We start from the raw sequence: 144,179 nt of genomic DNA on the forward strand, positions 1-144,179 counted from the left end.
TAAGAAGTCATCAAACTTTGCGCGTTTAAAAATCATGTCATTTAATAATTGACCATATTTTCTTGACAAGGAAATGTCAAGGAAAACAAGGAAATGTTAAAAATCTAAGGGGGTCTTCTGCCAATCGGACCAAGAATAAAGGAAGAGTGAAGGAGGACTCTCATACCAGCTTTTTGCTAGTACAGTAAGTCTGCATAAAGCGTAAAGTATTGTTTGTCTTTCAGACCAATCGAAACTAGATGCGCTCTCATTTACTTTATTTAACCACAAAGACATTGTTCGGTTTTTCAAATGATGGATCAAATTCAGGTATTTTATTGACAGTATTTTCAAATCTATCTGTATTATTTATTATATTAACTGATGAGCGTGAATTTATACACATAATATATATACTAAATAAGATTTATTGCTCTTACTACTATCACACAAAATATTATTTGTAAAGTCTGTACCCTAAGCGTTAATGTGATCCCTGGATGGTAACCGCAACCGTGATCAAGGAACTGCGGTGCTCGGCTGTGGCCATAGCTTATAATTTGAAACACCAATTTACACAATTTATTTTAAACACTGAACTCACATATTTTAATCACTTTATTAAAATGCAATAATAACATGATTTTCCTTTCAAAATTATAACTCTCTAATTATATCTCGATTGCACATGACAATTGTCACAGCTAAGTTTACCTCGGTTAGCGTAACGACAAACTGATATTAAATTACGTAATACAATTTTTTACACTTTATTTTGTTCATAAAAATGTGGGTGCATCGTAATTACTTACGAATGTTTTAAAATATTCTAAAGTTAAAGTTAATTAATACTTAAGATTAATTGTTACATTACTTTCACCTTGATTTTTTTTCTACATAAACTGTCTTTTTAATTGAATATCTGTTTTAAAATTAGTAGAAGGAAAACAAAATAGACATACAAGATAGTAAATGGGCAAAGTCCTCAGTGTAAGTATTTTTATGTATATTTTTATATCGCTTATATATCTTTATAGTAGATAATAAAAAAAATTCCATTCACGCTTATCGGTTAAAAATATCTACTATCTAGCAATGGCCATGGAATATTTATTTGTAAATATAAATCCAAATTAGTTCGATTTTCAATAAATCTAATATAAATTATTGTCTCAAGACTGAACACGCATTTATTTAAAATCGTAAGAAATATATATATTATTTTTTAGAATTAATAGGCCAGCGTTTGACCGTTGACTTGCCTGATGTTAAGCATCGACACGGTCTAAGATGTAGCACGCTTGCCTATAAGAAACTGGATTTGAAGACACCAACATTGTACCTATCAGGAAATACGGACTCAGGCAAAGCAGTTTCGCAGTACGAATAATGAATGTAGACTCAAAGCGCTTCGTACGTAGGCGGGGAATTTCCACTGTGTACCTATGGCGTTTTGGTCGCGTTTGCCTGGCCGTTCGATAGTAAAAAGGGGCTGCAGGAATCAGTTCGTGTAATTCCTGAGCACATTCTCCGAAATGTATCCGATAGAAGACTGAGAGTGATGCTACCACACGTCGATGTTCCAGACTTTGGAGCCTAGACTCGACCAATGCGTCGTCTCCTATCAACCGTCTGGTACGCCTCTCAATCAACTCTAGAGCCTTTAATATTAGATTTATAATAGGTATAACCGTGTAGATATTTTTCTGTAAGTTCATTATTCCACCACCCACCTAGATTCCATGTTAAAACCTTTTGATAGGTATGTCTGAAAAGAATGGCTAATTAGCCATAAGTTCGCTCCCTGTACTACAAAACAATAACATTTTTCTGTACTGTTCTCATGTGATATACAGTTATAAAGTATAAATATATACTACTATATTAAAATGTCGCATCTTACTTTTTCTAGGGTAAAATACTCTGAGACTGGAATTAATACAAAATCCAACCCTTATTAACGTACATTACAACTTCGAGTATAAAAATATTACTGAATAACCTTTATAAAGTCTTAATGCCGAAATTAATTTGTATTTCAATTAAATATATTTGGTTTAATAAGAAGAAATTTAATTATATTACGTTATAGATAAGAAATAATTAAATACGCTATTGGTTAAATAAAATAAAATATGAAATGTAAGAAACATTTTCTTTTATATAATTAATATGAAACCATAGAAATATATTGATTAAAATGTATACATTGATTGCTATTTGAATGGAAAGTAATAAACGATAAAAGCACTTTGTAGATTAAATTTGTGCGTATTTTCTATTGAAATTACTGTAGAAGATAATAACGTTTGCCATTAATTCAAATATCGCATGGGACGTAGACTAATCTATAGCTAACATTATAATAGGCTGTCATTTGTGAGTACTTCTTTAAAATTAAAGAAATATATCTATCTATACCTATAAATGAGGAGTTCTTTTTGTAATACTTACTTTAAAACTTACAAAACCAATATATATAAAACTAATACCAGAAGACGCTGCCCGTTTCGAGAACTGCGCTTCGTAGTTTCACCCGCTTTAGATTTAGACTATTGACGTGACAAGCGTAAATTTCATGTTCTTTTCATATATTAAAAGGACGTAGCACGAATTCGTAATAATTGTTTATATTAATAATTTAGTTGCATTGCAAATAAGATCATACAATCGTTTTATGCTTTTCCAATTTCGAAAAAGTTTTATATAAAAATAAATAAAATGGCTACGTTTTAATCTACACGTAATATTTAGTGAAAACTAATACCTCCTTTGTATTTAGACTAGTTTAACAAAAGCATGTAAACCATAGATTTCAATCCTCAATTTCAATTCGAACTAAAACGAAAAAAAGATGTATATCCTCAGTAGGTACAGGTGCACTTTTCAAATGGAATGTGGGAACAAAATTGATTGTGTAGGGTCGTTTTCCATTTAGATATGGAAATTCTGATCGTGTATATGACACCACATTTTCTGTGTTAGATACTAAAAATATTCAAGGGCTATTTTTGCTTGGGCACTTGGTCAAGATTTATCTCTTACATCACCTTTAAGATACTATTTTATTTCAAACTTATTATTATTTTTTACTTTTTAACTGTTTTCTATTACATTTGTTTTTAATTTATTATGTGCGGTGAAGAAAAGCTTCGTGAGGAAACCTGCATGAGTCGGATCAGCCACTTGTGTATCCACCTCCAAACTCCAAATCGACTCTTCAATAGGAGAGGAGGCTTTAGCTCAGCTGTAACATTTACAGGCTATAACTGTCACCATTGTAATTACTAAACAATGTTCACGGTCTTCTGTTTCATGCTGATGTTTTATTGTAATTATTTTGTCATATTAATACGTTTTAAATATAATTTTTAATGTACAGTTTTATAAAATGGACCAAAAATATTCACAATTCACCTTTAATGGTGGATATAATATATTATTACTTCAACAAACAAAAGTAACTTAATATTTTACTGTTTTTAAACACAAATAATAACGTAATAACAATTTTCAACATATGGCAACTATAAACGTTTATGTATCTATAAACTGTCTCGTTGGTCTAGTGGCTAGATGTAAGGCCACAGATCCGGAGGTCCTGGGTTCAAATCCCAGGTCGGGCCAATGTTAAGTTTTTCTGTCGAAAATTCTCAATAGTAGCCTGGAGTCGGGAAGTTGGATATGTGTATACTCCCGTGCTTCGGAAATCAAGTAAAGTCGTGTCGAATTACCGTCCCATCGATTATGAGAGTTAAGGAATAGAGAGTACACCTGTGTTTGCGCACACACTCGTGTGTGGCCGAAATCGGTCTGGAGGACTATTCTTACTATTTACCTATAAACGTTTTTTACGCAGTTTTAGATAAGCGATGCTGTATTTCTTCTACCGAAAGTCAAATTAACGATTACAGAAATAGTGAAATCAGTGTTTAACTAAACACCCGTAAGGCTGTAACTTATTATATACTATCGCAGAGTATACTAGATCGCCTTGTTGGTATAAATATTGACTGGTTTGTATGGCTGCGTTGAATAATTGTTTTTTATCTATTAATGCATTTTCAATCGTAGGGAGTTGGCAATGTTACAGTCTGCTGCCTCGAAAAGCTCGTAAAGTTTGAATTCCTGTGCCTGATCTCAATGCCGTCTCATTCAACTTAATGGTAATAAAGAGGCTAAATGCAATATAATGTATTCTGTTATAAATCATCTATTATTTTTAACAAAATTTAATCAGGTCAAGTCTGTGGATTTTTTTATATATGATAATTTCACGTCTTTATTTTATTTATTTATATTATAAAACTAGAAAATTTGTATGGTTAATTGTGCTAATCACAACAATCTATCAGTTTCATTTAAATCATTCACGCTACGACCCTTATGAGATCAACAGTAACAATTAACGTCAATCAATAAACTGTTTGTCAAGTCAAATTGTAACTTTCTTAAGAAGACTTTCAACAATCACTTTCAAATAAACATTTTATAAGACAATCATCAACTTTCTACAATAAAAGCTCGACATATATACGCACAGTACATCATTGGTGCGTTGACATTTATTGTTTTTTATTTACAAAATTGTAATTGTTATGAGAAGTTTTAAGAACTTAAATTCGATATTAGTATTGTATTAACTTAACATTTCACTTTGCTTTTAAATTTGTTTTTAACATCGACAATTTTGTTTTTTATCATTTCTTTGCCTCTTAAAAATTAAAAAATAGGTACTCGATCATCAATCACTAAACATTTTTCAAAATCAGACCCATAGCAACTTAAAAATGGGGGAGATAAAATAAATCTTGCTATTATAATAACTACAAAGCGTTTGCGTGTTTTCATGTTTCTTACTCAACTACGAATAACTAACAAATAAATTAATTTAAATCAATTTGACATGCGAGTCGATTATGCCATGGAATAAAAGGTGAGAAACTTTAACATTTTGTATAGGAAAATTATTAATTGTGAATTATCAGTCCATAAATCTCTTCTTAATTAGATAATTTCGAGCATAATATTTAACTATGGAACTGCAGTGTCAGAATTTCAAACTGATACGTGAAGAATTGTGATGTTTCCGATTGAGATGTTTTTCGTTACTGGCGCAAGTACGACATGAATAAACACAATTATATTAATTAATTTAGCATGTGAAAGCTTGGTGATGCATGATAGATTTGAACTCGTGATACTCGGTTAAGATTACTTGATAAGATTGGTCAAATCACTGGAAAATATCGGCTTCAAAAAAAAAATCACTAAAATATTATTTACGCTGAGCGAAGCGAGTGAGCATTGGAGCAGTGTGGTGGAATAAGTTCTAAACCTTCTCCTCAAAAAGAGGTGCGGAGGCCTTTAGCCCAGCAGTGGGACATTCACAAGCTGTTACGGTACGGTTACGGAAGCGAGTGAACAACAGCTCGTATAATAAAAATCTTTAGTGCAGGTGATAAAGAAAAATTGCATTCTAATTTTATATATATATATATATATATATATATATATATATATATATATTATATATAATATATATAATATTTTAGTGATTATATTTTATATATATAAGACGATTATTGAAGTTTATTAAAAGCATTAATTAATACTATATATAAAAACAGCTTGACTCGAACAATAGGATAGAAATTCTTCATCCGTAATATTTCCAACCCTCGTTGTACTCAAGTCTGTTTCCATCAGCGCTTTAATTAGTTCATCTGATAATTTAGTTTGCGCAGCGCTCGTTACGTCAACGAAGTGGACACACTAATGCAGCCTGAGCCTATAATCTAATTATTTGACGAGACAAATACAAATCAGCTACATCAACTATAGAGTTCATAGGAACTCTCCGGTATTCAAATGGAAATTCTTACTGATACTATTCGTTTTGTTTAGTTAAAACATTATAATATATTTCACCTCACATTAATTGACAACTATAATTTAAGTATATGAAGCATTAAGCATCAAAAATAAATTTATAATTCAATAATTTCTTGAGATTAATTAAGTATTAATATAGGGAGATAAATAAAATGAAACAGAAAAATGTATTTTTAGAAATGACTTTAATATCCCTTTTACCTGGAAATTACTTACAGACTTTAAAAATTCTTATTCTATAATTTATTTACAATCATTTACGAGTTACATTTACACACATTTCAAGAAACTATATGATACACGAGGAAATGATTCAACCGTTTCAAGTTATACAGTTCTCGTCGACTTAACTACATTTTTACAACCTATATCACATTTCATTTTATAACTAGTTATTAAAGAATGTTTATAATCAATGCGAATGTTATAAATATTATTATGATGAGCTCGCATTTATAAAAGAATAGTACCGTGTCGAAGTATCAGTGTATTCAAAATGTAAAACGCTAAACCTCCACTAATAGTATTATGTTTATTATGATTTAACTTGTCTTAAAAATGTATTGTCAAGCATTTTATTTACATTCAGATATGTTATTTGATGAGAAGAATACTAATTTATAATGGTATGTCGTAGAATATAAGCATAAATCAAAAATTTAAATAATTTTAATATTCAATTAATTTATATAATTATGTACAAAGTAATCATAGACGAGGAACGGCTTTCGATAATTTCATTAAAACCCTCAAATCAATATATTAATTGGAATTATAGTTAAAAATGTATATAACACGCGATGTTCTGTGAGTTAAAATAGATCAAACTGTAAGGTAGGCACTTACGCCAATTCAGTCTTCATTATAATTTTATAAGTTAAACAAATTCAAGTTTAGAAATTAGTGTCTGAATGTTAAACATTTGTCTCTAAAAGATCTGGGGGTCAACAGAAGCCATCTTTGAGGTCGGGGTAACTTAGATCTGGCATCGGTCTTCTGGAGCCGTTGCCTCTATTATTTTCAGTTCTAATGCTACGACCAGCTCGACCTAAACTAGCATATCTCGTGTCTGCTAGTTTGTCTCTTTGTGCAACTTCATCATAATATCTCGCATCATTTAAGCCGGCACTATATTTTTGGCTTAAACTGTATTTATCTATTGTAGCATATTTTTGTACGGTTGCATACTGTCTCGCCGCTTCTGGTACACCGTTAGTTTTGGCGCGATCGTAAGGTCTTTCTTCTGGTGGTAATGCACCATCTAACCTCGCTTTGAATTCTTTGTCTTTCCTTCGTCTTCTTTTACAAGCACATAGGGCTATAGCTATAGCGCATATTAGAAGACCAACACCAGCAGCCGCTGCTACATATGGTGGTGGTAATGATAATTTAAAGGAACAATTTGAATCATCTTCATCGTAACCTGAAGGACAATGCGCACTGCCATCACACCATAGCGTTAAAGGGATACAGGCGTTTAATTCCGGGCAACTGAAAAGAAAAAATCTTTAAATCAACGTTAAAATCATTTACCATAATTCGAAACAATAAATATTTAAGTATGTTTTTGAAAAACATTGTTCTCTGCAAGAGTTTAGTAATAATAATTCAAGATAATATTTCCATCTAAATTGTCCTTATTTAACTATGGTACTCTGTTTATTAAATTTCTATCTTCATTAATCCTGAAGAAAAAGTCACTTACCTTTTACCTACTTGCTTATACTAACACACTATACAAAATGCTAATGTTTATTTTTTGTTTGCCAATAGAACATCTAATAATTTAAAGTAATCTAAGACCTTAAGTCTTGCACTTAGTTCCATCAGCAATCACATTAAATGATACTTACTTGTACCGACAATCAAGAGTAGCAGAGGCAGGTAAAACATTTGTATCGGGATCGTGCTCGATCGAAGGTTTCTTCATAATTTCTATCCACTTGATTAAATAGTCAGCTTGTTCGTGCTGCAAGAAATCTATAACGTAACTTCGAGCGTGAGGTTTAAGCGACGATTCTATTGTTGTTTGTGCAGATTTCCATCCAGGAGAATAAATTTCTAGCGAACTGTCAATGTCAGGGCAAATTTCTCTGTATAGATTAGTGTCTTGTGCTTCGTATATATAAAGACGGTTAGGGGTAGGACAAAACGGAGAGTTAGGAGTTATTTCATGTCCAGGAACTTTTACGTATAGATATCTTCCTTGCATTGGGGTGACATCATCGCCTCCAGGTTCTATAAGCCATGGTCTGTGAACGCAAGGGACTTCTGCTCTCACACTTTCTGATATAACATTTCGGTCCCCGACTATTTCTGGTGCAATCGAAGCTTCCCTTCTATCATATAATCTGATCTCGCCACTGCTACCTCTTAAACGCCTCTCACCCCAACCAGTCGAACAAATAGATTCATCACCAGGTCCCGTTGGAATAAATTTATATTCACCCTCAAATGCGAAATCGTCGTAATCTTCTGTTATATTCATCATAGTAACAGTAAAATTTACTTCAACAACAGGAGCTGTTAATGTATGAACATTTAAGGGTTCAGACCGGTTTGTACATAAGCAGTCTCTTTCAATTGGAATGCCTTCCCAAGGATACTCAGTGATAATAATTTGAGCTAGACCCTCGCCGCCAATTATTCTTTTCGCCGGTCTATCGCACTTCCAACGACTAGTTCGAGAATCCTTATGAGTACTACAGATCTTATTACCGAAATAGGTATTTGTAAAAGTTAGTTGAATTCTTTCACCGTGTTTGGCTTCAAATCTGTAAAAAGTTGGTATCGTTAATAATATTACATAATAAAATTTTGTAACATTTTTATCACAAAAATATGTATCAGTATTTTTCACCTCAAAATACAAGTAAGATTCTGAGCTCCACCTCTTCCATAATAGAATATGGCACGTGGGGCTTGAAATCTTCCTGAATATGTGAGCGCTGACTTGAAAACCCTATCGCATGCTGATTGAGAGTCCACTAGAGGTTGTCCTTGCTCGCTCACATCCACAAACTCGTACCGTAGTAGAAACGAGACAGGATACAACGCTGAACCCTGACGCAATTCCTGCGGGAAAATATTACTTACTTAGCTTTTGTTAAATTAGCTGACATCTGCCCAAAGCTTAATAAAGGGTTCCTATCAAACAAATTAACTGTTTACTTTGAATTTGTACTTAAATCAACAATTTGCTCAAACGAAAACCGCGTATTGTTTAATTTTGTTTATTTGTAAATGTTTATGTCTGCGTAAGATGAACAATTTTCATGAGCATAGCATATTATGATATTTATTTGATATATTCTAAATATAAGTGAAATTGTAAAAGAACCAATTTTTAAGGTGGCCAGAGTCAATAACGATATGAAGTAAGGCTGTAGTTGCAAACTTCAAATATTTAGTTAAGAAACTTGCTTCAGTCCTTCTACGTTGAATTTAATATTGAATAATAAAGCAGTTCTCAACTTATGACTTTAACAACTTGCTTAAGACCAGGTTTCCTATATTAAATACGACGCAATACTTTGCTGACTTCCTAAGAATACCAATGTTAACGACGTTGTTTCTTATTATATCAGCTATGAATTTAACTTTTAATTTTTAAGGGGCATCTCGAATAAAACGCTTGTCTCTTTAACTGTTGTTTCAAATTAAGTTTATTATCATACTTAAATCGAATAATACCATTTTTAAATAACATCTTTTTTTTCTAATACACGAACAGCAAATAGCAAATCAATTCTTCATACAATTATTATGTTCAGAAAACGTAAATATTCATCTAACTTATTTTGTAATTAAAGCATTGAAAGTGATTTTAACAGCGTTTTATTTCTTATTACGAACAAATATATATGTGTTTTTGCTTAATTATGAAAACAATTATGCTTTTTATGGCAAGATATGCTATTTTCTATGTATAGAACGTTCATTTAATAATTACATTATCAATTATGTTAAGTAGTTTTCGTAATTTAGTATCTCGCGATGCAAAGATATCCTTGAATAAAAATATTTTATTTTTATATAATATATTCTAATTACCAGATACACTTGTACACATCGTTTTCGAAATAAAAGCGATCCCAATAAAATTGTTTGCCATTGGTCTCATTTATAAGTGCAGTTAAACTACCAGAATTAGTAATATTGCTTCACATCCAAAGAATTCAATTCATATAATTTTAAAAACGCTTACAAGAATGTAAGTACATTGCAAAAAAATTCAGTACGTGTTTCATTTAGCTGTCCAAGTAGTAATAACGCGACAGCTATAAGGCATTCCATCACAGAGAGAGCTTAGAGCGGAGAGTTCACGTGCACGTTGCATTATTCACTGTGGCGAATGCAAGTCTGCGCGTGACTTATCTTTCCTTTGCCGTTGAACGTCACTCACTGGAAAAATCCCGCTCATACAACGACAACTTGAAATATGCGTCCCCTATATTATAATACTTTATGGGTGAACACTTCAAAAGTTCGTATCAACGAATAAAACAATTAATCTCGAAAATTCTAGTGAACTTTTTACAGCATAGTTTATCGTATAGGATAAACTATGTTATTGGTTGTTTTTAATCCAATAAAAGTTTCGATAAGCCAAAAAAAACTATAAAGGCTTATATACAACGATGCCTTGTCGCGTTTTAAAAAACAAAACAAAGATTTTTTAATAGAAAATGTTATACGATTGCGTAATATAACAGTTTAACGCTATTGAATACTCTATAATATTCCGCTCACGTAATCGACAAAGCCGGGAATATGTCAGCGTCGAGAACGATTTGTGGCTTGTCTCGTGCGTGGATCTGGTAAGACTTGTATTATGGATAAGCAAAATTTTGATATTTAACTAAGAGAATATTTCACGTTATATGTTGTAACAAGGCTTATAACATAATTTAGGAATATCTAATTTTCTACAAATTATATCTTACATCAGTCTGCTATTAAATTCATTCTTACTATCATTTAGAAATATCAAATTTAGTAAAATTTTACTTAATAATTACAATTGCAATCATTTTTGTCTATACTGTAAGCTAGTTTTAATCTCCATTGAACTAATTGTTATTTAAATGATTTTGCTTCAATATTCAATTCATTTATAAAATTTCAAAAGTAGATTAACAAAATATATTTAAAATTGAATTTTATATATTGTACGCTCTTTCAATCCAGTTTTAGTACATGTGCGAACATTTATCACAACTCCAGCGTGATCATAAAACACAGCACACGCTCCCATACAAACAGCAACTCCGCAACTTCTTTGAAACTAATGACATCCACAAGTCGTGTTTGTGCGTTATATTTTTCATGAAAGTGCAAGCTACATCAAGCCGCTCTATGCATAGCTGAGCGAACCAAAATGGAAGCACAATGTTTGCGATGTAATGAAAAGATCCCGAAAGACCTTCAAAGAAGGATTTTTATAGAACCCCGTTTGTGGAACAAGTACAAGCTTATTTTGGATTCGCTTTGTTTTTTTTACTACCGTCGTGAAAGGAAAAGAAAATTTTAAGATGCTTCGAAAATATACAATTATCTATATGTATTTTAGGAATAATTTTTTAGATTTACGTTTTAATACTTATAGACAAATTTAATTTAATTGCATTACGTAAACAAAATTTTGAATTAATTATAGACGAGTGAACAAAATCCGTTATTAGAGTAACATTAGCGTCGCATTCATCACTCCTGATAGTTAAATCTAAATTTCCCACGTCACTTAAATACACGGCTGTGATACATTGAAGGCACATTAATTGTGGTGAGCACAGTTTGCAGTTCGACGTGTACGTGATTGATACAAAGTGCTTAACAGCATCTTGTTTAGTTTATAACTCGTGGGTATATTTTAAGTATTGGCTTTATTTGATAATAAAGTAATTGATAATATGGATGCAGTATTTACTAACATTATATTGATCATTTATTGTATTGAACATATTCGTTACATAGAAAGTATTTCATTTTTAACTCCTACTTGATTTATATTTGACTAGATTTCAAGCGCGGCTTGCCTGTTTGTTAGTGTTGTGTTAGGGGCAAGTGTTGGATATAAGAAGTACCCATGTCCTCTCTTAAAGTTCAAGCTTGTTGTATAAAAAATTTTAATTAAATTTTGTAATTATGGATTGGTTATATTTACCTGTAATAATGTGAGGGCCGGTCCAGTAGTTATGTAGCTCTCGGATGGTGCGCAAGGTCTCGTAGCTCGCGTGGCGTTGGACAGCAGGGCGTGATCACACAGTCGCGGAGATTCTTCTCGGCAAAAGGAACCCAGAAGCGACTTTTTGTCACCCATATCCAACTTTGGACAAAAACAAATATTGATCAAGAAAATCTTATACCGTGCATAGTATGAAGAACTAAATTGGGATTAGTTTCCAACAACACCAAAAGAAAGTTAAGAATTTTACGTCCACGATAAAAACGATAAAGCAGATTCTTGTTTGTAACATTCCGCCATATTTAAACACGGTTGCAATAATGTTTTCTTTAGCGTGGAATAAAGCGTGACCTACTTCCGAAGTACACAATCTACGGGCAGGAAGTGATTTGCTCCAGCCAGGTGCACTATTTACTCAGACTATCTGCTGGCGAGGAAACTTTTCTGATTAAAGTGCCAACAAAAAATAACTTGAGCGTAGCATCCATTCTTAATGCAAACCGTGGAATGTCGAATGAATAGAACGAAACACCGCAGTGCAGTCGGGAGAGAAGTCGCTAGTCGGTAAGAGTGCTCAGACACATTAAAGAAAATTAATGTTTGGCTCCCGACGTCAAGTAGCTAGCAGTAGTTGGCAAAGTGAAATGGCACGAATAAAGGCGGTGAGAACGCCACCCAATTTTATATCGCTCTTCGTATTTGTATCATCGCATTAGTCTTCCGCACTACCAAAGTTTTGGTACGCGATAAGTTATTCCACATTTCATTACTCTGAACTAGTTTCGGTTTTGCTGTGGAAATTTTAAAGTTTCTGCAGTTCGCGATCCTAATTAATATAACGGATCAGTAAATTTACTTTTAAATGAATTATGACAGATGATTAAAATAATATGTATGGATAAATTTTTGTCAATATATTAAATAGATCTAGCGTTATCAAATAAGTAGAGCCCAAAAAAACTCAAACTTTATCTACTACTGTTACAAACTTAGATATAACCATTCCAAATTAATCTCAATTTGATTCTATTTTTATCAAATTATTTTTTGTCTTCTTTGAAATGTCTTATTTACGTAGACTTAGATAAATAAATATATCAACCTAAGTGTTATTATAAAATGTGAACCGTATATACGACGATTAATAAATAGACGTCAATTAGTAATAATTTAAATAAGTAACTATAGTAGTAGTATAGTGTAGTTTATGTACATTACCTTTCTATCAAGGTCGGCGTCTGGTGCCGCCCCGTCCCATATTGTGAGTTGCGAAGAACAGTCCTTCTGCTGATCAAACCCTGCGGGCTCTGTGCCCGCTGCGTGATATTTCACAAACGACACCCATACTATTTCATTTGGACGACCCTGTAAACATTTTATCTTGAAAGCATTTTCGTTACCAGATATCTTAATCACTTTTAAATATTATACTGTCAACAACGGATATTAATAATTCAAACTTTATTATAATTTTTTATAGTTAAAATAACAAATTTTATTTCATTTTTAGTTGGAGAGCAGGAACATTTATCTAAGTTATTTACATTAATTATCATATTGATCAGTATTATTATAAAATATATAGCATTATTGACTCATAATTATCGCAAGTTAAACACAAAGGAATGAACCTGAATTAGAACTTTGTATTAAATTGTAGCTGTGATAAATACTAAGAGAATGAAATAAAATAATTGCAATTGAATGTTATAATAAGATTTGTACTTAAAAGAAAATTTACAATCCGAAATATAAAATTTTATACTTATAAATTATTATTACCTTCCATGGAATACACTTTGGATTGGATTTGTATATATGAAGTTTAGCTAGTAACGATCATTCAAATGTAACGAGTAGTTTTATTATTAATATTAACAAAACTTCTAAAAGAATAAAATTAATGTTAGCCAGAATGTATTCTACAATTTAATCCGAATACAAGTAAAAAGCCAAATGTTTCGTGTGTGTTACGTTAGTTTTTATTTGTCTACAAAACGATAAAGGCTCGTCGGGTGACCCACAGTTTTTACTTTCATCAAACAAAGTCAAGTTAATAAACAAATATTAACAAGTTCGTTTTATTGGTTACACGAAGTTAATTTTAGGACTTTTTTTCCAGATAATTAATTTCAGACAAACATTGACATCTTTACTGAAACTACGACATTATTAATCTCACATAAAGGCAAACAAAAGATTCGGTCGTTATATCTTCTTAATGCTACCATTACCGTTTCCTAGTATTTGCAAGTTTCAGCTTATTATTCTAATGAAAAATTTACATGTTATTACGTATATTGTTTCTGAGTAGAGCTACCATCTGAGTTTTGCAATATTTTAGGAGTGAATTAGTAACATATTGGAAAATCTGCTTTTTGAAGTTGAATTATTTTATCAGGATCGTATGTTATAAAGTCGGAAGTGAAATATATTTATATACGAACTAGCTGACCGTCCCGACTTCGTATGCATGAAATAAATTTTGAAATTTGTTGAAAAAAGTTGTGAAACCCGATCGCAGCAATAATACCTTATGATCCAATAGAAGCCATTTGTGGTCCCCCAAAAAAAAACCTAAAAATACGTCCAGCCGTTAAGGAGTTGAGTAACATACACACGTATAGAAGAATCATATATATAAAGATATTACATGTTCCTTGTTTCGATGTATGTACATAGATTGTATGACATATTTCATAACATTTTTATTTATTGAAATATAAATAAAAACATACAACAAAATAAACATTGATATAAAATACTCGTATATTTTTTATAACCAAAAAGAAATAAAATGATAGACTCACTTGAAAATAATAAACACAAGAGGTGTTCGGAGGTAAGGAGTGTCGCGGATTCCTCAACACGCCACTCGTCTTGTCGGAGGAGCGTAAAACGAATCGACAGCGACCGTCCGGACTCACGTACGAGTGCGAGTCTTTGTCCACGTACAACACCTGCCAAGAATTATATTGGTAAGACAAACACTTCGTGAGTTTGATTTGTTAAAGGAACAAATTTTCTTTTTAGTTTTTGCACGAGTAAGTTTTATCTTTGATTGGAATAACAATTTTATGTGATATTTTCTATTTGAAAGCAAATAATTTCATATTCTTAGTTATATTATAATTTGTTCAAATATGAAGGAAACATAAAAACGAGATCTCACGTCTCACTTGTTTGATATAACTTTTTTATATAATATATAAATTCTTATTTCAAAGATTTACTTAAGCTTGTATGTTTGCTTGCAAATAAGCGTAAAGCTGTGCTTAGAGTAGGGACTAAAATAGTCCAAGAGTTCAGGATCGAATCTGCAACGGTAGACGACCGGTATTGCCTTAAGCTATTAAGGTAACTAATGTAATTGCTTATTACATTTAAAATAAACTTTAAGAAGTCTACTGTTCTAATACATTGAAATAGTTTATATTCAGAGTATATTTTGTTATAAATTACCTGAACTTCAAGCTCGAAGCCGGGCAAATAGCTCAAAGGAACTGGATGAAATGGATTATCGTATGGTGAAGTATGGAATTCGAGTAACATATTTGGTCCTCTGCTAACTATATCCGGTACAGCGTCCCCACCGCAAAGACGAACGAGGACAGGAGAATCCCGGGTAGGACCATCCCATACTGTGAGATAATCTTGAACAACGTTGCATTGATCCCATATCCTAAAAGAGTGTGTGTTTTAGAAAATGATTTTCACAAGTTGTAGTTTACTTTGTTTTTTTATACGCTTCCGTTTTTGAATATTTTTCGTTATATGATATTCAAGTTTTTAATAAATTCGTTGCAAATTCAGAATTCGATTTGATTTATCGTAAAATAGTTTTACTATCGTATTTTAATAAAACACCAATAAAACTATAGAATTATATAAAATTCCTGGTATAAAAAAACTATGATTGAACAATAAAGAAACACAATTACCGAACCGGGTCAACATTATTTTCAGACAACGATTCAATGCATTTCTATGTACATTGGATATGGAATATTTTATCGTTTGATGACATGGCCACGTAGACAATTACCTGGTTTTTCCTTTTGTAATATGAACTTTATTGCTGAAGTATGAAGAACAAACTCTTATAACTTTTATTTCTTATTTTTAATACTTACTTGAGAACTCGCTGGCTTCTATCATATTTAACTATCTGATCTTTGATATGTATTTTGTGGCTGTTCGTTTGTCTCACCGCCAGCAAAACGTGTTTATCCGCGGGTATCTGAAAAAACATTTTCATATAATATTGTTGCAGGATAAATAAATGCTTTATTTTTATCGTGATAAAGTCAATTTTGTTCGGGCTTTGTGAACAGAGAGCGATGTCATTCATAAGTAATGTTCATTGTATGTATATAGGAGTGTTGCGGAGTCTGGTGTGAATTTTAAATTAAATATTAATACAAACAGCCGCATGAACCACACGGACCTACGCGATGTGTGAAATGCTCGTTTTAATGTAAATTCGCGACACCCTTAACCCAGATGTGTAAGGGTTACGTAAATTTATACATCTATTTAAGGGTTTTAATTTTTAACGTGTTTTCGGAAATGTCTAAAATATAACAATTACAGAGTGTGTATAACAAAAAGGTAAAAATATTATGTAAAAAATAATTTCGTGTAGGTAAGAGTAGTATTTTTATTTTTTTGAGATTACTTTGAATTGAATTTGTTCTATAAATTATTTCTCCTCTAATCGCTACAGTTAACAATAAAATTTATTAGGACAGAAAGATACTGAATATATGTAGGTCGCAATGACCTAGAAGCTACTGGTAGCCGCATGGCCGCATTTCATTCTAACGCGGCACAAACGCACCGCAAGCAAACCTAGCTCCTTCTAGACAACTTTGTACACCTTTACATCTCAAAATAATGAATATATAATACAGCAAGATTTATGACTCAATAATAGAAAAGTAAAGCACATTTATAGTGCTCGAAACATGCCGGCTACCATAACGGTCTTCTTTATCGCTCAAAGCGGAAGTACCTACCGTTGTATCTCACTTCGAAAATTCGTCTAAAAAATACTTCTTTTGTTAAAAAATCATATCTAAATAGATGTGTTGTTGTGCTTTTATTGTATGTATTTTATGTGTAACATTTTATTTGTTTTAGTATACATTAATCTTCTAGTGATCATTTTTATTTTTATATTGAGGACTTATTTTTCATTCATTCAGAATATTCTGTGCCACTTGTATTCCTGAATAAATCTATCTGCCTGAAGAAAATTTAAAGATTGTTTTCTTTTAAAATAATTACCTTAGTGTGTTCGATGCGATAAGTACACGTTGCATTACGTGGATATACGCCTGGAAAGTTTGGCGACTGAATGCGACAAGCGCGTAGATCGCAGTCGCTGAGTATGCGGTCGCAGTAGGTGCCTTGAACGCGTTCACCCCTCCACGCCCCCAGTGTCACGTTACCGTACCGCAAGCGCGCCTCACTCCGTCTTAGAAACTTGTACGCCAACTTGAAGTCGAAATTGTACCCCACACCCTAAAACCGAAGGCATCGCTGTTAATTGCTAGAACGTCTGTCATTTATACTTGTGTTTGTGTGAATCTTAATTACAATTGCATTGCATGTGCTATTTTAATTTACAATTTTGTAAGTTGGATGAATATTATTGTATGCATGCTTGAAAATGTGCTAACGATGATATTTTTTATAACATAATATTATATTTATCAACGATAATTATTAGAAGAGAACGTGTTATTTAATGTGTCCTGTTTTGCGTGTCTATAATTTGTTTCTAGGGCGTTATGGAAAAACTAAAGTATTTTGACAACGTATCTCGCTTTCATTTTAATTAACGTATGTTTGTTATATCAATCCTGAATGTGTTAAATAACTTTTCACATTATGAAACGTAATGTGTTTAATTTTATCAGTGAGTAACTTATTTATTTTAAAATGTATTACAAACATATTTAGTCAAGAGCTACGGAGGTCGAGAGGCATATTTGCAAAGACAGGCAATTGACCCGATCGCCTCGAGCCTCATCATCGTACTTTATACTTTTGTTAATGCATTATAACACTTGATTTGTCAAATATAATTACTTATGTAAAAGAATATCCACATAAATCGGGAGATTTTTACTAGACTTTTATTTGATGACAATATAAAACAAATTAGTTATATTTATTATTTACAGTATACTGTTATCAAAAATGTGTGGAAAATTTTAATTTAAATCTTAGTCAAAAATTGAGTAGAATACTTAAAGTTAAGTAAAAATTTAAAGCTGTTTGCGTTAAATTTTTACTTAACTTAATTACACGAATTAATAAAATTTAATATAAATGAATAATTAATATTTAAAGACAATGGGCTCTTTTTTAATTTAAAAACGTCAGCTATTGTAATTGAAAGTTACCCGGAAAATCCAATTGAACGAAAATATTTTAAGTGATTGACGTGAATAAAATTGCCATTATTAAATTATTGAATTAGGCTGTAATAATATTCATTATCGTAATTGGACGTATCCAGCGGTCCGGAGGGTGTTCGTAATCATCGCTTAATTAATTGATCGAAAGTTCAACCCTTAGTTCAGATAATATGCCTGCTAAACCGAGATAAAGGAAGGCCACCGAACCGTTAAAAGCGGGTGATGTGAAATATTAGTCAAGTCACAACTGAAAACATGTAGTTACGTCACGTCAGTGAAACATAAAGGGATGCTTAGTAAGATACTCCTAATGAAGATAAATACTGTTGTTCATTTATATGGATTAACTTCGCGTTGTGCCGAAACTGTTAATTAGTAGGAACGCCATCTCAAAGGTTGTCCCGTTGTCGATTCTGATGGCAATTATTTATTCATATTGTACTTGTGTAATATATAGAATTATGACGTAAGTCTCGTGAATAATAAGGACGGATAAAGTTTGACTTATGAATATATATTATTTCTGGTTCATTTGATGAAACATAAATTAGTATAGATTTCATTAAAATTAATAGTTCTAGCATTTTTCATGTCAACTTAGATTCTTTGTTTAAAAAAAGTCGTCTTATAAAATATAAGTGACGTAGTAAAAAAATGTTAAAACAAAATATTAATTCAACTAAAAACTAACTTATTTCGCATTTTTAAATAACAAAAATGAAATATTCGTAATCAATATCATTATTTATAATATGAACTAATTTGCATATCGTCACGTACTAATTACATATTACTAGTTTTAGCCCGCAGCATCGCTCGCGTGTAATGAGGCGGCAGGTGTTATTGTGGTATCCTAGTCATTTTCTGTACCTTTGACAACGTGGATGCATAATTTCATGATTTTCGATTGAGTAATTAAGACATGAAAGCGTAATAAACTATCTCACTTTCACATTTATAACATGATTAAGGATTAACACGAAAACAGTACCCTTGTAAATAAATAAACTTTACGGCGCCATTTTAATTCGTATTATCTGTTTTCTCGTTTTACATATAAGTAAAAAATTGGTAATATACTTCTATTGTTCAAAGGCTTCCTCTCTTCCTCACGTGAAATCGTAACAAACACACACTTTTGCATTTATAATATTAGTTCGGTTAAATGTCGCTATCCTTGTCACTCAAGAAAATTGTAGAATTCGTTATCAAAACATTACAGACACAATATTAACAAAATAGCCTTAGCGACTTACCCTCCATGAAGTTCGGAAACATAACCACAGTTTTATCGATCCCTGCTTAATTATACCTACGTACAACTTTATAATTACTAATGTTGACGTACCCGAATAAATAATGGCCACTACAAAATTATCTATACATTGTTTTATCGTTGTTTCGATTCGTGGATATATCATATTTACATTGACGCATAGAAGAGCTTTTGATGTTAAAATACTGTAATTGTAATGACAATATCAGAGTAATTTTCTATCATTAAGTGCAAAGGTATAATAAAAATTATAATTCGATAGATTTTGTAACAACGTAACAACGAAATGATGAAAGGGTGAAAAAATAGCCACGAAGCTAATGTATGGTTTTATTATTTAAATGTTAACGTATAATAATATATTAGTAATCTCAAAAATTAGTCAATGTCAAAAGGGGATCTCAATATAATGTACATAATATATGTATATGTTTCTTGCATTCGCTTATTGATTGTCAAGAGTTGTTGATAAAATAATGCGTTCATGCATTACTGGTGGTAGAGCTTTGTGCAAGCTCCTCTGGATAGGTACCACCCACTCATCAGATTCTACCGCAAAACAGCAGTACTTGGTATTGTTGTGTTCTGATTTGAAGGGTGAGTGAGCCAGTGTAATTACAGGCACAACGGACATAACACCTTAATTCCCAAGGTCAGTGGGGCATTGGTGACGTAAGCGATGGCTAACCTTTCTTACAATGCCAATGTCTATGGGCGTTGGTGACCACTTACCATCAGGTGGTCCATATGCTCATCCACCTTCCTACTACCAAAAAGAAAAAAAACAGGTTCAAACAATAATTGGTTTTATTTAGGTGATCACCCACTCATCAGATATTCTACCACCAAACTGCAATACTTGGTATTGTTGTGTTTCGGCTTAAAGGTTGAGTGATCCAGTGTAACTACAGGCACCTAGAACATAACATCTTAGTTCCCAAGGTTGATGGCGCATTGGCGATATAAGAAAGGGTTAATAAAGCACCAATATAATACCTACATATTTTCCAGAAAAATATATACTACGAAATAGTTTCAATAGTTATGTAAGCATATTATGCACATATGGCAACAGCTCTCTCCAAATGAGTTGGATCTGAGACGTCATGGGCGTTATTTCTTAACTAATGAATTAAATGTTATTAAACTTATTGTTTTAATATTATTGAAAATAATATTTTTAATTATGTTAAAGAATGTTTATAAGAACAATATAAAATGATCATAATGATTTGCTTAGCGCGATATACAATACATATTGTAAACAGTTTTAATAAATTCAGTGAAACGCAGTTAAAATATTTTTTTTATATTTTTAGTTTAAAGCAGATCATTTTTTGTATTCGATTTTTATTTAATTTAAATATAAATTAAATTTGATAATTAATAAAATTATATACATCAAGTGTCTTCAAATCATTGAAATTTGTTAGCATTAAGGTATTAAAAATAAAAACAAAACTTCCTTCACAAGAATAGTAGTTTTTTATATTAAAAAGTGACGATCATTTTTAGAAAAATCTTTGTAAGCCTAGTGCCAGAGGCAAGTTTAAAAACTTAGTTCCAAGAACTTGTTTTATAAATAAATTATTTACTTACATAATCATATTTAATGATTGAATATAATGTTAAGGCTTCAAGAGCCTAAATATTATATCAATGCAATCATAAAACACAATGCTTACCTGTTGACTAAGTCTGTCCAATCTTAGTGTCATGTTAATAGAGTCCGATTCGCTGAAGTAAACCGTGTAGCCCCACGCCGAGCCGCACCACTGGCCAGTGGGTGGCGAGGGACTTCTCTCCACTATGGTCATGTGTCCGTCTGGACACCCATCTGAGGTGAACGACACGAACTTACCCACTGTGAACGTGTCGAATGTTAGCTGAAACAAGATTACGTGGTTAGTTACGTAAGTGTCTGGATCTCGCTTTGGCTTGTCAGTTCTGTAGATGTGGTTGGTTGAAATACATTTGAATTAAACATATTTATCGATGGTAATAAATTTGGGGACATTTTATAATACCTAACTGAAAAAAACCTATAAGAAAATATGCAGTGTTTTTCTGTAAAGGTTTTTGATATATAATAATATTATATTTGTAAGTAGCTGTCCTTCGCGTTGTCACTTTCTTTACATTTAGACTATTGACGTGTCAAGCGTGAATTTTATGTTCTTGTAATTTATTTATTCATATGATAAAATATTCATACAATATGCTTCATGTTTTTCTAGCTATGTGTATTATATTATAAGACATAAGGATAATGATAATCTGATTGCCGTGTGTTCTGAATCGGAATAAATTACTAATTAATTTCTTATCAAAATTTATACTACTTATTTTTTTATATAAGAAAACATATTCCTTAGAGACAAGATTTATTTAGTTTTTATTTATGTTTTAGAAATGAGTTTGAGTACTTTCTTCATTCAATTAGAGGAAAATGAAAATAAACGTTCCTATTGGTTAGACGCGCGACTACAGCGCCACATGCGTTGAACTATTATTCAATTCATTGGTATCCGAACTGACTGGTCGATATTTTACGCGTTCTCATTAAAAACTGTAATGTGTATTATCTGTGAATTCTATCAAATATATAATCCGAATCAATCTGATCTATAAAAAATATTGTTATCCGAACTGACCGATCGATATTTAACGCGTTCTCATAAAAGACAGTCTGTGAATTCAATCAAAATAAAATATATACATGTGTGCGACACTTCCTGGTTCCTGCAACTGATAACCTATGGAAGACACTTACTGGGCCTTGTCTTCGAAGCTGATTGGTGCTGTTGAAGGTACTTAGGCTTAATTCCCTATTGTACGTTACAGCGTGCTTATATTATATTTATACATCAATACTGTTTTCGCAATTTCTTTAAGGTATTGCCGTAAATTTAAAAATACCTACGTATAATAAAGTGTCAAATAAGAGATGTGAATTATTTCTTACAAAAATATAAGAAAAGCCAAATATATTCTAAGACAAAATATATGTAAATAAAAGAGAAAAATGAGACCGTATTTCTCATAAACTGTGTATAAACTATGTTGATATTTTATTATTAGATGTAAGCTAAATGATTATATAATAAAATAAAATATGAATAAAAGATAAAATTAACGCACGGGCAAGTTATCCTTTTAATAATTATATATTCTTACCTGTATAATATCACCATAGTTGCCACCATTAGCAGTGAAGTTTAGGTGACAAACGAACGGTAGGTGGTCTTCTCTCGGCCTGCGCACCTCCAACTCATATGTTCGACCGACATCTCCCATATAAGTTTTGTTGCACGCTACAAAAAAAATCAAAATTACATAAATATTTTAAAAATAATAAATAATATAAATTCATTTCGCGTTTTCTTTTTACATGTATCAATCTTATAATTGTTTCGCGTCTAACACTGTCCTTATCCGCCATATTTGTTTCTTTTTTTTAAATTGACATTGCCAAAGGTTAACATTGAAAAAAGCTATACATCCAAAGCAAGTATACATTTAATCATTCCGTTTTTACATTGTGTTGTTTTTTTAACCTTACTTGAGAAGTGGTTTCTTTTAAAAATATTGAAAAACTTTTAAAACTTTCATGACGATCACTATTTTTAAAGAAAATCGCTTTTCCGTACAATATTAAGACATATGAGTACTAGACGATTAATAATGGTCGAAGTAAACACATTACGTAATGATATATTTTTGCTTCAAGCTTGTGTAAATGTTAAAAATGTTTCAGTTGTGGTCACATTGATTTTACGATACTTAAAATATTTAAACTTAAGCAAACAACTTATTATTATATAAGCTACTATACTCGAAAATGTGAATAAGGTATATTTTATATTAAGTGTTATTTTAATAATGTATTTACAGTAATACTATAAGTTAAAATTTAAAAAACGTCAATATTAACATTTCCTAATTTTATAGAATTATATTAATTGATTGCTAAAAAAAATCGGAATATAGACTTTACAAAAAAGAATCGGCAACAAACACAGTAGTTGCTTTTCAGCGGTAATTTAAATTAAACATTTATGACAATCATTCATTCATCAATCAAAATAAATTTTATATAAATATCATACTGATAGTCAACAAGTACTAACCCTACGCTTCTTAGTGATCTAAATAATCTAAAGGCATGACAGCTTCATTTATTGATGTTTTTTGACATTGGTAAAGTTTGTTTGTTAATATTTGTTGGGTTTATTAAAATTCATGTAAAACAGTACGTAGTTTATTTGTTTTCATTGCAGATAAAACATTAAAAATATTTCACTTAAAATTAAATCTGTGATTGTGTTGAATTAACTATTTGCCTTCTTGTTTAAATGTTGGTTCTGTTGTAACTAAAAATGAGAACGAATATTGAAATAATCACCTCCAATGCGTTCGCATTATTCGCGATAAATATCATAATTTTAATTCATAAATGCGGTTGTGTATTTTAACTTTTGCCAACCTGCCTGTTGAAATATACCAAAAGTCAAAACTTTCTTTTGTCCTTTATAACTGTAGAATAAAATGGTTAAACAGAAATTGACATTTCCAACATTTTTTGTTTTTAAAATTATTAAGTTGTAGTCGGAAAAATGAATCGAAAATTTTCCAAGAACAATACCATTTTCGGTACCTGTACTATTGTTAATCCTTTCAACACAAAAATAGGGAAATGAAAAGGAAAAATAATTTGAATAAAGCGAACCGCACAATGGGGAGTCAGCCATATTTTTACAATCTTTTAAAAAGCCTTTTGTCTGTCCTGACAGCGCATTAAGTACACAGCATAAGACAAGTGTTCACTTCGCCACGGAACATTATTGTTCGCTTTTATTTTATTTTTTTAAACCTTAATTTTTATTATGGTCTTGTCATTTACGGGTTTTTGTTATTTACCGTTGCGAAAAACTACGACCTGCTGACATTAATATAGTAGTAAGTACAGTTGTGTTGAAAAATCTATTGTGAAATATAGAAAAACTTTTAAAACCTTTGCAATCGGCCTATATACATTTAAGTATTAGCTAATGTAAGTAAATATACGTTTATTAATATTTATATCTTAATTACAGTAATATATAACATTTTCAACAAATTCGTGCACGTGATATTTGAATATTACAATTCCATCTGCTGGTAAGTGGTAATCACTGCACCTATTGTGTATTATGTTGTTTAGTGTGTACCACCTATTTACCTGGTGGTAGGGCTTTGTGCAAGCCCGTCTGGGTATGTACCACCCACTCATCAGATATTCTACCGCAAAACCAACCTTGGGAACTAAGATAGTCCCTTGTGTCTGTAATTACACTAGCTCACTCACTGAATATCTGATAAGTGTCCTACCACTGGTAAGAACTTATGTTGAACTTGATGTTTATTACTTAACATAGGATTTGGTTATGTAACAGATTAGAACATAAGGCGTTATTTTTTATTTATTTTCAAATTCAGAAAAAAAATATCTTTGTTATATTTAAATTAGGTCTGGGTAAAACGATGTAAGCTACATTGCAATTTTATGTTTATTTTTCGTGTATTGCTTGGCGGTGAAGAAAAACATCGCAAGGAAATTCTCGTACATATGTATGTACTACCACATTGGAACAGTATGATGACATTACTCTCAAATCTTCACCTCAAGAGTAGAGAGAGGCCTGTGCCCACGAGTCAAATGTTTACATAATGTGTATTTTTTTATTTTATGAGCCATAGAATCAGTTTCAAAATAAAATTTACACAACCATTTGTATTTGCTATCTTAAAATTCATTTATAATTTGACTTAAACAAATGTGCAAAAAAAAATTTGAGCAAAAAAAGATACGGGCATTTCTCGTTCCGGACGGAGGGATGAATTTTTTTTAACCCGTTGGAAGCCGACGCGAAACAAATGGACCATTTTACTAGAGTAATAGCATACTTAGATATACTTGTGTACATAGTTATATGCAGATTGTAACAATTCGCATTTCTTCGTAATAATTTATTAAAGATACCGTTGACTTAACAATTAATGATACATAGAACTCGTTAATGCTACCTGATAGTAAGTTGTCAACTTCTCACATAGACCACGCCACGGATTACACCTTTAGTACTCTCTCAATTACGGTATCTAAGATGTTGTTCCCCTTGTGCATGTAATTACACTGGCACACTCAACCCTCAAATCGAGGGAGCCAGTGTAATTAAGTGAGTGAGCCACACGGGACAAAAGATCTTAATTCCCAAGGTTGGTGGCGCATTGGCGATGTAAGCGATGGTTAACATTTCTTTCAATGCCAATGTCTATGGGCATTGGTGACCACTTACCATCAGGTGGCCCATTTGCTCATCCGCCTACCTATTATATAAAAAAAGTTTAGGCTTCAGTAAGAGACAATATCGATATTACACGTAATTATTAGTGAAATTGAATTTAAAAATACATGTAAAGTCAATTCTTCGTGCGCTTTAACTCGCTAGTGAATACGATACGAAAACAACGCCTATTGCTAGTCGATGTGAAACTGGAATACGAATAACAAAACAAAACCAACGCTCGTGTATTTTGCATTGAATATTACTTTGGTGCGTATTCAATGCTCGTTTTCATAAAGGATCAAAGGATCGTATACCATATACAATGATGCCAACTAATAATGTATGTGTATGTATGTTTTTTTTTTAATTTTACGTTGCCACAGATAAATAGTCTAGACATGTTAAAATGAAGGCCAAATAAGTGACAGTTTAATATTTCTGTTTTTCAGTTAAATGAAGAGATAAACAACAATACAAATTCTGATAAATAAATAGTTGTTTTTCATTGTTCACTGTATTTTTGTTGTAGTTCTTACAACCCCAGTGGAAGTCATTTGTGTTTATATTGGCCCTTAATGAATTTATTTGCTTTTGTGCCTTTCATTATTATTTTTTTATTTTAATATAGCTGTCTTATCTATTTTTTTTCATTATAATCTTTATTAGTTTTTTTCATTTACTATGTATTCATATAGCTACTTTTTTAATCAGTAAAAAACTTACTCCTTTAAGGAGAAATGTTTCAAATGTTTATTCGAAAAGCACCAGCTCATCATTTCCATCGGGACATACTTCATAATATTATGTATGAGTACGTTAGTATGCTATTTGAAAATTACATTTTTTAATATTTAATGTTCTTGCTTATTATTTAACGCTCAAAATATAGCATTTCAATAACACAGGGTAATCGTTGGGCTTTATCCTTAAAGAACATAATTGAGACATCGTGAAAGATCCATTATTTGTATTAGTTTTCTCTGAAAAGCAATCGATATTGTCTTAACAAATTCGCTCTTGAGACGTGACTACCAAAAAAGGCTTAGAACCCCAATTTGAAAAATATAACAAACGTTCTATATTTCAATTTACGTAAAAGCCTTTATTTATAAAGTATTTCAAATAATAATTCACAAGCTTACACAAGTTCGTAATCGTTTCTTTTAGGCCCTCGCGAAGTCTGAGATAAAATGGTGTGACATATTTTTTTAAAAAACTTGTTCATTTTATAACCTTGAGGTAGACGAGTGATTTGATATATTTCTTGCACATTTTTATATGTACCAGGAAGGCAGAGGATTTTGCCTGATGATAAGTCACCTCTGTTTACATTGAATCTATTTCTTATACCGTCAACATTACCTATTTAGGAACTAAGATATTTAAGAGTACAAGAGGTAATCCTCTTGTACTCGTAATAGGACTGTCTCAGATTATTATCGCTTCAACACCAAATATAAAAATATAAATCTTTAGTGTATTGTAAAAATATTACTCGTAATATATAACATGATTATACTTTATTTTTCTGTTTTAACATCGAACGCCAACATCGTAGAGCTTGTAACTGTCTACGCTAATATTAATTTATTTAAACTGAAATGAATAGCAAAAATTTTACTTTAGTAGAAAATTATACATTTTTAGTATGGCAACACCAAAAGTTTTGAAATTATGTTTTTAAATTTAATGTGTTATGTTATGTTTTTATCTAAATAACTTTAGAAATAAAAATGTGTTATGTATCGTTATATGAATTATAATGTATTATTATTATAATTGCATATCCATGGCAACATACACGTTGAAAGATACACTAAAAATTTAATTGCGTTTTCAATAAATAATTATATTATTATTAAAGAGTTTCAGAACACATTTCGATTCTTGATTTCATCACTAATTTATACAATATAAATATCTAATTGTAGTAAAATATCAAAGAATTATCATTATTTGATTTGCATCTACGCAAATTCTATTTTCATTTCAAATGTTAACGTACGAATTTAATTCGTAATGACAAGCAGCTGAAACAAATTAACGACTATGTAAAAACAGTCAGGTTGCACGTATTACCAAACAAAGACTAACGGCGTTAATTATGTGTAAACTGTAGAGTTGTGCTTACATACGCAACATGGGATAGGCTGACGTGTGTGTGATTAAGGTATTATAAGTACTTTATAAGCTTCTTAACTTATAAGTTATTTTTAAAAATAATGTGGCCACCGCAGGACGCGTAATTGATGGGTAAATATTCAGTAATTAATATATTTCTTGGTTGCTCGCACACCCAAGGGAGTTGTTGAGATGAGGAGGCATGACGGCATATTTTATTGGTGGTAGGGCTTTATGCAAGTCCGTCTGGGTAGGTCAGCACCTACTCATCAGATATTCTACTGCTTAGCAGCAATACTTGGTATTGTTGCATTCCGGTTTAAAGGATAAGGGAGCCAGTTTAACTACAGGCACAAGGAATATAACATACTGTCTCAAAAATAATCCTGAATATTGATATTAAATATACGTAAAAGTTTATGAAAATACACGAATCTTTGCTATTTTCCTCTCAACGGTTTTGTATGAAATTTTGAATAGAGCTAGCTTATACACCTGCACTCTTCCCTCCTACGCGGGCGTAGGTGCGTTCATAAACTAGTTAGATATCATTTTATTAGTGCCAAAATGACATAGTAGAGAAATCACTAGAAAAGCTGTAAACTTAAGCAAAGACCGTGGGTTCGAATCCGGCAATTACGTCACTGAGTTTTTACAAAAAAAAATTATAAATTGGTGGGTGGGTTGGTGGTATGGAATACCCGATGGAAAGTGGTCACGACCGCTCAGACACTGGCTATGTATTATTGGTATTATTGGGTACTTTAAAATTTTGAAGAATATATTCGTTAAACATATTTGTCAAATTTTCAACTTCATAATTCGAATTCGTAAATCCAATTAATAAAAATAAAAGAATAGAATATTTATAAAAATATAATTCTTATTTTCATAAACCAGTTAAAATTATTGCAAAGTACTCAAATATTAATTATAAAAATATTTTTATCAAAAAAATATTCCAATTTATTGTTTTTCTTTTTAAATGTCAAAATCAACATTCAAAACAATGTAATTTAATGTGAAAAAATATTTTTTATTATATTTTACCTGTTATGAATAAAATAAAAATATTATCTATGCTTATATAAACTTCTTCAAGCCTTACAAAGACAAAGGCACCCACTTATGTCGAGAGTTATTATGAGTTAGAGACAAAAGCTTAACTAAAGTAGACAGTATTTTCTTTTTTTCCGTCTTCAAGTAACTTTTTTTTAAATAACAAAGCGCAGAAATCATCTTGTGACATGATTAATACAGATTTATATTTAGTTCTCTCTAAATTTCAAGTACGCATATAATTGTGTTATAACAATTACCATAAAAAGGCTCTAGAATATTCTATAGCAAATTTTCAACGTATACTATTATTATTGTTAAAACACCTTAGATGGCTAAGATGCTAAGGTAATAATAATTAAAGCTACAGTTTTATATATTGGTGATGTGCCTTAACACTAGTGTCGCGGTCATGACTCGTGTACCTATAGGACTAGTGATTTAAGCCCAAGATTTGACTTTGACTCTTTAATTTAGCCCAATGATTAAAGCATGTGAGTCTGAATTGATAGATTGCAGGGACAAGCCCAACCTCTAGTTTTTACGTAATAAGCAAGTTTGTATTTATAAGCCATCGCATGGTTAGCGGTGCGACATGTGTATTCACCTGCGTTCAATTAGAAATAAGCTACAAACATTCTGCCCGACAGCTTAAAAACGAGGCCTTAACCCAGCAGTGTTACATTTCACAGGCTGTTACTTTATTATTTTTTATGTATGATTTCAATTTATCAATAAATTACTTTATTTCAAGTCAGCCTTGACAAGAGATACTTTTCAATGGTCATTAAATAAGACTTAATTAAATAAAAAGTTACTTCTTATTTAGAATTAATTCTTTACCATGAAAAAACTCAGTAATTACGCTTTTTAACTATTTACATAGTATTGTTATATTAATAATACACAAATAAATTTACACATTCCGCAAGAAAATCAACAAATCTAACTCAACAAATATTACAGTCATTAATTTAAGCAATATGAACTAATTAAGCAACACAAAAAATATTAAAGTAACTCAACGTCAAAATTTTTATTTAACACAGAAGCATTACACTTAATTGATTAAAATGTAGCCTAAACATAAATATAACGACAATACATATTTTTAATTGAATATCTGAACCAAAAAGCTAACTCGTTGGCATTGTCATAACACTCAATTGCTTATTTGAAAGCAGCTACTACACATACGAGCCCACGTTTAGAAACAATAAAGAACGTTAAAGGATGCCGTGTCAGATTACATTGGTTCGAAAACGACACGGTAAACTTAACACCTTATTAAACGGTACGCGGGTTTTTTGTTAATTGTAGCCACATTTCTGGCTAATGACTACGTACGTGGGAACGATAAAAGCGAAAGCTCGTTTTCACCTACCACTGTAATTAAAGGTGGTTTATTGTTCACATGAGTTTTTGAGTGTTTAGAATGGACGATGGATTTCGTTCTGAATCGTTTGTTTTCTGGTTTATGGATTTTTCATGTAAGGGTATTTCTGTTTTTATTATATATTCTGCTTATTCAAGCAATTTCCAATAGGCAATATTTTCGTTAAGTATATTATTTACTTAGACAATAATATTTCTTAGAATTGAAACGATAACCTTATTTTAATTATATTTGTTGTACAAAATAATTATTGTTGGAGAAAAAAAATCACTTCGATATATTTCTTTTCAGACAGGTACCACTGGCAGTGTTGGATTTTTGATAATCAAACTATAAATATTAAATAAAAAGGCGTCTGTGATTTTTAAATAACAGCCTCTTTATTAGTTAATATGGCAATTTGAAAGTTAACTTAAATCAAAACAACTATTCGTTTTATTTTTGTCTGCCTGTGTGTTTGTTCAGGCTAATTTTCAAAATAAATATACATTTAAAATTGATATAAAAATTTATTGAACTCTCAAATTATGATAAATGTATACTTTATTTAAGAAATATATATTTGTACATATACTTTCAGTCGTATTTATCTGAAGAGTTTTGCTAGTAAATTATAAAGCTGGAGAATTTGTAACGAATAAATCTCAGGAGCTTTCAGTCTGATTCAAAACAAGTTTGATAAAGATATAGGGAAATATGAAAGTATATTACTACAGCTACGACTTAAAGAGCGGCGGTAAGCATACATTTCAATCGACTTGGAAAACTAATTAATTTATATGGACTTATTTATACGTATATGAAAATTTATTTCATAGTTTGATTTAGATTCCTTCTCGATATGAAACTCTTTTAATAATTCTCAAAGGAAATAAACTTCAGACTTATCAATATGGACAGTGAAATGCAAAAGAAAAGTTTATATTACTTGGACGCAGGGTCTTACAGTTTTCGACAGTTATTAGATGATAAAATAATGGTGTAAACTTTTCGAACGTGACAAAGAAAACGGTGAGATACGTTTATCTAAGGTTTAAGTGGTAACTTTTGTTCACTTTCTCAGATTATGTTATACGTAAAAAAAGTATTCATTTTATGAAATGTTATTATAAAATATTTTTTCCAAGTTTGTTTTAAGGTTATTTTGTATTAGTATTTAAACCAGCTACTAAAGAATGTATAGTGATGGTAGTATTTATGTTAAATGTACTCGCAAGTACCTTATTTTATTACAAATTTGAAGATCTATCGCGTCGTCGTGTCGCGATTGAATGAGCAATATCCTTCTGACTAAAGCAATACTTCCATCATTGTGATTGACCTTAATATTGAATGGAATGGAAAGTTAAATCAATTTAATATGACTCTATAACATTTATTTTAAAGTATAAGACAGTTCATGTTTCCTTTTTTTTATAGTATATGTAGGCGGACGAGCAAATGGCCCACCTGATGGTAGATGGCCCATTTGCCAACCACCGCCCATAGTAACACATTAACATTGTAAGAAGTGTTCACCACCGCTTACATCGCCAATGTGCCACCAATCTTGGGAACTAAGATATTGTGCCCCTTGTGCCTGTAATTACACTGGCTCTCTTTTTTTCTTTTCAAACTGGAACACAACAATACCAAGTACTGCTGTTTTGCGATTTAGAATATCTGATGAGTGGGTGGTACCTACCCAGACGAGGTTACACTAAGTCAGTAACCAGTAAAAAAACCTAATTTATATTATAATTTTCTATAAAGAAAAAATAAAGTTTAACATTTACAACAATATATATTTTTTATTCATATTTTGAATCTAACATTATTGAAATAGATTTAAGAAATATAGAAGTAATGACAGAACAAAGAATGCAATTATACAGCTTTAACAGATGTCCATTGACGGCACAAAGAGAAAAAAAACACCAAAAAAAAATCATATTTATATATATATATAGAATTTGAAGTAATATCAAAAGTCAAAAGATAATGAAGTAAAGCCATCACATCTGCCATCTTTCGAAACGACGCTGTCCCCTCAAGAGAATCGTGGAAACCGAGAATAATCTAGTTCTTTCAATCTCCTTTGTAAGGACATCTGCGCGGTCTTTTGTGTAAGACAATTATCATTCCGGACGTTTCTGGCATAAAAACGCATTTAAAGACTGCAAAGAAACGACGCTAGCTGTGCCCCGTTCTTAATTAGGTGTTTTAGAGCTGTTATTTTAGTTATACGATTGGGGAAATAGACTAGTTGGACAATTTTTCTCCTTTTTTTAGATATATTAATATTAAGATAGTGCTGTGTTCGCTTAAATTACTGAACAAGTTGTATAATATATAGTATAAAGTTTCAATTCAATAGAATGAATGAATGAATGAAGTGTGACCGCATAGAATGCGAATTAAATCAAGCCTTTATATTTAAGCTAAGGAAATCTTTAATTATGCCATATTTTACCACATGTGTTTCCACCAACCCACTTTAGAACAGCGTGGTGGAAAAAACTCTAAACTATCTCCTTAATTAAATACGAGAGGACAACTTAGCCCAGTTGTGAGACATTTACAGGCTCTTACGTTACTTTATTATTTTTAAAATATATACTAATAAAAAATGTATATAATTAAATATCCTTTAAAAAAAAAAATCCCTTGCTACATGAAGGACGACTTGACTCAGATGGAAGGATGGCTCAGAAGCGTTATATTATAAGTTTATTTTTAACACTTCCCAAATTCAGACGCCGAGATGGTCTAGTGGTTAGAACGCGTGAATCTTAACCGATGATCGTGGGTTCAAACCCGAGTAAGCACCACTGAATTTTCATGTGCTAAATTGTGATTATAATTCTTCTCGTGCTTGACGGTGAAGGAAAATATCGTGAGGAAACTTACATGTGTCTAATTTCATTGAAATTCTGCCACATGTGTATTCTACCAACTCGCATTGAAGCAGCGTAGTGGAATAAGCTCCAAACCTTCTCCTCAAAAGGGAGAGGAGTCCCTAGCCCAGCACATTAACAGGCTGTTACTGTAATGTACTGTAATTTTAGAACTAGGGTATAAATCAGAAAATAATAATATGGACAGTATCCAAGATCATATATGTTTCGTATAACATCGATTATTCAACAAAGATTTCATTGAATGCCAAAAAATAATTATAACTTCTTTATACCGGTCCGCAAAACTTTAATCTAATGTATTTTGGCAAAGTTTTCGTAAACATTTATGAATATTACATTCAAGTCGTGGCGAAGCAGCCAAGTATATTCAACTGTCATAACTATTAAAGTAAACTCCTGATGTTTATTTTTGATAGTTTTATCAAAATATGTATTTTTATTGGAACAAAACAGTGGAGAGGACGTATTAACGGATTGAATTGTGTGGTGAAATATTGATTTTTATAGTCAGTAAGTCTAGCGATTATTTAATTATAAATATTATTATTTCTGGTAAAAAAAAAAAAAAAATTTTATGCTTCGAAGGTTACGCTTTAAGCCGTGTCTTCTTATATACGTCATAATCTTAAATTTTTTAATACACATTTGATTATATTGTTTTACATTTGATTAATATTATATAAAAAAAGTTGCAAATATTATACAATACTAGCAGTTTTATCATAAAATTTTAATACCTTATAGTGAAATCACAAACTAATTTCGCGTGCGCATTCAAATTTGAAATCGTTTAATAAGCAAGTCCAGTGAACTTAATTAAAATAATCTTATTTGATGTTTCTGTTTTGTATTTGTCAGAATATTTTAGGCAAATTTATTTTGTAATTATTTGGAAAAGTACCCATTTTGTACCTACTATATGATTCATTCGAATGGGACTTATATTTTCATAGATCTATGACGTAATGCATTAAATTAAAAAATACAAATTAATATAAAAATAATGTTTGTCATAACAATATTGTATTATCATTAGCCCTTAAATTATCTTCTAAATTTCAAATTAATCGATTGAGTTGGCTGGTGATAAGTGCGGTGGAATTGAAGATGTATTTCAACATCTTCAAGGTTTGAAATTAAATGACAACTTGTAAATGTTCTTATCTTTTCCTAATTCTATTATAATAGTTTAGTTGTAACATCCATATTTTATTTTATTTTAATAAGATTTTAACAGAGAACTGTAGCTGCTGGTAAAAAGATTAAAATTGTAAATAAGATTTATTCGTTTATCCAAGTTAATTTATTCGTTTTAAATTCATTGACATTGGAATCTAATGTAAATTTAAAATAATGAGGTAGGCGGTCAAATGATAAGTGGTTCTCACCATCCGATAGGCTGTGGTGATTAGCCAAATTGACATTGGCACTGTAACGAATATTACAACTCCTCACTCTTATCGTACCAATCAAGTGTTAAATAATTATAAAATGTGCTCTTATGCTCTTTATGTCACGACGTTACAAATATTTTTCGTCATTTAATAAAATACACATTTACTTATAAACAAATAATAAATGTTTTAATCACTTCAGCAAAATTAAACAATTTCCAACCAATTATACTAACAGAGTAATACAATCAAATCCCAGAGAATTAGGTCTCTTAGTCTCACGTGAATTAAAAGCCTTCTCTTCTAATGAGGAGGTTTTTGGACGTAAGCCCACAGTCGTGCTGTGAAAAGCAAAACATTTTACAACAATAAGTACTCGTATATTATAGTCAGCCATATATTTTACTTTTATTATTTAAATTACAGTTTTATATTGTTTTTTGTTATTTTTATTTATTTATTTTTAAATTATAGTTTTTACTTTGTCTATCTATAAGTACGTGAATATTCAATGTCAATATTGAAAGTAGGCATTTGAATACGATTTTTTTCTTAATTTAAAACATTTACAAACATTTAGCGTGGATATTTTATTGATTATTTTATCTAACCGCTACTAAGAGTTTGATTTACTATATGATAACTATGCTATACTATATACTATTAGTATAATTAATTCGGTACAAGGACCATAACATTGCGCTGGATCAATATAATAGCTTACACGACTTATAATGTATTATCAATTAAAAATACTATTACTTACGTGAACATGCTTTCGGCTCGTCGCTCTTGTCACCACAGTCGTCCTCCCCATTACAGAACTTATCAAGCGATATACACTGGCCCGTATCACAGAGCAGTTCACTCAACCTACACGGACTAGCGGCGTTCCTTGTCAGTTTCGCTTTTTTAACAACAACCATACTTATATCTGAATCTAAATTATCTTCATTGAAATCCTCATTTAAATCCTGAGGACTACAGAGCTTTAACGATAATAACACAATCATGAACAATATAGTTCTGTTATTTGATATTTCGTAGAAACTTTTTATTAAATTCATTTTTAATATATAACAACACATTCCTCACAACATCATCTAAGACGTTCCCATTTTCACTTGATACCTGAAACAATAATAATTAATTAATTAGCAATTTTAAAACGGTAGCTTTAATCATTAATTACTATATCTTTACATAAAAATAATGTGTATATATGAAAACAACTTAACTTTTAAGTTGTTATTTTTTTTTAAATTATATGAATCTTGTGAGTATTAAATTTAACTACTTAATACTTTATACATGCCGTTTCTTGGAACTGGTCCGTTTTTAATAAATACAAATCTGTTTTTTACGATAAGATGTAATTTAAAAAGTTCTCATTTAAGTTGGGTTATAATTTTATTTAGAATATTTCGTTTTGCAACATTTAATTTTTTGTGGTAATAAGTAAGGCACTTTAATAAATCCGGAGTTCCAGTTTCCAAGAAAATAAGAAAAGTAAGATACTAAAGCAATTTCTAAAATCTCGATATTGTATTCAAAATATGAATTATAAGTATATTTTATGTAATACAGGAGGTACATAGCAATAGGTTTCTTATTCTTGTAGTTACACTCACTCAACCTTCAAACCGGAACACAACAACATTAAGTTTGGTTATGACATTAATTTGGCTGTTTGACGGTAAAATATGCTAGTACCTACCCAGACAGGCTTGCACAAAGCCGTACCACAAAATGATCAGACACGTTTCACTAAAACATTGCATTTATAACGATGCGCTCAAATAATTTTAATAATTGTGTAATTTAACGTTGTTTGTATGTAGCTAAACTGTGACAGTTAGGTGATCGGACATGACAAATTATAGGGGACGTCAGTGACCCGGCTCCCGAAAACAATTAACCATAGTTAATCCCCATTAATCGCAGGACCAACTGATGCGTAGTAAAGCTGGCTCGTTTAAAATTAACTTTTCCATTAAGCCTGTTGCGCTACCAATGGACTGTATCGTGGCTCGGCTTATGGAGGCTTTAAATATTTAATAAAGTACGGCACTAATGTTTATGACATGCTCGTAAGTACAGATCTGATATAAGAATTACCGAAAGGAAATACATTTCGATAATATTATATAAACGATCTTATTAGCTTCATATTTATTGTTACTTTTTATTATTCTCATTGCTATAAAGCAACTGTCGGTGTTAATGCTTTACATAATAATATGTTGTCTTCTTCTTTCAAACGTCAGCTTACTGATGGCAGAAAGAGAGAAATAATTAACTATTTACTAAACATTTATTATTAAACCAGATACAATATTTTCAAACGAAGTGATTGTGTCTTTCAACTTTAAAAAAAAAATCTATCATTGTTAATCTGATGAACTATTCAATCTTAAATGAAATGTGGACAAAGGCATTAAAATTTTCTAGAATAGACGATAATAAAACCGGTTCATTGGTTTGAATAAAATTTGAGACGTAAATGATTACACCCTTGAACTAATATAACGACAAAGGCCTAAATAAAATGTAAGACTTCAAATATAGAACACAAAAAAGAAAATTGTCACGTTTAAAAAAATATATTGAGGTTTTTGTCAATTCCAACGCACATAATGAATATAATATTAAATACGTAACGATGTACGATTTCTCCAATAAAATTGTAAAGCATCCATTTCAAAAAAAGTTCATATTATAAACTTGGATATCCTCGGCGTCAATCTTAAGTCTAATCATATAAACATTTTTTTATATATTAGGCAGTATTGCACCGGATGTAATGACAGCTAAAGAAAAAGTGATATTGATGACATTTTTAAAGAATTTGATTACCTACGTACAAATTCCATCAGTTGTTATTCTATACAAATATGTAATAACTTTAAAACACAATACAATACTCGAATATTTTCAAAAAAAGATTGCTCAATAAAAATACATTCAATTCATTTACTTCGAAATACAAACCCTCAAATATTCATAACACATTTATCGTAAATTACAATCGCGAATAAAACAATAATGTTTATAATAAAGCGTTATATTTCTATTGTATAAAATATTACTTAGTCGCGATAAAAATATTCGCTCACTTTCTCACGACATAAATCAACCAAACGTATGTGTATATTAAATTTCTTTATCTACACACAATCAACTAGTTACAGGTGTGCAATATTATTTATGGTCTCCACATGTCGGCAAGGGCTGAACGGATTGCCCCACTTACTGAGGGTCGATTGTGCCCATGATGCCTGCCTAGCTGTTTTGACCGTGTGATATTTGTACAAGCATTACATGATTATATTCGTTTTTGTTACACGAAGGTTATTACCGAGTTTTACCCCACTGGCACTTTAGTGTTTGGTAACTAGTTAACAGTTATCGATCGGTAAAAATTACTGCCGATAATTTTAACATTTAATATATTAATCTTATTTAATGTTTAAGGTTTTCTTTTTGAATTTTAATTGGAAATTAAATTATTATATCCGGAATCAAATTAAAATATAGTTATATTAAATGTGGATACAACAATTCTTGGAAGAATATTTTAATGCTTAGTTTTTCTCGGGTGTGAAGAAATTATTACCAAGTTGGTTGCTAATTTCAGAAAAAAGATATTGGCATTATAAGAAATGTTAACTTCGCTTATTCGCCAATGTGCCATTAACCTTGAGAATTAAGATGCTATATCCCTTGTGCTTGTAAGTACACTGGCTCACTCACCCTTCAAAGGAACACAACAATACCAAGTACTGCTGTTTTGCGTTGGAACATCCGATGAGTGTGTGGTACTTACCCAGACGAGATTGCACAAAGCCCTACCACCAGTAAAATATAACCAGTAAAAGTATTATATTTTTGCCTTTGGTTACAAAGAATCGCATTTATTTCAAGTAAAAAAAAAAAGTTGAGTTTTACACACAAAAATAGAAATATGATATGTTTCGAACAAAAAAAATTATTTATAATAAATCATTACATTTCTCTGAACATACAAGCACATTTTAAAGAGAAATTATGCAGTTTTCATTTTATTTATTAACTTTATTGCGAATAAGAACTCTATTTCATATGGCATCTTATAATTTAACATTAAAATTTCACATCTCACATGTCTATATTTCTTACCTTTTACATAACATAGCGTATAATTAAAAGTATACGATTTGTATGTAAAATATTTACATCTTTATAGTAGTAAAAAGTATTAAATATTTTTAATACAATTCACAATTAAAATGTATTATGACAAATTTTACAAATAAATAATAATTTAGTAATGTATATTTTAATTAATTTTGTAACATTAAATCCCTATAATTTTCTTTATATGTCAATGCGTCTATGTTCCATTCCTGAAATGTGTGTAATGTAGTAATTAAGACAATATTTAGACTATGACATTTGAAACTATTTATATTTATTTTTTTGCTTTCGTTAGAGAATGTCTTGTTGGTATTAATATTAAATAAATAAATAAATGATTAATAATTGAAGACCCGACAACAGATCATCTTAAAAGGTTTCTTATAATTCTTCGTTTCGATTAATTGCAATGGATTGAAATATAATAAAACATTAATAATAAATATTAATACTTATTGTTCACATTAAAAGCATTATAGTGGAAGTTTCAAAAGTTATTATAGTGGAATCTTCAACCGAAAATTGCGGGTTCAAATCAGTGCAAGAAAAACATAGGTTTCATATGCTTAGTTTGTTTTTAAAATCAATAATAATCCCAACATTGAAGGGGAACGTCCTCATAAAACCTCCATGTATCTGGTGAAATTCTGCTACATTATATTCACCAACCCACACTAAGCGCAGCGTGCTGAAATAAGCTCTCTTCTCTTTAAGAGCAAAGGTCTTTGCCCAAGAGACGGTCAATTACAGGCTTTTACTTTTCTTTTGCTTTGCCTTACATTCGTGTAAATTATGGATCAAAAACCAACATAAAAATTAAGCAATCATTTCAGTGCGTCGTAACGTCAACGCTACCGAACAAGTAAAAAAAAAAGTTCGCACTAAGCACTCAATAGACGTTAACGATGAATTAGTTTCAATACCTAATTTATATGATTGTAAATAAAAAAAGACGCGATTCATCCCACTTTTTGTAACACGCTTCCATTATTTTCGCACTTACCCTCATTAGCGTGAACAAATACTCAACTCATATTAGGTAAATTTTGAAATATACTTTTACAAATACTTTTGAATCGCCGAGATTACCACTGGTTTGTAATAAGGTTTCCAGCAAGAAAAAACTCAATAGTACTGTTTTGTAAAATAAAAAAAATACAAATTTGCATAAACTACACAGAACTGGTTAATTTTTACACGAGATTCAGCAATCATTCAGTCTATGCATTTTTTGTAGGACATATATTCCGATACAGAGTAATAAAGAAATAAAAGCTTTAAATATACAAGATTTAAATATTATGTATTTGTATCCTTAAGATTTTAATATGTAAAATTTCGCCCATATAACTATAGATGAAATTAACGAACTTGACAAAGTTTACAAAGCAGACGTTTTAGAGTGATGGTGTTTGCATATAATATTAATAAAGAGCACAATGTGTACAATTTTGGTGCAGCATTTCGGAAGTCGCCGCAACTGTGACACAGCATGCAAATTACCGTAAAAGCGAATTTGTGTTTCCAAATGCAAAGTGCTTACAAAGGGTTTAAATTTGCAATTCCATCATAATAGCGACGCGGATAATACGTTGAAATGTTAAACTGTTGCAATAGTTTGGCGTTCGTTGCATTCGGAATCGTTAGTTCGATTGGTTTCGCACACCGTTTAAGTCGATTAAAAGACTTGTCAAACTTTAGCTACACTAGTCTTATTATGCTGTTGAGAAATTAATGCATTATTTGACAATCCATTTCATTGATAAATTGATTGATGGATGGATGAATCTACTATTTTTGTTTACATTAATTGGACGATCAAACATACACAATCGACTTTACTAATAAACACTGTTCTGCGGGTGAGTAGTTACATAATCATTTATCTCTCTGTCGTCAAGCTTAAAATTTGAAAGAAAAGGATGAAATAATGTGTGGAAACTATTTTTACTATTCTATACAACTACTCTCATAGTATATAACTGTTTTCTTATCAGTTAGATAATTTATTCCATTTTTGTGAAAACAGCAGCCCGTGTTGTCCCACTGCTGAGCAGAGGCCTCCTTCTCCTCATTGTGTTGAAGGTTTTGAAGGTCTTTCCACCATATTGCTCCAATATGGGTTGGCGTATACAATTGAGGCATTTTATCTGACACATGCTTTTTTTCTTAGGAAGTTTCCCTTCACAAATTACGAGATAATATATAAACACATGTTTACAATATGAAAACTGAGTAGCGCTTGCCCAAGTTCGAACCCATTCTTCGGTTAACATTCATGGGGTTTAGACCCTTGACCATTGCGGAATTTCTTCTACTTATATTTAATTAATTTTATTTACAATTTAGCGCTCATTTTGATTATATAAATGTTTAATTTTAATCAGCAAATCTCATTTCGCAGCTTATATTTCTATTTGTCATTCTAATTCAGCCCTCGTAATGAGTTTATACATTTATTGATTAAAAATATAAATTCTATGAATTATTATGAGCTTATTTTAATTAGGTCACAAATAAAACTAATATTCTATTTAACACCATCTCATACATTTATAAATATATTATGTGATAAAATTTAGGCATTTTAGTAATGTTGCCAAATAAGTAAAAAATCTCGTAATGCTTGAATAAAACTAACGCCCCACTTCTGGAAGACCCACTGTTAATTAAAATTATCAAGCGAACACCATAGCATACCCCAGTAAGTTGTATACTTCGTACATTACGAGTCAACACGTGTAATACGATTATTAAAAGTAGCATGTGCACACGATGCTTAAACATTGATGAGACGCGTGCGGTCCATGCGTCCCCACGTATATGAAACTTTGCGCTACCAAATAAGGGTTAAAACTTAAAGAACTAGAAACCGCAATTGAAATTTAAAATCCAAATTTTCTCTTTTCTTAAATCCACTATGCTCATTTTTCAACATATAATTTATATGTAAATAAAATAGCATGAATGCCTTACCTAATCCTTATCACTTTAATATCCGTAATATAAATCCGAAAAACAGAGCATTACCATACCATTAATGAGTATTTTATTCCAATGCATATAAAAAGCATACAATATATCTGCTGATTTATCTCCTGTCAAATTGGACGCTGGTTCTTTAAACAGATAATTTGTCGGACAGTGATAAATTAATGATAAAATAAGCGTTGATAATGATCTGAGGGAGGAACTGTCCGCAAGAGAACCTCTGACAATGAAACGCAATGTAATAAATGAACGTGATCTCAAAATAAAAAATAAAAGAGACGTTCGAATTCTATTTTTCTTGTCGAGAAGAAGACAAATTGACTTTCTATTAAAAATTCGACCCCATTAGCGTGAAATATCATTGGTTTTCTTGCTCGTGTAAGATTTTGCATTATTGATGAAATTCATTTCCATGATGGCTTCAGTTGACATTAACAAGATAACTACGGCTTTTATTTCTTATTCATGTTTTATATATAGTTTCGGTTTGAAAGAATTCCAATTCCTCATTATATAAAAGTTTACAAAACTTGGCTTACTACGTTTTTATAATACTTTTAGCTTACACATTTTATCGTTTCATCCTTGTTGTATCGATTCTTGCGTTAAAAATAAGGCATGTTTTTGTTTAAAATAAAAATGAATAGAAAATATAGGGCATTGTGGAATATTACTCCTAGCTTTTGCTGTTACAGAACAAAGGAAACGAACAACATACTAGTTTAAAATTATGAAAAACAATACACTTCTAGGCGCAGCGGCCGTCGTAATATCCTTTGTAGCATTCCATGTGCAGTGGAATTGTAGGCGTTGTTCCATATTATAATAATACTGCACAATATAAAATAAAAATCTTATATAATGCTTGTAAAAGGCAGTACGACATGTACACCGGAATAACATATTTCATATCTCTCGTCCAGTTTTAATTTAAAACGTTAATTATACGCAAGGAAAAAATAATAATGATGTTTTTAAAGGTTCATTATTTTTCGTTTTCATGTATATTTAAAATAAATAAAAACATTAAGAAAGTTTTTATTTAAAAAAAAACAGTTTGAAATTGTTTTCGTTGCAAATTATACATTCTTGGTTTAAAATTAAATAGTTTTTCGAAATAATTATGACAGACCTGTGTCACTGCTTAGTTTGCGGCCGACTGTCAGGATCTAAGTCCTAAGTGATAGTATCTGTCGCTTTAGATGTTCCTATCTGGGTGACATAATTAATTATATCCTCTTACAGTCTTACTGCAGTGAAAGCGACCCTGTTTATTAATGTGGAGCATTATTCAAAAGCAGCCGCAGATGAAACTTGGTGCCCGAACATAAAACACTCTTGAATTATATTCATTCCGCTCGTTAAAAGATAGTTGAGTGGAAAACTTGACTTCCATGATAGTTGCGTTTCTCTTAAGGCTCGCCTTGAATTTCATAATGGATAACGAAAGTGTCAAACTTTATTCGACTTTTTGTGCCAACGCAAATAAAACACCAAATCTAGGTGAATGACTTTTATTATATCATATTATTTAAAAATACTTTATTCCTAGCTGACAGTAATTTATTCCGTTCGATATAAATCTCAAGAAATATTTCACTAGGAAAAATTAAAAACAATAATTAAAATATACTTAGTGTAAAATATACTTTAGCCCAGCTGACAGCACGTTGATTGTGATTTATTCATCTAGCAGTTCTAATGCAGTGCCTAATGGTCAACTATCATATCGACCGTACAGATCTTATGGTAACCATTGGTTACCATCAGATACAAGTCAGCTCGTTTTGTTTGTCTGCATTCACTACATGAATTAAAAAAAAACGATTCAACCAGTTTTTCAAAACTTTAACACGTAAAATAATGTGTATTATTTTATTTGATGTCAAGGTTTCAAATTACATTTAAATCTACACTTTTAGCAACTTTTTAAAAAAAGGATACAATAACAGTTATTTTAAATATAACACACAAGTTTTGTTAATATTTTAATTAAAATAATTATACTATTCTGACTTATCGCTCTCACGGCAGTTTCCACTTCAATGTGTACACCATTCAATCCTTTGGGGAAAACTCCAAAAACTCGTGAGTAATATTTTAACAAGCGAATGAAGTCAGCCCCTAAACTTTCTTAGCTGATTTTCTCCCAATAGTATTGACATGCAAATTTCCTAAATACTCTAGAGTCCATTCTGGCAAGAGTGGATAATAACGGGTATACTGCGTACTACGAATTCTTTAACTTGAATCCCTTATATAAAGCAATTCCAACAATAAACTTGTTAGGTACAAACTTACTTAGTTTATTGCTCTGTTGCTGTAGAACCACATATTTAAATATTATATATTTAATCATAAGGTGATTAAATATAAACCGTTATATTACATTATATTAATCTTCATAAAAATGTAACAAACATAAAAAATTCAATGTAAATAAATACGTCATAATTGTACCTTTATAATATTTTTTTTAAAGTTGCGTACTTTAAACATCAAGGACCTCTTCATGGCATGTGTATAATAGCCTCACTAAATAGGTATAATTACTTTCAACGTGCCATTCTTCAGCAGCCTAATTATACGCAGCACAATTAAGCTCCTTTGATTCAGAATCCAGGCCAAATCATATCTAACTTTAAAATTAATTCTCTTCAAGCTTAATTTACCTTGAATACAAATAAAAATTATTCCGAATTCCACAGAAGTATTCTGGGTTGAGCAAAATTTATTAATAATTATATCTATATATATTTTGAATTTAGCATGTTTGGTCTTTAGAAAGTTTTTAACTCATTTGGTTAGTTATTTATCACTAAAAATCTATTGTTGTAATGAAACCATTTAACATCAGTAGAGTCAATATACCTCTTCAATTCAAGCAAATAAACAATTTCTTATTTTGTTTTCTTGTTATAAAAACTTTCCGAGTCTTATGCAATGAAAATTTAAACTCTTTTTAATTAATACGCATAAAAACTACTACTACTGATATTAATAACAATATTTTATGTATATTATATGCCTAAGATATAATAAGTATTTAGTTTTTGTAAATTTAAAACCAAAGCAAATACCCTATTCAAATTAAAAAAACCAAATATATCTCAAGGCACGAATACCAATCTGTGGAGAAATTGTAAAAAATACTATGACACATAAGATGACATTATTTTCGAAGTTGTAAAATCGGTACAATACTTTAATAAGCATCCAAATTGACACATACATATACATGTTCAAACATACACTGACATTCTATAAAACACAAAATTGGAATCATTAGAAGAACTTCCAAATACGTTTCTAAATGGTATGATTTTCGATTTTCTTATAAAAAAGTTAAGACTACAATCTTTTTATTTGAAATATATTGTAATCTTCCAAATTTTGTTCTAGAATCCTTATTACGTAATCGTGTGCTCAGCCATATGATCCAAATTATATGAGCGAGGAAGAAAAATAGATCGTCATTATTCTCCGCAAACTTTCGTCGCTCACTGAGAGAGTCATGTCTTTTATATTACCAATTTTTCTTACCTGTCAAAAGATGTATACCTACGTACTTTTCATATTATAATACCTATCAAGTTGTGATAAATTGTGAAAGGTTTTATTGTTTCTTTTACAAAATTATCATAAAAGTTTTATCTTAGTTTTCAATTGCCGTTCACGATAAAATTATTATTCACTTCGCACTACGCATACCTACAAACGATATTGTTTTGAAATATATTATCAACGCTTGATCGATGACAATATCATTTTATATTACTTTTTATTGATTCTTATTAAGCGATCGAAATTGGATATTTGTTCAAATCTAAAATTGTACAAAATATTACGACTTAGTTCAGATTTAATTTTTTCATACTATTTTATTGAATGTAATATACGTATATAGTTTTGAAGTTTTTCTATAACTTTAACCGTTAGTTCGAATTGGTTCCCCACAAATGAATTAGTGTCAAATAAAATCAAATAGCTGTACAATCAAAATTTACCATTAAGAAAAAGTTACAAAACCATGACGAAATGTTGCAATCACATTTTCATTGAAAACCGATTTGTTACAATACTTTTCAATCCGAACTTATAAAATAAACAATACTAAGGGGAATGAACTAAACGAGGGAATAAACTTAGCAACCGCAATTTTCTCAACAAATAGAATATGTTGGACATGCCTCACTTGTTCTGAGCAGTATTGTATTATACTAGCGGCCATCATTGTGTTTTCGAGCATTCGCTTCCTTACGAAACGGCAGTTAGGAATATTTATTGGGTAAACTTGTGGCGTGACTCCGCTTTTTTGCCAATTTTAGCCATTTTTGTATCGTCGTCTTATGTTTTCCACTGATACATTGAACATTACGAAGGCTTCAATACTCGTTTCAATTGACTTCCTTCGCGACTACTTTATTCGGCCTCATTGTTTTTGTAACAGCTATAAAATATTTTCTTTCCATTTTAAGAACTGTATCAAAATAAATGTAGTAATATTTTATTTTTACAAGTACATACTCAATGGGAACTGTATTAATAAGTTATGTCTTCTCTTATTATGGGGCTGTATCTCTAGAAGTGTACTTTTATATAATTCTTTACATAATATACGGATTGGTCGCTGCTACAAATAATAAAACCAATAAAAAGTGGTAATTCCACAAGATTGGTACGAAACGATACATGTGTATTCTGACACGCACTTTGCCATTTTAACTTAAGGTATCCATTGTAACAATAAATTAAGTTTAGTTTGTTTAATGGCTTTATTGTTAACATAAAAGAACATGCAATATAAAAAACTCGTTTTTTTATATTATTGTGTAGTTAATATATTTTAAACTAAAATCTACTATCGTTCTCATAAATAGTATTTATATAAAACGAAGTGAATATGATTTCACGGTACAAATGACTTATGCTAATTAGTTGATTCTTATAGAAACTAGATACATAAAACGTTTTCTAATTAATACCTCAATTGATGTTTTAAATACTGAATAATCTAAATGAATGGACATTCAGTTCTTATTAAAGTGAACAACCCGTCTTGTAACGGACGGGACTTATGCAAATGAGCGAAGGGTTAAGTGCTCCGGATTAAAGGACGAGAGTGCCGGTCTGTTTTTACAATGCCACATGGTGCTAAGGCTAAACAATACAAGCAAATGAAAGAACAATAACTTGAACAACGCAACACATTACTACACTCTTATTGCATTCAAAATAAAGGTTATTATAAAAAATTCGAAGTAAAGCGTCCTGTCTGGCTGAAGCGTGAATTATGCAAGATTTTTTCCCGTCTGCCTGTCATTACAATGGACCTTGTGTGTGAGAATTTCAGACTCTAAAAGAAATGCTTTTGTTCACAATGACTCTCACTTGTCTGCAATCACACACGTATTCATATTTGGAATTATATATTCTGAAGTAATGAAGTTTTATCGTCGGTTGTTATAATAGGATATTGTATTTTTTTAGATAAAAAGCTTCAACAAATATAATTCAGAATGTATTGCCAGTACTAAAATTTTTACGTAACATTGCAAATGTTTATATGATGTAATGATGTAACAGCCTGTGAATGTCCCACTGCTGGGCTAAAGGCCTCCTCTCCTCTTTTTGAGGAGAAGGTTTGGAGCTTATTCCACCACGCTGCTCCAATGCGGGTTGGTGGAAATGTTTATATACATAAATGTAAAACAGCAATACTTGGTATTGTTGTGTTCCGGTTTGAAGGGTGAGTGAGTCAGTGTAATTACAAGCACAAGGGACATAACATCTTAGTTCCCAAGGTTGGTGGCGCATTGGTGATGTAAGCGATGGTTAACATTTCTTACAAGGCCAATGTCTAAGGGCGTTTGGACCACTTACCATCAGGTGGCCCATATGCTCGTCCTGTATCCTGTCGTCCTGTCCTCGTTATGTATTTTGATAAACTCTACAGAATTAAGGGACGTTATTTACAATTGTTAAAGAAAATATTACAAACTAAAGATAATTTTAAGATTTATTATGAAATAAATAATATAAAAATATTATATAAAAAGAAATCAATATATTTTTAATTCAATTAGGCATAACAACTTATATTCTATATAAAACTTTCACAGGTAAAAAAGCCTATACACATAAAAAAAATTCAATAAAGATAAGAGCAGAATATTTTCTTCTATATTTATCTTCGACGTACCGCTAAGATATTTCTAGCGAGGCCGTCTGATAAGTACGTATATATCGCCTCTAATCTCCTCTCATGTCTTTGTTTTAGAAAACCTCCCTAGAGCCCGGCGAACGTGTCTCACAGGATTAAGAGTACATTATCTATGTCAATACTAAGGAAGGATCATTTTGAGAAAACATTTTCTTATATCACATAAACCCTTAAAATAAAGAGCCGTTTGGGAACTATTAGGACAGATTCCCACACCGCAGAAAAATTTAGGTTAGGTAGAAATGTTATTTACGTACGGCTACGGATCTTTTATTTACCTTTGTCTTCTCGCAGTAAATTCCGAGGACAGTTTGATATATACTCGTCTTTTATTATGTAAAAACCATAGTGATATTTTTATAATTTATTTTAAACTTAGTAAAGAGGATATTTATAAATATTCTTTTATTATCAATTCAATTTAAAAAATGAAAAACAATAGGTATATTTTGATTATTCACATTTAAATGAAAAATCGAACTAAACCATTTATTTTTATACAAAATTTTATATTTTTAAGAATTTTAGTTTATTTTCGAAGTGTCTATGATGCGGATGATATGAATAATTTTTAAATGGTAAGCTTAACTGGTTCCCAGAGATACAGCGCCCGTATGGCATCCCACTGAGACAAATGACGATCATCCCACTAACTATCGACCTCGCGACGCGATTCCGTAACATATTGCGATAAATTGTAGTCAGAAAACTGCTCATTTATCACAATTCATCAATGGAGTCCTTTTCTTTTTATTCAGCCATGTAAATGTAGACATTAACATTGTCAGCCGTCCGTACATGACCGACCATTAGCAATCATTTACTGAGACTAATAGCGGAGATTCAATCACACTTTCGCTATAATTTGCAACCGATTTTTATCAAACAATATGGAAAGTAATGTCATTAATAAAACTTTCGCAGGTATAACGTACGAGCTTATATAGCCCGGTGGATAGAAGATTTAACGCTCAATGGAAATTCTCGAAATTAAATCCAAACTGCCACTGAGTTGGCCATGTTAAGTTATCTTATGTTTATAATTAATCCCGTGCTCGTTTTATTCGTAAATAATCTGACACTTGCACCTTTTCACTAACAAGAAACGGAAATCTCCGCCCAGCAAATTACTTTACATTATACGCATTTAAATGTTAGTACTTTTTTGCAAACCGCAAATAGCATGTTTAACCACACTTAACAAAATATATTAAAAAGTCTTATATATTAAAATTTTATACCTTCAGTCAAAATTAAAATGAAATAAACAGTACTTAGCAATTGTTACACAAAGTCGACAATAACTTACAAGTCAACGTAAACGAACATAAATAATAACAAAGGTAAAACTATTTAAACAGAATTCGGTATACAGACGGCTACTTACGCCAACGTAATCTTGTTTAAGCCGGTACAAAGTAAGAGCTCTAATAAGGACACTATTTCACGTAGATAATTGGTTGGCTGGCGAGCAGTGTCCAGATTACGGACGCGAAAACGCCGCGTGAACATTCCCTTTAATACTACGTTCTTATTGGGGAATGCATACAGTTGCTTGTTTCATTTACACAAAAAAATGCAAACCACATTTGTTATTTTGTGGTTTGTACTCAAAAAATATAATACCGCCGAATATTAATGGTCATTGTGTTGTACTGGTAAGATTATGTGGAGCAATTTTTTTTTTTTATAGAATAGGAAGGTGGACGAGTATATGGGCCACCTGATGGTAAGTGGTCACCAAACGCCTTAAACATTGGCATTGTAAGAAATGTCAACCATCGCTTATAGCCAATGCGCCACCAACCTTGGGAACTAAGATTTTATGTCCCTTGTGCCTGTAATTACACTGGCTTACTCACCCTTCAAACCGGAATACAACAATATCAAGTATTGCTGTTTTGCGGTAGAATATCTGATGAGTGGGTGGTACCTACCCAGACGAGCTTGCACAAAGCCCTACCACCAAAATTACACACACTATGACCGTAAGTACATACAATCCATAGTGTGGAATATACATGTGCATGTGTAGCTTATTCCAATCAAAGAAGGATATATGACACTACCATTATATTACTTATATCCACTTTAATTTTTCTTACAGAGTTACATCATGAATATCATAGATCATTCAAGATCTCGACCAGTCATATCTCGTCAATTGAATCTTAATGTTCATTTATCTTTACTCCTCTTGTGGCGGAATAGGCTGGAGATGTTCTTACTGTAGTTTATTGTAAACATTTGCGTAGTCTTTGACTAAAAAACTCTTTGTGAACACGACTTTATTAGACGTACTCACGCAAGCGCAACAAATTTTAACTTCGCGAACAGGTACTTACCTAGAAAGCTGAGTACTGACACATAGAGCTCTCAGGATAAGCTAAGGAAAATAGCCAGAACTATATAGGAAAGGTACGTCAGCGATAATCGATACTATTCTTATTATCTTTATATAAAGCCTTGTGTAAATAGCTAGACTTACCGAATTTACCTTAGGTTTAATATTATGAAATTATTTAAATTATGAAAAACAAAGAAGTATCAATAAATACTATAAAGATATTAATAACGCGCCAAGCGATCCCTTCGTCTGTATCCGGCCAAATTATCCATTCCATACTTCTTACTGCTAGCTTGACGCCTTTTTCCTTATGCGTTATTTCAAACAAAAACCTTTCATATCTCTAAAATTTTTTTTTTTAAATATTGCATCATTTATTTTGATAGTTATGTTTCTTTTTTTAATATTCACAGTGATTATAACACGGCAATCTTAACCTATAGTTGCTGGTTCAAACCTGGGCAAGCACCACTGATTTTTTTATGCCCTTAATTTGAGTTTATAATTAATCTAGTACTCGGCGGTAAAGGTAAACATCATGAGGATATTTGTATGTATCAGATATAAATTGGCTAGGTGTGTATCCGACCGGCATTGGAGCAGCATGGTGGAATGAACTCCAACCCTTCTTCTCAAAAGGATCGGATGCGTTAGTTCAGCAGTGGGACATTAACAGGCTGTTACGGAAAGCAAATAGCTTACCTGACGGAAAATGGTCACAACTGCATACAGACATTTGCACTGTAAGAAATAATAACCATTCCTTAAAACGTCAATGCGCCACCACCCTTGGGTACGTCTTGGGTAAGATGTTATGTCCCTTGTTCCTGTAGATATTTTGTATCTTAGCTTTTGTATGTAGCTTGCACGAAGCCACTACATTGAGTCAAATATATAAAAATACGATACATTTCCAATAATGCACAATACCTGATAATGTATCATTCACCATAATACTAAAAATGGAAATGGAATAACTTATTTAATTCGAATGTGACTTCAAATTTATAAAACACAATGCGGAATATGCGCTCAATGAGAATCATAGACTAAAAGATATTTCACTGCGATCCCGTTTCAACAGATGGTAAAACAAGGGCGGAAAATTATTAACTAACCAAACTATACGGCAATACGTAATACCCTTTTTAAAATGTAGACTAAAATCGCTGTAGGACTTGTACTATAAATTTGCATTCTATTTAAAATTCTAATAAAGTTATATCTCGCATCCCCCAATTCATATCGTTTGATTACTGTTTTGATTACAAAGGGGCCGGTCTATTCATGCTCCGAGGGGCTGAAGTTCCGAACGGTCAGTTAATCGATAATATCTCCCTCTGATGGCTCTCTTTCCTCAGTTTTTGTATATTTATGATCAAAGCCGAACGAGTAGACTAATGTGAATTTATTATGTGTGCCTTAATGTGATTAGGAGATTACGTTTTTTAATGGTCTTTATTTAATAAAATAGCATGGAATTTATTCCGTACTTATTTTCAACAGATTTATTGTGACAGTTAAGCCGTTTGCTTGGACGGTGTAAATTTATATAATTATACGTAATGTGTGCTTAATTTATGTTTATAATTTATCTCGTTCTTGGCGTTGAAGGAAAACATCGCGTGGAAACTGTATGTGTCCTTTCTTCAAAAGGCTGTTACTTTGTTTTTTCATCCAATACGTCTTTGTATGGGTAAAATAAGAAATGTTATCTAGTGCTTTTTTACTTTTTTAATGAATAAGATATAGAAACGTTCGCCGACCGATTTCCTCGCCCGTAAAGTACTAATCTCAAAAACCATTACTTAAGAACGGGATTGTCAAAATAGACCTTCAAAATTACTAGAATAATACTAAAAATAATAAGCGATATAGCTCCAAAGCAATACTATTAACAAGATGTACTCTACTAAAATATCCTATGTCTGTAGTTTTATTATAATATTAATACTTTTATAATAACACCAGCCGTGACTGATGCAAATGAAAATTCAACGCTACTTTTGAATACATTGTTTCTCGCATCTAATTTAATTAAATATGCTATTATTTCAGTAAAACTTTGGAAAGAATTTGCAACTTCTAATTATCAATTTGTATGAGTACTATTCGCATTCACTTCAATCTAGATTTGCATTTTCGTTTTAGAATTCGTTTTAGAATAAGTCGAGATGGCCCAGTGGTAAGAACGCGTGAATCTTAACCGATGAACGTGGGTTCAAACCCGGGCAAGCACCTCTGAATTTTCATGTGCTTAATTTCTGTTATAATTCATCTCGTGCTTTTCGGTGAAGGAAAACATCGTGAGGAAACCTGCATGTGTCTAATTTCATCGAAATTCTGCCACATGTGTGTTCCACCAACCCGCATTGGAGCAGCGTGGTGGAATAAGCTCCAAAACTTTTCCTCAAAAAGGGAGAGGAGGCCCTAGCCCAGCAGTGGGACATTTACAGGCTGTTACTGTACTGTGTACTGTTTTAGAATTTCCATAAACACTATTAATTATATACAATATAGCACTGAATGTCATCATAATTGATTTTTTTTTATTCTTGATAATATATCTTTAAAGGTTTAACATAAATGCACACTGTTTTGAGAGCCTTGAAGAATCTTGGTAACAATATTTAAAAATATTGTTTCATGATTACGCTGCTTCATACTATATAGTCCATATAATTTATTTCTTATAGATATGCCAACAAAACGAACCATTAAACTTGTTTAATCAGATTTTGTACTTAAGATATACTTAACGAAAGAAATACTTTCAAGCATGCATGTATATACACATATACACATAGGTATGCATATATTATCCAGTGTATACTATATCAAGTGAAAACGCTGATATTAACTAAAGATCGAAGAAGCCTCATAAGCTAAACTGTACACAGTCCGCCTTGAGATGTTAAACTCGCTGGCTTGATCCTGACCTCTTGGGCTATTGTAGTACTCACTCCCAATAGAAGCGTATAGCTTAACTGAACACCAACATCATTCTGATGATAATAATTAATTATATAATAATTTTAATTAAAAAAAGGGTATTATTAATATATAAAGTAAACTGCTAATCTTTTATATGATTTTGGATGGCTAAATCCAATTCCAAGTATATATATATATATATATATATATTTTCAAGGATTTTGTCAGATCAGAAACATAAAAAACAGGATTTTCTATATAGAAAAACATACACAGTACATAATGAATTATATCTAATAATAATCGGGAGCTGCCTTCCCGGATTTTTTAAAATTAAAATGTTTTATTTTTATAACAATAGAAAGCTTTTGGTGCTTACTACATTTTCTTTTCGACAAAATATAATACAAAATCTCCCATTGCATGTCACCCATACTTCAAATATAATTATTTGAAACAGTTGCTGTTGAGACGAGAGAACTGCATAAAAAATTTTGATAGCGCTTTGTATTAATTATCTTGTTTTAGTTAAGAGAACTATATTATATATATACCATATTCTTTAGAATAAACTGTAAAATATTTGCAACACGACAAATAAAATAATGTGTGTGAGGGATGCACAGACAAACCTGAACTTTTTCTAGCTTAAGGCGCGCTCTTAAAACTGTTTAAAGAACATGGACTAAAAAGATAATTTTCTTATAATTTAAAATAAGAAGGTAAAAAGGTTACCTTATGGTACGTAATTACCACCGCTCACGACATTTGCGAGAAATATAGACCATCTCTTACATTGTCGATGCGCCACCAACCATGGGAACTAAGATGTTTTGTCTGTAGATACACTGTACTCAATCTCCCTTCAAAATGGAACACAACTATACTAAGTAGGTATAGCTTGTCGGCGTAAACACGTGCCCAGACGAGCTTGCACAGAGTAAATTGATTTAAACTAAAATCTCTAATAAAAAATTCCATGCGTTTATCATACTTGTTTGTTTTATTTCATTGTTAAACTTAACTTATTTGAATAAAAGTACAATTGTGGTTTATGAGTTTGATACAAAAATAGTTAACATTTATAGCACATGTCATGCTCAAACCATAAAGCCATGCCGACTGTAATGACGTATCTGTATGCAAATCTCAGAGGAGGAGAACGTTTCATACGCTTTAATTGCGTAACTGATGGGCATTCGGCGATGACCGTTGGGGGAAATAAAATTATACCCGTATTAATAACCGGCATTTCCTGGTGATTACCTTTATAGATTAGTTGAAAATATTATTCTGTTTCAAATTGTTTAAAATGTTGAGCCTTTTTAATGGATATTTGAGGCTGTGCCTGTTTTATTATAATTTCTTTGTATATAAGTTATTATAATGTTATAAAAGTATAAAGAAGTAATGATCCACAAGCTATCCACACATCTGGTTAATAAAGGTTTTTTCTAAATATTTTGTTACCATCAAGTGAATACATATATAATTACAAATATTTTAAAATATATCTGACTACGCAAGTTTTTCTAAATCGAACAATCGTATTATTATAAGAACAAATTAATAAAATGAGTACCTTAGCGATTAACCAAGTTAACCCACAGCCGAAGATGGAATTATTATCTTCGTGTGATATCTACAGAACCGTCTCGGTTCATGTTTACAACAATTTAATACACCTTAAAAAGTGTTTTAATGATGTTCTACTTAAAGATAAAATACTGTTCGACTTATTTTCTGTAAATCTTCGTTTTTCGCAATCAAAATTAAATATTGATCCAGATTGATTGATTGATTTAACTAAAGTTAAAATCGAATCTGATACATACTCAATTATTAAATATATATTTATTGATATATATATATATATATATATATATATATATATATCAATAAAAGGTTATTGGGTTTTTCTGTCAGAAAATTCTCAGTAGCTTCAATTTTCGGATTATGAGAGTAAGGGAATAGAGAGTGCACCTGTGTTTGCGCACACATTTGTGCACTATAATATCTCCTGCGTAGTTGGCTAATCTCTCTTGAGATTGGCCGCCGTGGCCGAAATCGGTCTGGAGGATATTATTATTATTAATAAATATATAATTCATTTTATATTATTATTATTGACATGGTATCTTTATTTATACACTTGCAATCGAAAAGTAATTATTTATTAATAAATAGATAAAAATATCCATATGAAAATAAAAATCTTATCGTACTGAATCAGTCACGCCCAAAAAATTACCTCATAACTTTTGAGGAAGTCAAACAAAATATTACAGTCCCCAAATTGTTTTACATTTCCAAGTATATTCGACCACCGACTATATTTGAACAAGTCTCTAAACGTTTCCGGGCCATATTAAGAAAATCATAAGGTTTATCTTTCGAAGTATGTATATCAAAAATGTATTTTTCCTTGAAATATATCAATGACGTGACATAAAAGTAAAAATACTTATATATTTATAATAAAGAAAGGAGTTGTCAAATTTCTTTGTTCGCGATGGAATTGATGTCACAGTTAGGCGGTGACATCAAGAACCAGCTCGCGTGGACTTAAGAAGCAAGGGGAAGTAGGAATTAGAGAGAATAATTACTCAGAGCACTCGCCGTGATACAGTCGATAGATTAGTGTCATAAAATATATTTGAAGGGTCGAAATTCATATTTTGGTTCTAAGTTCAATCGGGCCCACTTTGACCATTGGCATCTCCACTCCTTATACAAACTTTAAGCTTAGCTAGAGAGGAAAATAGGAATATTAGTAATTCCTTGCAAACAGGCATATATTATATTAGTAAAATTTTAAAATGGTATAAATAAATATAAATCCTTAACGACTCTAATATTGGATAAGAGTTTGTACGGAACTTTACTTATAATTACAAATATAGCGGACATGAAATGTAAAAAAATAATTATTCGGTATTTCTTCAAGGGTTTAAAATGAAGCTAGATTTTTACATTTAAATTAAAAGTTTGTATGTTATATTTTTTGATAGAAACATGAAACGCGAATATATGCTTTTTAGTATACAAGTTTTGTTGGTAAGAAGTTACAAAAAGTGGGCTTTAAATATATTTTCGAAAGTAATAGGCACTGCCCCTTTTAATGGCATTACTACTATGATACTATGATACAAAGGGTAATGGAAGGACAAAACGCGTAGTCATTGGTCATCATCATGCACCTGATCTCTTTATCTTTGCGTTCGTTTGTCGGTCTATTAAAGTACGTGAATTAGGGAATAGAGTCTACCTGAAGATACGCATTTATGCACTCTTGCGCAGATAGTCAACATTCAAGACAGACTATTGAGTCATGAATGAATTTTTTAAAACAAATATAAGAATATTTCGAACCTCGTAGTAGGATTATAATGTGACAGAATACAGAATTCATATAGAATCGGATGTTACTGTTCGATGAAATAATATATGTGTGTGTTATAGGTAGGCGAATAGGCAAATGGGCTGCCTGATGTTAAGTGGTCACCACCGCTCATAGCCATCGTTCAAGTGTGAAATATTAAAAACTCCTTAGATCGCCAATCTACCACTAACCAATAAAAATAATAATATAGCACTGAATAAAAATAAAATAAGCAGAAATGATGTGAACGATGAATGTTAATGTTATATAAATAGCATACATATTTATTTACATAACAATTATTCACATCTTGGACTTAAGTGAGTATAAAAACGTTTAAAAAAAAACTAAAATAAAATCACGTATACTTTCAAAACCAATCGCATTGGAAACTATCCAAAGAATGTTAATTTTTTACATTATAACTTTTTTATTTTTAAAACTCGCTCACATCGTAAAACCTATAGCAGTTATATAAAAAAAATGCTTCGCAAACATGGCGTTTCAGTTACAGCAAATTTGTTCAAAGTTGAAACGCGCATCCATTCAAAATGACTGAAAAAAACAAGCGCATATATTGTCGTCGTTTTTTTTTTGTCTGCAATACATTTTAAAATGGCTCTAATATCAAAAGCATATTATAATGTATGCATGTAACATATCGCATAAGACTACAAAATCTTAAAAAAATTCTATACAACGCAGGCAGTCTACAATTTGTTTTTAACCTTTTATAAAAAGTTTAATCCTTTTTAACATTATTGTTTCTAGACTGAGATAAATATACTTATATTTTACCGCTTATTGTTTGCCCAATAATAAATTAAGTACAAACCCGTGTCGTAATACAAATATCAACATTCAATTATAATTACCGAAAAGGTATGTACAGTATAATGCTGTTTTGCTAAGGTATGTATTTTTTAATAATAGATTTAAAAATATATATATACAGAAATGTACCATTTAATCGAAAGCTCTAAGTCACCGCTTGAACCAGTCTCGTAGAAACGACTTTATTTTTCGTGTGTACGAGAAATATGGACTATGCCTTTCAAAATTCTAACGCCATTTATAAGCTGCAATTTAAAATGCAAACGTGTCTTTTCTTCTTAAAAAAAACGTGTATTGATATTCTGTTCAATGAAAGGCTATATCACACTAGCTAACGAGATAGTATCATACAATATTCGCAGCCATAACGAATAGGTGTGCAAATGTATTCGATGTAGGTAGGCGCTATGACATTTCTCTCAACAATGGAGTTACGCTCCGCTCCAAACAATGACTCCAGTCAATCGAGGTATCGCTTGTTCTGTAAACAACGACATTCGTATAACCATGCTTTTCAGGTGGGTATTATATGTACAGTTCCACGAATATACTGTATGAATATGAAACATAAAAACTCGCAAATGTAATAAAAATTAAACATTTCAAAAATTGACTCCCCCTAACGCTACGTAAATAAATCAGTGGACGGTAAATACAATGTTAAAGATTCGGTAACATATTTAAATGTTTAATAGTAATTTTGAACCACTGAGTTTCTTACTGGTTTTTCTCGATAGAATCAAATTTCTACAACTTTCGTTGATTCAAACTTTATTTTAATGAGATATATTTTGTGATTTGTTTTAGAATACTTAAGTACTAGTTTGAAATATCACTATAGTGTGTGCAAAATTTAAGCTCAATTAGCTGTGTGAAAATGATATAATTTTTTTCACATTATGAGTCACACTGTTACCAACAGATAAAATAAAAAATATATCCGTCTTGACCTGAATAATTTAAGTTTTTCTCACCACCAAGCAAAATATTAAATTACTATAAATACTCGAATATAAACTAGTAACTTTATAGTATATAAGTATTGTGTCTACTGGCCTATATTTACTTCGTATAAAGTATTTTTACAAATTATTTTGCAAGCACACAAGAATATCTTAAGTAAGAAGAGTAAGATTCGAAATGACGTTTGAATATCGATATTCGTTATTGAATTTTGTATTATATTCAGAGAAATGTAGAGTTCGACCGAACATCGAGCATTGACGTGCGATATAGTGTTAAATAATACAAAGCTTAATGCAAATAGTTTCTTCAAGTTTCTATGTAAATCGGAGTGACGGTTGAGGAATTGTTAAGTTGATTAGATACATTCCAAACACTACCGTTGTCTTTGGACCGTTAAAAAAGTAAAATCTTAAGTATGATCAATTTCTTGAGGTCTTTCAATACAATACTTTAATTCTTAAAGAGGTCCTTACGGTCTTGCTACAATTCTTTAAAACTCTCTATTATATTAAGCAGCTTTTAAAAAGATAGAGGTTATCAATTCAACTGTTTTTTTGTCGTTTTTACTCGACATAATCACCAATTGTATACCGTGATTTTGTTGGATTTCGATTATTTTAATTGAATACTAAGCTTGACCCTAGGTAAAATTAAATTCGAAAAAAGAATAGCAATCATCATTTTTTAATGCGAACCGTGCCGCTCAATTGACCAGTATGGTAAGATGGGTGTCTATATTTAAATAAAATTATAGAAATTGTTTACAAACTTCAATAGAACTTATTTTATTTGAAGTTTGATAATTTTCGCGTTAAATATCTCTTTGATTTATTTTATATAAAGAGTCATTTCATAGAAACAGTAATTTCAAAAGAACTTTAAGTAAAAAATATTATTTTTAGAATTCCAATTAGCATTTATTTAAGTAAGGTTTCAACGTAAATGGTTTCAGAGAAATGTCACTGCTAATTAAATGGTCAAATTTTAAAATTATTTGTAAGGTGTAAAGATTTTAAATCCTAATTTAAAAACAACGTATTTATACTATATAGTGAGGTTCTGTGATATTTTATTTTTTATGCAATAAGTATGTGAATGAGCATATGGTCGACCTGATATGTTAAGTAGTCACCATTGCCCATAAACATTGGTGCTGTAAAAATGTTAACCATTCCTTACATCGCCTATACGCCACCTACCACCTACCAGCCTTGGAAAGCCATAACTGCTAATATACATAATAAAAATATAATGAAGATAGGCATAAATTGTGCATTCAGACTTAAAAATGCTTTCACCTGATGCGTAATGAGCACCTAATTAACCATAGAATCAAATTTAATTTTGTTTTCTTTTTCTTTTTTTCAGCATTTTTTATAGAAACAACTACAAAATGAGTCTTTGAGTATTATTAAAGCGGTGACAAGCGGCGGAATATCCCATTAAATTTTATTTATTTATTTATTTATTTTTTATTTATTTGGGAAACATACAGCATAATATAATACATAAAATTTAGTAACAAAATAAATTTCACTTAAGCCAACAAAGTTTCCACTTATACAAACAATCATGGAGTGAACCTAACGATAACAAGTTATTTAACAATTTATTAAGATATATGAATAAAGTATTAAAAATAATTTAAAACAGAAAAAAAAAAAAAAAACGATAAGTATATTACTGACAAATACAGTTTTTTAGAGCTTCTTTGAACTTAAATAAATTTTCGTTAAATATATCTATACTAGTGTAGCGTTTATTATGATTGTCACATGCTCTTACTAAAAAGCGATTTTTAGCATAGTTCGTTCTACACATTGGGACATAAAAGGTATGTTTTGAACGGGCAATGGAATGTGAGCACTTGATATAAATGTTGTTGACTAAGTACATTGAATCGACAAAATTATTTACAATTTTGTAAAGAAAAACCTGATCTTTGCATTCCCTGCGTTTCTCAAGCGACAAAATATTAAGCTTATTAATAGCATTGGACCCAAATTTACGCGTTAATCTTCTAATAAATTTATTCTGAACATTTTCGATAGCCATAACATACTTAGAGTATTGTGGATTCCAAACCGTTGAAGCGAATTCCAAATTAGATCTTACATACGAGTTATACAACACATTATATGTATTGATATGCTTAAAGTCTCTTCCCTGGCGAAATATGAAACCCATCACACTGTAAGCTTTTGCGATAATTTTATTCACATGCCTGTCAAATAATAAATTAGAATCTAGAAGCACTCCTAGGTCCCTAACCTCGGTTACCCTCTTAATTAAATGATTGGAAATTGTGTAATCAAATAAAATTGGATTTTTTTTTCTAGAAAATGTTATTACATTGCATTTTTCAAAGTTAAGATGTAGGCCATTAGATGAACAATATTGCACTAAAATATCCAAATCATATTGCAAGTTTGAGCAGTCATCACTTCTTTTTATGATTTTAAATAGTTTTGTATCATCGGCATATAGAAGTATGTCAGGATTTTGAAAATTTTTTAGTATATCATTAATGAAAATGTTAAACAATAGGGGACCGAGGTGAGAGCCCTGAGGAACCCCAGATGTTATGGGGACAAAACTAGAAATGTGTCCCTTGACAGCGACTGCTTGAGTTCTGTCACGGAGATACGACGTTATCCATCTCAGCAAATCGCCGTGTATACCAGTATATGCAAGTTTTTTAATTAATAGCGTATGTGGAATTTTATCAAATGCTTTTGAGTAATCGGTATACACAGTGTCAACCTGATGTCCTCTCTCCATGGCTGAAAGAACAACATCGAGAAACTCAACAAGATTAGACTCAACTGATCTTTTATTTACGAATCCATGTTGTTGGGTAATGAGCAGAGGTTTTATTAAAGGAAACAAAGTATCGTAAATAATCTTCTCAAATAATTTAGGTATGATAGATAACATTGATATTCCACGATAATTTTTGACAATATGCTTATCTCCATTTTTAAAAATGGGAACAACAAGCGATTTTTTCCAAACAGGTGGTAGTATGCCTGAATATATGGATTTGTTAAAGAGTAAATGTAAAGGGATTGATAAAGATTTACTGCATCGTTTTAAAAACATAGGATGTAATCCATCTGGGCCACTGCCTTTAGACGAGTCAAGTTTTGAGAGATATCTTTCAATGGTACGGCATGATACATTAATAGTACTAATTAAGGACTGACTACTATGCTTGTTTAAATAATCAACCTCGGGTTGATTCACTTCTACTTCAAAAACTGATTTAAAGTAGTTACTAAATAGATTAGAGATCGATGGGCCGTCGGAGCCAACCGTATTGTCATGAAACATGGTGTCAGGTATATTATTACTACCTTTCTTTGATTTTATAAATGACCAGAATTTCCGAGAACTGTGATGAATATTATCTTCAGCCCTAGCAATAAAGACATTATAACACTCTCTTTCCATCAATTTAGTTCTGTGTCGAAGGTCAGCAAATTTGTCATAGTCACTATTATGACCATAAATTTTCCATCGTTTATGCACTTGTAATTTCTTTTTAATCAATTTAATTAAAAACTTGCTAAACCATACAGGATATTTATTGCTATCGTATACTGTTTTAGCTGGTACAAAGCGATCCACAATATTATTAACTATTAAATAAAACTTATCTACTGCGTTAATTATATCACATGTTTCGAATTGTTCCACCCAATCAATTTTATTTAGCTCATTGTTAATTGCGTTGTAGTCAGCAACATGAAAGCGACGAACAATTCGAGGAGCATAACGTAAATTTGAATCATTCAACATAATATCCGTCAACACAGAGAGAGACGGATGATGAACGTCTTCAGGCAAAGATAATGGTGTTGTTCTATCGACCGAACAACTACAGTTAGACAGAACGAGATCCAATAGTCTATTATTACCATTAAAAATCCCATTATACTGACACCAGCCAGAGAAGCACATAAAAGCAAATAGTTGCATAATTAAATTATTTTCGGATGGGTTTTGGATAGCTAGCGTATTTTCAGAGTTATGTGACCACACAATATCTCCCATGTTGAAATCTCCTACAACAATATATTTATCAAAAGGGTTATTCAAATTTAAATCTGATAAGAACTCAAAAAATGTGGCTTCAGAATCGCTCTGGTGTTGATTTTGAGGGAAATAGCAACAGAAAAGTCGTAGTTTTTGTTTACTTAAACCCTGTCCGACCACTATATTAACAAAAGTTATATCAGCACCTGGAAGAGACATTGGTGTCCTAGAGTGTTGCATGTCGACATAGATGCCACGACGTACTGCTATAAGTGTACCACCACCCTTACTTACCCCTAGAAGTGCATAGTCACGATCATTCCGGTATACGTTATAGCGTGAATCGAAGAGTTCTTCATCAAAGATATTAGGAAGTAACCAGGTCTCGCTTAGACAAATTACGTCATAATTGGAATTTAACAAATTAAAATAGAACTGTAAAGTTTTAGTGCGCAATCCTCTAACATTTTGATAATAAATATTTAAGTACATAGTAATATATATTTTAAATTATAATTATTGTGAGTAATAATATTAAAGAGAAATAGCTTTTCAATGCACCTAGATGCCAGATAAGAATTAAAACATACCTTCAAGTCCATAAAACAATACAATATCAGCCTAATTTTCTTAATAAATATAATTAAAATATTAACGAAAACAAGTAAAAATATAAAACTACAAAAAATATTCTTAAAAAACTGAACAAAGTAACGTACTTTAATATTATAAACCAACAAATTAATAACGCTTATAAAATTTTGTTTAAACACTCTTTGGAAGTAATGTGAATAACTGGTGAATTGTTAGTCTTACGAACCATAACAGTGCAATTTCGAACCCAGCAGAATAAGTAACTTTTCTCTTTGCATTTTCGTCGAGCTTCATTCAAAAGAGCCTTGTTGTAAGTGGACAGGTGGTCATTTATGTAAATAGGATTATTTCTGCCTGAAAAACCAATGTCGCATGCTTTCAGATTTTTTAACTTCCTTAACGATGAAAGAAAATCATCCTTTTTGTAACGTGCTTGCATTTTTAAAATAATGGGACGCGATTTATTTTCAGACGAATCATTCCTTACCGCTACCCTTGTTACAAAATCAACATCGGTATTAAAATTTATGGGGTAACCACTTTTTTCAGCAAGGGTCTTAATAATATGGACTAAGTTTTCGCCCTTATTTTGTGGAATACCATTTATTTGAATATTAGAGCGACGCACCCACTGTTCATTTCTGTTAGTGTTTTCCGATAATTCTCTAAGCTTAAGTTTCAACTCCACGAGTTCTGTTTCATAATTTTCTATTTTAGTAACTTCCTTATCTAGATCATTCATTCGATCAACAACAGAATTAATGGAAGACTCGATCGTATTAATTTTTGTAGACCAAAAAGTAACAGATTCTGAGAGCTTTTTAAATTCATCAGTAATAAAAGATTTGAATGACTCCATTGTGTAATGCAAACTATTGAAGCGCTCATCAAAATGTGCAATCAACGATTTAATATCTATGATTTGGGCTTGATTTGTATTTATTTTATCAGAGATCATATTTAATTTTGGACTTATATTATTTTTCTTAGATATTTTGCAAACTGGACATTTCCATTTAGCTTTATTCATAGGCAGAATCTTTTTAAAGTCGCTTTCATTTATACCAACACATGAGTAATGATACATACTTTGACAAGCCGTACATCTAATCATTTCTTCTGGTCTTACGATCTCTGAACAATGTTTACAATCCATTTTGCATATATATTATTATCACAAAAAATGTAGGTAGAAAAAAAGCTAAGAGTAACTCTGCTTAACAGACCGATTGTTGAATTGCAGTCAAACCAGCGACCAAAAGGTCATAAGCGCCGGGAAATAAGCGTCGCTTACGCGTTCACTTCAAACACTGCACACTACAATTGCAATTTAACAAATAAAATTTGAAATTTGTAGTTTTAATTTATATAATTCACATTTAGATATAATTTAACACATAAAATTATTGTCATTAACACAAACTTTAACTATTTTTCAAAAGTTCACTCCCGATTACCGACTTATATACTGTTTTATAATAATTATTTGCGTAGCGATTACATACAGCCGTTTGCAATTGTCGAATGTGTACTAATTAATTAGTACTTTTTGTACTAATTAATTAAAACGCATGATTACGACAGTATCTTAAATCATATAATTATAAGCATATTAGAGGCGAGCCCCAAATACATATCAATCAGTGGTCAGGTATGTGATATGACATCAAATCAAAAAAATATGTATATAAGCTTATATAAATAAGTAAGCTCATAAAGGCACTTTGGGATCGTCATGTGACGTCATACATGTGTCTCGTAATGTAGATTCTACCGAGAAAAACTAACAAGAAAACTTATTAGTTACTCTTTTTTACAATTTTATTTCGAAGTCAATTAAATACAATTAAATATGTATCGCATGGATATCAACAAATACTATCTCCACGCATTCCACGCAAAATGGCTAGGAGCGAATGGGGATTGAGAGCTGAAGATCGAGCTCAATGGAGTGCCATTGGAGAGACCTGGTGGTAGAGCTTTGTTCAAGCTCGTCTGGGTAGGTACCACCCACTCATCAGATATTCTACCGCAAAGCAACTGTACTTAGTAATGTTGTGTTCCGGTTTAAAGGGTGAGTGAGCCTGTGTAATTACAGGCACAAGGGACATAACATCTTAGTTCCCAAGGTTGGTGGCGCATTGATGATGTAAGTGATGGTTAACGTTTCTTACAATGCCAAAGTCTATGGGCGTTGGTGATCACTTACCATCAGGTGGCCCATATGCTCATCCGTCTTCCTATTCTGTAAAAAAAGACCTATGTCCAGCAGGAGACGACAAAGGGTTAAGGATGACTAACTACACGTATTTTATCATTTATATAATCTTGAGTTGAGTAATATGCATTAATTATTTATGTATGTTTTTTTGGCAGATTTAAATTTATTAATATAATTAAAAATAAAATAATTTCTTAACAAGATTTACCACATATGCATGATATATTAAAGAACATAAAGTGTATGTGTAAATACAGAAACGCGATGTGTAGTGTATATGTAAATACAGAAATACGATTCCCTCACTATTTGTGTCTTTCAAAATCGCGACAGGAGAAATATAAGGCGCAATACTAAAGGATTTTCTTACTTTCCGAGAACATTGATTATTTCTTACCAATGGTTTTAGAAGTTAATATACAGTGACATTTGTATGTTATAATGTATGTACTGCAAAAAATGTTAAGAAGCATTATAATTTCTCATCAATTGTCAAAAAACTAAAACTAGTTTGGAAAGAAGAAACTCAAGCCTAAGAAGGAGACAAAAAATTACAGGTTTTTATCTAATTACAAAAAACCGCAACACAGTTTTAGACATGCCCTTATAAGACTTAGTAATTTCAACCCATAAGAATTTGTTGCTATTGACCCAAATATATGTAATCCACTTAAGCTGAATTTATGTTATATTACGCTTACATTTTATTGCTATTTCTCTATATAATTTATGACTTTGTTTAATTTACTGAAACTCGGCTAAGCACGCTCAGCATTAAGTGGAATTCGTGCTGAACCAATACAAAGAGTATCCTTAAAGTTTACGATCAATAAAACGTGAAACCTGAAACAAAAGATCTGTTATTTCGTTGAGCAAATTTTTAAGAACTAATTTAATAAATTAGCTTTTATTTTTCTATTTATTGTTTTGTTTTTAAACGTACTAAATTAATAAAAAATACAAATAAATTTAAGGTCCTTGAGAATTGATTTTTATTATAACAAAAATACTGCTTATTAAAATTTATTTTTTAACATGTAGTTAGAAAACCTTTTTATATCCTATTTGCTGTGTCCGCGGATGAGAAATATATGCAGAAAATCATTACAAGTTGTTATGAACTCCTCTAACCTCTCCTCGAAAAAACACCTAGATTGTATTCCAGCACCGCGCTTTATTTGAAAATAAATATTTATTTATTCAATTTAAACATTTAACCCTCAAAAATCTGATTATTTATCCTCAAAAAGAGTAGGAAAATAAGTTTCTTACTTAGCATGCAAAATGTATCCATTTACTCTTAAGAAGATCTCTCATGGGCTGAAGATTTTAACTCGGTAACCGTCCAAGGATACGTCCTTGCATAGTTATGATAGATTCTCGTCCTTGAATAGTTATGATAGATTCATAAGCATAATTTTAGCTTAGAGACAAAGGTATTATAAAAATACAGCCACTGTATGCTACATGATTTATATTTGGATTGAACATAGATTAAATATTCTGATTGAGCATAAAAGTATCCTTTAAGCTCGCAGATATTAATTTTTTTCGCGGCCTATATTGAAATCAATTACAACAATGTCGATAAAATGCAATCATTTCTTTATTAATAGGTATCCATATCAGTTCTCACTATGAAGTATTATTAATATTTATTTACACTTTTTAATATTTATTTCTGTATGACAGACTTGCGAGGCGAAAGTTAATGGTAAGTGCTCAATTTCAACAGCAACTGGTATTGCAAAGTGTATGTAGATGTTAAAATAAATAAGAATGATATATTTTAAAATATATGACATTATTTTATTTTAAAAAAATCGGTAGGCAACCTGGCAAGGGCCATTCGATGATAAGTGGTCACCATCGCCCCTAGACATTGGCGTTGAAAAAAATATTAATAACGCCAATACGCCACCGACCTTGAAAACTAAGAAGTTATATCCCTTGTGCCTGTAGATTAACTGGCTGAGTAACCCTTCATACCAGAACACAATAAAACTAAGTTTTGATTTTTAGTGGTAAATTACGTGATGTGTCCATGACGGGCTTGCACATAACCCAATCACCAAGTAAAAATATGTAGTGACTTTATTACTGATCATGAATTTTTTTTGAAGGAATATCGTGTACTTAAGACGCATCTATAATGGTGGAAAAGTATAGAGTTTTGTTATAAAAATAACAGATACTTTAGAATACGGGTACGTCAGTTAAAATAACAATTGACACGCTTTGTAAGTGAGATATATCTAAACTTCTACAAGAGTCCAAATAACATCTAAATCGATGTTAATATTATCTGTCACGGTGCCCCTTAACATAATACCACAGGCAAACTGTATACAAGATCTTTGTATTAAATAGTAAAAACAAAAACTTAAACTTGACAACACTTAGATCGCAGACAATATGTGTATTTTATAAAAATTGACAAAATTTGAATTTGGAATTTCAAATATACTACTTTAAGAAGCCTTCATATGATTTTTAAACAACTTAAATGTAAATTAATATAGCTTAACATTTATTTAACAACATATTCTATGGCTACGGCTTTAAAACAAATGTATCATCCATTGTTAAGCCAGTGGTAGAAATTTGACCACTCACAATAAGATATCCTTCTGACCGATTTCGGGCACGGTGGCCAAGCTAAAGAGAGATTAACCAACTGTCAAGGTCATATTATAGCGCTCAATTGTGTGCGCAAGCACAGGTACACTCTCTATTCCTTCACTTCACTGACACAACTGCAAAGACTTTGACATGGGGCTTGAATCTGGCCACTAAACTAACGAGTCAACTCACAATATATAATACCACCAAAGCTACGATGCTTTGGGGTACACTTGATATCTGTACAGGAAAATACTATAATTGTTGTATCATTTGCGACGTAATCCGTGGCTTTTATATTTTACAGATTCAGTATATATTTATTTATGTATTGATATTAACGAAGGCTATTCTTTACAATCAATTGAAAAGTAACATCGTTCGTCTTCCTAATTAATAAAACGTGGCTGTTGCCCGTGCTATTGCACGGGACGCTGGGCAAATGTAATACAACGAAATGGATGAAAATTCGAAGAATTTATAATTGAAGAGGGATAAATAAATATGAAGTAAATTAAATAAAGACATCTGTTTCCATTACATTACTTAAATAATTATATTTTTCTTATTACAACGAAGTATGATTATAGCATACGCGCCTCGAACACGAAGCATTAGAGAGCGATAGCCTGACTTACTCTTACGGCAAACGGCATGACGTGTCGCTCTACCCCAATGGACTACAATAGTTTTTTTTTTATAGAATAGGAAGGCGGACGAGCATATGAGCCAACTGATGGTAAGTGGTCACCAACGCCCATAGACATTGTTATTGTAAGAAATGTTAACCATCGCTTACATCACCAATGCGCTACCAACCTTGGGAACTAAGATGCTATGTCCCTTGTGCCTGTAATTACACTGGCTCACTCACTCTTCAAACCGGAACACAACAATACGAAGTACTGCTGTTTTGCGGTAGAATATCTGATGAGTAGGTGGTACCTACCCAGACGAGCTTGCACAAAGCTCTACTACCAGTAGAGTTTCATATCAAACAAAATTTTGATAATAATAAATAAAATTATAAAACAATTATGGAAAATGAAAATATTAGTCTTAATTAAGGGCCTTAACTCTCCGATCGATCTTGAGACATAATCTTCAATCAGTTTTAGAATATGTTTGTATTATATTTTTAATTATACATACAAATATTACACACACGCATAATCGTACACACTGTAAGCATATTTACATACACATATTAAACTTACTTACATATTTAAGCTTAAATACATGAATTGTTTCAGATAAGTAATAAATTGATTTTAATTCCATTCAGTTAAGTTAATATCGATATAAATAAAAATATTTTAATAATTTCATATCAAAATTAATTTAAATAATTATACAAGCCACGGGCAGTTGAATTTTAACGATTCGATTGTGCTTTTTCGGTAATTAAAGTAGAATGAGTGATTAATTACTCCATTTTTAGAATTGCTGCCAACTTTTTTAACTTATTATGGTCAGGCTTTAAGCCAAAATTTTCCTTGAATGTGAAAAACTTTTATTTTTTGCCAAGACGATCACAATGCAATAATTATATATCCAATTTTACAGATCAAACTTATTACCAGTATAAATGCCAGGTTAAGTGAGATATTAATAAATAATAATAACCTATTAAGCATACCTTACTTTAATGTAACGTTTTGTGAAAGGATTTTATAAATATTATGATAATTAATTTATAAAATTATTATAATTTTCAATTTTTTACTTTTAATTAGTTTCGTTTGTGATTTTTTTAAATATATTATAGTAAAAACATATCCATAAAACCTGTCTAGAATTTTATATAGCCTTCACAAAATGTAACACAAATTTTTATTTTTAAACATAAATAGATTTTCAATTAAGTTTTGCTGTAAAATTTAATCAATCATTAAGATATAAGCCATCATATTTTCCTACGAGCAAGTTGTTGCTTTTATCAGTTATATTTATATATATTTATATATATTCATTAATAGTAATACCTTCCTTGATGATAAAGGTACTGCAGACTCATCAATTATTTTACGCTTAAACAACGATAAATTGAATTGTTGTGTTCCGGTTTGGAGGGTGAGTAAGCCCATGTAACTACAAATACGTCTTAGTTGGAGGCAAATTGGCGATGTGTTGAATGAGGTATATTTCTTATCCTGTCAATTAGGAGACCCATTTGCTCTTTTATATTCGAAATACGAAATACGAATATCGTACGAAATTTAATTTAAGAAATATTATTAACGTTTAATAATAGTCTTTTAACCTTCAAACCGTCAACCATACACGAGAAGAATTATAAAAACAAATTAACACATGAAAATTAATTGACGATCCTCGGAATTTAGCCCTGAATCATCGGTTACGTGCTCTAGCTGGTTGTCTCGGATCTTTTATGCAATTATTGTGAATTATTACAACAGTCGTAACATCTTAATTTAAACAAATTAAAGGTTTCATTATATTAGAGATTTTTTGTAAGTATTTAATATTAAGAGTTAAATTTTGTGTCATATTTATTCGGATTTTCGTGAAACCCTCATAATCATAATCAATTCATGTAGTTTTTGTTAAATGATATCTAATAATAACAATATAATATAATTTAAAAAGACAGTCGTAATCTTCAAGTTACACACAAGAATACTCGCAACAGGAAGTCTACTTCGACTTATCTCATTTACTGCTCTTTGTAAAAAATAATGATAAAACAGGAAAAAACACCTCCACTTCATTATATTTGTTTGTATAGGCAAATGTTGTATAATTTAGCATAGGTATTATACTAAGCCTAATAACATGCTTTTGTATGACTAGATATTGTAATGACCAATTTTGCAGCATTATCATTATTATATATTATAATTAAAACTAATACTAGCCAACATAGCTAGCATTTATGCCGCATCTAATTTATATATTTACGTCAACATTGTGGTAATGTCTGTTATTATGTAAGCATAGAATTAAATACTTAACAAAGTTAACGCTTTATATTGGTTCTAAAATCAATTCATTCCATTACTATGTTTTAAAGTTTACATATATTATGTTGTCTATGTAATATTTCGGGATAAAATTATTATATAAGAATTTCAAAACGGAAAATTTGAACTAATTAATTTGTACATAAATTAATTAGTACAATTACGATTTAAGTTCTTGTAATAGCTTAACTAAATGAAGTTTATATAAACATATGATTTTTATTTTTTTGCAATTTGAAATATTTATAGCTAATATTTTCATTTTAAATTGTAACTTGAACTTGAAATTGTATTTTTATATATATATATATATATATATATATATATATATATATATATATATATATATATATATATATATATATATATATATATATATATATTTAAATATATAATATTTGAAAGAAAAGTTAAAGAATAGTAGTCACGTGCAGGTAGGAGTCACAACACTATCAAGGTAGCTAGATAAGCGTTCAAACAAACGCCTAGCTAGCATTCTGCACATGCATACGATACGTTAAAAACGTATATGGCTGCACTTTCACTGACGGCAAACTTGTCGAAGTAGTGGTTTTTCTTTTTTTATAGAATAGGTTGACGGGCGAGCAAATGGGCCACCTGATTGGTCACCAACGCCCATAGACATTGGCATTATAAGAAATGTTAACCATCGCTTATATCGCCAATGCGCCACCAACCTTGGGAACCAATATTTTATGTCCCTTGTGCCTGTAATTACACTGGCTCACTCACGCTTCAAACCAGAACATAACAATATCAAGTATTGCTGGTTTGCGGTTAAATATTAGATGAGTGGGTGGTACCTATCCAGACGAACTTGCACAAAGCCCCACCACTAGTGAATAATCGTTTAAAGAACTAAAAAGTATTTTTTGTCTTTGTACGCGTCTCGTCAAAATAATAAAAAATGCCATCAAACTCGAGATAAATATAAACACGGAGCATTGATTAAATCTACAGCTCCCTTGGATCCGTCATTTTATCAACTCTTATGTTACCTAAATATTATATTATCATATTATACAAAATAAAAAAAAATGTAAAAATTCAGTCGGATTGTTACAATAAATAAACAGCACAATGGCAGGCTACACATGGACATATTGTTACCCTTTTTCATTTCGTTCTGTTAACTAATATCATTTAAAAATCATACAATTTATAATTATTTCTTTAGTAGAGATATTAAATAAGATTACAAATAATTATAATACCAAAAAGACGTTTTAATACTTATTAATGGTCAGCCAAGTTTTTTCTAAAAGACTTTTAGAAATCGTGAATGATAACCCATTAACGAAGTTCTTTTGTCCACTCTTACCGTAGTATCATTAAGAGGCAGATACGGCGTTTCCGAGCCGTATTTTAATCATATATTAAAAAATATTATCCATAATTCTTATAAGTAACGTTTCAGCATCTTGTTAAAGGTACCTTGAATTATATTTGATGCATTTTAACTAAATTTAATTTTTTGCTGGTGCTTTGCACTCTAATCATACAATGAATTAATCACAAAAAACAACAATCAACATTCAAACCAGTGTAAATATCAACAATCAAAGGGCAACATACAATGGGCCATGAGAGAAACAACATTCACTTAAATCTATTCCAAAATACTTTAATATCTTTCCCTGTGCTTTATTTATTGTGACTGCAAACGATCACTTCGTAAGAAATTGTGTCCTTTAAAAACTTAAAGGTAAATCCTTAAAAAATAAGTACTTATTATGCAATAACCGACTGAGCATAAATTTATCAAAACAATGAGAAAAAAATATATGCGGCGACGAAACGAAATACCTACCTAACCTATAAACAGGAAACAAACAGTATAATAATGCAATAGATGAGTTAATAATTATGTGATTAAATTATCGAAATCCTACAAAATAGATTTCTTAAAAATTTTAAGATTTCGATGATATGTATTAATTGTTTTTTCGTAGCAATTGACGAAATATTTAAGCTAAAAGCATTATCATTATAATTATTGTACGTTTTTAAAATATTTTGCAATAAATTTATTGTATTACTTATACAGAATTTATAAACAGATATCTTTATTTCATTAGATAAACATTAATATAAAAATTAATTATACATTATTTCTTTCATCGTTTGTCAACTTCGTAAAATTCTTTTTGAAATTTTGTTACGTGACTGAGAATGACAACTAGGTAATTACACGCATATGGCTTCACATTCTAAAGTCTTACTGAATAAAAATCCTAAAGATAAGAGAACATGATACTATAATCTAAGAAATCGTGAGTGATACCCCATTAACGAACTTCTTTTGTCCACTTTTACCGTATCAGTAAAACATAGATACGGCGTATAAAAAGTCAGGTAACACTTTTTAATTATGAAAGTGTAGATATTTTTTTTCGAACCATAATTATTTAAATTAATCAAATAGTCAAAACGATTGGATAACATCAATCATTCGACTCATCATCATTATTAAAAACGTACGGTTGGTTGGGATATATTGATTTTTTGATTTCCAAATTTTACTCAATTTGTAAGCTTAACACTTATTTACTAATAAGTAAGACGAAGCTTGTAATATGATTAACAAAAAATCTTATTGAAATATTCTAAAATAAAATGAAAAATATAATTAAAGAATCAATAAAAACTAAAGTGACTTAAAATATATATATTAATAATTAAATAGACCAATAAAAAAGTTTCCTTTTTTTGTTAAAAATGTGTTTTGAAAATGGTTTTATATAATAATATGTTCATTTACCTCATTCGTCGTAATAAAGTATGAAATTCCATAGAAACTTGTAGTTCAATAGTTCGTTTTTAAACGTTCCACAACACTGAAACGTCACACGTATGTTTTTTTCTTATTTATTTACACAATATTTTCAAAATAATAAAGAGCTTACTCTCTAAATAAATTAAACAGTTCCAATCAAAACTATAATTTCACATCGTTTTTGTATTTATATACGAAAATATTACGTAAACGCAGCGTAATAATTGCTTTCTAAGGGGACAAAGGCTGTCCCTTCGAAGCATATTGTCTCTGTATTTTTACGAGTCACAAAGCTTTTGTACACATTTGACAAAAAATAACAAAACTGGTTTCGCCGGCGGTCCTATTGTCCGATTATGAGGGTAGGGAACACATAGAATCGCTACGCTGTAAGCGCGTCGTAGTGTCGCTACGGCCGGATCGCCACTGGCGGGGGCTACGAGCGCCCGGACTGTGCACCCACACCACGACGCGACGCTACAACTGAACCTACGCACTCACACAAACGATTGGATTACAAGAGGCCCGTGAGAGTAAGCGGGAAAGTAACATTTTTGAGCTCGTAAATGATGTACACACTAATGGTTATTCATTTACACACGCGCGTTTAGTATACACACAAGTAAGTTTCAGCTGTACACAAGGAAGCGATTTAAAGTTGTAATCCCTAACGATGATTTAGATTTAAAGGTTTTGGTTTATCTTTAAAATAATAAGACAAGAACAGAAACGTTTGTTTAATTTATATTAAATTAAATAAAATAAAACGGTCACGACAAGGATTTATATTTAATATAACGTACATCTTTTTCAAATTACTGCTATCAATAAGAACTTATACAAGTACTTTATTAAATAATTATAATTATATTTAAATAGCTGTGTCCACTTTGTCGGCATCATTTTTTTTATCCATTATTTTCTAATTATTATGGATATGGATCTATGTTTCCATAATAAAAAATCAATTCATCCTTGGACGATGTTGATTTTTACAAAAAAATCTATACTTTTTGTCAACTTCCCTTTTAATTAATTTAAAACTCGTGTTAAAAAAATAAACATTGGTAACTTATCCTAACTCTAATAAAGTACGTAGAATCGATTTTAAACTATAACATTATTAAGCGTTGAGTAAACATCATAAAGCACTTGGCTTGCAGCGCATTAACCGCGTAAGGAGTCTTCAAACAAAATAATCCTTATCCTGTACTTATTATATAGTTAATAATACCGATGTACATTCAAGGTTAGTTACAAAAACATAAAATTGCTATGGTTGAAGATAATCATTTACCGCAGGGTAATTTACCTTCCCAAAAAAATTTGATACTCATCAATTAGGCAGATCTGAAACATCGAACATCGTTCGCTATTGAAGATATTTATAATTAAAGAAAACCAAAAAATAAATTTGTAGTAAAATAAATAAAAACATAGCTTAGTAAATAATATCAATATAATTTTCTTATTTTAATACAAATAATTTAATTATATAAAGCAAGAAAGTATAAGTAAACGCCACTCAGACAATAGAGTAGAGGTAGTGGAGAGGATGCATGACGGCATGAGAGAACGTCATGCCGTTTGCCGCTACGACATTCGTGTCGGTTCACAAGGTGAACTAATAGAAATCTTAAATGTAAAAGGCTTAAAATTTGATCATAATATCATTACTATTAAAATAAGGACCACATATTGGTTGAGGTACCTTTCGAATAAAAATCACGAAACCACTACAAGCCTACAAACTTTTACTCTATTTCGAATACAACAATTGTAAGCGAAATTAGTTCCTAATATTCCTATTTAACTCATGCCAAAACTTAATTGAATATCCCTATTTCGAGGCGAGAGCATAATGTTACATTCGACTACATTGATTTGTTAAATTTGGTATAATATATTATAATCATAATTTATATCAGTTCAAACGTACCTATTTATATTTAAGGGATGTGGTATAGTCGTTAAAGAAATAATTATTTGTTTTTTATTAATAATGCATGGAGCAAATCTTGCATGATATATTGAGGAAAGTTCACGTGACTTTTTATTATTAAAAACTAAGTTGCAAATTTATTATAATATGTTGAAAATTTAAAATTTTTCATCAAAGATAAAATCTAATTTCTCAGAATGTTCATGAATTACAGTCCAGTAATAAAATTATACTATATATTTTCATAAATTTCCATCAATTTTAGTGCCATTGCAGGTTTGGTGACATTGACTTCTGATCTTATTTTTTGCTCAACTGACTCCAAATAAACTTAAGTTGTTTTTTTTAAACTACAATTTAAAATTCAATAGTTTAAATTTGAAGCGGGCGATCTACGCAGTATGTTCAGTAATTACTAGAACCTTCTCCGAAATGCGCTACATCTTCTAGTATACGTTTTTTTAATATGGGCTTAGTACAGTAGTTTCTTCATGTAAATAAATGTTAATCATAAATTTTCTCCAGTAAAAAAATAATTGAACAACATTATGCTTAATATATTAATATTAAAATTAATGTGTAAAGAAAAAATGTGATAACTTAGTTTTTGATCTCAAGGTATAACATATTTTAAGGTAATTACAGGTACACAAAAGTTATAAAATACTATTAAAGACTTAATAACTATAAACTATATTTTGGTCTAAATCTTTTCATAAAATATCAAAAGTAAATAGTTTCAATAATAACTTTAATTTTCATGACAGACTGACAAACAGCTTTCTCTAATTTGTCATATTTTAATAGTTTTTTTTTAATAATTAAATCTATATTTAGCTCAATTATTCATAAAGGTTTACAAAACTTGTTGCAATATTAATATTTTTCTCTTAGAGAATAAATATATCTTTGGAGTAACTATTTCAGTTAAAATGTTATTAAAGTCTGATATAAGATTCAAAGAGACAGTAATTGCGTCTATCGATAAACTGTTCTCTAGTCTCTTTGAAGATCATAAACATTGAATACTCTTTTATATCTCTATTCGGCTGATTGACATGAAAATTTCTCAAGAATTATACCCACACAACAGCCATTCACTCACCCCTTTTGCCGAGTTTATGCCAGATATACAGTATTGTCGAAGTTCGTCGGGAGAAAATTTCAGATATTAAAGTTGACTGAAAACTTTTCAATGAAGATGTCGCAATTAATTTTCGATAAAATTTAGCTCGTTAACGTTTGAAAATTACAGGCTTCGAAAGAGGCTAATTGAAATGTACAAAAGTTTTTTCATTAAGCACCGACCGATCTACCCAGAGCGTATATCAATAAAACAACCTGGAAAATTATGTTATTTTAAAGTGTATGTAATTTGTCTTAATTAAGAAAGTGTTAAAAACATAATATTATAAAAAATAATCCAGTGATACTATATTACAGTAGCTAAATATAACTCCACCTGATAGCTCCTTAAATTAATTGCTTTATTTCCTCATTGCTTTGAATAATTGTATGAATTAAGTATGTACGAATATAATATTTTATTCTGCAAAATATGTTGTAGCCACTAGACTAACGAGGCAGTTGTGACTTATAATAATTTGTTTTGAATAAGAAAAGATAACTAATCTATTAAAAAAGATAATTACTATGCTATTCATTTTGATTATCAGTTTTGTGTTTCGATATTGAATATAGAAATTTGATAATTTATAATAACAACCAATACAAACGATAAGAATTTTGCAGAGGTTAAGAAAAATACGAAAAAAAGATCTATTTACGCCATTTATGGGTAACATGGTTACATTAAAATTATTATATAGGTATTATTCCCTTCATAGTTAATGCGCTTTCAACAACGGAACTAGATTTGTTACGTCACTCTTGTCCGTAATTTAACAAGCTCAGTTACACTTCATAACAGTGAGTTATTCTGTATAAAGCAACTCGATACTACAGGTAGAACTCGATCATGAATAATCATAAAGTGATATGTGACGTCATGACTCAATAATTGAAATGTTAAATGTACATTCTCGTACATCAAAGAAGCGTATTGCATACGTCACTAAATTAATTTACGATCGTCACACTTAGATTATACCATTGATTCATGAGAATATAATATTTGGAAAATTTACATATATATAATAAAATTAAAATACTTTATTGTGTACCAAATCTTGACAAGTAAAAAGAGGATAAAAATTGCTACATATATAAGTGATACACTACTTGAGTGATAAGACGGCCCCTTGCTTGCATCATATCACAGGCCGCAATAATGTGTATATAGCATGACTATTCCTAAGCTTTTTTTTCTTTTTTACTTGTATTTGTCTTTTTTTTCCTTGTGAGTCTGCAATAAAATTATTTAATAATAATAATAATAAGTATCAGTGCCATAATTACGTATAACATATATGTCAGAGATAATAAATTTCAGCGGATATATGACGTCACTTATTAGAATAGCAACACCACACAACGTGATGTATGTCATATAGGTTGGTCGGTTGTCACACGTCAAGTTGTGAAAAATATAAAACGGGTGCCTATTTTATTATGTATATATTTAATAGAATCGACATGTTGGACGACAATGGCGGCCATTTAAACGGCAATCCATTTGAATCCGCGACTTATGCATTAACAAAAATATATGTGTATATAAACATACATGCTTAAACATATATGTAATTAATTTTTATAACAACGTGGTGTTATGTGCTCCAATTCTTTTCAAAAAGGAAAAAAGTCTTACAGGCCGTTGTATTTACTATTTGCTCAAAAACTATTTCAAATATATTATATACTTATTATTGTTAATTTTATAGATAATACGAGCTTTTGTCTACAATCCTGTAATATTGATATTGCATTAATAGCGTTTCTCCCTCAGTTATTTATTCTAAGCCGGATTGAATAGTATAATGTAACAAAGACACAATCAAACGCGCTCAATTCACATTAAATATAGTTACTGTGAAATGGTATAGAAATTTCCATATCAAACATAAATGCCTTAAAGGTACATATCTGAACAATTAGTACCTCCTTCCATACCATTGGATGTGTACCACAGTGGTTGTATTCAGAAACATCCAACCCACAATCATGTTTTACGCGGTACCTAATAATGATTTCAGAGGAAGGTTCCTCTGAAAACATTATTAGGTACGGTACGCATTGTACAAATTGAATAGAGTAATATCATATGTAGTTTCGAAGCTATAAATGATTCACGTTATTCATACACGTAATATATATATGTTTCGTATAAAACAAATTTTCTTAACCAGACAATCTCTGATTATATAGATGATGTGTTAGTATTTGTTGATTTTCGGACAAGATAAATAATTCTTATTGTATTTTATTGACATACCTTTAGATAATTTAATCAGTGAAAAATAATAGCAACTAAGTTTCCTATCAGTTCTTCTTAGTAGAATCTACATTCCGAAATTCATAGTCTTGTAAAATGACAATACAAAATTTAAAGCTTAAAATAAGTAGTAAAGCTTTTAATTAAGTAAATTTTGGTTTACTTTGACAGTAAAAGTCTTGGATATTATATTTTAATATAGTATTTAATAAAACCATGAGACTGTGCGATTAATAAACCAAAATCTTAATCAAATGTCGTTCTATACGGTTCGTAATCAAAATAGAAAACATATCACTTTTACATATTACTGACATTTATTGTGATAAAATCGAACATTGAACTGCGACTATAGAAGTAAGAAAAAATACGGAATAATTAAATACCCATCAATAAAATTGATAAAAGTGACTCCAATAATAATTGACTAACGTTATATTTACAAGGTTAGTCAATTATTCACTTGGATGGGTTAAAAAGTTTCAATGAAATCAACTATTCCATCTATACATCGTTTCGGGCGGGACATTAGTGAACGATCATTCTTTCTTCGCACTTACCGGTCCCGAGCAAGTATATAGCTATGTTCGTTCACATTGTTAAATCGTATTATGATATTTTTAATACATTTATAAAAATATGGTGGTAAATTAAGTTAACATAAAATTGATAATTACTTTATCTAAATCTCTCTCTTGACGACCCAGTTGGCGCCAGTGTTTGGTGGATGTTTGCCTTTCACGCTGAAGGTTGTGGGTTCGATTCCCACCCGGGGCAGATATTTGTGTGCATGAACATGTCTGTTTGTCCTGAGGTTAGGTGTATATAAATACATACTTTACAAAAGAAAAATAGAATATGTAGTATCAGTTGTCTGGTTTCCATAGTACAAGCTCTGTGCAAGCTTAATTTGGGATCAGATGGTCGTGTGTGAAAAATGTCCCAGGGTATTATTATTATAAATAAATATTTTTATTATTTCATATACGGTAACAATTTGACAAATTAAAAATAAAGATGTTTGTTTTTAGTTGAAATTTTTAAGAAAAGTTTATATTGTGGGTTCAGCATTCTACGATTATTGGATGCCTAGACAGACATCTTTTCTTATTATGAAGTTGAGGTACATATATGACAGATATGATTGGCTTTTAAATATAATGCATTTTTTATCAAGATCAACATACCGGGAAAATTCAAGTAAGCATATTTAATTATAATTAATTGATTTCCAATTGTAATTGTATTGAAGTCCATCTTCTTCTTTATTTTTTTTTTAAACTTCGAATTCAACCTAGATTTTAAGAGTTTTGAAAAGTCTAAGTGTCATTAATTCCTAATTTGATGGGACATCAGTTTTGTACTTGGAGGCAAAGTAGCTCGTACTAATTTTTTCGTTTTGTAATTTTTTTAATTGAATCTGTGTTTTCCATATCATTGTCGGCCGTGTACCGTAGTTCTATCAAAGCTTGATAGGAAAAGATAACAAGTTGGGGCATACTTAATACGATAAGTCAATATAAGATAAATATGATATAAAAGCTGATATACTAATATATATTCCATGTTCTGAATATATAAGAACATATAATTAATATTCACCTAAATTATTATTCACCTAAAGACAACAATCCACAACATTTGAAAACAACATTCAAAATTTGGTTGAGCTTAAATATCTACAAGACACAACAACAAGATCATTTTAAAGCTGCCTTAGATTTGAAAACCCTGTAAATATATTATATACTTTTAAATGCACTCGAACGAACAACTTAAGTCGGTATCTTATAATGGAGACACGTCTTTAAGGAAACGATCCGAGAGAAGATGTAGAAATTTTTAACAGAGAAAGATCTGTATCAGGCGTTTAATAAAAACGAATAAGTGTTTATATCATTATTTTTTTAAATGGTAGGCAAATAGGCAAATGTGTCATATAATGATTAGTGCTCACCATCGCGCATAGACATTTTTTACTATTAGAAAAATTAACCATCCCTTACATCGTGCGCTAACAAATTGGGAGCTAAGATTCAATGTCCCTCACTCACCCTTTAATCTGGAACAGAACAATTCTAAGTATTGCCGTTTGGCTGTAGAATATATAATGAGTATGGTGCGCTGATAAGCTTGCACAAAGCCGTACCACCGTTAAATAATCATAATATTGATTTTCCGTGCTTATTTTAGTTGGTCAAATAAGCCAGTACAGCATACTTTATATCGATGCCTTAGTAATTTCTCCAATAACAATTGGCACGGACAAAGAATTGCTTATATTTCTAATATAATGTATTCGTTGCTAAATTTTATATTGATACCACGCTTGTATATTATACATTAATCGTCTTTTGCGGTGTGAATGGACGATTACATCTAAAGAAATCTAAAATAAAAATGGGCAATAAACGAACAACTGAAAATAATGGAAAGAGTAATACCATTTGAAAATAAAAAAATATAAAATATAAAACCACTTTGATCTAGGTAGATCTTATATAATAGCAAAAATATAATGTCTCTCTCATTAACGATTATGAAGTATTTCGAACGCAATCAGCCTTTGGCAACTAATATCAATTCAAATCTCAAGCCCATTGTTATTATCTATCTATAATTTGTCTTTAATTATCTACAGTACAATGACAGCCTGTGAATGTCCCACTGCTGGGCTAAGGCCTCCTCTCCTTTTTGAGAAGAAGGTTTGGATCTTATTCCACCATGCTGCTCCAATGCCTGTTTATGGAATACACATATGGAAGAATTTCAGTGAAATTACACATATGCAGGTTTTCTCACGATGTTTTTCTTCACCGTCAAGCACAAGATAAATTATAAGTATAAATTAAGCACGATCATCGATTGACGCCAACCACTGGACTATCTCATCTAATTAACTTAAAGTAAATAATATTATTGCTGTTTGACGATATAAACACTATCTAGTTGATTCCCAGAGAAACTATTACATAATCATATCTTAAATGAAAAATCACTTAGGCTCTCAATTCTTAAATTAAAATAATTTTAATTATGTTTTTAATAAAATATGCGAAAATGGGATATTTCAAGTTTCATAAAACTATGTTATTGAAAAAGCTAAAGCACTTGGTACAGAAAGTCGATCGGCGATTCCTATAAAGGCAGCTTAAGATATTGCGGCTATCGAGCCCTTTGAGACTTCCTTCTGGCGGAAATTTAATTTAATCGCATTTTCTTCTTTGCTAAACGACCGTCTATGCTCTGGTATTCGTTTCCGAACGGACTTTCTTTTAAACTGCAAGCTATTAGATGAATCTCGACATACATTATGTATAACACAGTCGACGCAAAATCATTGAACGTTTTCTCATTCAATCATTTTTGTTAAATATTAAAAAAAGCTTTTTAAATAAAATGTCAAGAGCGTCTTTACTTATTTACTATTGAGAATAATAACTCTTAAGTATTTTCTTACATTTTCAAGGCAAATACAAGTTGAACAAAATAATTTTTATTACTTTGAATGGCTTTAGTTTTCTCTTGAACAAAATAAATAATATATAATTTATGTAATGAAGTTTTTACAAGCAGATTTTAACCGTTTTTTTAATTAAGAAAAAAAAAATGAAGATTCTACCGAGAATAAGCAAGAAACTTACTACTCTTACTCTTTTATAAGTATTATAATTGAAACATACCATACCAATTTGCTTATTTATTTACATTATTTATATTTTTCTTCGATTGGATTATGACTAGATAAAATTAATGTAGTATTTTTTCTTATTCCTCTATAAAATAAACTATTCTGACAAATTAATATTATCGAAGAACAAACGTTTATATAAGATAATTATCTTAAATGTAAATATTGTAATAATTAAATACCTACATGTTAAAAGAAATACGCTTAAAAAATTAATATGCTTACAAAACATTAGTATGATAATATTATTATAAAACCTTAAAAATCTATTTTTTTATGGATTTGACAAAATAAATTTAAAAACAATTAAATGATTAATATCAAACGGGGTAAAAACTACCAAATAGAAAATACGTCAGAAATAGTTTTGCAAACAGAAATCGGAGCAAAAGAAGGCCTCAAGTAATTATCGTAAAAGGGAACGTTGGAACGTTGCCTCTCCATTATTATACCTATTGTAGGCCATCACAGGTCAAATGCTACTATATAGATTAAGGAATTGAATTATCTAACTATAGTTATCAGACGATCATGTCATTATACTTGTGGAAACTCGTAATAGATATTGACCGGTAATGACTTTGTCGCTGGACGGGAAATGACTTTGGCAACCGGAATGACCTCTTTAACATGCCCCGAGCCTAATAAACACTATTTCGTTGGAATGTGATACAATTATTTGAAGAATTAATGTGAATATATTATACAGTTAATCGTGAACATTCATTTATTTGCTTAATTTCATTTTCATTACACGGTTTTGATTATTATATTAAAAATTTAAATTACACTATCGTATACATTTTTATTTAGATTGATTTATTATTGAATGAACTAAAAAGCTAAGTTATGTAGTAATATATGTATAATACTTTTTTGTTATTTATTAAATATTTTGTTTTTGACTGCGTCGTACTTCTAAAGTCAATAAAAATCTGTATCTGTTTTTTATGCTTTTTCTTATCACGTTGAGTGAAGCCATTATTCCACTGGACGATAGGAGTAATAAATCATGAATGCAAGCATTATCACTGGAAGTTAACAAAAGTTCTGCCATAAATTCCACTGAATAAATATAATTTACATTCGAGTCGGAAACGTTTGCACTGACACCGGACAGATTAAAAGCTCTTAAATAGCTACTCCGGCCAAGTTATCGGTAAGCCAACTGCAGCAAAACTTACTCTGTTTCTTGCGAAACATAATAAATCTTTCGTGCTGTCATTGATATTTAGCCGCGCTGTAAGCCGCAGCAGTACGAAGTTTTAACGTGACATGCCAACACGTTTTTGTGGCCTCAAATCAGTAGGAAAACGAATGAATTATATACAAATACATATATTATGTTGCTCTCTATATAATGTTTATAATATATTAATATATATTATCAATGTAATAAATGTGTTCTGTTAAGACCGTCTTTCGTTGACAAAGAGAAAGTACTACTACGAAAAAGATGAATTTTCGACATTGTTAAATAAAAATATTTCTATCGATAGCATTAAATATGTTACTTTTATCGTTACAGTTAAGTATACCTTCTGTATTGTAATCAGTTTAATGTGCGATTAGACCGTAATATCGTCATTTCCTAGAACGAATATGATTAAGCCATAATTTACAATAATAATCATTTCCGCGAATTTGATATGGTATGAAATTATTAACATTATACACAATTTATAAATATTACCCAAACATAGTAACAGCCTGTAATTATCCCATTGTTGGACTATGGACTATTCTTTTAAGAGAAGGCCACAACACTACGATTCACGTTATGATTAACGTGTTATAGCCACTGGAATAAAAATACTAATCATACTGTTTATATTATGATAAATATTCTACTTCTATGTTTAGTTTTGAAAAATTATATATAAATAAATATAAGTTTTACGATTACGATGATTTTTTTTTTTTATAGAATTGGAAGGCGGACGAGCATATGGGCCACCTGATGGTAAGTGGTCACCAACGCTCTTAGACATTAGCATTGTAAGAAATGTCAACCATCGCTTACATATCCAATGCGCCACCAACCTTGGGAACTAAGATTTTATGTCCCTTGTGCCTGTAATTACACTGGCTCACTCACCCTTCAAACCGGAACACAACAATACCAAGTATTGCTGTTTTGCGGTAGAATATCTGATGAGTGGGTGGTACCTACCCAGACGAGCTTGCACAAAGCCCAACCACCAGATTACGATTATTTTATACAACTAGTTCCATGTATTGATATTAGTTCCCAATACATGATATGGCAGCTTCCCTTGTTTTCTTGGTATTGTGATAACTCTGAAAAATTATTGGCGTAGATACTACTGCAATAGTTTTATGTGTTAGTATAAGTGAGTTATTTTTTCTCTTAAATCCTTTTATTTCAATTAAATTAAAAAAAAACTTAACAATTAAACTCAAAAAAAATTATAATATCTTAACGATTAAACTCAAGTACCACTACCAACTACCAAAAGTACCAGCAAGCAACCGTTAATGTAACTTTTCTGAAAACAATACCTTTCTGATCAATTGTGTTGAATTCAAATTTAAGATTGAATATTTTGAAACCAAAAATTAATAAGAATTGTTAGGGCGATGCGAGCTTATATAAGTTAGTTATAAATATACGAGCTTGCATAAAAGAGAAAAAAACAGACACAAGAAAATAAAACTAAATGTAAAAACAAAAGAATTATTCAAGAAATCTGTAAATACTACACTGCATTACGAGTCATTTATGAAAGAATGTGTGTGAAGACCATATAATGATATTCATATTATTAGCTGGAATAAATATTTATTATGAGGTAAAAGAGGAAACTCCGCAAGGATATCCAATATTGTTTTCTATTTCAACATTATTATTATCGTTATTACAAACACAGTCGCAGACTATGACATATTATATTAAGTTGCAAGTAATAGATAATAAATTAGTCATCGTTGTCTAGGAAGAACGCTATGAAGCTGTTTTTTTTTGTTATAGGGAGGCGGACGTAGTAAGTAGTCACCACCGTCCATAGACATTGGTGATTTAAGAAATATTACCCATTACATCACCAATGCGCCACCAACCGTGGAAACTAAGAATTTATATCTCTTGTGCTTGTTTAAGTGAGACAGAATACTGTCTCACTCACTCTTCAAACAGAAACGTTGTTTAGTGGTAGAATATCTGATGAGTGGATAGTACCTACCCAGAGGGGCTTGCACCAAACCATACCACTTAGTACATAAACTTATACGGAATCAACTAAAACTTCATAAATTATTAAGAGCCAATTAATTAACCGTGGGAAAGTTTTTACTGTGGACACTATTGGAATTATAAACTCGGTCATAAAGTGTTCCTTCGTACTCATTAGTATTAAAATATTCTCCTGCCTTGGCAGTCAGGCTTCACCTGGTTGTAATAGTCTACAGAGTCATTTCTCTTGTTTATTAAAGCCCTCACTGTCCCCCGTTTGTTTTAGAAGAGAACTTTATTTCTTAATACTTGTAATTAATTTCGTTATGGAACTGAGGTTCGGTTTAAGATTGCTTCGTAACTACGCGCTTACCAGTCCTTTGTTTGTTTTATTTTAATTATTTTACAAAATATCTAGAAATAATTTAATTGATAATGGTTATTACCATTTCTAAAGAAATAATATTATCTTGATTTATTTATTATTATAGTTTATTTATTTCATTAATGCATTTGCAGCTGTTCCTGTTTAAATTAAGCTTATCTTTCCAAATTCCGACTGTGACTAAAGTGAAAGATAGGCTTAGAATGGAGAAAAAATATTGCTACGAAAAAGATGCAGGTGGCATAACTATAATATTAAAAAAATGTGCATGTATATAAACAAACACACTCATGCATGGCATGTATAAATTCAAAAATATATTTAAAAAAAATATAATGACTATTAATAATAACATAAATAAGTGATAAGTCGGCTTTGCTTACATATTAGAAAGATCATTCTACTACATGATTACACTGAAAGTTGACTTGATAAAAAATCAAATCATGATGCTTCTTGCACTGCCACCCAACACTGGTAAGACTAAAATGTACCTACGAAATATAAAACTTAAAGTAATTACACATTCATTTCAAGATATTTAAACTTGTTGCCTTAAGTTAAGATCAACGTATTCTATCCACATTATTTTTATACACAATTAAAAAAATTGGATTCCCGATCAATGATCCTATATTATGTAGTCTCGGTAAAAGAAACTCCAAAACCACCCTTAAATTAATTGAAATGAAGACGATGCGGATTGTATTAATTAAATACTTGATTTTAGTCTTCAATGGCCACAGTAAGTGCCTTTTTAATTAAAGTTACTCAGACTGAATAAATAATACTGTTCGTTTCTTAAAAACTTTCAATGAAATCCTTTAACATTACTTTTATTGGACGTAACCTGAAATACCTTGCATTAATTCATGGATATTTTATACTGAAAGACATGAAAGCATCTACTTATGAAGGCATTGCTTTTCTCAAGGAATTCTTGTAAGTCATTAAGTATTGAAATTCTCAGTAGAATATAAAGATGAAGCCACGAAGGTTCAACGAATAGAACACGTCTATTTCACCGATGATTCCGGTTTCTAATCACAACAAGAACTATTAAAATTTTCTTCAAACCGAATGTTTAATGATATATTTGACTGTTTGGAATATTAGCTATAGCTAGATAGCTAGCTTATATGGCAGATTATAGTTTATATGATTATAGATTTTCCGTCGAAAAATTCTTAATAGCAACGCATAATTATTAACGCTAATTAAATAAAAAGGCATCAGCGGTAATCCAAAGAAATGGTTAAAAGTTTATATTTATAATACAGGTGTAAATATGGTATTTAAAAAGCAGTTAATTCCGTTACTAAATAATTCCGTTAAGAATCGTATTGTATGAGAAGTAATCTACAAGGGGCAATTTTTTATAATAGAGCACAGTGGGACTATCGAGTAATGATAAGAAAGGAACTGTTCTAACTAATAAAGCGATAGATAACAATACGTAGTATCGAGGTCGGCTTGATTTGTGGTTTATCGAAGACAAGTACAGAAAGTTGACCTCGTTATATAATACCTACAATACTGTGATAGTACAAAATATATGTATAGCAATATGTATAGTTAGTAAATTGTAATACAATAACAAAAATAATATCCTAGGACATTATTCACACACGGCCATCTGATCCCAAACTAAGCAGAGCTTGTACTATTGAAACCAGACAACTGATATACTACATATACTACTTTTCGTTTGTAAATACATACTTATATAGATAATTACACCCAGACCCAGGACAAACAGACATGTTCATGCACATAAATTTTTGTCCTGGGTGGGAATCGAACCCACAACCTTAGGCGTGAAAGGCAAGTATCTACCAACCACGCCAACCGGCCCGTCAATATATGTATAGGAACGTAATTTTTTTTTATAGAAACTGTAATGTCTCAGTTCTGATAAGTTTATTTTCGGAAGTGAAACAGATTTTTGATAAACAAGAACCAGTGTTGAATACCAAACTATTTTAGATGAATATATTATTGGAGATATTTTATACAGTAACAGCCTGTGAATGTCCCACTGCTGGGCTAAGGCCACCTTTCCTTTTTTGAGGAGAAGGTTATTATATATATAGTATGTATATTCAGTCTTGACTGACAAAACAAACAGAGCTTAAATTACAAAACAGATATTTTAAATTTTAGAAAAAGGTTTTTTTTCGCATTTTAGAAATTATTTGACTTTAAGAGGAGTGCTCACTTACTCTAGTCTTCAACATTGATACGACCCCCTCAAAGTCTCATTGTGTTAAGCATACTTAACATAGATTTAAAATACGAGTTCATTGAAAGGAATCGCGACATAACTGGGTGCTAATATATCGTCACAGTAACAGCCTGTGAATGTCCCACTGCTGGGCTAAGGCCTCCTCTCTCATTTTGAGGAGAAGGTTTTGGAGCTTATTCCACCACGCCGCTCCAATGCGGGTTGAGAATGAGAGGAGAATTTCAGTGAAATTAGACACATGCAGGTTTCCTCACGATGTTTTCCTTCACCGTAAAGCACGAGATGAATTATAAACCCAAATTAAGCGCATGAAAATTCAGTGGTGCTTGCCCGGGTTTGAACCCATGATTATCGGTTAAGATTCACGCGCTCTTACCACTGGGCCATCTCGGCTTATATATCATAATCAATAATAAATAATAATTATTAATTATAACCAGTACAAGTACAGGACATATATAAATATGTATATTAAAAAAAATAGTTTAGAAAAGTTATGAAATTTTATTAACATCTATTTTTGTAATTTTAGGAAATAGAATATAACATTTGTGACTATGATATATTTAATCACAGCAGTAAATAATACTTTACCGAGAATTTGTCTTATTTATATGTATATGCACAAGTAAATCACAAAAAATATAATTATTGTATTTGTCTCTTTCACCTTAAAGATATCATTATCGGCTTTAAAGGACACTGTTCAAACAAAATTCATTAAATCGAGCTAAAAATGAATAAAGTGCGTATCTATACGAACGTAATACTTACTATACATATTTGAACACTTGGAAACTACGTTTCGTTCTAACACGCACTTGACCGATTTTTTATTACATCTTGAAACGAATACTTTTTCGAGGTGCATCTTATAATGACCTGGAAACTTGACAGGGATTTCTTTCATGTTTCACCTTGATGATCCACTTCAAGTCTCTTATTATGAGCCTATCTCCAACCTTAGTATATTGTAAGTATTCCCTTAGTAGTTCAGTCGACTATCAATAATTATAGATATTGTAAGATATATAATTTTTGGTTTAATTCTAGAGTTGGGTGATTAGATATTAAACATACATATTTACTACAAGTATTCAATACTTCGCGGAGGCATGTACATGTACGCAATAACATAAGTCTGACCAAAATTTAATAGAAGACGTAAAATTGTGTTTAAAATTATCTCGCTCATTGTGAGCATATTATATGAGGCGGCATTTAATCCTCATTTTTATAAATAGGTTAAAGATAAAAGTACTATATACTTTTTACCTTTTATGTTTAAATTTTTTATTAAAATTTAAAAATATGAATTTAGAACATGACGCGTTTATGACAGGAATTCATTTTTTACAAAGTAGCATACAAATGGAAAATATTTACAAAATAAAGGATACATACATTGTTAATTATATTTATTGTATTCAAGCTTAACATGTTCTAAATAAAAGTTATTATCATTTCATTTGTAACAAATGTGCAATAAAGTGTTCTGTAATAAAATTATGTAATATAATATGTCATTTATTACTAAGATTTATTAATGAGAGTCCAATGGTTGGTAACGCGTAAATTTTAACCCAAGATTGAGGGTTCAAACTCGGACAAACACCACTATACTGTATTCTACTATTCGTTTGAATTTTATATTCGTGCTCTTGCACCCGTATGGGTCAGATGATAATCTGCTCTCAAGCCTCTGCCTGAATTGCCATCAAGGCCATTAGTGGTACAATTGTGTGGAGACGACAAAAGCCCAAGTCGAAGTCGATGTCAAGGACCGGAGGTCCACATACCATTGCGCTGTTGACGCTTTATTATGTTTCGAAGAAAATATTTCAAAAATAAATTATCATTGATAAATTATATAAAATAAATTACCAAATTCAAGATTGCCCAATAACACGTGGGTCTTGACTTAGGTTTAAGTCCGGGAAATCACGACTATGTTTTCCTGTCCTGGCTTAATTTATAGTAATAATAAATGTTCATACTCTGCGATGGCAATGTGTTGTGATAAAATCTGTACGTTTCGGGTGTAAATCTACCACATGCAATAAATGTATATTAACAAACTTCCTGTACAGGAAGAGAGTGGTGCAAAAACTCCAAATCTATTATTAGCTAAGGATGGAAAACTTTTGCGAACCGATATGACAAAGCTTTTAAGAAAAGAGCCTATTTATTCCTTAAAGGCCGTCAACGCACCGCCCATGGACATCTACAAGTCCTCCGGTGTTGCAGACATCCATGGGTGGTTGTAGTCCCTATTGAACCACGAGTATGTTCGCCCCAAGTTACATAAAAAAAACTGTGGGACATTCAAGAGCTGTTTCTCTACTTTATGAATATCCACGAACATCAATAGCTTAAATAGCCCAGGTAATTCATGGGGTAATTTTATAAATAAAACAATCGCCTATCAACTAAAAGTAGCCAACCGATTAAACGCTTAAAACCGCCCTTGTAAATTGACAATTACCAGCTTTGTGAATAAGCTGGAGCGGGCTTCGAAAAAATATGTGTACACGAAAAAGAAATTTAGCCTTAAAAAGTTAATGAACGATGTGCGGGTTACACAAATTATATCTTTTGTGTGAAATCTATACCCTTAACTATGAATTCCAAATAATAACATTTTAGTGCAGAGCTTTAATTAAAAATAAAAATTTAAAGCAAATTTTAAATTAGTTGAATTTATTGGCTCCAATTTCGTATAATATATTAATTTATTAATTATGTACGTTTAAAGAAAATCGATATTTTTTGTTCGTAAAGAAAATTAAGGCAGCCAGTTTTCATTGCGTATTTGGTTTTATTCACGTTACAACACCATTTATGGGGTTAATATTTTGTTATTTACTCATTTAGCACTAAAGCAACGCATATTGTGAACGCTAGTCATTTTGTCTATAAATAGAGATTCTGTTGAGAGCTTGACTACAGCACCTCCGATAGGACTTACATTTATATACTGTTGAATCGTGTATAGTCATCTCAACAAAACAAATATATCAAGTTTATATAACTTTATCGATTAAATTGTTAAGAAGCTACGATATCATTAACAAACTCATCCATTCTTTATATACTATAGTTGATAACTACGAGTGTATATAAGGTAAATCAAATGCTTAATAATACTGTACTTTGATTGTGAAAAGTATGTTTTTAAGCCTCACCAATTCTCGCTTCTATGCTTAAACTAAAAACTGATGTGTTTTTTTTAATATAACTAAACTTTTTTAAAACTTTGCTTGCATGTGCTTGTAAATTAGGAAGTTAAAAATAAAATTTAAATGCTTACAATGTCTAATTCCTTACTTTCGTAAGCGAGTTTTTATATCTAAGCAAATTTCCTTTGCTTTAGCTAACATAAACAGAAATTTTATTTTTAAATTGTATATGATAAATAATAATTTTAACACTTAATATTAATCATAGGTACGCCCTTATTAACGCGCTGCTCAAATGGCACCATGTGCCGCTTCCAGAAACATACTTTGCCAGCCTTAGTAGGTTCGAAGTATTTTTTTTAAATAAAAATCAATAACTCGAGTTAATATATCGAGTAATATACATAGCATCAATTATAAAACCACTACTTTTGGAAAACGAAATTTGACGTATCGACTATCGCGTTATATAAAAGGTGCGATTTAATTACCAACTTTATTTTAAAGTCGACCAATTACAGAATATTCACTAAAATAAAAATGTCAAACAACACAAAAAAACAACTAAACCTTTCGTTTTTAATATTCAAAAATATAATTTGTAAGACGGATTTATTTTCAACGTTTTTGTGTTTTTCAATTATGATATAAAACGGATTAAATTATAATAAAAATTATGTAGCGCATGTTGCTTTCAGTTTTCAGCTTATCTTTTGATTTCATTTGCAACGATTAACAGTAATGATTAACAGTCTAGATATTACGGCTTATAAATATTTGTTATTCATTAGCATTTAAATACTATTATAATTGAACTTGTATTTAATTAAAACAGTCTAATAAGTAGTTATTTCAAATTCACTTGACACGTAGACAAATTAGATTTTTATAATACTAACTTTAAAGAAGTTTTTATAGAAGATTAAATATAAATTATGTTAATTTTGTAATTTAATCAATAAGTATAGTTCAATTTTATTGTAAAATGTGTTTAATATATAAATACAACGATTTTCTATACTAATTTACTTTCATAACATTATAATAGCGTTTCCTTTTACAAAACTACATTTAAATTTCGAACTCCAACAATTTCTGTTTATCACAGTACATTACATTCTAATTTCCTCAGTCCCAAAGCGTAAACTTGAAAAAAAACTCGAAAAAAAATCTTAGAGGAATTCTTAAAACTTTTTCATACCATTAAGCGAAGTCATTTCAGAAAAGTGAAAAGACTGACACCGAGTTGCCCCTTCCATTAACAAAGCAGAAATAGCTCGCAGGCGAGTCCCGATAAATCAAACTGGAAAAGTATCGAACTTTCTACTTGAACTATGTATTACGTATTTTATGAATCCAAGTCCACGTTTATATATCAGTTAATGGATTCCGCTATTGTTTTATTATGTACTAACTGCAACAAAGCCAAGATGGTCCAGTGATAAGAACGCGTAAATCTTAACCGATGATCGTGAGTTTAAACCCGGGCAAGCACCACTGAATTTTCATATGCTTAATTTGTAATTACAATTTATCTCGTGCTTGACGGTGAAGGAAAACATCGTGAGGAAACCTGCATGTGTCTAATTTTACTGAAATTCTGCCAACATGTGTATTCCGCTAACCCACATTGGGGCAGCGTGGTGGAATAAGCTCCAAACCTTCTCCTCAAAAAGGGAGACGAGGCCTTAGCCCAGTGGGACATTCACAGGCTGTTACTCTATATAAAGTCTACTTTAATAAAGAAATAAAATACATAAATATACAAGTTTTAACTTGTATATTAATGTATTTTATTTAGAATCTGTTTTGCCGCAAACGCGGCGTCTGTTTTGTTAATAATTAGTATGTTTATTATTTTAGCTACTTGATTTATTCACATTTGAAAGACAAGGTATATTTATAGTAAGTCATAATTCTTAGTGATTCCTTGTTAAAATAAAGAAAGTAGTTTTTAATATTCACTATACAATTATATTATTCAACATATTAGTTTTGTGTTTACTTTCAATAAACTGAAAACTTTTAATTAATATATTTCATAACTAAAAAAATATATTTGGAATTAAAAGTAGCAATCAATAATAAATTATGATGGAAACCACTTTAGAATTGTTCACTTACCATTTATAATATGGTGGAGCTGGAAGACATCTACTGGCTATTCACAGGCTATTCACAGGCTGTTACTGTACTAACAGCTATGACATTTTTAAATCATTTTAATCTTGGATATGTGCACGGTGTTTTGTCTATTCCTGTAAATAGGATATATGGCACATGATGAAATAAAAACATCAAAGCATATACAAACTTTGTGGTGCTAGGATTAGAATACTTGATATTCGATTAAAATTTACTTAGTAATATAAGCCTTTCAATTCAATTACATAGGTTTAATATTATTAACTTTTTCAGGGTTTCTTTTTTAGAGCGAGAACTGCTCAATAAATATTAAATATCAGTCGTCGTAACATATTATAACCGAGTATTTCCGAAATATGTCGACCATTCATTGATAAGTTACAAAAATTCAATGTAAAAGTTATTAACAACATTGCAAGCCTTTTATGTTGATTTAGTTGTCAAACTCTACTAATTACTTGGTGGTAGGATTTTCTACAAGCCCGTATGGATAGTTACCACCACTCGTCATATATTTTACTGCTCAACAACTGTACTGCGTATTGTTGTGTTTCGGTTTAAAGAATGAGCGAGTTCGTGTAACTACAGCACGAAGAACATAACATTTTAGTTACTAAAATTGGTGGCACATTGGCGATGTAGGGTGATATTTCTTACAGTGCCACTGTCTATGGTTGATGTGGCTCACTTACCACCAGTAGGCTCATTTGCCTTAACTTAACTATGTTATATAAAAAAATTACAAAGTGGTATTCCTTTGATAAATTGAATTATTATGTCAGCGTAAAGTTTTGAAGTTATATTTTGACTGTAAGGTATGTTTATGTGTTGTCTGATGTAATTAATTTTCAACGTAGTCTGAGCATTTTTTTAGCAAATGCTGGTAGCATTCTAAAATAGTATTGTACAAAAAATATAGATATTTTATAAACAAGTAACACCAAGTTTATTTGAATGAAAAAAATGATGTTTCCTTAGACAAATAATTTAAAATTTACAATATTAACGTATATATTATATAACTTTGGTATAAAGTAGAAGCCGAGATGCCCTAGTGGTAAGAACGCGTGAATCTTAATCGATGATCGTGGGTTCAGCCCGGGCAAGCACCACTGAATATTCATGTGCGCAATTTGTGTTTATAATTCATCTCGTTGAAGGAAAACATCGTGAGGAAACCTGCATGTCTAATTTCATTAAATTCTGCCATATATGTATTCTACCAACCCGCATTGGAGCAGCGTGGTGGATTAGCCCAGCAGTGGGACATTAACAGGCTGTTACTGGTATAAAGTATATTATTACGATTTTTTTTATTGATAAAATACCTATACATAAAAAATTCATGTTACAATCTTTTGAACCTATTACAAATATATAACGTGCTCCTTATACAATTAAGTTTTTTTTCGATTTGTTTCTATTGTAATATTTTAAACAACGTTTATTTATCAGCACTAGAGCCTTCGGAGATAATAGAGAACTACTCCAATCAAAATAAGCTTTGACGTGCCTAAGGAATGTGAATGCCGGTTACACTATATATATACAAACCTTAGAACAAATAAACGGGTATTTTATCTGTCAAAGAGCACTATAAAGTGGTACTCTCCGAGATAAAACCGCTGTTTGCAAGAGATTTGTACAGAATAGTGGCAAATAGATATGTTTACACTAAAGTTTGTTTCATTATTTCTCTAACAAAATAACGCATCGATGGTCTTATTCTATTTGATATGTAATTACCGTCAGTCTAGTAGTTAACTTAAAAAAGGACTCAAGGCCCCAGGACCAAATTTGATAAGTGAACGTTATTTGTTTTTTTTTTGTCTTGTAGCTAGGATTATTGATGATAATGATAAGATTTTTATATAATTATACATATTATAATATTTTATAAAAAATATTTTTATGCGATTTGGTTTGTCCACACTATCGTCTTGCTATTTTGGCGCTTTTAATGCAGTTTTTTTTTTGTTTGCAATATTCATATGTAACGTTAAGTATATTTCATAAGCAAACAAAATTTTATATTGGTTATGATAGTTTCGATCGATTGTTTTATCCTGAACGCTGCAAGTGCAACACCAATGCAGCTGCCAAGCATTTTAAAAGCAATATTTTTGACGTACAAATATTCTTTGAAAAGCATTCGTAATAATACGAAGCTCTTTAGGTCATAAGCAAGCAAATAATATTAACTATTGTCTGCCCTAGATAGACATTCGAATTAATCATTATTGAAAACACGCTATATGTATGTATAATGTTTGTAACCATTTTTACTCTTATTATATATATTCTTATTTCCAATTTATTTTTAATGATAACACTGAATTGGCTGATGTATTAAGGCTGTTGAACCCAAGGGCATGGGCTTCAATCCTTGGGCCAATAAAAAAATAACCGTCCTATCTCGAAAAGCACTTTACGAGAATAACAAAATATTTAGCTATCTATAATATTTTATAAAACTACTAGCATCGATCTAGTATATAAGACAAATCAATAGTGGCGCGCGGGCATTATTTCTCAATATTTTGAGCTGAACGGACGTACTTTTGTTGTGTCTACTCTATATTAGAATAATTAATTTTAATAAATAAAAAAAATGTAAAAATTAAATTATTACAGGTTATCTAATAATATATTGTAGTAATACAAATGTAGCATATTATATAGTTTTACTGGTGGTAGGGCTTTGTGCAAGCTCGTCTGGGTAGGTACCACCCACTCATCAGATATTCTACCGCAAAACAGCAATACTTGATATTGTTGTGTTCCGGTTTGAAGGGTGAGTGAGCCAGTGTAATTACAAGGAACATAAAATCTTAGTTCCCAAGGTTGGTGGCGCAATGGCTATAAGCGATGGTTAATATTTCTTACAATGCCAATGTCTAAGGGCGTTTGGTGACCACTTACCATCAGGTGGCCCATATGCTCGTCCACCTTCCTATTCTATAAAAAAAAAGTTGTAGTTTTCTAGTTTTTAGAATTTAGTCTGCTATAAAATTTGAATACTTACATAAATGTATAAAGTCGACGCGATACATGAGCACGATATAATAAATTAATAGTTATTTAGTTTTAATAACTTTACGAACACACATGACTGTAAAGATATTTAATAATTATGTGTGCATGTGCATGTATCGTTGTTTGCTCCTGCGTTTGAACTCTTATCTGGTGTCTAGTAAGCCATCCCATCTATTTATGGCAATGAGGGAATAGTGCAATTATCTTAACACACGCAATTGTGTATTAAAATATGTTCCAGGCAGGTTGATATTAAGAATATCAGCCGTGATTGGAATTGCCAATCAGAAAGCAATCAGATAGCCTATTTGCTTATTTTAAATACAGTACAGTACAGTAACAGCCTGTTAATGTCCCACTGCTGGGCTAAGGCCTCCTCTCCCTTTTGAGGAGAAGGTTTGGAGCTTATTCCACCACGCTGCTCCAATGCGGGTTGGTAGAATACACATGTGACAGAATTTCAATGAAATTAGACACATGCAGGTTTCCTCACGATGTTTTCCTTCACCGTTAAGCACGAGATGAATTATAAACACAAATTAAGCACATGAAAATTCAGTGGTGCTTGCCCGGGTTTGAACCCACGATCATCGGTTAAGATTCACGCGTTCTTACCACTGGGCCATCTCGGCTTTAAATAAGATATTTTAAATAAGATAAAGTAATAAATAAGTACTGATAACATAACTTGACCGTTTCAAAATAAGCTTTTATCTCTATATGAATTACTTATCCAGGAATAACATCTAACTAAATCTTAAATAAACGCGGTATATAAGGCAGAGGCAAGTTTGTATCAAATTTAATAATAATATCAAATAATAAAAATATCCGGCTATTAAGATTTTCATTTTTTTAATAAGCCTTATTTGGAAATAGTACTATACTTTAACCTTATATTAAAAAGGGGATTCGTTTAATCTTAGTCCATGAAAAGAACCCGAAATGGAATTATACTTATACTAAGTCCCGCATTACCAAAACCATTGTAAGATATAAAATTATGTCAAAATAATTTCATCTCGGATCTTATCCCTAATAATGTAATCTTATTTTTATTTAGAATATGAAACATCAATAAATTGTATACAATTTATTGATGTTTTATTTTCATTTTGTCAATTGATGTGGTTTCATATAAGACATTATCAATGGTAGCTTTGTATTGAAATTATTCCTTTAATATTATGACGATTAAAAAGTGCTTATAGGCCTTCTTAGAATATTTAGAACATTTCGATTTTAGAGATGCAATGTATTTTGTACATAGGTGAAACATTTTATATATAATTTTAAAAAATCAATTTACTCAATTACTTTAAAAATAATAGCTACCAAAATTGTGATGATTTAACTCATGATATCATAAGTCTATTTATAATAAATTTACAGTCATAAATAAAACTATAACATTAATAGTATTGACTCAATCTTCCTTTAAACCAGATCATAAAACTAGAAAGTAAACAAGATTAATAAAATATGGAATCTATATATATATATAATGAACATGCTTTAATACACTCTCAAATGTATTTAATACACGTAAATATCTAGAAGCGTAAACTTTTGATGTGAATACATATTTACTTCATTACCCAAGTCACAAGTTACACAGTTATTACTCCCAGTACATAGCACATAACGCCAAGGCGAGTCGTAAACTCAGACATAAAACCCATTGCCTCATCAAGTTTTCGTACCTTCCCTTCTCTGAAGATTCATTCCCAGATCACGTCTCGAGACACTTGCAGCGCTGTTCGACCAATCGCCGACAATGTTTTGAACGAGAATACGTTAAACTACGACCTACTTGCCGATATTAAATATTTATTTCGAAGTTTTTCATTCGAAATATATTTTTTCGTTTATAAAGTAAATTCTTTCTGAGAATATCTTATTTATCATGAATAAAATATATCATACGTAATATTTTCAAAGTAATATTAAATATTTATTAATAGAGTATTTTATAAAAATACGATTAAAGGTTTTATTAGAATATAAAATTATTTTCGAAGTCTGAATATGAATTCTAAATCTTTAAATTTTAATACTTTCATTTTTGGCTGCGTCAGATGATCTATTTAATTACTGAATCAAAATGATAAAACAGTCCAGAGATGTAAAAGTAAAAGAAAAATTCATTCTATTTCTGAGGGTATATGATGAACATATTTAACACAATATTTTCTAAGAGGCCCACAATAAAATGGTACGTTATATAAAATTGTACAAGAGATACTTCAAACTTTACTGTGTAAAGAGGATTCCGTCAAAACTTTTCCACTCGTGTTGGGAGTTCTTTACGCAATAATTTTATTCTTATAAGATAAAATATGTAGGTGCTGCGAGACACAAAAATATGTTAGAGTAAATATCGGTCGAGAAAAATGAGGTAATGTAACTTTGTTAAAGCTTAAAAAAAAATTATTCGTCAATTTATTCCGTCTCAAATCAATTTTTTTCTTTAACATCTTGTCTAATTTATTATGCAGATAACCAACTTCTGTCAGAAACCAACTATTTATAGTATATATTTATGTCTAGGTAGTTAGTCATAGCCGTGGCAGAGAATGGACACGTGAATCATAACCGAAGATTACGGGTTCAAAGCAACGAGGCAAACACTAACTCATTTTGTATTCATAATTCATTAGGTGATCGTTGGTGATGGAAAATGTGAGCGAACCCATTAGTGTCAGATGAAATTCCATCACATGTGTATCCACCAATTCGCATTAGAGTAGAGTAGCGGTATGAAATAATATCCAATACCTTCTCTTATTTTAATGCTTTTTTGCAATATATTTTAGTTTATTATGACAGAATTCTTTAAAATTTCTGAATAGAGCAAACAATTCACCAATACGTTTTGTTCATATCTTCAAATTAAAATATCATTGAAATTACACGAAAAGCAAAATATAGAATTCAAGAGCAATTCGAATCGAAAGACGGCAAGCAAAGCGACTAAACAGATGTGGACGAAGATGAAAAAAGTTTTAGAATTGGGAATTCGAGATGATTACAGTACAGCGAATGGAGTTGCGGCGTTTTTATGAAGTCCCCTTTTGTGCTGATTTCGAATGTTTTCTTTTGCTCGAAAACTTTATGGCTGTTCTACAAAAAAGTTTAATTTCCACCTAATCCCCTAATTTCTGAATCTCCTTGTATACAATACTTCTTACATTCTTTTGTCAAAATTGATCACTTTTATAAATATTAAGCAATATCTCTTTGAACGGAGATTATAATGGATATCTTACTTTGTAATTGATGTGAAAGATAAAAAATTTCATTACAAAAAATAGATATTAGAATTAATATTCTTCCTCGTTATTATTCTCGTACAACCAAGGATCTTTTCATTTACGATAAGATTTTAACATTCTAGAAAAATCTGCAACATATTTTTAAAGAAAGGAAAAAAAACTGAGCAGTATCTTCTTCGTCATCGTGGAATATTGCGCGACTTTTGCATATCGTGACGGCTTGCAAAAGCAGGCCTCCAAAACTGGTTACCTGATTTATTTGGCGTAAATTCGAAAAAAACAGCAACCACTATATGAAATATATGAGATATTTATCACTATTAATCTAATAGTGTGGTACAGATTTTCTTCTATATTTATTGAAGCACGGGGGGATAAGCATTTAGACGTGACCTAAATATTTTGTAAAGTTAATCCTTCATTCCAATATGTCTTAATATTGAATTGATTGATAGAACTTCTATTAAGCAATTAGCCTTGTGTCGTCAATGTGAACACGGTTGGTATTGCAATTTATACTCCCTATATCTAAGGATATTCTGTATTTGCATTGGATTAAAATAGAAGGTATTATGTAACGGCAACGGTCTTGTGATTGGATGATACCCAGACTTCCCTGTGGAGCCTATTTTGTTAGAAAGAACTCTATAGGTACTGGACCTTGATTTGGATCGTCAAATGTTAAATGTCAAAATATCAAAGTAGGTTTGCAAAATTTTATGGTTAGGTTAGTTAGGGGACATGATTTATTATGGACTCAATTATAGTTCTTTATAAGCTTATATTTTATTTTATCAATACCTAATCAACTCTTGGCATTGCTTTTTAAAACAAATAAAAATCTACTGATTAATATTAATACACTTACAATTTTAACTAATATATATATATATATATATATATATATATATATATATATATATATATATATATATGCAAATTAATTTTTAAATCATTATCATACTAATATCGTAACGAGTACGTAAAGTCAATTATGTTTGTTTTTCTTGGAGAAAAACTACTAATCCAATTGATATAGAAAAATTTCAAATGATTATAGCTTATAGTTTGACTGCCTCGTTGATCTAGTGGCTACATGTTAAGCCACAGATCCGGAGGTCCTGGGTTCAAATCCCAAGTCGGGCCAATAAAAGTTATTGAGTTTTTCTATAAAATAAAATTTTCAGTTGCAGCTCCGAGTCTGAAAGTTGAAAGTGTGTACACTCCCGTGCCTCCGAAATCTCGTAAAGCCCTTGGTCCTGTGAAAAAGTGTGTGCGCAAACACAGCTACATTCTCTATTCCCTTACTCTCATATGATGGAACAATAAACTGATACGATCGGAAATAGTTCAGGCACACAACTTTCAGTGCATCATAGGCACGGGAGTGTTAACTCAACCAACTTCCAAATACCTACTATTAAGAATTCTTGATAGACAAATCTAATTATTTTTTACAAGGCCGACCTGGGATTTGAACAGAGGATCCTCGGGATTTGTGATTTGTAATTTGTATTTGTAATCTTGTAAATTAGTTACTAAACCATCGAAGCAGTCGATATGGCTTATTATATCAACGTAATCGGGGGGAAAATTGGCTTTTCGGGCGCTTTCAAAGCGAACGCTGCCGCAACCATGACATAATATAATAACTGTAAGAAGAAAACTATATATGTAAGATATGTAATCGTTAAAATAAAATACAGTTAAGTCTCTGGCATTATATATTCTTCTTTAATAGATAAGTAACAAAGAAAGTAAAGACAAAAATAATAATGATTTCAAAATCATCACAATAAAAACCTATTAGCCTTACCTAGGTAACCTTTCCTTACAGGTAAGTTTATAAACTTTGCTTAGCGTGTGAATAATTAATCAATAATGACGGAAAGGGAAAAATCAGTGTTTAACAAATCAAGCCGCTAAACATTGTTAATAAATAAGGCCATAACATTTTAAGTTTGTCAACCGAAACCACCATAGATATTAAAATATATTACAATATAGAAAACTTGGCTCAATACCGATTGTTTTATATTTAATATATAAGAATTGTGCAAATTCAAGACAAGAAAAGTAAAATTATCCAATGGTTTCTAAATAATAAAAAGAAACAATCGATATTAACCAATTCTTAAAAACAAAATAAATAGCTGTTGTCCAATTTAAAAAAAAAAAAAATATACTCCTGAATAATATAAAAAGCGATTAATTCAACAACCATCCCGTTATGTTCCAACTATTCCAATTCATACAAAATTTTTACAAAGGATTTCATCTCTAACAAGGCGTACAATTAAAATCGTTTCACCTGAATGCCGCAATACATCAAATTAATCAACGGGGGAACTGGCAGTGGTCCAAGCTTCTAGGAATGAGAAATCTAACCGTCTCTCAACTCCTCAGGTCGTGCGTATTTAGTAAAATAATTTCGAATAATACAATTTTAGATAACTATATATTTTATCATTTTAATGATGATTGTAGTAGTTACAGTTTTCTAATTATTATTTTTACTTTAGAAAATGTTATTTATAATTGTAATAATCGTATGTATATTATAATAATAATACCGATTACTTATTTTACACGACTGCCCAAAATGTTGTAAGTTTCTTTATATTTTCTTAATTTTTAAATGCCTTAAGAGGTTTGTATATATGAGGTATCATTAGAATTCATCATCATGCGTGATATTATAATTTTTTAAAGTATAAATATGTTATTATAACATAATTCTAATAATATAGCACGGGTAATGTTTCTAACTCCGAGTTTCTACTGGAATTTTCTCGCAGCCTGGGATCCGAATGAAAGACCTAAACCTAAAAATCTACAGCTTTACTAATCTAGCCACTAGACCAATATGATATTATAGATGATTACTTCACCCCTTCCTTCCTTAAACAACGTACAAGATGAGAAACTATAGTCTATATATTTAGTTTTATTATTTAAATGGTCAAATTAATAGTACCTGCTCGACCCGTTCTAAATTAATTAGTTATATTCATTTTGTGAAAAATTGTGTTTTTTCATGAACGACACCTATTTAGATAAACTCCAAAAGCTTGTTTGCTTTTAAAATAAATACAAAACTAACTACTACTACAAAATTTGAGCCATATCGTTAGAGCCGTTTCCGAGATACACAAATTATACATACAAGAACTGCTCATTTAATACTATAAGATATTCGTTCCAATCTACTTCACAAACCCTCTCTCATGTTGTTTAATTAAACATAGCGTTAGTTTCATACACAGAGCGTTGCACCATTGTAGCCTGAAATATATAATAATATGAAAAATATGAAGAAGCTGACACAAAATAATCCTATTTAGCAGACAAGATAATCTTATTTGAATATTCATAAAGCCTCAATACCATTCTTCGGAGGACTAGAGAAAATGAATTAATAGAACAGATGCCTCGTAATTCTTTTGTTCGCATTGCATCTAATTTTCTATGCATGTGCCAAGAATATAAAATACGATGAAGACTTTACAGCAAAAAACCGTTAAATAAAATTCCTGCTTTTTATGAGGACGATAGCAAAAAATAATTTCGTCCAAGTTTTCACGTAAATCTCAGTCAGAATGAATGTTCTAGATATATTTTTTTGTATTAAGGATGCCTCATTATTGTCTCTCTTATTTAGGGATAAAGAGAAATGGTTTTACTAATATAAAAAATATTTAAAAAAATACTTCAGCATTACAACAGCTTTTTTAAGTTACAAAAAGAAATTAAAACAAAAATCCTAATGAAGGGATTACGCTATTAATATCTTATTACGCGTTTTTTAAATTAAAGTATTCATAACTTAAAATTTTAACAACAGCAATCCATGTCCTGCAATTAAAGTGGGCAATTACGATTTTCGAGTATCCTATTTGCATATTAATAATTGAATAACTTTACTATGTGTCGGAAGCAGTTTTTATTCACTTAAAACACTCACCGCAATTACCTGTATTAATTTGCGTGGTGGGGTTCCGATAAAAGCTAGCTTAACAATGGGGGGACAAAGGGAGAGGTCGCTGTCAAATTTCATGCACTAAAGCTTCGAACTATGGTCTTATTCGACCCCGGTATTTCGTTTTGTACAATCGAAGTCAGAATTATACAATGTTTTGAGTTTGCTAACATGTCATTCATATTATCTCACCAAATTCCAACTATTTTCGTCATACTAATATACTGTTGAAAGACTAACTGAATATCGTGAATAAATTAAGCTTAACCTAAGCTCGAGGCATATACCACATGCTTTAACTTTAACATAACATAGCCTAAATCATTATTCAAGCAAGGCTAACAAGTTGAAGTATACAAACATGAACTAATATTATTTATTAGAATAAAGTGAAATACTTTATTCATTCATATACGCATAATTTGACCACGACTGTACAAAGTGCATTTCGCTAGACGAGACCATTGGTGCGTAGTTTGTTTTATCTTCAACGTACACTTCTGATAAGGAGCTTACCAGGCAAAGTTAATAAGAGTTGACGTGTCGCATCTGGATAAAAGAGAATAGCTCTTTTGTTGTTAAAAATAGGGACTTATTTAGATTAACAGCTTCGTTAGTGCTACTGGTCAGCTGGGTACTATACTTTGGAGCAATTTATGCATTACGTCCCCGGCTTTTTGGGTATCCTGTGTACAATAGATGCTATAACGCTACGTGCGCTGTTCACAACGGTTTGCCGCAGAGTGGCACGGAACAAAAGTGAACATTGCGAATGATGCTAAATGTGTCGAGTTTGTATGCATAATGTAATGCCCGACTTATGTAAAGCTGGGTTTTTATGTGGAAGTGGTCGTACGGCTCATTATGAAATACAGAAGACAGAGGAAATCCGGTCAAAAGGTATATTCATTTGCATTAAATTTGAATGTATGAACTTTAATAAAACACATTGACTGAAAAATAAATTATTAAATTTATAATAATAATAGAGGGCAGGTTTTTAAGGGTAAAGTTCACTTTTATTGCTTTTCATTCATTAAAAAGTAGCTGAACAGAAAAAACAAAATTTTTGTAATTAATATTCAAACACCTTATTATATATTATGTCTAAAAATATTGCCAATACTACGATCGGTAATATTCCATTTAATTTATCTCATGTTGCACATATTTTACAAATTATTTCTAAGAATATGATGCAGTTCTATTTATTTATTGATTATAATATAATAATGAATACAAAGCGCTGTTATTTTTTTCCCGTAGTCCTCTCGTCTCAACAGCACCGCATCGACTGATTTAAAAAAAAACAAATATATGTTTGAAAGTATGGGTAACATGCGACAGGTGTATTTTTTTGCAGAAAGAAGAATATTTATACATATTTAAGAAAATAAAACAACTTACAAAAAATCCTCAATTTAGTCCTAGATTACTTGTAAATATAATTTATCCAATTTTTTCTTTATAACCTACAGCATTACAAGTTCAGGTAAAACTATAAAAGATTAGCAATTTTGTTTTATGCCCCTCTTAAATTAGTACCAGGTCTAAGCAACGGCAGTTTTTATACATTCAAAAACAAAATTTAAGCCGCAGTCAATACTAGTATACAAAATAATATAACCGGAGATCAAACCTATGCATTACGATTGATGCAGTTGTCACTAAGACAACTGCACAACAACTTTTACAAAAAATCCTCAATTTAGTCCTAGATTACTTGTAAATATAATTTATCCAATTTTTTCTTTATAACCTACAGCATTACAAGTTTAGGTAAAACTATAAAAAATTAGCAATTTTGTTTTATGCCCCTCTTAAATTAGTACCAGGTCTAAGCAACGGCAGTTTTTATACATTCAAAAACAAAATTTAAGCCGCAGTTAATACTAGTATACAAAATAATATAACCGGAGATCAAACCTATGCATTACGATTGATGCAGTTGTCACTAAGACAACTGCACCAATCTTTCAACCATAGTATGAATAAAGGATTTCATATCTAATTACAAAACTGACCATTTTATTTATTGTATTTGATTACTGTCTATTATGTATATATACATATATATGTTTACCTTACTGAATAATATAGGCTGTTTTCTTTGATCTTAAGAAGTCATTTTGACAATAATTACACTTAAGATTAGCGACGTCGCTTAAGATTAATTAACAATTTAAATGCTAATAAGACGTTTGAGATGATAACCGACGCGCGGTTAGTCGTAACACATGTTTGTTAACTACATATAGATAAATTTTATGGTTATTTTCCTATTCTATATATGCAAATTTTATACATATATATTTGTACTAGTACAGTAACAGCCTGTTAATGTCCCACTGCTGGGCTAAGGCCTCGTCTCCCTTTTGAGGAGAAGGTTTGGAGCTTATTCCACCACGCTGCTCCAATGCGGGTTGGTAGAATACACATGTGGCAGAATTTCAATGAAATTAGACACATGCAGGTTTCCTCACGATGTTTTCCTTCACCGTTAAGCACGAGATGAATTATAAACACAAATTAAGCACATGAAAATTCAGTGGTGCTTGCCCGGGTTTGAACCCACGATCATCGGTTAAGATTCACGGTTTCCCTTCAAAACGTATAAATCTTTCGCCTTTTTGTACTAGTATATATAAATAAATAATATCCTGGGACACAATTCACACACGGCCATCTGATCCCAAACTAAGCAGAGCTTGTACTATGGAAACAAGACAACTGATATACTACTTTTCTTTTGTAAATATATACTTATACAGATAATTACACCCGGACTCAGGACAAACAGACATGTTTATGCACACAAATGTCTGTCTTGGGTCGGAATCGAACCCACAACCTTCGACGTGAAAGGCAAGTATCTATCAACCACGCCAACCAACTCGTCATATACGTTTCTGATTAATAGACTTTTATACCGTTTGACATATTACAGTGTCATATAAATATATATTTAATTGAAGATTAAGAAATTGGATAATATTCATATGTATAATATTTACCGGTGGTAGGGCTTTGTGCAAGCTCGTCTGGGTAGGTACCACCCACTCATCAGATATTCTACCGCAAAACAGCAATACTTGATATTGTTGTGTTCCGGTTTGAAGGGTGAGTGAGCCAGTGTAATTACAGGCACAAGGGACATAAAATCTTAGTTCCCAAGGTTGGTGGCGCATTGGCTATAAGCGATGGTTGACATTTCTTACAATGCCAATGTCTAAGGGCGTTTGGTGACCACTTACCATCAGGTGGCCCATATGCTCGTCCACCTTCCTATTCTATAAAAAAAAAAAAAAAATATGTTCCTCACATATGAATATTATCCAATTTCTTGCAGCTTACCATTAAATGACGCTACAGCACTTCATTTTCTATACTGTCCAATCGGTCCTCACGGCAATTGGTATATTAACACAGCCAGAAAGATCTGTACTGCGTAGTTTTAAAATATTTGTGGTGTAAATATTAGTATTTTGTGCCAAGTTGGAAAATTTAAGTGGAATATGTTTGTGAAATTATAAAACCAAGTTATACAAGCGAGCGAAGTTTACATTTACCGAATAATAAATTTAAAGGTAAACTGTAGCTATCGACCACCCATCCTAACTCTAAGTATCAGCGATACATTTAGACAAATTTTCTGTATAAATTATTTGAAATGTTTTTAGAAAAAAAGGACACTTATTTAATTATATTTTATACTTATAAAACAACAATATATTTTTATTGTTGTTAATTACGTATAAGATCCAGAATAAAATTGAATGAGAAACGATTCAAGCGATTTTTTTCCCTTATACGTTGTTGTTGCCTTATACAATTTAACCCACTACCCCATACCCACCAGCGAGACCAAGAAGTCTGCGAATAACGAGAAGAACCAACAAGAAATGTAGTAATTAATTACTTCTTTTTCAAATGAAATGTTTTTTGTAATAAGCCATTTTCTGTTTTACTTATTATTGTTATATGTCATTTATAATTTACAAAAAAAAAAAAAACATTAATTTTAATAAAAGATTTTTAATATTTAATAATAATATAATTAAAAAACGAGTATCTTATTTCATGAATGATGTTTTCTGCATCGGCGGAAACTTATCTTATTAAGACATCAAAAAAGTATACAATATTTGTCAAAAATGAACCGAAGTATTGTACTTGTATTGTCTTGTCATCGTTTCTCGTTTCGTTTCCATTTCACCTGACATAGTTGAAAGTATTAAAAAAACGCTACAAGTCCATTTCACAATTTCCGAAAGCAAATATGGGATAGAACATGTGTGAGGGTGCGGTTTTAATATCTGCGCTAAATTAGAACGAGCGGGCCAACGAATTGGCTTTGTTCGACGCTCATGTTTATTATTTCACTAGTATTTGTGCAGTATTTCATCTTAATGCTATTACCGTGTAGAGGCAGCCCATTCGAAATACTAGATTCTCGAATCGTGTTAGATACTGTGGCATTTTGCCATCTCGACTTGACTAATAGACCAATTTTCATAACGATTAAACGAAGAATTAACTTATATATATAATTAAATAAACTCATTATTATAATAGTATTGTTTTAAAAATATACCACGGAATACGTATGAATACAAAACAACGCTTTACAATAACAAAACAATACCCTATTTAAAATATAACAATTGTTTTTACAGCGAAGCGAAATTTATATTTTAAAAAATATACTTTCATAATGAGAACAAGTTGAAAACATAAAATTTAATCATAAAGTTGTGACACTAATGTCGGAACATAACCTTTTATTCAATCTAACTTTGTAAACGAAATAGGCTCAAATAATTCGATGTTATTTCCTCATTAATGCGACTCCCGAAGTTCTGGGTTGGATTAAAAACTCCTGTGAGGATTCACGCCCGCACAATTACCCCGAGTAGGTTAAAGAGTCCAGACTGGCTCGTGTCACTAATTGAGAGATGCTGTTATTAGGATACCCTGATAAAAATCGCACGATTCACATAACATGTTTAAGGAAAGTATGTTATATTTGTATTAAGTTCGACTAAACGTCATACTTCAATTATTATAAGAAGATCGTAATAAAAATAAGTAATGAAATATATTAAGCTATCTTTTATTGTTTTAATGAAGTAAGTTTCTCCGCTATATAACTAATCAAGGGTAATTAAAAATGCAGTACCTTCAAGCATTAATTCGTGTAGATTGTACCTACAAGGGAGAAACTTGGATAATTAATTTCCTATCCAGAACCCGTCTCAATGGACATCTTAGATACATATCTGAATGAATCCATGTAACTAATCTTAAGTTACAATTAATATGTCTTAGCCAAGTTGTTTGATTCAATATTAAATCTGTGAGACTTGAATCTATGTCTTAGTTAGTAATTAACACTATGACGTTTTAGAAAACTTGGTTTTAATAATAAATAAAAATATGTTTTAAAAGTTCTTAAAATATGCAAATTTTATGATATTCCTATGACGATTTCTCAATAGTACTAATTATAATCAAATTTCGACCAGTCGCTGAACACTATTTATTTGTTGGTTGATTTTCTTGATGTTTTTTTTTTCTATATAAATAAAAATGAAGTTGAAAGATGAAATTGGACGGTAAAATTATTTTACATTGCAAATGTATAATGAATAAATTAACACCATCCTATAACTATAATAAATATATACGAATATAACTATTGACGCTTTAAAAAGGTTAAGTGAACAATAGAACATGTTTTCAATAAAATATGAATTCTATAAGTTATAATCATTTGTTAAATTTGATAAAAAAAATTAAAAATCCAATTGAAAACAGATTATATGTTTTATCTAAGATTTATTTAAGATCATGTTTCAACTGCTGTCGTCACGTAGATTCGGAAAAATTAAACTGTGACTAACTTATTTGATTGAAATTCATAGGATCGTAATAAAAATATCGATATTAGAAAAATCTTCTGGAAAATAACCTTTTCCATGTATTAACCTTCTTAGCAAAAGGTAAAGGTTCTTAGCAACCGTAGACTTAACGAAGAACAACCCATCCATCCCAACCTTATACGGTAAAATTGAGGTGAATTATTTTTTATAATATGATGATATACCTCATACAATATTGAGTCAAACAATCACTTCACCCGTACAAACTGTGCTATTACGTCTCACCATTCGCCCAACGTCTTTTTCTCAAATATAGTGTCTTTATGACTACTGGTACAAATTATGAATTAATTACTTTGTGAACAATAAAAATTGATTTTATTATTATTTTTTTCAGTTCTAAATTTCCACATATATACATATATATTGTATACATTTTATTGATCTACAAATCTTTCATACAAAGTTATTAAAATATATCTTCTTTTTCCAAAATGTTTTCTTGAAAAGCGTTCAATATTTATTGTCTTTTTTATTATTTATATTAACATAATGACTGAGCTATATCTCAAAAAAATTGCAACATAAAGACATATTAGATACCCAATTCCATTCTCAAACTAAAAACTAAAATAATGGGAAAGTTTCATATCAAACAGATTTATAGTTGAATGAGATTCCGGAAAAAAAAACAAACGAACAAAGCTGACATCTTTATATATCTGTCTGAACACAGACATCAATATCAGACAGAGATATGTATATATAGACAGATACGACCTTTTAAAGTAAATATCTCGTGAAGTTGTCTCCGTAGTATCTACTTTGGAATAAAATATTAGTTGGAATTTTATTATTAAAAGAAAGCGATTAAATTATATAAACGTTAAAATCAAAATGAAAATGAAATGAAAGTAAAACTAAAACCGCTTTGATTAATTTTAATTCAATACAAGTTCTAAGGGAAAACAAATATAATTGTAAGTAAAAACAAAACGAAGAACTGAAGTTAGACGTAATTGAAGCAAGTTAAACGTTATAGGTAGAATTACAAAGGGCACTAAGTCCGAAAATTTCGAAAACGACCCTATTTTATATTGCCCTAATCTGTTCCCGAATATTACTAGGCGACTTAAAAAGTCATTAGCGAACAGAGGAGAAAAGTTTTAATCGAAGATAGTATTACAGGGATATCTCATCTTAAATGACTGGTACTATCCGGGGAGTTTGAAATTGTTTCACTTAAATATAAAGTCTTCAGTGACTGAGACAAAATATCAATATATTTTATACGGTAATCGATTCTCGGATCTATAAAAATGAATTAAATCAATTGAATATTGTTCTAAATCTTACTACAAAGAGACTGCCATCTCGTTCATAAATTCAAGGATTTAATATTTATAGCAGAAACATTATCAGAAGACGGATTAGTTATTATTTTTTTATAATATTTTCTGTTCATATAATTATATACATATAACTAAGATGGAACTCATAAAGCTCACCATGATTGTAGCAGACACATTGTTCGCTTTTCACAAGAAATGGATTATTGGATTAAATCCTTATATCTTTATTTTTTTAATTGTTTTGATGGTATATATACATCTGAATACAAATGTTATGGCCAATAAGATTATTACACTCGCTCACTTACCTTTCAAACTGGATACACGAGATGAAATGATAATGGTTGGCCTCCAGACAGGCTTGCATGAAGCTCTGTAACCAGTTGGATATCGTATTAAGTACTAGACGAAAACTTTAAGTTACATAAGAGTACATATTATAATAGGATGCGAAAAAACCTTTATCAATAAATCTTAAAACTAATTGTGCTTACAGCGATGCGTGGAATTGAAAGCATTCTATCTCGCGATCCATTTCCCACAAGTGCATTCATTCTCTCTCACGCTGTGCATATTTAATTTAGTCGTCATACAATTTCTGCATTTATGTAATATCAGAAAATTGAATTTATTAAAGTTAAAATAAAGTTTAAAAAACTAAAAACATACATTTTTATCAGTTTTATTATTAACGGGACTCGTCAGAACAAACTAAAAAAGCCCAAACTTAAAGGGCTCAGTAATAGATTCCTATTCACCTTCCAAATTCATTGTTAGGTTTCTAAATGGCACCACTCGTATTATCATCTGACGTGCACACCTATACAGACAAAGCTTAATTTATATACAAAATAATGCTTAGAAGTTGGTTAAAATCGATTTCCTACATTTACATGTGGCCTCTGTTAGTTAAATTTATGAAGTATATACTAATACTATAATGAGTTTTTGTTGTGTCTATCTCTCAACAATTCCACCCATAATCTCCACCATTTTTAATTTAGTCGTCATGCAAGTTCTACATTTATGCAATATCAGAAAATTGAATTTATTAAAGGTTAAATATAGTTTAAAAACTAAAAACATACATTTTTGTCAGTTTAATAATTAATGGGACTCGTCAGAACCACAGTATAACAATATATATGTATGTATATCACACCATTTATTCTCACCATTTATGAATAAAATTGGACAAAACTGACTATTTTTCACGCGAGTGCGGTACTAACTTAAAATTATAAAGCGTATGAAAATGAATGAATTCACGTGTACTTCTTATGCCAAGCCGATAAAATATAATTGTTTATTGTTATAAAATAATAATCATTCTTGATAAAACTACCTTTGTTGTTTTATTATAGCCGTGTAAAATAATTAACAAATTAAGTCGATTCGTATTCTTAATATGAATTTAGATTATTTTTTTTTAATTAATTAAGTTTTAGAACTTGCAGGCATTATCAAATGCATATGGAAGTAATTCCATTTTCTGTGTGACAATTACGACATGTATTCATCGAGTGGGCGCAACATGTGAGCTCAGATTGTGATGAGCCGATTGCTATGTTTTATTTATATATTTCTTTACCATTACTTAGATAGTTATACCATTTATATCTGAAGAATAAATCGCAACCTAAGAGGTAGAACAAGGAAAGAAAAATGTAGGGGTTCCTTACTTATTTCTCCTATACGGTGCTCTCTTCTCTGGGTAAGCATTGAGAAGGTTTACCAATATTTAATAATAATTATACAAACTTTACACTAAGTGATAAACAAAACCGATTTAAAAAGCATGCATCATGCACATTAAAACTAAGAAACAAATACATTGATACGATTGTAAAGTTTATAGTAAAAGTAAAGTAATCACCATACACACATTTTTTTTGTATTTTACAACACCATTAATAAAAAATGACTGGTTATCAGTCAATTTTGGAATCGGTTGCTGTCAAAGCAAAGACAAATCTGCTTATATATATTTATTCTGACATAGTTACGTCATAATATTTATACGTCAAGCTTAATATATATTTACGGCCTTAGTTATAAACGTTATTAAAGTTTTGTTAAATTCTGATTTCACTCTTTCAATCATTATTGATACACCCACACCCACTATGCAATAATATTTTTTGTATTTAAATTAAGAAACAAATGCAACGAATTATATAAACGACCAAAGATAACGCGTTATTTGAGTTCATTGATAGTTCTTTGTGAAGTGCAAATGCCAACATTTGTAAGATGATCAGGTATGACATTCCAATCTTTCAGACGGCATGACTTCACAGTTTCATTTCAGTTGAACTTACGTTCGCGTTCTATTATAATGAAATATATAAACCAACATTTTCTAATATTTTATGGTCTTACTACACATGTGAACTTCGTATGGGTAAAATTAATACAAAGTTACAACATCCATTTCCGCCCCTTCCCCCCTTAAATTGTAAATTCCCAAAAATCTCTCAAAAATACAAATAAATAATATCCGATACTTTTAGTTACTAAGTAAAAGATAAAAATGTTGTAGCTTGAAAAATCTTTTAAATTGAAAGTAATCTATAATCAAACTTATTAGAGCGTAGAATTCGAATAGTTCAGAGAAAATTTGTAAGTCATCGAGTTGTTTAAGTCACATCTTAACGCACCATTAGGATCAGATTGCGTGAGCAAAATACTGGTTATTTGCTTAATGTTCCCGAGGAAAAGCTATTTGTATCTTTGGTTCGCTCCTTGCGCAATTCACTGGTGATCTGATAGTTTTTAAATTGTTTTATCCGTGTGTAATGTGCTTAAGGGAAATAATGGGGCGATGTACAATGAAATACAATGTTTTGAGATTACTAACGATAATCTTATCATGAAATCTTAACAGCAAAATTTACGATCATTATTTACTATGTATTAAGTTTTAAAAAATATCTACTCAAACACAAAACATTTCTATGTATAATCCTATATATATATATATATATATATATATATATATATATATATATATTATATGACAGCTATAATTTTTTTTCATGTGAACATAGAAGATGAGTCATGGCCTGGGAAACCCTTTTAACCGTAATATAGTCAAATATATATGACCGCTAAAAAATTATGTTATATATAGGAAATAATACTACGTTATTTAAAAAACCGTCAGAATTCATCTTGTTTCAAAGAAAAGCGAAAGTTCGAACCCATCGAATTACAAGCCTAATACAATAACCTGTCCGCTCTCGTAACTAAAGGTCCAGTACCAAGAGCAGCACCAGCTGGTCGTCGATCGTTAATACGGATTTTGCAATAATCGGTCAGTTGGTTTTCAGGGTTAGGCTGATGATATTGTATAATAAATTGTTTAATTTAATAGTTTTACAAGATTCTGACATGAAGATTAGTAGCGAATGTGTTGCTTTTATACTTGTAATAAAATATTATAGTACAAAATTTTGTTCTTTCTAATTATTACTCCTAGAAACTCATTAACATGAGTCGTAACGATATATTATGCAGGTATTCGAGTTTTCAGCGTTTCAGTTACTTAACACTTTGTAATTTACAAACATAACCCAATATCGTTGCTTAAAGCATTATAACCTTTATTTATAACAATGTAAAGGCTAAAAAGCCGTCCATAAAACTACAGTATATTTCTCAGTCAGGTACAATACTCTTGGCTCGTAAGTCAGGTTATCTAAAATCTGGACATGCGCTAACCGTTACATATACCTGCAATATTTTAAGCCGCGGTTTTAGCCTCCTACTGAAATGAAATACATTTCACATCTTATTTATAAAACTAAAGTTGCTATAAAACTTAACAAGGTATATTATTAATTAAAAAAACTAAAGAAACAAGCTTGAAGTATTAATAGGTATTTTATTTGGGTAACAGCTGGTGCCCACGATTTCGTCCTCGTTTTCGTGCTCTGTTACTCTTTCTTCATCACCCTCTCGTTATTTGATAAATTTATTCCATATAAAGACACACGGTTTCTACTGTTTTATTATATATACAGATAACGCATCGATTAATGCATTATATATGTGCTTTATTGTACATTACGATATATGTATAAGGTAATATAAGGAACAGGAGATAAAAGTAATGTACCAAACGTTGTTTTATCGCAAAGAGATCCATTCAGACATACATTGGATAAAATTGATTGATAAAAACGTAATATCTTAATATATATTAACATTATAAATATGAAAGTTACTCTGTCTGTCAAGATTTCACGGCTAAATCGATATTCATTAAATTTGGTTTGAAGCAAGCTTGAAGCCCAACAAAGGTTATAGGCTTTTTTTACCTATTACCTGCCCCCTTTCTCTAACGCTTGAGCGCGTCCATAACTAATTTAAAATACGAGTATATATTAAAATATATTCGTATTTTAAATTTGAATCATAACTAATAAATTTAATTATTCTTATTTATTTACATATGAATATTCACAAATTCTTGTAGTTTAAATTTTATATACAATGTTTGTAATCCTAAAAATATTCCGTTTTCTTTTTATTTGAATCTTAAATACTATTATCTTAATAACAAAACACATAATTAGAATACAATAATCGTAATTAATAAATATTATATAAATTAAATCTTTATTAAAAATAATTTTTAGAAAGAATTTACCTTTTACCATTCGTAATTAATCTTAAGTGAACTAAAAAGTTTTAATTAAAAACGTGTAATGAATTTTAAGCTGAATCTATATAAAAAGGTTTAATTAAAACGACTCAAAGAGAAATAGGCAATAAATTTTATTGAAAATATAACTTTAAGCAACAATCAAACGTGACTTCAAGTTATAAGAAGTTTAAAAAACTTACGTATCTAGAGCATTACCGTGTTGCTTAACAAACAACACGGTAATGTCTCTCCTCCAGAACTGCCTCCTAATCTCGGACTTGTTGCACCGGTAGCACCTGACGAGGTACTCAAATGTCTTCGTACAATGAAAAACCGAAAAGCCGTAGACGACTTGCCGATTGAAGCGTGGAAAGCGATGGGTTCTCATGGTGTGAACCTACTTACTGACCTTTTTAACCAAATGCTTACCGGAAGATGCCCAACTCTTGGAGATTGAGTATCATTACTTCAGTATATAAAGGCAAAGGTAGTGTACAGGACTGCGAAAGCTACCGCGGTATTAAGGTTATGTGCCACACCATGAAACTCTTCGAACGCGTAATCGATTCAAGGCTCCGGCAAGAATGTACTGTCTCGGAATGTCAATACGGGTTTCGCCCAGGCTGTGGAACTATAGACCCCATCTTCGCCCTAAGAATACTAGCCGAAGCCCACAGGGAAAAGAAGAAGCCGCTGTACATGGCGTTTCTAGACCTGCAAAAGGCATTTTACTGCGTCCCACGCCAAATTATATGGTGGGCTTTGAAGATGAAGAACGTGCCACAAATCTATATTGACATTATCCGAGACATGTACCATAATTCGGAATCATTAGTAAGGACCGCCGTTGGCGACACACACCCTTTCCCGATCACAGTTGGTGTCCACCAAGGCTCAGCCCTGAGTCCTTTTCTGTTCAGTAGTGCTTGACGTTGTCACAGTGAAAGCCCATAAGCCGTCTCCCTGGCTCATGATGTATGCTGAAGCAAAAGGTGAACCAGTGGAAGAGCGTGCTAGAGATATGACCTGTGGCAGTACGGACCCCGAACCCATAAAGACAGGCGGAGAATCCGTTATCAAGACGGAAAAGTTTAAATACCTCGGGTCCGTACTGCATGAGTCTGGTACAGTCGACCACGACGTCAGAGCTCGAATAAACGCAGCCTGGGCCAAATGGCGGGAAGTCACCGGGGTAATCTGTGATCGCAGGATACCGGTGAAATTAAAGGGCCTTGTGTACAAGTGCATCATCCGACCAGTCTTATTGTACGGCAGCGAGACGTGGCCAGCTCTCGCGAGACACGTTCAGCAACTTCACGTCGCGGAAATGAAGATGCTGCGGTGGATGTGTGGCGTTACGCGACTAGATCGCATTCGTAACGAGCAAATTCGTGGTAGCCTTGGAGTTTGCGATGTAGCGGATAAGTTGCAGGAAAGCCGTCTGCGTCGGTTTGGCCACATTAGCCGCAGACCACCAGACTATGTCGGGAACCGATGCCTGGACTTTATTGTCGAAGGCCCTAGATCCCGCGGCAGGCCCAAGAAGCGCTGGCTCGATGTTGTGAGGGACGGTATAAGAGAGCACAATCTCACTAAGGAGGACGCTTTAGATCGGGCAAAGTGGAGGCATAGATGCAGTTAAGCGAACCCTGGCGTTACTAGGCCGGGAAAACTCTAGGCAGAAGAAGAAGAAGAAGACGTATCTAGAGCGATAAAAACGAATAACTATTTAAAAAAATTACCGAACGTGATAAATAAAAATTATAAATTTAATCATTAATTCAGCAGTTAATTGAGGTTCTTTACCGTTTTTATTACTCATTGATAGTAGTTAAGTCAATTAAGTAATGATCCTGGCTCGACTCCAGGCACAAGCTTTTTACAATTTTCATATTATCGTACTAATATATATATATATATAATAGACACATCAAAGCAAAACAGTAGTACTTAGTAACTACAAGCACGAGGGCAACCTTTCGGTTGATATTTCTTACAATGGCAATTTCTATGAGCGGTGGTAACCACTAACTATGAGTTAGTCCATTTACCCATCCGAATAGCTATCATGAATGTTGAAAGTTGTATATTTTTCATTGACACACTAGTAAATATAATAAATACACAGAACCTTAAATCAATACAAATAAAAATTAAAAATAGTTACTGTATTTATTACTATTTCTTTATCAAGATCGTGTATTACATTTTCTTAAATCTAAAGACTTATCAATTGTAAAATCTATAAAAAGAATTTACATACAATAATCTATTCATGTAACGCTTATTTTTCCAGTTCAACAATGCTAGTACCTAACAAAGTACGTACAAAGAGTGGCTGCTAAGTTTCTTGCTGACTAGAATCCACACTCCGAGCCTTTGAGAGCATCTTTGTATAAATATCTAGCGGACAAGTATATCGATCAAAGCCTTATCGGTACGTATTCGAAGTTCAATGTTCTTCAGTGGGCAGAAGGATCTTTAATTACATTTGTTTCATCCCTAGAAATTCTATTTCAGCAACGTCTTGTTTCTAACAAAGTGTTCCCTTCTCTTATACGTTTCTCTAATCTCACTGTTTACTTGAAACGTAGTAAACTAAGTGGTATGGTGTTAGTTTGTTCCTCTCGACACGGACAGGGAGCCCTTGACGGTCGATCTCTTTCAATTAACTCGAGGACCCTTCGTGAGGAATGTGTAGCTGTAGTCTCCTGCACATTTCTAAATTGCTTAAAGTTTTCACTTTAATTATTATTAGCAATTATCAAGTATCTCTCTCATAATTGGAATGCGACTTTTTACTTGAAGTTAATTATATTTTAAAATAATAATCAGAAGTCTGGGCAGGTACTACTTACTCGTCTCAACATATTTTACCGCCAAACAGCAATACTTGGTATTGTTGTGATTGAAGGGTGAGTGAGCCTATGTAACTACGGACATACTTTGTTTTCTTATAGAATAGGAAGGCGGCGGCAATGGGCACCTGATGGTAAGTGGTAACCAACGCCATCGCTTACATAGCCAATGCACCACCAACCTTGGGAACTAAGATTTTATGTCCCTTGTGCCTGTAATTACATTGGCTCACTTACCCTTTAAACCGGAACACAACAATATCACGTACTGCTGTTTTACGGTAGAATATCTGATGAGAGGGTGGTACCTACCCAGACGAACTTGCACAAAGCCCTACTGCCAGTGAATAACATTTTAATTCCCAAGGCTATTGGCCCATATTTATTTATTTATTTATTATATATATATATATATATATATTTATATTTATTTATTTCCGATATATTGGGAAACAGGCAAATATATATATCCAAAAAAATTTTCGTTTTATATTTTGTAATGAATCAATTATAAATATTATGAAATTTGAAATGGACGCATTAAACGTCTGTCTGTCTGATATACAATTCCGGAACAGCGAATTTGAGAGATAATTTAAATGTCATTTTTATGTGAAACAATTTTCTTGAAAGCTCTCATTATTTAAAAAAAAATATCATTCTTTATATTTCTCGTTATTGGTATATTTTTCAAATTTATATTTAATATAAATGAATAATAGAGGTATTCATTAAAATATTTGTTTCAACAATATGTTTTCGAGTATTTATTACATATATATATATATTCATTTTTCATTAATTAATCATTATATCAAATGCTTTTTCATTTAATTGAAATCGGACTTAAAACTTTCTTATTTAGATACAATTATTAATAAGAAAAAAAATCATGACTTGAAATTAATATAAATAATAAAATGATACAAAACGAATTTAAAATATAGTTATAGTTACGAAAAAGATGAAGTTAAAAAAATTGTGTAACAAACATTTAAAAAGGTTTTGACACAAAAAGTTATAAGAGAAAAACATGATATTCTTAATAATAATTACCTACCGACTATACAAGTGAGGTAAGGTAATCTTTCGTAAATGCTTATAAATCTTTTTGACGACGCAACAATAAGCCGCTGAAAATTCAATTAGGCATCTGTCGACGCTTGACTAACCACGATGCGGCTCGTGCGTGATACGCACAGAAGGGCACGTACAAAGAGCTCTTGATCTGACCTTCCACTAGACAGCGGTACGCTCAAGTTACCGGCGCTTCAATACTCCATTCATTCGTATTACCGATCGTATATGTTCAATACTCGTGGTGAACCACTAAAGAAGGCTTGTAATGGTACAGCCGTAAAATGATCCTATTGACTTTTGCTTAAATTGGAGCAAAATAGTGAGTTTAATTTTGAAATTTCAGTTTTACTTTCTAATATTGAACTTCTTAAGGTGATATATAATTATAGTAAATATATCACTCAAGTTGCGAAAAGCTGGGTGATGGAGTGAATTATATTAATTTTAACTAAATAAAATTACAAGCAACGCTACGCTTCCTATGGACGGATGGCAAAAGTCTATCCTTTTATACGAGAAATTTCACAAGTACGTTGATGCTTTTGACAGTTTCAAAGAAGCTATTCTGATTTATTATACCCGTCACGCATCTGAGTGTCTTTCGATTCGGTCCTCGTCGAAATAATGTACCGTTTAATAAACGGAAGCTGTCCATTAAATATTTGTCAATATCTTACATATGTTCATTTTTTTAAAGTTTAAGTTTAGTTTTTAGATTTAAAAAGGTATAATGAGCTGAGGTGGTAAGAGGTTACCTTTACGATCAAACACTACCACTTAAAATAATATAGCTTCTTCTCGCGATCGAATTGAAAGGTTTAAACCGAACAGCAGTACAAATTACTGCATTAAAAACCTGGTAGTTAGTACCTATAGCCGCACGGGTAAGGCGGTTAGAAAAAGGTAAAAAAACACGCTTTTTATTAATAAGTCTTACATTAATTACTAGTGATGGCGTTCAGGACAATACCATCAGTTATTCTACCACCAAACATCAAACAATATATCTTTGTATTCATATGTATCAATTTTAACCCGCTTTTAGTGAAAAAGGAGCACACTGTTCATAATTTATTATTTCTAAGTAATGGTAGCACCAATTGTTAGGTAAATTATTATAATGAATCTTATTCAAAATATCTTAGCATCAATTATAAAATCCGGACATAATTATGTACACGAAACGTCATATATAATCGTTTTTTTCTAATGACGGCTTATCATTTAGTGCAGAAAAAAACAATATTGAAATAATGTCTTAATAATCAAGATGATTTACAGTAGCTAATGGGAATAAAATTACTATAGTTATACATTTTATTTTGTGGAAAAAGTATATTAAATAGAGCACGTCCCGTGGACGGGTCTGTTTGAGTGAGAAATCAATTTGTTCTACCGTATTCATTTATGTGATTCGAGAGTTTCCATTTATTCGAACGCAAATTGGAAAAGGGCCTGACTGAGTTGTCAACTGCGACTTGCAGTCTCGATTACGAATACTCGATTTAAGAAATCGAGAAAAATATATATTGAAACAAAAGAAATATTACATGTTTTTTATTGACAGTTGGCGCCATATAGTTAATAGTGAGTAAGAAACAAGATTAAAGGACATTCGATAATAATGAAATAAGTATCGATTTTAAATAGAATACATTTAGAACATTTTTATGGAAATACTTTTCAAGTATTTTTATTTAATACAATAAAGATATAAATTTTAACCATAATAACTTTGACCGAGTAAGTACCATTTCTTCAACCACAAAATATTTTGTATTTTTTGATAGCAATTTTGAAGAGTGAGTAAACCAATAAAATTACAGATAAATTGGATATAACATCTTAGATTACATTTCCTTGGTGATAGGGGTGAGTGAGCCAGTGTAACTGCATGCACAAGGGACTTAACATTTAGTTCCCAAGCTTGCTGGCGCATTGTTGATGTAAGGAACAGTTGTTATTTCTTACAGTGCTTATGTCTATGGTGGCATCACTTACCATCAGGTGGCCCATTAGCTTGTCCACCTACCTATTTTATAAAGAGAAAATGTAATAATTTCACCTAATTACATACAGGTCATGTCCACTTATTATCGCACACATTCTCATCCGCCTTTCTAAAATAAATAAAAACATATTTTATAGCTTTTAGAATTGAGATTTATAAAATTGAATCAGAATTTGAGCTTGTCCTCCATGAATCTTGTTTCCGATATTTCATTTCAAAAGACTATTATTCGAAACTCTTACGGTAACAATGGTTACAAAAATTCACATTCGCTATTCTTTTCTTGTCATAAAAAATTAAGTCAAATTGAATTTAATGGAAGAATGAAAGTTACATTAATATACTCAATTTTTATCTCATACGAACTGAAGTTTTATTGGTATTAAAATAAAAATACAAATGATATTGCGTACAACCCCACTCAAATTTTACTGCATGCATATGAAGCGATTTATATTTCTTAATTTGAAAAAAAAAATGTATAGTATAAATATTTATGATATTTAAATTCTAAAACGGAAATGACCTTGTGTAAAATGTATATGTGAAATTAAAGTAAAGGTCAACAGCTGTTGAGTTTTTTTATATATTTAGTTAGTATTTGTGTAATTTTTCGGATTTCGTTAATCGTATTTCGTTCTTACCTAGTTCGTTCGTTCGTTCGTTCTAGTTTTGAAATAAAAATAAATTGCATAATTTCTCTATTTTGAGTATTAGTGATGATGTTTATATTTTCTTTTTCTAAATCTCCGGCAGCATGTAAATAGGTGTGTGTATAGAAACGACTTACTAAAGAAGGATATGGCACAGGTATCGCGCACACTAGCAGTGTTAGAGGTGCTGGGACTAATTAGCAAATTATGAGCGTGGTAACAACGAAACAGTAAAATTTCAACTGCAGAACTCAAATATCATGAAAACATGCACCTCGTTTTTACCAAAGCAAAAAATAAGCGCCATATTGAGGTAAAGTATAGCACAGTTATATAATCACACGAACTGACCATGTACAGGACTGACGGGCAAAGCTGTATGGTAACAACGAAAGTACAGATTCACAATAGCGTATCCCGTACAGTTGCAGTATCGTGTCATGGGAAAAGTATTCATAGATACACAATGATGTAACTGGAATTATGCAACTGCATTTTTCTTCCGGAAGGACGAGACTGTTCCAAGCAAAGCGATAATAACACACAATTAATGTAATAGTGAAAAAAATCAATTAAAAATGATTTATTTATTTTAATATTGTTAAACATTGTATTCATATCGTTACATAGCGCCTTATTATTTATAACGATTCACTAAAAAAGCGACTCAAAAAAGAACGGCCTCTACCGTTTGTGAAAATAGGAAAATTATATGATTGTTTTAATTAAATTAATTTCTGGCTTCGACTTTAGTTTTGATCGAATCAATATAGTTTTGGTTATTAGTTTCGTATTAAGTATGCTATAATGGTAAACAATCTATAGAAATTATCTATTTCATCTCTTCCAATTTACCCGTATAGGTAAAACTACCAATTTCGGATAACAAACATTTTTTAAAATCAGGCTAGCTCGGGGCTAATCGAAAACTGTAATGAATCAAAGGCTGGTTGCGTAGTTCAGACAGCTTTTGCAACTCATTTCTTTTATTTTTATTCCGGCTGCTTCGTTAGCTAGCTCTGAATCGAAATCATCTTGTTATTTGCGCTTGTCTACATTTTTTTAATGTCGCATATGTATAATACTCTCAGGGCTCTATGACGTCACAAAAGCAGGATTTTTCACAGTGCTTAAAGTAGAAAATGCATGATATTTTTATATAATGACTTTTTTTTCTCGTAATTATTGGAGAGAAAGCTCTGTCACTGTATTCTGGAAGTTATTTTATTTATGACGTAAAACAATCTATCAATTACAAGTTATTTTTATTATTACATTTTTTTTTTAAATTGCACGTTCGCAAATCATAAGGTACCCAGAATTATTACACTACATGCTTAGCAACGACCCTTAGTTAAGGAGATAGTGAGAAAGTTCGTTGGTCTAGCACCTGATATCACTCCTATCATTCTATTGGACTATGAGAATGTGGAAATAGGGAGTACCTATATTTAAAAACACACTTGTGCACAATTATATTTTCTACATAGTGTATTTTCTACATAGTTTACAAATCAGGTAAGAAGACTGTCATCAACATTATCATTAAAGAATATGAAATACATAGGTGAAAAATGGCTATTTGAATAGTTAGGTATATTTTACCTCAATATTAAATATTTTGTTAACTTTACTTGATAATTTGATTTGTAATTTACTAACGAAATACAATAACGTAAAAAATAGGTATAATAACGTAAAATAGGTAGGTATTCTTTACGTTCAAATCGCTTATTAAAATCAGAGAAAAACAATAGCATTAAATTTGTGTTCAAACCACTGATTATTTAATAGGTGTATTGAATGTGAACAGTTTATTTAACTATTCATTAAATTGAAGAGAATGAAAAAGCAAACGTCTTATTTGATATAACTACCCCAGGTCAAGGGTCTTTGGTGGCAAAATTTTCTATTATCTGCATTGAGAAATCAATTTAATAAAGCCTTTCTTATCTACATACAAATCGGAGAGCTAGCAGCGAACCAGCGAGCTGTCAGACGCGGTTGTGAGGGCGTCCTGCGACAAAAGACTCCACAACGCGCCCCTTTTTGCGCCCATCCTCTTTTGAATACTGTCAGATAGTAAATTAACGTACAGACGGAGAATAATTGATTGTGAGATTATATATAAGTTGAATTTATATTCTATAAAATATTTAGTTTTGTAGAAAATCGAAAGGTTGCTATGACGTGATAAAGTGTGAATTATATTTATTGACCCAGTTTATTTGTGTCGAGATAAGGTAAGTATATTGCTCGTATATACGTCTAAGTACATTAAATAAAACAATCAGAACTCGTTATACATGATCTTTGTTTTAAGATCGAGTATGAACAAATAAATAAATCATTATTTACATGACTTTTCCAATAATATTGTACGAATATATATCTTCTTACTATTATTTCAATATATCAGAATATTGTTCCAAATATATTGTAAACAAAGAAAAACGTAGTCGAGTTTGTAATATCCGGGGATACGAGGCATCTTCGTCGTTCTCACAAGGCTTTGGGACGCCATCAGTATATTCGAGGAATTATCTCGATTAATCCACATCTCGTGCCTATTTTCTTTGAGTTAAAAACTGACGCACCCGACCCTTTATTCAGAGGTTTCCTCCTTTCACACTTTTTGTGAGCGTTTGCGTGACACTTCATTTATAATTCTGCTTAATCCAAGTGAGTGAGTTCTTACCGAATGAATTTGTAATGTTAAGATTAATGATATGTATGCGTTCACAAAGACGTCGCTTACGCTTTCTATTTATCGATTACGAATTTCTTAGTCTCAACCACGAATAAATTTACCATTTTCGAGATGGAAAAACGGCGTTAATAACTTGAAGAGAAAGAATTCGTTAAAAGACAAACGAAAGAAGATCAACCGATTCGCAACGCTTATTGAAATGTTATGTTCAAACTTGGAAGTAAATTTAATTGTCGAAGTTCAGATTGAAAAAGTTATGGCGGTCGCATAATTCTACAAAGCGAGTTTCCGTACCCGAAAGCGTAATTATTAGATGTGTTTGTTTTGTGCAATTTGCTAAATGTAGCTTGTAGCTCCCTCTGCGCTCGTTTATCGGTGAAATTTTCTGCGCCTTTTTCTTTTTTTTTTCTTCTTTTATGCTATCCCACACTCTTTCTTTTGCATATCAATGATATGCTCTCCCTTGGGAACATACATTGCTATGCAGATGATAGTACAGTGCATGGTGGATACCACGGACGCGCAGTGGCTGGGCGGGCGGAAACTGAGGAGAGGCGGGAGAATCTTGTCATTGAACTCGATAGGACGTTAGAGCTCATCGCCAAATGGGGTTCTGATAATCTTGTTGAGTTTGATGCCAAGAAAACACAGGTATGCCGCTAAGTACCTACTGGAGGCCTTGGACTGGTTGCAGCGACGTGCAGTACGCATTATTGGCGACGTAAAGGTCACAAACACCCTTGAACCTTTACAATTGCATCGCGAGATAGCAGCACTGAGCGCTTTCTATCGACTGTATCACGGCGAGTGCTCTGAGGAATTATTCTCTTTAATTCCTGCTTCCCCCTTCCTTCTTAAGTCCACGCGAGCTGGTTCTCGATGTCACCGCCTACCTGTGACATCAATTCCATCGCGCACAAAGAAATTTAGCAACTCGTTTCTTTGTCGCACTACCAAAAAATGGAATTCCTTACCAGCTCACGTGTTCCCCTCCTCTTACAACCCGGGTTCCTTCAAACGAGGCGTGAAGAGGCATCTTGCGGGCCGGCAAGGCGGTGACGGCTAGTACAGAACATTCTTCCCGACTGTACTGGCCGTCGTCGCGTTTGGACTCTACTACCACTTACCATCAGGTGGAGTAGAGTCATTTGCCATTCCGGACATAAAAAAAAAATAAAAACCTAGGTGATAATTATTTCTAACTATTTCATGACCTTGAGGTCATTCAATTTTACCCACACAAAGCTTCTTAGAAAACGTCCCAGTAACCAAATGAACTGATGAATGAACCAAATGAACGTGACGCGTCGAGCTTTAAATTAAATAATTCACGTAAGAATTTTTCTTTTTCTTTATACCGTCCATATTTACATGTACAAAAAATCCCCATTGTTATTCAGATCACTTATGTGAAAATTTTCAAGAGAAAATTATTCAGAATGTGGAAAAATTATGTAAATTAAAATTCCACTTCCGAATAAAGGTAAAACAATATTGTTGGACTTACTTTTTAACGCGTAATTACCAAAAAGGTTTGTACAAACCTCTACACGGCTGAACAATGACGACTTTACACAACATTTTCATACACATAGTGTCCATTACGCGAACAATCCAGCTGCGGCCGAATTTAATCCGTTTAACAATATAACGCGCGAAGTTATCTCGAAACGAGTATGGGCAGTGAGCTGATTGTCCAATGGGTTGCAGCGCTATGGTATATAATACTGCTTTGCTTTACATAAATGTAGATGTTGATACCAATATATCTTTACTAATATTGCTTATAAAATTATGTCTTAAAAAATATGTCTTAAAAAGTTTACGTATGAAAAATACAATACCTTCTTGCCTCATTAGTCCAGTAGAATCCCAGGTCAACTCAATTAAAAGTTATTTATTCTATCTATTAAGATATTCTCTGTACTAACCCGGTGTAAATAGTTGTACATTTTCACGTTTTATTGCATTATTTATACTCGTATAACACATTCAAAAAGTATGTATACGATTAATGATTAATACTATTTATGTTTTAATTATTTTATGCACCTATTAATTATAATTTATGATTAAATTAAAATATAAATAAAGTGGTAGTTAGTGTACCTGATCTCTCTGTGGTCGTGTCAGATTGACATCCGATTGGATTATGAAAGTAAATGACGTAAGTGTAGCCAGTCCTTCGGATTGGTCAAGGACACAAAATGACCGCATTCATAAAATATATGATTAAAACAAAAACATCGACTGAAATATCAAGCGAAGCGTCCGACAGTTTCCTCCCAACCCAATAGTACATTTTGACTAGAAATAAGATAGAAAGATACAAAATTTAAAAGAGAATTGAACTTGCTTAGCAGATTATTAACTACTAGTTTTCATCAGGCTTCGCCAATGTGTGATAGAGGGGGGTGTTAAGTCCTTTTTACCAAAATTTTCATGATGATCGAAATAAACAAATAAACTCACTTTGCCATTTTATAATAATAGTAAGAATAAACAATAAAAAAATGACAAAAGTAAACTAAATCATTGTATTTAATATTTTTAGAACAATTGGATTTATCGCTTTCTATCTAGTGGGTGGTGGCCTAAAATCAGCCCAGTTTAATGAGTACAAAATACAGTAACATTGCATGTGATCCCTGTTTGCAACACGAGCTTCCAATGCGGAGTTTTTTATAACTTTTTATAATCACGAGAAAAAGTAGTTTTTCAATCAATACTTGGATTCCAGTTTCGTTGATTATTTTCATTAATGCTTATCAGTTACTAATCCTATTTCAATTTATTAGTCGACATATTTCAGGAATACTACAGTTCTCATAATTATTTAGCGGAAGCGTATTACCAATGCAAATGCAAAACTGGACTATTGAGGAATATTATGAATGCTTACGTTGCATTAATAAGATGGCCGTTATAGTAGTTTGTGTATAATAAATGCTATAAATGTACACAAAAAATATAGACTATCGTCCAAAAATAGGAGTGAATTACGAAAACAGGCAAAACTTACTTACTTACCCAAGTACAAGGTTTTTTATAATACCAGTCCATCTGTCTGCCTGTTCGTCAATCCTCAGCACTTTTATTTATTGTTTTCAGATTTGATTTGAATAGGCCGTTGGAATATACATAAATTCCTATAGTTGGCGATGCATTGCCGCAGTAACGAGTATTTTTTGCTAGTTATTATCTATTAGGCAAAGGTGACCACTTACCAAACGGTAAGAGATTTCATTTCATATAATCAAAAATATATGTATGTGCATGCCATACAAGTATTTTTTAACGTATTACTTACACACATTACTATACACATTAATAGCTAATTAAGTTACTAATTTAATTAATTTTAATATTAATTCATACGAGTTGATTGCAAGCGTTATTTGTTCATGCATATTATCGTCATCTATCCGAATAATTAAAGAACACTCTTAGTTTTAAATCAAATAAAAATCAATTACCAATGTGTATCCTTGTAATTATCCGATGGAATCATTTTATCGAAATTAATTATTCCTTTCATCACTGTTTAATTAAAATCGTTTCACAATCACAAATAAAGACAGCAATCTGCAAACTCGTTACAATTTAATCCGTTTTATTATAAAGTTATAGAATTGTAAAGTTTAAATTAATATAATTTGCTAAGGAATCATCAATCAATCGTTTCTGCGTATACAAACTACGTATGAAGTTCGTTATCATTAGTAATTTACAAGAAAATTATTCATAAATTCGACTATGAGAATAATTTTATTATAAGATACTCTCACCTGCACTACATACATATAAAATGGATAAAGAAACTAGCGGGATGCTGACAACGTGTATGCAAAATTTCATGATGATTTTTTTCATAGTTAAGAGGTGAAAGCGAAACGAACAGACAGAAACAAAGTCAGTTTCGCATTTATAATATTAGTAACAATGACTTCAATAGTGAATTATTTATTCATTTTATGAACCATTACTGAAAACCAGTACCAGGTACCAGTACTAGGTGCGTTTTAACTTAAAAATACTAAATTTTAGAATACTAAAAATTGTCGTTATTTGTTTAGCTCTGTAATGTGAAGAATAACAAAGCTGCTTTCTTTCATTTTCAAAATATCGCCATATTATTTTCTTATGTACAAAATAAGCAAAAAAGTCTTATTATGGGGAGTAGAAAAAGCATTTCACAAAGTAATTTCCGATCGGTAACGAGTGTGATGCCTAACGTAATATAACGCGAACACGAGTTATTATCTACACATAGATTTAATATAATAAACTTTGTAATGGGACTTTATCATATACATCGAATAATTTTTTTAGCCCCCGACGTAAATACAGCCTAATTCAGGTAATAATATACAGATACGTTAAACTTATACATAGTTTAACGTGTGTATCTATTTATTTTCTGTCTAAGGTATCGTAGCTTCCAGACAAATGGACCTAGTTTTATTCAGTTTTTGTATTTGAAATATGTTCTTATTGAAATAGTAATTAAACGCAATATTTTTTAAAAATCTCGGTCAGACCTTTGAAGTAATCAGCACATTTCATACTTTTTATAATACTACTAGATACCTACAATAAAATTAAAGAGCCAATAAACACATTTAATATTTTATTTTTAGAGGTTTCTTTGTATAGAGAATATGTTTTCTTAGTTTAATTTTAGTTATAAAAAATATTATACAGGCGGTTTCCTGAATATCAATAATAAATCAATATTTCCCATACATGCGACGTTAACAACAAAAGCAAAACTAAAATATACTTAACAAATTGAAATATCTATAAGCTTCATTGTTTAAGACAGACGACAGTGAAGTTTAACAACTCGTTACTCGCTAGACAGTCGTAAGAGCAAATTAAAATTTACGTTAGTTTTAAACGGGCGCTTAACAAGATTACATATAACTTTTAAATGAGAAACCGTCTCACGAATTCCGCTGACTTGTTGGATAAAATAGAAGCTGATGAAGCTCTTAAATAATACAGTACATTTTTGTGAAGTACTTAGAAACCTAAAATATAAAAGACAATATCCTAATTGAGTTATCATCAATGCACAGCTGTATGGCTAGATACTTTCAATTTGAAGAAAAACTTTGTTGATATATATATATATGGGAAATATATTTATATATATAAAGATCAATAAATTTAAGCTACGTAATTTTAATAAAAGTCATTAGATCTAACAATAAATGGAACACTGTATAACCCAGGTAATTACAAGGCTTATAAAGAAACCATTAAACTGTAATCTCTTGTATGCACATACATAAATACGTAAACAAAATCGTATGACGCAAATACATTTCAGTAGAAATATGTTCAATGAACACATTCCAAGAAAAATCGACAAAATTTTTATATTCGTAAATAATTTGTGATGCAATTTAAAATACAATCGACTGGTTTTTTTATGTTAAAAACATTAAATAAAATATTCCTCAGTTTCCAACGTTATGAAATTCAAATTTCTAATTTACGTTAGCAAAATCGTTTTCCTAATAACGCAGTTCGCAGTCGAGTTTGCATTACTACGATGACACTCATAGTCATCCAAAAGTACTCGTATCCCTACCTCTTCCGTAAAATGCCAGGATTGCGTTTCCACTAGCTTAATGACAGTATAGATGCTTGTCCCATTTAAAACTTCATCGCTTTAGTTTTTATCTTTTAGCTTGAAGCGCAGTTTTACATTATTATAATATATTTCGAATTTTACTTTGAAACGTATTTTTTTTTATTTAGTGCACGTATATTTACTTCAAGTCCGAATTTATAAATATTTTATTTATGTTTGATATTAAAAATTCATTTTATAATTCATCTTGTGCTTGACAGTGAAGGAAAACATCGTGAGGAAACCTGCAAGTGTCTAATTTCATTGAAATTCTGCCACATGTGTATTCTACCAACCCGCATTGGAGCAGCGTGGTGGAATAAGCTCCAAACCTTCTCCCCAAAAAAGGAGAGGAGGCCTTAGCCCAGCAGTGGGACATTATCAGGCTGTTACTGATTAAAAAAATATGTTGTCTCGATTTATTGAGTTTTCATGGATCAAAAATATTATAATAAATATTATTATCATGTGAGATGTCTTCCTATCTGATGATTTCGGCTGTGGAAGCCATTCTCAAGGATCTTTTTTTTTTATATTCGCTGGGAGGGCAACTCCACCTGATGGTAAGTGGTAGTAGAGTCCAAACGCGACGACGGCCAGTACAGACGGGAAAAACTTTCTGCACTAGCCGCCTTCGCCTTGCCGGCCCGCAAGATGCCTCTTCACGCCTCGTTTGAAGGAACCCGGGTTGTAAGAGGAGGGGAACACGTGAGCTGGTAAGGAATTCCATTTTTTGGAAGTGCGACAAAGAAAGGAGTTGCCAAATTTCTTTGTTCGCGATGGAATTGATGTCACAGTTAGGCGGTGACATCGAGAACCAGCTCGCGTGGACTTAAGAAGGAAGGGAGAAGCAGGAATTAGAGAGAATAATTCCTCAGAGCACTCGTATACAGTCGATAGAAAGCGCTCAGTACTGCTATCTCACGACGCAATTGTAAAGGTTCAAGGGTGTTTGAGACCTTTACGTCGCCAATAATGCGTACGGCACGTCGCTGCAACCGGTCCAAGGCCTCAAGTAGGTACTTAGCGGAGCCATCCCAAAGGTGCGAGCAATATTCCACGCAAGACCGTACCTGTGTTTTGTACAGCAGGCACAGTTGTTGTGGCGTGAAAAAGCGCCGCACCTTGTTCAGAATTCCGAGTTTCCGTGAAGCTGTTTTTATAACAGCCTCGATGTAATCCCTTGGACTAAGGTCGCAGCGAACGTCAATCCCCAGCATGGCGATTTTGCTTTGCATCACCAGCGGAGTACCACAGAGGGAGGGAAGAGGGGAAAATGTTGACTTTTTCGCCGTGAGAGCGCATACCTGTGTTTTCTTGGCATTAAACTCAACAAGATTATCAGAACCCCATTTGGCGATGAGCTCTAACGTCCTATCGAGTTCAATGACAAGATTCTCCCGCCTCTCCTCAGTTTCCGCCCACTCAGCCACTACGCGTCCGTGGTATCCACCATGCACTGTACTATCATCCGCATAGCAATATGTATGTTATGTATGTATATAGTATGTTCCCAAGGGAGAGCATATCATTGATATGCAAAAGAAAGAGTGTGGGAGATAGCACAGATCCCTGGGGGACCCCAGCATTCACTACATAGAATTGTGAAGCGCAACCATCAACTAAAACACGAAGGCTACGCTTGTGTAGGAAGCTGGCAATCCAGGTGCATAGCTAAACAGGCAGACCATATGCCGGCATCTTGGAGAGAAGACTTCTATGCCAGACCCTGTCGAAAGCCTTGGAGATATCGAGGCTGACAGCCAACGATTCTCCATGCTTGTCAATAGCTTCACCCCAGAGGTGTGTTACGTACGCTAGAAGATCACCTGTGGACCGTTTAGGTCGAAACCCGTATTGACGATCATTAATTAAACAGTGATCTTCTAGGTAATGGATCAGTTGGTTGTTTAAAATCCGTTCCATCACCTTACAAAGTACTGAGGTGATAGCTATTGGCCGATAATTTGCCGGGTCAGACCGATCCCCTTTTTTGGGAACCGCTTGCACATTAGCTCTTCTCCAAGCCTCCGGCACACATCCCGAAGAGAGATAAAAGTTGGAACAGGCGCGTTAACACAGGAGACAGCTCCGCTGCGCACTTCTTCAGCACTATGGCTGGTATCGGGACCGCTAGCTTTCCGTACATCAAGTGATTGCAGCTCCGCACGCACATCACGTTGCCTGATTTTAATGTCAGGCATCGTAAGGCCACGTGAAGGTATTGTAGGTGACAGCGCACTACAATCATCGATAACGGAATTGTCGGCAAAGAGTTTAGCCAGGAGATCAACTTGCTCTTGCGGACTGTGAGCTAGCGATCCGTCCGGATTTCTGAGCGGTGGCAGCGAAGGTTGGCAGAAATTGTTTTGCACAGACTTGGTCAGACGCCAGAAGCTACGGGAGCCCCTAGGATGCGAAACAAGGTCATGACCAATCTGTACAATGCGCTGTGCATCCGCTCTTGTGTATGCCTTTCTACAGGACTTGGAATTTTTATTATAGTTTGCTTTCAGTGAGTCAATGTTAGATGCCCCGCTAATGCAGCCGTTGATCCACTTGCGATATGCCGCCTGCTTAGATGATACAGCATCGGCACATTCACGAGTGAACCAACGGTTACGCGTACTCCTACTGACGAGATCTGAGCTAGGAATGTTGTATTCCATTCCCAACATGATCTCGCCAGCAACAGCAGCGGCACTAGCTGTCGGGTCATTCCCACTGAAGCAACGTTCCTTCCAAGGGACCGACGCATAGTATTCGCGCATACCGTCCCAATCCGCCGACTTATAGTGCCAAACGCGACGTTTGCATACCGCTAGTGGCGGCAGCTTGGCCTGTGGCACTCTTGTAGAAATAAGGCTGTGATCCGAAGAGCCAAGAGGAGCCTGAACCACAACCTGATATTCCACCGGGTGAGAAGTCAGCAGAAGGGCCCCCGAACACCCCCGGAAGTAGCCGCCGGGACCCCACCTACCGGTCACCAACCGGCACGACGGTCCACCCCGAGATTATGCGTGGCCTGGTGGGGCAGCCTTACGAGCTGGTTAGGCACGCTCGGGCCTGTACTATGCCCCTGTACTATGCCACGGGCGGCCAGCGGAACAGCCGTTTCTTCGGGGCTCCCTGTCCGGCAGGTCAATACAGTTTCCCCCGGCATTGGTTCAATAGCCGTCTCTATTGGACCAACACCCATCGCGGCAATACTCGCTCGGGCTATGGCTGTAAGCTGGCTGACCTCGAAACGCGGCTGCAAGCCACTTCACGAGTTTTTCAAGGTGGTAACAAGCCAGGCGGATGTTTAACATCCTTCCACCAGATTTGCTGTGTACCGTACATATTATAGCACACAAATGTGAAAGCAAGGTCTTCGCTCTTGTAATAAATATAAGCCGACGTGGAATTGTAATTGCAAATATATATATATATATATATATATATATGCAAATATATATATATATATATATATATATATATATATGCAAATATATATATATATATATATATATATATATATATATATATATATATGCAAATATATATATATATATATATATATATTTGCAATTACAATTCCACGTCGGCTTATATTTATTACAATTATATATATATATATATATATATATATATATATATATATATATATATAATTGAATATATATATACCTGACGTCGACGGTGTCCTACGCCAAGGTTCAACCTCACAGGAGACACCCTTAGAATACGCGTATTCCAAGCTCTAAAGTGGGCTCCCAACATCTGGCTGAGTATTTTAAAGACTCGCCCCTTGCCCAGTGATGTTGCGGCCAACAGCAACAGATCATTTCGAAAAAAGGCTGTTTGGTAACAAGGCCCTATTACAAATTAATGGTATAATTTAAGTATTTTTTTTTTAAATACATCATCATATTTAAGGAAACAACGAGATAAGATAAAAGTGGTGAGATAAGCTCTAAATCTTTTTCTGAAAAATAGTGGAGACCTTTTACCAGTAGTAAGAATTTATGGACTTTATTTTATTATACAACATCGCTAAACATAATTACTAGCTATTTCCAATAAGTTCTAAAACATGAAAGTAGTATCATCCCGACGATAAAAGATTTAATCTTAAAAGTCGAACTCCAGGAGCTTAAGAACATCGAGCTAATTAAATCAATAACGATAAATCTTTTCGGTCTGCTCCATACACCATCGCTTAATTATTCCATTCAATTAGTTGTAGATGAAACTCTCATCAATATAGAAACAAGTAATCAGGTGTATCGCGTATTAATGGCTCGATTTTGTCGATAATCCAGTTTCGCCAGTTTGAGGGTCGGACCACTTTTTCTTCGTAATCCCAGCATTAGAGCTTGTCTAACTCAAGTAAAATACATTGCAGTGTTACTCTCATACAAATTCTACGTGAGGCTACAATAATTTATTGAAACGTACCTACATCAGTTCTCTCCTCAGTAATCTCTTTAAGTCTTCCCCGAAATGTGGAAATGAAAAGTAAACGTTCATCTTATCTGATTGAATGACATTAGTGTACTGAAAAAAACTTCTGATTTATAATTTGGTAGAATTACTAATATTTTTTTATGTTATAGGTATATACTGTTATAGGTATATACAACGAATACACTGTGATATAGCTACATACACACATAGCTGTGTTCCACTTTAAGGTGACTAAGCTAGTGTAATCTACATCAGCTACATCTATTTTGCCTACTGGCACTGGTGTCTCTTATGCTAGTAATTCCCTGGCTAACTGGCAATTAAATATCTTAGATCTCGTGACTATAGCGCATTTCCTTATATGTTTTTTCTTAAAAAAATCTTAACGTACATAAAATTATGACTTTTAAATATAAGAAAAAAATATTAAATATTAAACATCATACCAAGCCCACGCGAACGTTACTGAATTACGTTGAAGAGAATTTCAACTACAAGGGAAAGTAACTTTTATTTGTTTTGTTTTGTGGAGTTTATACTTTGAAGTGATTCTTACTATCTATCAATAAAGTTGAGTTTATACTGAGTAGTAAAAGGCAAAAAGATATTTTATATTAAATTATTTTAATATTATACTATAAACTAAAAGAATGTACCTTAGATTACTTTCTATGTGCAAAATTTTAGTTTAATCTGGTTTGAACTGTTTTAAAATTTAAAAGCTTTATTTTTACAAGATTTTATTAAACTTCAGTGGGTAGCATGTGGTCAAATCTTGCAAAATTATACTAGCTGAACGATGTAACCGTGAGGTGGCCATAGAAACTCCTCATTTACTTAATATCTCCACCGTGTTTAGACTCGAGATACTCAAGTTGCCATATGTACTTCTTATCTTTTCTTAGTTTTAATACACAGCTTAATAAAAGACAATTTTTAAGCTTTTTTACCTTTATTAACATTGAGTTTGCTCCATGCAAGACCATCGGTCTTTCCGAAATATATGACCAGCCGATTGCCAACTCGGCTTATTAATTTTACAAGCTTATTTGGTAAATCTGTTTCTTAAACGTTTATCTCAAAAAAATCGAGTTTGTAGTGTAGTATATAAGCAGCTGACACATGGTATTGAGGAGCAGTAATAAATTTATCTTCAAACCTTAAACATCTACTTTATTTACCTAGTCCCGTCCTTACATGGCGACCCTGCCATTTAAGGTTCGGTTTCGGGTTCTAACGAAGTGCAGTATAACAATATAATGTCGCTCTGTGTAATATTGGACATTCGTGTATTTAATTGTTCGAACGTTAGTAGAGTCATAATACAAAATGGGCAAAGAACAAAGTAAAGAACAAATTGTGATTGCACAAAATGCCGCAGGAGGCGTGAATTCGGCCGACGTGGAACTAATACACCAAAATCAGAAAGTGACAAATATAATTTTGGGTATTTTTCTTTTACTTTTAATTTTGGGGGCAAAGTTTGCCATATATAAATTATATAAACGCTGCCACATAAACTGGATGCGTCAGGAGATGGCCAGGAGGGCTTTCAGACGTTCGAGGCGGGGACCAGAGACTGGAGAAATAAATCAGGAACGTGTCGTTTAGCCTGGAGACGCATCAATAGATGCTTATAAAAAAAATAGGAGTGTAAAAGTGTGAAAAATATATAAAAGGAGAAGTGAAATAGTGTCATCAGCAAAGGTGTTATGGAATTATAGACAATAGATATATTCATATTTTATCATTATTTTTAAGTGTATATTTTTAAGCCGTTTCTTAAGATTTAAATGGATCATATATTAGATATAAAACATCAAATTGAAAATATAAAAATAAATTTAATTAAACTAAGTAAAGGGAAAAGAACTAAAAAGTTGTTAGAACAGAAATATTTAGAGGCAAAAAGTTTGTATGACGAATATATAAAATATCGTGACGAGTTAAACTTTAATGCATCTAAAGGTTATATAAAAAAGGAAGAGATAAATTACTTATTAGTTGCTTGCGAAGAAATTGAATCGTTTTATCAAAAAATTCAAACAACTTGTTTAGTTAGTGACCAAGATTTTAGCACCATGACTGACTTTGACATGAAAACTGCTACTTCTCTTCTACCTATTATGACAGGAGATGAGGAAGTTACTAAAAAATTAATAGATTGTATCGAATTCTATAGCCAAACCATTAGGAAAGAACATGAACAGTTACTTATTTCTTTTGTCCTTAAAACTCGTTTAACTAAAAATGCCAAATTACGTTTGTTATCTAACTATGAATCTTCCACAGAACTTATTGCCGACATGAAAAATAATCTGTTGACTAAGCAGTCAGCCACGGCACTACAAATAGAAATGTTAAAATCTAGACAAGGTTCGCAGAGTATTGAGGAATTTGGTAAGAAACTTGAGGATTTATTTGTTGAATTGACTATTTCCCAAGCTAACGGTGACGATAACGCGTTTAAAATATTGAGACCCGTAAACGAAAAATTAGCAATACAGCGATTCACCGAAGGTTTAAAGAACAGTCGATTAAGCACTATTTTAGCGGCCCGCAACTACTCAGAGCTGAAAGATGTTATAAGAGCAGCCAAAGACGAGGAACTGTCGCGTCAAGGCTCTTTTACATCAGCTGGAACGATTTTCACGACTCAACATCGAGGTAAGTACCAACCATCTTATAGGGGGCATAGTGGAGGTCGAGTATTAAACAACGCACGCCAACATTACACGCCAAATAGTTCATTTAGGCCGATGCCGAATCAAACATCTAGTTTATACCACCGAGGAAACAATAGAGGATCCACAAGTAATTCTCGAGGACGCGGACATAATTTTGAACGTGCAGTATCGCGAGGTAGAAATAATAACGGTAGAAAACAGCATGGGTATCTTATGAATCAATCCCAAAACGATATACAGGTTACTACTTCGGAAAATAACCAAAACTTAGAGTTTTTTCGATCCTAACTTTATTCTAGCATGCAATACATATAATAATTTCGTAGAGTTTACAATATTAGGTACCAAATATAGAATGCTAGTTGACACGGGCGCCTCGATGTCAGTGATTAAATACGATGTAATAAGAGATAGGAATATTCCAATACATCCAAAACGCGTAGCCGTAAATGGTATTGGTGGCACCTCGTACACTGAGGGCTATGTTTACATACCGTTTACCTTATGTGGAATAGAATTCAAACATAAGTTTTATGTCTTAAAGAATTTGCCTTGTATTCAAGATGGTTTAATCGGACAAGAATTTTTAACTAATTATAATTGTGTATTAAATTACGAAAATAATACATTTACTTTAAATAGCTTCGACAAACCAATTACGCTCTCCTTAGGTTTAGGAAAATTAGGTAAAAATACATTTATAAAGGTACCTCCGAGGTGTGAAAAGTTTTTTCAAGTTGATTCTTATTTGAATGAATCGTGTGTTATATTTCCCAGAGAATTGTGTGAAGGTGTATTTATCGCTGGAAGTATCTGTCAACCGAAAGAGGGAAAAATATTTATTCAAATTTTAAATACTCGCGAAACAGAAATTAATCTTAGTTATTTTAGGCCTGAAATTGATTTATTATCGAATTATAATATTTGTTCGTTTAACAAAGAAAATTTGGACGGAAAAAGAGTTCGGAAATTATTATCATTAATTAAATTGAATCATTTGAACAAAGAAGAAAGCATTAGTATACAAAGTATTTGTGCGAAATATGCTGACGTATTTTTCTTGCCAGGAGACAAGTTAGGTACGTGTAATCTTTACGAACAAAATATACAACTAAAAGCTAATACGAATCCGGTCTATACTAAACAATATAGATTACCGTTTTCTCAACGTGATGAAATAGAAAAACAAGTTCAAAAAATGTTGGCCAATGATATTATCGAACCCGCTAACAGCGAATGGTCTAGCCCAGTACTATTAGTACCTAAAAAATCAGAAGATAATAATAAAAGCTGGCGTTTAGTGATAGATTTTCGGAAATTAAATGATTGTATAATGCATGACAAATTTCCCCTTCCGAATATAAGTGATATATTAGACTCACTTTCAGGAGCTATTTATTTTTCTCAATTAGATTTAACACAAGCTTATTATCAAACGAAGCTAAATGCTGACAGTAGGAAATATACCGCATTCACAACACCGTCTGGCCAGTATCAAATGACCCGTATGCCTATGGGTTTGAAAACCAGTCCTGGTTCATTTTCACGCTTAATGACAGTAGCAATGTCGGGACTTAATTACGATAAATGTTTTGTATATTTGGATAATTTAATTTGTTTCGGAAGAAATTTAGATAGTCATAATAAAAATTTGTTAGATATTTTAACAAGGCTTAGAAAAGTTAATTTAAAATTAAATCCTCATAAGTGCGATTTTCTTCGAAAAGAAATTTTATACCTCGGACACGTGGTATCAGCGGACGGCATTAAACCAGATCCAGAAAAAATTAAGGCGTTAATTAATTATCCGGTTCCTAAAAACGTAGACGAGCTCAAACGATTTGTAGCCTTTGCGAACTATTATCGAAAGTTTATTCCGAATTTCGCCCAAATCTGTATTCCATTAAATGATTTATGTCGTAAAAATGTAATATTTAATTGGGATAAAAACTGTCAAAAATCATTTAGTACTTTAAAAGAAATGTTAATGAGCCCTCCAATATTACAATATCCTATTTTCGATTATAATAACACATTTATACTACAGACAGACGCCTCAGGGTATGCAATAGGTTCGATTTTATGTAATGCTGATCGTAGACCAATAGCTTACGCCAGTCGTAGTTTAAATAAAGCTGAACGTAGGTATCCAACGATTGAGAAAGAGCTTTTAGCGATTGTTTGGTCTGTTAAATATTTTAGACCGTATCTCTATGGACGAAAGTTCATTATAGAAACGGATCATAGACCCTTAATATTTTTATACAATATGACAGATCCTTCCAGTAGATTGTTAAAATTTCGGCTAATACTTGAAGAGTATGATTTTAAGGTTACTTATGTGAAAGGGTGTGATAATGTAGCTGCAGATGCATTGTCACGCATAGAAATTAGTAGTGAAGAATTAAAGGCGATGAATGATCATATTTTGTCAGTACTTACAAGGGCACAAAAGAAGAAGCTTGATGAAAAACCTTGTAATTCTACTTCGGTTTCTAATATTTCTACTGACGATTGGACTGATCACCCAAGAGTTGTAGAGATGTTAAAACTACCGAAGTATTACACGGAGTTGGTATTTGTGAATGAAGAAGAATGGAGAAAGTTTAAAAAATGCGTATCATTAGAGCGTGGTGATTATGCATACTCGTCGTCAAATCGTACAATTTTTGTGAAACTGTTTACCCAATCCCAGTGTACACGAGCTGTCTCTGTGAGGGAAATGGAATCATTTTGTATCGATTTAAAAATAAATACGTTATATGTAATAAAAGATGAGAATAATTTTCAAATAATTAAAGAGCTAGCTCAGGTTATTAATAAAATGCGTAAGTGGTCCGGACCCCGTTTATGCGTAATTAAAGGAGTTACAAAAATTATAGACGACGATACGAAAAGAGTTATATTAAACGATTATCATATCCTGCCCACTAGCGGACACGCAGGAATAAGACGTATGTTAAATAACATTCGTAAAAAATATTTTTGGCCAGGATTAGAGCATGATGTTAAGCTTTTTGTAAAAAAATGTAGTAAATGTCAACGTTATAAATATTTAAATACCATAAAAGAACCTATGACCATAACGGACTGTGGAAATTCAGCTTTTGATAAGATTTATTTAGATTTGGTAGGTCCATTGACAAGAGATAATAATTATAATTACATTTTAACGCTCCAATGCGACCTCACCAAATATGTCGAGGCATATCCGATAGCAGGTAAGGATGCGCGCACAGTAGCTACAACTCTAGTAAATAATTTTATACTTAGATATGGCATCCCTCGGCAGATCGTGACCGATAGAGGAACTGAATTTATAAATTCTACAATGGAAGAGGTTTGTAAAATTTTAAATATAAGTCAATTACAGTCTACAGCCTTCCACCATCAGACCTTAGGATCACTTGAAAATAGTCATAAACATTTAACATTTTATTTAAGAATGCAAGTTAACAGTCATAGTCAGGAATGGAGTTCATGGATTCCTTACTGGTGTTTTTCGTATAACACTTCTGTACACTCGAGTACAAAATTTACTCCATACGAATTAGTGTTTGGCAAACAATGTAACTTACCAAGTAATCTTAGGTCGACAATAGATCCAATTTACAATTTTGATGATTATGCAATAGAACTAAAATACCGGTTACAAAAGTCACAAAATGATGCTAAAACAAACCTCATAAATTGTAAAACTTTAAGAAAAATAAAATATGATAGAAGTATAAACCCAGTGGAGTATAAACAAGGAGACTTAGTATTGGTTAAAAATGAAAATATTAGCAAACTTGATCCATTATATTTAGGTCCATATACAGTTGTTAAAGATTTATCACCGAATGTTGTAATTTTAGTCAATGGTAAAGAAAAAACTGTTCATAAAAATAGGACAAGACTTTATGTTGAATGATCATTAAACATATTGTTTATTAAGACTTGTGATTATGACTGTACCTATTATGATATTTGATATTAAATTTCAGCACTGCATTATTATACCTTTGTTTACATATTTGTTTTATTTTGTTTAATTATTATTATATTCAATTTTATTTTACTTTTTCATATTGTATTTTGATAAAAAAAAATGTTAATGTATCCAACATTTTTTTTTTTTTGTTTGGTAGGGCATGTAGTGTAGTATATAAGCAGCTGACACATGGTATTGAGGAGCAGTAATAAATTTATCTTCAAACCTTAAACATCTACTTTATTTACCTAGTCCCGTCCTTACAAAAAATGTCTGTTTAACATGACCTTGCTCTTGTCCGAATACATACCGCGATCAACACACTAGAAGACTCGTTGAGACTTCAGCAGTATTTCACCAAGTTGGTCCAGCGACTCTGCGACGATCAATGATAATATCTTTAGCACAAAAATTAGTACTCATTACTTACGCAGTAAAGACCAGTATATATAATAATCCAAATAAATCTAGCTTCTTGAAAACGTTTTCAGTACCCTGATCGAATAAAACTCATGAAGTCGTCTGGCAAGTCTATCCTTGGTGACTCTTGAGGACCGCTTATATACGTGACTTAAGCGAGCGGTGGGTTTATAGTTTTAAAAGGGTTTCACCACCTTTCTTAAATGAGCGGTTCTTTGACATAGTTTTATTAAAATTTAGTAGTCAATAATTAATCTCTTTACTTTAATGTTTAAATAATATATTGTAATATTGTGTCTGATCGTGACCAAATTATAAAGATCATCGAAGAGTTTTACAGGGACCTGTATGCCTCAAAAACACCGCAATAGATACAAGATGCGACGGACCCCATAGCAGCGCCAGTAGAGCGAATCGAAAAAGGCGAATTACGTCATATAACACCAGATGAAGTAGAGCATACTCTAAACAAAATGAAAAAAGATAAAGCCTCTGGTGAGGACGGGTTGCATGTGGAAATGTTGCAGGCAGGTGGAAAACCTATACTTGCCATCGTTGATTACGAAAAGGCTTTTGACAGTGGAAATCCGACGAAAGACGAAAGTCGAAGATATTGGGAAACGTATCACCAGGTTTAAATGGAGATGGGCTGGACACTTGACCAGACGGGAAGACGGAAGGTGTACTAAAGTCGTCACGGAGTGGTGGCCTAGAGAAGCAAAAAGGCCAGTGGGCAGATAACCCGCCCGATGGTCTGACGATTTTAGGAAAATGGCGGGTGCTCAATGGATGCGGCTAGCTCAGGAGCGGGAGAATTGGCGCGCCTGTGAGGAGGCCTATGTCCAACAGTGGATTAATATGGGCTGATTATGATGATACTTTAATGTTAAATAAAAACGTTAGTTTTCGCTTCAATAATCTCTTAATTATTAGATATTTATTTTTATAAGTGTAAAAGCGTTTTCGTAATGAAACTTATGAAAAATATTTTTATAAACATTATTAAAAATATTATTAAACAATACTAGGCCAAAATGCCCTAATAGACTATTCGATCTTTATCAAAAATTGCAGTCCGGTATATATACCGTCCTGCAATCCGTCCGGTATGTTCGCTGAGCTTTGATGTCCTTTCTTTGTGCTCTAGTACTTATTTCATTTCATATACGGTGTTAAAGGAAAACATTATCAGGAATTTTGCATGTCCCATGAAATAATATTATACGTCCACCAATCCGCACTTGAATATCGAGGTGAAATAATGTGTTACCCCTT

General features: G+C 31.5%; 1 protein-coding gene across 1 annotated transcript; it reads right to left on the reverse strand.

Moving 5' to 3' along the window:
• Window positions 1-6,074: 6,074 nt before the first annotated feature.
• Window positions 6,075-74,478, reverse strand: LOC126773734 (uncharacterized). Its single transcript, XM_050494843.1, has 13 exons — window positions 74,059-74,478; window positions 35,731-36,095; window positions 22,943-23,079; window positions 21,451-21,651; window positions 17,351-17,587; window positions 16,195-16,301; window positions 15,524-15,743; window positions 14,872-15,021; window positions 13,280-13,426; window positions 12,041-12,202; window positions 8,735-8,949; window positions 7,728-8,648; window positions 6,075-7,365 (listed from the first exon to the last, which is right to left on the reverse strand). The coding sequence occupies exons 2-13, from the start codon at window positions 36,050-36,052 to the stop codon at window positions 6,819-6,821; spliced, it is 3,366 nt and encodes a 1,121-aa protein (XP_050350800.1). The 5' UTR covers window positions 36,053-36,095; window positions 74,059-74,478; the 3' UTR covers window positions 6,075-6,818.
• Between the last annotated feature and the right edge of the window lie 69,701 nt (window positions 74,479-144,179).

The sequence above is a fragment of the Nymphalis io genome, chromosome 15, assembly GCF_905147045.1.
Source record: "Nymphalis io chromosome 15, ilAglIoxx1.1, whole genome shotgun sequence".
In the NCBI taxonomy this organism is placed as follows: domain Eukaryota; kingdom Metazoa; phylum Arthropoda; class Insecta; order Lepidoptera; family Nymphalidae; genus Nymphalis; species Nymphalis io.

What these genes read in the sequence shown, in the direction of transcription:
- LOC126773734 (XM_050494843.1), bottom strand. Translation starts at nt 36,052, where the DNA reads ATGTGTTGTTATATATTAAAAATGAATTTAATAAAAAGTTTCTACGAA. An exon ending in ACTATGGTGATATTATACAG is followed by an intron (nt 21,652 to 22,942) that starts GTAAGAATATAT and finishes ATCTTGTTTCAG; the next exon opens with CTAACATTCGACACGTTCAC. An exon ending in GCTTCGAGCTTGAAGTTCAG is followed by an intron (nt 15,022 to 15,523) that starts GTAATTTATAAC and finishes AATTCTTGGCAG; the next exon opens with GTGTTGTACGTGGACAAAGA.